Below are 144,179 nucleotides of genomic sequence, written 5' to 3' on the forward strand. Positions count from 1 at the left end.
CACTGGTAATTTTCTGACTGTTCTCCTTGAAGTTTGGACCTATCTTTTAAGCCTATTTATCTCCATCCCTCTCATTTTCCCAGGCACAGGAATGTGGTAGGGTGTGTTAGACAGTGGTTTACAGTCAAACATAATTGGTCGGCTCTCTCAGAGAATATGTTTTTCTGAGATTCTGTCTGTGGAAAGAACATTGAATCCACATGTGTTGTTTTCTCTTGTTGCCATTGACATCCAGAAGTCAACATCTGGTCTGTTTTTAGCCTTTTAAAAACTTTTCTTTCTTTTTGTTTTAATGTGGCTTTCCTATTTTTCTAAACTTACCCCAGATGCCAAGATGGTTTAAATTCTAACTTTTCTCCAGGGCTTTATTTTGTATGGATAATGGATCAGTGAATGATTATTATCACTTTCCTCTGTAAAATGAAGGATGATAATCCTTATTTATGTTCTCTTAGGCTTTTCTAAAGATGAATTGGCTGTTTAAAACAAACTGTTTTAAAGATGAATTTTATGCTTTTCTAATTAAAGGAGTATTTTAAAAATAATTGAAAAAACTGACTTAATACATCAGAACAAAACTATCTTCTTCGTCTTGGCTCAGGATGAATTGGCTTGATTTTGCAAAGGCCAAAGGACTCATTTTGTTAGTGCTGAATTTATTCACCTTCTTAATCTTAGTTTAGAATATGTAATATTGTGGGGGGGGTAGAGATTGGAGAACTAAGGGCAATTCCTTTAATAGGAAGGAATAAAGACTCATACTAAAACTTGCCTTAGATTTAATAGTGATCACTCTCCAGAATAACATGGCCCTATGTTTAGAGGGAAAAAAATGATTAGAGGCTCTGACCAGCCCAAATTTCAATTCTAAAAGAACAAAAATTCTCCATTTAACCTTAACCCATGTGAATTTCTTGAATCTCAGCCGAGTTTATTTTACAACTGGAAAGTACCACGACCACCCTGAAAAAACAGATGATAATTTTGCCTTAAAAAAATCATTAAATAAATATTGATTCCTCAGGAGAAAAGCTCAAGCCGCAGACATCCACACCCAATAATTAGCTAATCTACACTAAATGCCAAAGATGAATAAAAAAAAAATTTAAAAAGACACTAAAGCCTTTCTTCATAGTTTAACAGGTGTATGAAATACTATAACCAAATTTCTGTTGCCTAGAGTAGATTGCCAAATACTTCTTTGGTTTTAAATATTTAATGGATTTTTAAAATTAAAATGTTTTAATATAAACTGCTGTTTAAATAATTCTCCTAATGCTCTTATTCCCCTTCCCCTATGACTAATGCTTGAGAAATCATAGTCATTTTTGCTCAAAAATTATCTGAAGCTATTTAACTTCTTTTCCTCAAATATTAGCATAAATATTGCTGACCAATCACATTTCTTACTTATTGCCTTCCATTAAGATCATTTACCATGAGAAGGTGTAAAAGGGAATATAAGGTGGTCCATAGAGTGTTCATACTTCAAGTTGATGTTATCCTTTCAAATGTTTTAATGTAAATGTGTCTATTAATTATTCTCCGCATACATTTTCTAATTTGTCATCATATTCCAGGATTTTCTTCTAGAAAGCTGATTTGTATATGCGGTATTATGAAATTGATTATTAATACACTAATGCATGATCTTGGGCACATCATAAGAGTATGTATTGACTGCTCCAATTTGTAAATTTCACATTTGGGGAAAACAGATTCATGGTGAAATATGCTTTGATGATAAGTATGAGAGTTTTTCTCAGAAAATCAAAAGTAGAACACTGTCCAAAGATTGTTTAAAAACACATAATTTTCCAGAAGTCCTCTTGCTTCCTAATAATGAAGGACCCTGAAGTAACTTCGAGGTTGGTTGTCTAAATAAGAACTGAGTGGCAAGGATTGTCACTACAGGTTCTCACATTATTTTACCTACAGAAGTTTCCTTTTAAAGCAAACTCTACTAAGGATTTCAGAATTTGGGCAGAGATGAAATTAAAGTCCAGTCTTCCAATTCATGTTCTTTCTATAAAAATACAGTCACACGATTCTTATACCTGTGTTCTCATGTGAGTCACAGGATTCCTATTGTAAACGATGAAAGATGAATAGAGATAAGATTTGAGAAAGATAAAAGGACCCCCTTCAATATTATGTCCTAACCAGGCTTCTGTTATACATTATTAATTACTCTGAAAGTAAATTCAGGATATTTAATACTTTTTCAAGAAATTTTAACTTTGCCTCATTTTCAGAGCTTCTTGAGATTTTTTTTCTTAAAGCTTCGTTGGGCATTAGAAATCAAAGATTGTCAGTTGATGCCAATGATGATCATTGAAAACTACAACACTGAAAATGGTGATACTGATGATGCAGAAATAAATACAGTCCTGCTCTACCAAGTGCTCTTGTATCCTCTTCACTTTACCAGCACAAATTCTCACCAACAAATCTGAATTAGCTACTCCCATTGCCTTTCCAGCATATGATTTCCTGCCTCCTACCTGGTGACAGAAATATTTTACCCCTTGAGAAATTTTTAAAATCATTTCTTTATCTGAATCAGAGCATGAGTGATGAAATTTTTTAAAAAAACAATTAACTTTAGATTTATTTCTTGTCTGTCTGCACACACCTGCTTTCAACTTCATGATTGTTTCTTCCATTTGGGATCTGGTTTACCAGGCCACAAGACTAAGCCACCCACTCTCTTCTGATACTATCAGGTTTGAGTTAGAGACTGTCACCACAAAGAGACCTTAAGGTTATTTTGCTCAACTCTCTCATTCAGAAGATGATGAAACAGAACCAGAGATGCGAAGGGACCTATTCAAGGTCATGCAGCTAGGTAGTGGTAGACTTGGTTTAGATTTTGGAGGTTGGGGGAGGATTCCTTGTTATACATTCACTGGGTTATGCACCTCCTTTTCTTTATAATTGTAATTGTTTATTGTGTAGATGTTGTTGAAAATGGCCATTTTTTCCCTCTTAACTGAATAATATGAACATGATTTGCTCTGGATATCTGTGAAGCTGATGTCTTTGGTGGTACTGGTTGCCTGTCATGTGTACGCCTTTCCTTCTTGGGTAAGGAATGAGGTAAGGAATTACCCATTACTCTTGATGTCCACAAAAATAAGAAATGGCAGGTGCTTGCTTTTACAGCTTTTGTAGCAGCTAGGATAAAGGCATAGAACCTTGACATTGTCAGACACTCTCAGCCAATAAATGCACTCTAAGGCAAGTGATGTGAAGATACAGGGACAAAGATTTTGTCCTGGTGCAGGTAGCAGAGACAACAGTTCCAGGGTGAGCACTGGCAATGATGCCAGTAGCAGACAATGTCCAAGACGGGCAGGGGCAACATCTGACATCCTGCAGGTATGGCCATCATGTCCATCCTGATGTTTAGCTGTGTTCCTGGTGCTCAGGCTTTCTTGGTTCCTGCTTGTTTTCTGTGCGTAACATTCCAGCTTTTCTGGAAATTTTGTGAGTATCCAATAACCTTTTTGAGAAATTCTTTTTGGATTTAGCTCATCCAGAGTTAATTTTGTTTACTTCCAAGAGGAAGTCTGATAGTTTCATGGCTTGAATAGAGAAGTTTTGCTTTCTGGATCGATCTTGGAATACCGAACGAATATGCTTGCTTTGGTATAGATTTGACTAGCAGAGAGATGTATCAAGGGCCAACTTAATTTCTCAACTGTCAATAAGTGATGGCTGTCCATTCTAGCCTCTCCAGAATATTTCCTATACAATTAGCAAAATATTTCAAGTAAAGTATGTTTCTCTCTCTTTTTTTTCACAGGTGGGCTCAGTTATTCCGTCTTTATGTAAGTTTTCCAAAGGCTTTGCTATAAAAACTGTATGCATCATGCACAGATCTAAAGAAATTTACTAACTTTGTGTTGTATTCATAAAAGTCTTCCTCCTACTATTGTTCTTTCTAAGTGGTAAGAACACTGGACCAGAAATCTGGAGAACGTAGATCACGGTTCTTGTCCTTTTCCCAACTGATTTCTCACCTTTGTAAATGACTTCGTCTTTCCAGGCATAAATTTTCTCTGTGTAAAATGTGGGAGAGGAAAACCTGAGGAAGGTGGGCTGTATCACTTCTTGTATTACTTCTTGCTTCACAGACTCTGATTTTACATGAAAATGTGGGAACAGGGGAAAATTTGTCCTGTTCCTTTCTCCCCAACTCCTCCAAATAAGCATCATTATCCATCCTTCAATAAAATACAAGGAGCAATAAAAGCAGAAAAAGGCAAAAAAACCACCTTGTTTTCTTTTGATAGAAGCTCATGAAATATAGCAAGTCAGTTTCAATTTTCTGGAGCTTTGTACAATAATTAGTCTTAATTATTGACTAGAGTAACCAAACACGCACAATTCCAAGCTTTTAAAGAATTCCATTCATTAAAATAAAGGAGCCAGGCATAGGTAGAGTGATATTTTTTATGAAGCACTTGACTTGAAGTTTTCCAACATCTGTAGAGAGTTAAAAAACAATCACTACGATCATTACAGTTACACTGAAGCCAGCAATATATGAGTAATCCTTAGGCACTTTATGGGTCCTACAAAATCATCAAATAGATCTTCAAAAGTGTTTGCAGTAAGAACCACACCTCTTTTTTTCTGGGCATGGAAAAACCATGTAAAATAGACTCTCAATGAAGCCAGCATTGTAAGTAACAGACACAAAGTTTATTTTTAGAGACTGAATTGCTATTAGTATGTAGTTGGACACTTTTTAGTCTGACTTAAACATGCAAGAAACATCTTCCTGATCATTTATAAAGTCTTGTCTCCACCCTACACAGAATATAAAATGTAAAGGTTCCAATAATAGGGACACAGTTACATGCATTGACGGGTGCTTTCTCTTTCAACACAATTAATTTGCCCTAAGCAGTATCTAGTTCATGAGGCCTTAAATTGTCAGGAATGAATAGGTGTTTTCTCTGCCCTAACTTCAACATGAGGCAATGGCAGACACTGCTCTTTTCAGCTTATTTAAGTTGACTTTGGACCCTTTTCCTATATTCAGTGTCCCCTTAGTGAGACTGGTCATGAACTTCGAGCAGTCTGTCTCCTCCCTAAAAGACTGGCTTTGCTGCCACATGAGTCCTCCCCTTATTGAAAGCTGACACTGTACTAATAAAGAACTGCTGGCAAACAACTGTAATTAGGAAATTTAAACTTGGGAGGATTAGGAAAAGGCAGATTAGTTCTGCATTACTCTTGAGCATTTTTAGAAGGTGCAAAGTACTGTTTGCTTCTAATTAAAACCAGAGGAAATACTGAATGAAGGCCAGCTTTACATGTAATGAAGAAGCTGTGTATCTGGACAGGCTTTCTCCCTGCTATTACTTCATCGAAAACCCAACTTCTCAAATTTCTTTAGTAGGGGGAAGCCACTTTCATTCAATTTTTCAAACTAGGAAGGAAGATGGCCATGTCCCTAAGGAGAGGTTGTACAATGATTCAAATTCATATTAAAGTACACATGGCTGACATTAGATTATTTTCTGAAGGCTGGTTAAGATAAGAAGGAAAGGGGTAAGAAGAAAAGAACATTAAGACAGTAAGAGTCTTTAAAAAAAAAAGATCTTGGAAATTGGGCAGGAAGCATAATTCATCCACAAAGAAACATGGGGCAAGTAGGTATTTAGGAGGAAGTTGTGAGCTAGCTTGATGCTTACTCACTAGGCTTACTGAGAGGTTGCTAGTTAAGTTCTGTCTTAATGGGGGCTCCTTGGTCAGGTGTGGCTTGATGTCCAAAGAATACATCAAGCAAATGTTGGCAATAGAAATCTTAGTAGGACTTTTTATTTCTTGCCTATCTTCACCTCTGGTATGTGAAATCTTTGGGGTAAGGAGTATTACTGTTTTATTCACCATTAGATCTCCAACACCTGATAAGGACTCAGTAAATATTTGATATAGGTAGAAAGAAGGAAAGGAAGGAGGGAAGGAAGGGAGGAAGGAAGGAAGAAAGAATGGAAGGAGCAGAGGCCCACTGAGACCACCTCATGGCAGGAAATCTGGGGCATGTGGTTTTCAGTTGTCCAATGAGTGTGTAGCTATCTTTAAGAAGTCTTGTGTATGATGGGTGCAAAGAGATTCCCAACAACCCCAAGCAAATGTGGTTATAAGACAGCTGACACAACAGCCTCTTGGCTGAGTTTGTCCCACTGTGTTCATTCTCCCCAAAGTTCCCTCTGGCTTCTGACTTACTTCCCACTACTTAGTTCCTCCCTCTTGGAGCACCTAGATGTGTCTGCACCACGCATCATGCGGCCCTTTGACTTGTATTTGACTGCTGGTCCTCAACTGAGGTCCTACTTTTTCTCGGAATTGACCACACAGTCTGTGACTGGCTTTTTAGACACAAAGTCTGTAGAACCTGTGACTATCCAGGTGTTTTAGATTGAGTAGCAACTTTTATTCTCAGTGTGACCCCGGTCTGGCCACTGTCCAACCTTGTCAAGTCCCATGTTCGCAATGTGGTCTAAATCTTAGGGGTGAGATTGAGTCTTCAGAGGAGGGAACTAAAGGGTTTACCTCTGAGGAGCTAGCAAGAGCAGAGACTGAGGAAAGGGAAAGAAAGGAGTTCCATGGGATCGGGGAGCACAGAAAGGGGGTGGGAATCAAAGAGTTCTATGTACTTTAAAATCTGGCCCTGGATTTGTCCTGTCTCAAATGCTGACTGTCCCAGCCCATAAAACGTTTAGAGAGATGCACAACTGTGCAAACAAAGCAAATTGCAAACCAGTTTCAGTAATTTCTCAATGAAGGGATTACCTTGTAATTCTCTGTGAACCTCCTATTTTGCAAGCCCAAAGGGAAAATGGTTTGTTCTAGACACGTCTATTATTGCTTGTCTCCCCTCAGCTGGTTGGAAGGGAAGCTGCCCTTGCCTTCAAGTCTCTGCTGAGCACAGACAACCATGCTCACTGGCCTCATCCATAAAATATGGTCAAAATAGCGTCTGCCTCCCAAGTTGTTATTGGGATTAAATGAATCATGTCTAGAGGGTTTAGGAGGTTGTCTGGCACATAGTAAGTATCCATTAAATGTTAGCAGTGGTATTGACTGTGATGATACGAGATGACAGTGATGATTATGATGATGTTAACATATCATTGGCTGTGACTGACTGGACAAGGCATGTTATTACCCCAAGGCTACCAATCCAGAAGTTGCACACTGCTTTATGATTTCTGTGGTTGGTTTCAAAAGATGAGCTAGACCAATCAGAGCCCTTTCTCAGAGACCAATGGAGACTGACAAAGGCAATGGGCTGGGGTGGACACAGTCTGGCAATGTGAAGATTAAGGTTGGGAGGGGAAACTAATTGAAATAAGGGTGGGTGGGTGGGTGAAGAAGAGGCATCGTAAGAAATGCACTCAGAAGCAAGGACACTTTGGGACCTCCCTGGTGGCGCAGTGGTTAAGAATCTGCCTGCCAATTCAGGGGACACGGGTTCAATCCCTGGTCCAGGAAGATCCCACGTGCCGTGGAGCAACGAAGCCCATGCGCCACAACTACTGAGCCTGTGCTCTAGAGCCCGCGAGCCACAACTACTGAACCCACATGTCACAATTACTGAAGCCTGAGCTCCCTAAAGCCTGCATGCTGCAACTACTGAGCCCGCACGCTGTAACTACTGAAGCCCGTGTGCCTAGAGCCCGTGCTCCATAACAAGAGAAGCCATCACAATGAGAAACCCGTGCACTGCAGTGAAGAGTAGTCCCCGCTTGCCACAACTAGAGAAAGCCCACACGCAGCAACGAAGACCCAATGCAGCCAAAAATAGAATTTAAAAAAATTTTTAAAAAAAGAAGCAGGGACACTTTGCAGGAGACTGAGAGAAAGAGAGCTCCGAGTGCTCAGTTCTCAGTCTGCTACTCTCACTACTGTTTTCTTAAATATCTCCTAGATTCCAACCTTCACTCCTGGCTTTTAGTTTTAAACCCATTTGCGTTTGAGTGTCTGTGTTTACGAGTCCAAAGAATCCTGACTGGATTTTAAAAATACTTTTTATAGTATAATTAATCATACTACAAAAAAATGAGTCAGATGTTATCTGGCTACAAGACTTCCTTTCAACTGCAGTTTACAAATTTTAGAGCATACCAATGATTACAAACGCTGATGAACAGATTCAGCTGTTTATGGGAATTAGAATTTCTATGGCTAGGCTCTTCTATGTAATTTCATCCTCATGTCCACTATAAATTTAGAGATTGCTAGATGTCTGTGAACTCACCAACGACTGACATGGCAAAGGAAAGTGTCAGGGGTGCAAAATCTAATGCCTACAGGGGCATTAATGCATAGAATGGATGTAATACAGTAGAGAATGGTAGGAACATTGCCAACCAAAGAGGCATTCCCTCCTGTGCCTTCCAGGCCCCTCCCCAAGAAGGGACTTTCTTCTCATATCAGTCTTCTGTTAATTGATGGAAATATGTTCCCAATATAAAAGCTAAAAATCCAAAATTTTTAAATTTCAGTCTTCCGTCTGTTAAATACTGGGAACTAATTTAACATTTTTTTAAAAAAAGATATGGCCCAAAGAAATGTGTCTGCAGACCAAACTTTATCTGAGGCTACCAGTTTGCACCCTCTGATATAATATATAGGATGTGAAATATACTCTGGTAAAGAAATGGATGCTTCACAATTTATCACATTTCCTAAATCCCTAGCCAACTATGTGGTTATACTTTAGAAAGACAAGAGAGGGGAGACTTTGCGACTTTCTGCCAGAAGTAAATGGAAAACGTATATCAACACTTGTCAAAACATTTCAAAAAAGAGTTAACATAATTATCATCAAATTATGGATCCTGGTGATTAATAATGCATACATAATAATGCAATAATGCCTTTCATATTGCAATGAAATCATGTTAAGTCCCCTAGCACCCCTGCACACCTGCATGTCCTTTTGCAATTGTTTTCTCCATTATGTACATTTCAGCAACATTGCAGTACATGGGTAATTTTCAAACCTTTTCCTCTATTTCTAACAGATCACTATTAAATGCTTAGCTTTAGGAGTTGCATTTAAATGTACTCTTTGACTATGATTAGAAAGTAGTTTAAGTGATATACACACATTTTTAAATTTCCCTAGAATAATGCACTCTGGTTTTTAAGTTTTCCAGATTAACCCAATTAATTGGAATAGAATATACATTTTTGTTGAAATGCAAAGCGTATAAAAGATGATACAAGGCATGGCTTTCAGATTATAATTCAGTGATAAGTCTCTTCCTTGTCTGCTTCAATTGTCCTCTTACTTATTTTCAAAAGACTACGTGAAAGACTACTGACTTCTGTGAAATGTAAATCTTTTATATTCTGTCTTTTGCTCTAAATTCCTCAAATTTAAAGCAAAGTCTTTATAATGGACAGATTAACTTCCTTCCATATCCTCTCTCTTAAAACTTGTGTGTCTAAGGCTACAGACAAAAGATGTAAGAGATTCAGTTATTGCTATGTAAGAACTCCAGATCTAGTATGAAAAAATACTACTTCCAGTGTTAGCCCTGATAATGTAAAGAGCTTAGAAGTCATTGCTCCTGTCCTTAGAATAAGAGAAAGCTGAACAAATAAGAACAATCAGCAACTATTTTTAGACACACTAGAGAACTGAGGTTGTAGGGGAAACACCCCTGAAATCTGGAGACAAGTGGTGGTAGGTAAATAATAGCTGCCCAAAGAAGTTCACATCCTAAGCCCTGGAATCTGTGAATATGTTACTTTACACAGCAAAGGGAAATCAAGGTTGCAGATGGAATTATGGTTGCTAACCAACTAATAGGTAAATCGATTATAGATTGGGCCCAAAGTAATCACAAGGGGCCCTAAAAGTAGAAGAGGGAGGCAATGTGAAAAGTACTCTGCCCTGTGTTAATGGTTTGCAAGATGGAGGAATGGATTTACCATCAAGGAATGCAGGTGGGCTGTAGAAGGTGGAAAAAATTAGGGAAAAGAGTCTCCCATGGAACATCCAGAAGAAATGTAGCCCTGTCAACTCAGTGATTTTAGCCCAGTGAGACCCATACAAATTTCTGACTTCCAGAGCTATAAACTTGTATTGTTTTAAGACATCAGGCTTGTGGTAACCTGATACAGTAGCAGTAGGAAAATAATACTGATAGATAGGTGAATCCAGAGAGGCATGGCCAGGCAGCTTACCTGAAGCAGAAGCCACTAGGGCCATCAGCTGGCAGGAGCATCAAATGCTCATTTTCACAAACTGCTGGTGGCTGAATGTGAACTAGTGAGAAAGTCCTGGGGGCCACAGGCCTCTCCAGAGGCCTCAACATTTTTACGGCGTTTATCACTGGGTTCTCCTGACGAAGATCTAAGTTCTCCTGTGGCTCGGTGGAGGGGTGGGGGGGAAGACCAATCAACATAAAGTACACCCAGAATGAAGTATACATTTGATTGGTTTTTACTTATACCTTAATGTGAACAATTGGGGAAATACTGATTTAAGCCAGCAGTTCATAAAGGATGGTCCTGCAGCCAGCAGCACCCACATCACCTGGGAACCTGTTAGAAATGCAAGTCTTTGGAACCCACTCCACCACTACTGAAACAGAAACTCTGGGGGTGGGCCCAGATATCAGCGTTTTAACAAATCTTCCAGGAGGTTCTGTTGGAGCTAACATTTGAGGAATAGGAGGTTTCAGAAAAAAGAGGGCCCAAGACAGATCCCTTGCATTAATAGGAGCTCTTCTGTTATAGGAGGGCATCTAGACATTTCCTTGTGCTTCCTTGGGGCGGGTGTGTGTGTGTGTGTGTGTATGTGTGTGTGTGTGTGTGTGTGTGAAGAAGAAGGCTGCTGAAAACAGCAGACTTAGAAAGGCCAGCAGACTTAGAAAGGCCTTTCCATGGTCAGGAATAGATGCTCTGGGAGCAGAAACTGCAAGCAACCCCTCCAAGCCTGGGTTTGCAAGGGGCTGGCAGTATCTGAAAGAGCCAAGGAGCATCCAAGCCAGCAACATAGTGGACTGACCAGCCAGTTCTGCACAGACCCAGCACCCAGGGAGGGAGGAGCGAGCTTCCCGTGAGGTAGAAGGGGAAGCAAGCAAACAGTGCTTAGATGTCGAGGTATGAACTCTCTGAACATTTGTATGAAATGAGACTGCTTGCGTGTTTAATTTGGAACATAAAGTTATCCCCAAACCCTTTCCCTATCCAAACACTAACCAGTTAACTTAGATCTCATGAAGCAATCACAGACAAATTAAAAAAAAAAAGACAAAACCAACTAATTTTGCAAATCGGTATAGAGTGGACATATTTCAACACAATTACATAAAGCTACTTAATCTATTTGATTATTTGGAAAATATCTGAGCATTAAAAGTCTTTATTCCAGATATCTTTTGTCAAATAAATAGTCTCTAAGATGTGAACGTGACGGAAGCACTCTTGAAATAGAGATGTTGCAATGATAAACTAAAACCACTTGAGGGCAGTAAAAGCACATTTCTTGCCTGTTTGTTGCAGATGATTTAATTACAACTTTAAAATTGAACACTTTACCAAAATGCCCTTTTTTGTATTTCTCCCTTGGTCTAGAGTTATCTCCCACCTCCGTAGTTCAGATTCCTAGAGCATTTCTCTCACGTAGGTGAAACAACAACAAAAAGTATTTTAAATGCACACTTTTTTTTTTTTTTGATTATCAGTTCTATTTTTGCTGTGGCTTGTAAATGATGTAATTCTGAGACATTGCTCAATTAAGTCACTAGTTCAATTTCTTCACCTCGAATAATCCGTTATGTTCATGTAAGTATATCCCAAAGTCCACCTATATATGTGGGCACCCATATGTGTGTGTGTGTGTGTGCGTGTTTACCCAGAAAAGTTTGAGTAAATAAATTAAAAAACACTTGAAACCATTACAGTGAACCAGCAGAATTCTTTGGGGGCACATTCATAAAGTACCTTTATTCTTTCCCAGCACTGTCCTGTAAACCCACGATGTCATATGTCGGCCTCTTTTTCATGACCACCTTGCATAAATCTTGGGCAAGTCTCAGATGTTAAAAAAAAAAAAAAAGTTGTCAAGTTACTTTTGTTTCCTTCTCAAAATATCTTATTTCAGTAATGAAAATGTCCATCTTATAAAATACTTAAAATTCTAAACTTCATGTAAAGCTAAGCTTCCCCCTTCGTCATTTTGTCTGCTTCTGCAGTGGGGAGAAGTGGTGAGGTGGTGACAAACCATTCAGGCTGATTTCTCTGCCTAGTTTCTACTCACCTTCCTGCTTACTAGGCTGCCTCTTCCTCCTGGAGGATCGGAAGAGGAAGAGGAAAGAGAGGTAAGGAGACGTCTTTCATTGAAATCTCTGTAATCCCCACTGATTTTCTCTGGCTGTGGCAGAAGTTTAGGCCTAATTTCTCTTGAGTCAACGTTCGGGAACTTTTGTGAGCTGTGTGATTTCACTGCTGTGTCCAGGGCCAGTTTCACTGGCGTGAGCCCTGTGTGGACGCTCAGGACCACGAGCTTAGAGGGGCCTCAGGCTTTTGGTCTAATGCTCTGTCATCGCCATCTTGAAATTTTTAATACATTTTGAAGAAGAGAACCCCGCGTTTTCCTTTATCACTGGGTCCCACAAGTTACAAAGCAGGTCCTGACTGAGCCCCTCCAACTTCAGCTCTGTTGCAGGGCAGTGCCTCTCCTTCAGCTGTCAGTTTATAATCTCCCCCTCGGCTTCTTTCTGGTCAGATTACATCTCTGGCAGAAACCCCCTTGGGCAGTATTCTGTGAATTGAGACCACAAGCCAATACCCCTACTTAGGTTCTTTTGCTCCAAAAAAGCAAGACCTCTGGGGAGTACAGCTATTGGAAAGCTCTATGGTAGGAGTGCCACAAGTCCTCTGGTGAGCCAACCTCTCCCCAGAGATTGTTTTTCTCAGGCAGGAGTCAGATGATTCTATTCTGTTCCTAAGCCATGACAGTCCCATTGAAGCTCTCTCCATGTGCTCCTTGAAGCCCCTCCTCCTCTAGATACTGTCAACAAATCAATCCCTCCTCTAGCTCCCTGACTTCTTCACCTCAATTCTTTTATACCCTCAAGATGGGTGAGGAATTGAAGGTCAAAACTTCAGTTTTTGGCCCCTGCTATGCAGGGTCTGTGTAAGGGGTTCAGCCTCACTCTGAAAACTGCAAGTTCTTGCCCCACGCTATTTTGTTCTCAGCCTTTAGGAAACTCAGCAGAAACAGAGAAAGAGTCCCAGTACAGCCCTCAGCCACATCATTTAAAACAACAAAATTTTACTTAAACGTAGGGATTTTGAAATTAAAGTATTTGAGAAACATTTTAAGTAGCCCCAATTCTATAAAGATGTTAATAACTTCATCAATAGGAGAGAGGAATTCCATTCAACAAATATTTTGAGCATCTCCTTTGTGTAGCAACCAGTCTGAAGTTCTACTGATATGCAAATTAATAAGACAGCCCCACAGTCTTGGGGAGCTCGCAGTCAGACAATTTTTTGAGGTAAGATGGGTGATTAAAATAAAGTTCTGTCATGGGTTTTGTGTTAGTTTCCTGAGCTTGCGGGTGAGAGCGGGGGTTGTGGAGCTTCTTTCCTGAAGCTTCCTGATTGACAGATTGCTTTTAAGAACCTCTTTAATAGAACTACCCCTCATATCTGAGTCTCTGGTTCCACCATATACACAGGATGGAATCCCAACCTATGTACTTTTAGACAAGGGGTTCCATTTTACCCGTAAACTATGTTATGCCCATTCAGAACTAAAATCCATAGCAAAGCTTTGCACAGGGCATCTTGAATTTTTTTCTGTCTCATTGTTATGAGGAATCAATATTAGAGCGAATAGACAAAAACCTTTTTTAGCTCCTCCTTCAGTGTGTGAGAAACAGTCCGCGAAGAGAAATGCATGGGCATTAGACTCTGATTTGTCCATCAATGGATACAGAGGGAAGCCAACAGCAGCATTCTTTGTGACACTGGACGTTTTAACTTGGAATTTTGTCCCCCCCCTTTTATTTTCCCCCATCGGAGAGTTCCTAGTATGATTAATAAAATCTTATTAAATCTTTTAGGTTATGGATCCCTTTGGCAATGAAAGGGACATTTAGATCTCCACCAAGGAAAAAAATTCCCAGGTTAATTGAGTAAAAAAATACCCCACTTGGTTGGAAAGGAAACAGGGGATGGGGTGGATTTCAGCTTGGAATTTCCTGGACATAGCAATTATAAAGTGATTCACAACTTGGAAAAGTTTGTCCAGATATTGTCTTTGTGGTACTAAAGAAAGAAAGACAATGCATACTGATTATAGAGTTTGATGGCTGGATCATTTTCTAGATAGGCTGACTTACTGGTGATATTTTTCTTGGGGGCAGGGAGTCACATTTTGTGTAAACATCCTTTGCCATAATGGAGCCAAATCATGCCTTCTTATCAGCTCTTGCATGTTTCTTCCCTAGAGCACGGAAGTCATCATGTATTACTCTCAGCACAAAGGAGCAGTATTTCTGGAGCAATATCAGTTGCTTCCATAGCCCATGCACTAGGCGTTGGTACATCATATCATATACCACTCATTAATGATAATTTCTCCCATTCTCAGAATATGGTTCTCACACTTTTAGGAAAGAGGCCAGGAATGCTCATTTCTCACTCCACTCTCACCTGCACTTGCAAATCTTCCCAAAGGATGTATTTTTCAGTCCTTCCTTTCTACCTAGAGAGATACTAGATTTAAAGTTGTATAATCCTCGGCTGCTATTGGTAAAACCTCTGATGGAAGCCCCAGATTATCAGTCATGTCTCTGCCCACCCCAACTTTGAGAGGCCCAGCCAACTTATACCCCAGGGGAGGGTGTCAGTGCTCTGAGGGTAAAAACTGTCTTACAGAGCATTTGCCTTCTCTGGCTGAACCCTGACCAGTAACAAATGATTAAGCATACTCTTGTGGCTAGCTAACTTTATAGTATTATCCCATTCACTTCAGGACAAGTAAGGACATAATTGGGAAGTGAGGGCTGCTGTTACCAGTCTACTCTTGAAAGGACCCTCCAAATATATGCCTTAAATTTAACCATGTAGCCTACTTCAGTGCTAAAATGTCTAGTTTATGAATGAGGGATTGAGCTTTTAGCCATAGACTAGCAAATGCCAGCATTTTCTTTCTCCACATATTTAATTTTTAAAAATATAATACCACTCATAAGACTTATGAGCCAGCACCCATGCATGATGTGTAATGCTTACTGAAATTCGTAGAACTCAAATGGAGATGTTCTGATTAAGAGAGAGGTTCTTGGGAGTGACAGCAGCATCATGGTGATGTGAGACACTCTCTGTCTCTCCTCTTCAACCTACCACCAGTAAAACATCTGTAACTCAACAAAAAGTTCCTCTGCCCAACACACCAGGACGTTGGAGAGTTCCATACATCTGTATATCGAAAGGTGGGTGAACTGAACACACAGAAGAGGCAGAACCAGGGGAACAGCAGAGGTGGTGCCCGAAATCCTGGTCTCCCTGCTACAGCAGCTAAGCCTGAAGCCCAAGAGAACCCAGTAGCAACAAGAGAAGGAGTGCACGTGACTCCAGCCTCCTGGTTGCAGGAGGACACACTACCACAGGGAATTAGCAGCAGCAGCAGTGGGACCTGTGACCCCATCCCTCCAGCTATGATGGCACCTGCAACTCTGGCTCCCCCACCTACAGTGGTGGCATCCATGACCCAACAACCCCAAATGTGGCAAAGGCACCCATGACCCCAGCTCCCTGCATACCTTCCCCCTTCCCCTATCATGGTGGTGCTCTCAGCCCAGGCAATCCTGAACACAGTGGAGGTGCCTGCCATCCTGGTGTCCGCAGCAGCAACACCAGTGACAGCAGTGACACTGACAGCATCGAGGCATCAGCAACCCTGGAGGCACAAGCAGTGACAATGAGGGCACCAGGTGACACCTCTGACAGAATTGCTGGAGAAGGGGGGAAGGTTCCCATTCTCAAATAACAACCAGAGGCAGCACAGGTAAGAGAACCAAAAACTTGTGCTATAGTGCCACCTAGTGAAAAAGAAAAGAAAGGCCCCTAATTACCAATCTATTGGATTGTTTGAATCAAATAAAAAAAGCTTTACCTAGAGAAGAAAGGTAGTCACTACTTAAAATGCACCAGCGTCAGAACAACTTACCAGACACCATGAAGAACCACAGTAGCACTGTGCCACTGAAAGAAAATGAAAATTCTTCAGAAACCAAACTTAAAGGCATGGAATATTACGATCTGAGAAAAATTCAACATAGTTGTCATGAAGCTCAATAAGCAACAAGAAAACTCAGGAAGGTAATCCAATGAGTTCATGAATAAAATTAACAAACAGAAGGAATGCTTTACCAAAGAGACTGAAACTCTAATAAAGTACCAAAGAGAGAGACCTTCAAGATGGTGGAGGAGTAAGACGTGGAGATCACCTTCCTCCCCACAAATACATCAGAAATACATCTACATGTGGAACAACTCCTACAGAACACCTACTGAACGCTGGCAGAAGACCTCAGACTTCCAAAAGGCAAGAAACTCCCCACGTACCTGGGTAAGGCAAAAGAAAAAAGAAAAAGCAGACAAAAGAATAGGGGCGGGACCTGCACCAGTGGGAGGGAGCTGTGAAGGAGGAAAGATTTCCACACACTAGGAAGCCCCTATCGCGGGCAGAGACTGCGGGTGGCGGAGTGGGGAGCTTCGGAGCCACGGAGGAGAGCGCAGCCACAGGGGTGCAGAGGGCAAAGCGGAGAGGTTCCCGCAGAGAGGATCGGTGCCGACCAGCACTCACCAGCCCGAGAGGCTTGTCTGCTCACCCACCAGGGCGGGCGGGGGCTGGGAGCTGAGGCTCGCGCTTCGGTCTGATCCCAAGGAGAGGACTGGGGTTGGCTGCGTGAACACAGCCTGAAGGGGCTAGTGAGCCACGGCTAGCCAGGAGGGAGTCCGGGAAAAAGTCGAACAGCCTAAGAGGCAAGAGACCATTGTTTCGGGGTGCACGAGGAGAGGGGATTCAGAGCACCTCCTAAACGAGCTCCAGAGACGGGCGTGAGCCGCGGCTATCAGTGCAGACACCAGAGATGGGCATGAGACGCTAAGGCTGCTGCTGCCGCCACCAAGAAGCCTGTGTGCAGGCACAGGTCACTATCCACACCTCCCCTCCCGGGAGCCTGTGCAGCCCGCCACTGCCAGAGTCCTGTGATCCAGGGACAACTTCCCAGGAAGAACACACGGCGCGCCTCAGGCTGGTGCAACGTCATGCCCGCCTCTGCCGCCGCAGGCTCGCCCCGCATTCAGTACCCCTCCCTCCCCCAAGCCTGAGTGAGCCAGAGCCCCTGAAGCAGCCATTGCTTTAACCCCGTCCTGTCTGAGCGAAGAACAGACGCCAGAGGGCAGCTTACATGCAGAGATGGGGTCAAATCCAAAGCTGAACCCCGGGAGCTGTGCGAACAAAGAAGAGAAAGGGAAATCTCTCCCAGCAGCCTCAGGAGCAGCGGATTAAATCTCCACAATCAACTTGATGTACCCTGCATCTGTGGAACACCTGAATAGACAACAAATCATCCCAAAATTGAGGCAGTGAATTTTGTGTGACTTTGTATAGCTTTGCTTTTACCATTTGTCCTAGGAGGGTCTGTCAGGTTTTTTTTCTGTTTTTTTTTTTTTAATATAGATTTTAGTGCTTGTTATGATTGGTGGATTTGTTTTTTGGCTTTGTTGCTCTCTTTTTTCTTTCTTCCTTTTTTTTTAATTACTTTTTAATCTTTTTAATTTTTAATACTATTCTTTTATTTTAATAACTTTATTTTTCTTTCCCTCCCTCCCTCCCTCCCCTCTTCCTTCCTTCCTCTCTCTCTCTCTTTCTTTCTTTCTTTCTTTCTCCCTTTTCTTCTGAGCCGTGTGGCTAACAGAGTCTTGGTGCTCCAGCCGAATGTCAGGCCTGTGCCTCTGAGTTGGGAGAGCCAAGTTCAGGACATCAGTCCACTAGAGACCTCCCAGCTCCACGTAATATCAAACAGCGAAAGCTCTCCCAGAGATCTCCATCTCAATGCTAAGACCCAGCTCCACTCAATGACCAGCAGGCTACAGTGCTGGACACCTTATGCCAAACAACTAGCAAGACAGGAACACAGCACCACCCATTAGCAGAGAGGCTGCCTAAAATCATAATAAGGTCACAGACACCCCAAAAAACACCACTGGATGCGGTCCTGCCAAACAGAAAGACAAGGTCCAGGCCCACCTACCAAAACACAGGCACCAATCCCCTCCACCAGGAAGCCTACAGAACCCACTGAACCAATCTTACCCACTGGAGGCAGACACCAAAAACAACGGGAACTACGAACCTGCAGCCTGTGAACAGGAGACCCCAAACACAGTATGTTAAGCAAAATGATAAGACAGAGAAACACACAGCAGATGAAGGAGCAAGGTAAAAACCCACCAGATTAAACAAATGAAGAGAAAATAGGCAGTCTACCTGAAAAAGAATTCAGAGTAATGATAGTAAAGATGATCCAAAATCTTGGAAATAGAATGGAGAAAATACAAGAAACGTTTAACAAGGACCTAGAAGAATTAAAAAGCAAACAATCAAAGATGAACAACTCAATAAATGAAATTAAAAGTTCTCTAGAAGGAATCAATAGCAGAATAACTGAGGCAAAAGAACAGAAAACTGACCTGGAAAATAAAATAGTGGAAATAACTACCACAGAGCAGAATAAAGCAAAAAGAATGACAAGAACTGAGGACAGTCTCAGAGACCTCTGGGACAACATTAAATGTACCAATATTCCAATTATACGGGTCCCAGAAGAAGAAGAGAAAAAGAAAGGGACTGAGAAAATATTTGAAGAGATTATAGTTAAAAACTTCCCTAATATGGGAAAGGAAATAGTCAATCAAGCCCAGGAAGCAGACAGTCTCATACAGGATAAATCCAAGGAGAAACACTCCAAGACACATATTAATCAAACTACCAAAAATTAAATACAAAGAAAAAATATTAAAAGCAGCAAGGGAAAAACAACAGATAACATAAAAGGGAAGCCCCATAAGGTTAATAGCTGATCTTTCAGCAGAAACTCTGCAAGCCAGAAGGGAGTGGCAGGACATATTTAAAGTGATGAAGGAGAAAAACCTACAACCAAGATTACTCTACCCAGCAAGGATCTCATTCAGATTCGATGGGGAAATTAAAACCTTTACAGACAAGCAAAAGCTAAGAGAATTCAGCACCACCAAACCAGCTTTACAACAAATGCTAAAGGAACTTCTCCAGGCAGGAAACACAAGAAAAGGAAAAGACCTACAATAACAAACCCAAAACAATTGAGAAAGTGGTAATAGGAACATACATATCGATAACTACCTTAAATGTAAATGGATGAAAAGCTCCAACCAAAAGACACAGAGTGGCTGAATGGATACAAAAACAAGACCCATATATATGCTGTCTACAAGAGACCCACTTCAGATCTAGGGACACATACAGACTGAAAGTGAGGGGATGGAAAAAGATATTCCATGCAAATGGAAATCACAAGAAAGCTGGAGTAGCAATTCTCGTATCAGACAAAATAGACTTTAAAATAAAGACTATTACAAGAGACAAAGAAGGACACGACATACTGACCAAGGGATCAATCCAAGAAGAAGATATAACAATTGTAAATATTTATGCACCCAACATAGGATCACCTCAATATATAAGGCAAATACTAACAGCAATAAAAAGGGAACTCGACAGTAACACAATCATAGTAGTGGACTTTAACACCCCACTTTCACCAATGGACAGATCATCCAAATTGAAAATAAATATGGAAACACAAGCTTTAAATGATACATTAAACTAGATGGACTTAATTGATATTTATAGGACATTCCATCCAAAAACAACAGAATACACTTTCTTCTCAAGTGCTCATGGAACATTCTCCAGGATAAATCATATCCTGGGTCACAAATCAAGCCTTGGTAAATTTAAGAATATTGAAATCATAGCAAGTACCTTTTCTGACCACAACACTATGAGACTACATATCAATTACAGGAAAAAATCTGCATAAATACAAACACATGGAGGCTAAAGAATACAGTCCTAAATAATGAAGAGATCAGTGAGGAAATCAAAGAGGAAATCGAAAAATACCTAGAAACAAATGACAATGAAAACACGACTACCCAAAACCTATGGGATGCAGCAAAAGAAGTTCTAAGAGGGAAGTTTATAGCAATACAATCCCACCTCAAGAAACAAGAAACATCTCAAATAAACAACCTAACCTTACACCTAAAACAATTAGAGAAAGAAGAACAAAATAAACCCAAAGTTAGCAGAAGGAAAGAAATCATAAATATCAGATCAGAAATAAATGAAAAAGAAATGAAGGAAATGATAGCAAAGATCAATAAAACTAAAAGCTGGTTCTTTGAAAGATAAACAAAATTGATAAATCATTAGCCAGAGTCATCAAGAAAAAAAGGGAAAAGACTCAAATCAATAAAATTACAAATGAAAAAGGAGAAGTAACAAGTGACACTGCAGAAATACAAAGAATCATGAGAGATTAATAGAAGCAACTATATGCCAATAAAATGGACAACCTGGAAGAAATGGACAAATTCTTAGAAAAGCACAACCTTCCAAGACTGAACCAGGAAGAAATACAAAATATAAACAGACCAATCATAAGCACTGAAATTGAGACTGTGATTAAAAATCTTCCAACAAACAAAAGCCCAGGACCAGATGGCTTCACAAGCGAATTCTATCAAACATTTAGAGAAGAGCTAACACCTATCCTTCTCAAACTCTTCCAAAATATTGCAGAGGGAGGAACACTCCCAAACTCATTCTACGAGGCCACCATCACCCTGATACCAAAACCAGACAAAGATGTCACAAAGAAAGAAAACTACAGGCCAATATCACTGATGAACATAGATGCAAAAATCCTCAACAAAATACTAGCAAACAGAATCCAACAGCACATTAAAAGGATCATACACCATGATCAAGTGGGGTTTATCCCAGGAATGCAAGGATTCTTCAATATAGGCAAATCAATCAATGTGACACACCATATTAACAAATTGAAGGAGAAAAACCATATGATCATCTCAATAGATGCAGAAAAAGCTTTTCACAAAATTCAACACCCATCTATGATAAAAACCCTCCAGAAAGCAGGCATAGAGGGAACTTACCTCAACATAATAAAGGCCATATATGACAATCCCACAGCCAACATTGTTCTCAATGGTGAAAAACTGAAACCATTTCCTCTAAGATCAGGAACAAGACAAGGTGTTCCACTCTTGCCACTATTATCCAACATAGTTTTGGAAATTTTAGCCCCATCAATCAGAGAAGAAAATGAAATAAAAGGAATCTAAGCCGGAAAAGAAGATGTAAACCTGTCACTGTTTGCAGATGACAAGATACTATACATAGAGAACCCTAAAGATGCTACCAGAGAACTCCTAGAGCTAATCAATGCATTTGGTAAAGTAGCAGGATACAAAATTAAGACACAGAAATCTCCTGCATTCCTATACACTGATGATGAAAAATCTGAAAGAGAAATTAAGGAAACACTCCCATTTATCACTGCAACAAAAAGAATAAAATACCTAGGAATAAATTTACCTAGGGAGACAAAAGACCTGTATGCAGAAAACTATGAGACACTATTGAAAGAAATTAATGATGATACAAACAGATGGAGAGATATACCATGTTCTTGGATTGGAAGAATCAACATTGTGAAAATGACTATACTACCCAAAGCAATCTACGGATTCAGTGCAATCCCTATCAAACTACTACTGGCATTTCTCACAGAACTAGAACAAAAAATTTCACAATTTGTATGGAAACACAAAAGACCCCGAATAGCCAAAGCAATCTTGAGAAAGAAAAATGGAGCTGGAGGAATCAGGCTCCCTGATTTCAGACTATACTACAAAGCTACAGTAATCAAGACAGTATGGTACTGGCACAAAAACAGAAATATAGATCAATGGAACAGGATAGAAAGCCCAGAGATAAACCCACACACATATGGTCACCTTATTTTTGATAAAGGAGGCAAGAATATACAATGGAGAAAAGAAAGCCTCTTCAATAAGTGGTGCTGCGAAAACTGGACAGCTACATGTAAAAGAATGAAATTAGAGCCCTCCCTAACACCATACACATAAATAAACCCAAAATGGATTAAAAACCTAAATGTAAGGCCAGGCACTATAAAACTCTTAGAGGAAAACACAGGCAGAACACTCTATGACATAAATCACAGCAGGATCCTTTTTAAGGCACCTCCTAGAGAAATGGAAATAAAAACAAAAATAAACAATTGGGACCTAATGAAACTTAAAAGCTTTTGCACAGCAAAGGAAACCATAAACAAGATGAAAAGACAACCCTCAGAATGGGAGAAAATATTTGCAAATGAAGCAACTGACAAAGGATTAATCTCCAAAATTTACAAGCAGCTCATGCAGCTCAATATCAAAAATACAAACAACCCAATCCAAAAATAGGCAGAAGACCTAAACAGACATTTCTCCAAAGAAGATATACAGATTGCTAACAAACACATGAAGAGATGCTCAACGTCACTAATCATTAGAGAAATGCAAATCAAAACTACAATGAGGTATCACCTCACACCAGTCAGAATGGCCATCATCAAAAAATCTGCAAACAACAAATGCTGGAGACGGTGTGGAGAAAAGGAAACCAACCCTCTTGCACTGATGGTGGGAATGTAAACTGATACAGCCACTATGGAGAACAGTATGGAGGCTCCTTAAAGAATTAATAATAGAACAACTATACGACCCAGCAATTCCACTACTGGGCATATACCCTGAGAAAACCATAATTCAAAAAAAGTCGTGTACCACAATGTTCATTGCAGCTCTATTTACAATAGCCAGGACATGGAAGCAACCTGAGTGTCCATCGACAGAGGAATGGATAAAGAAGATGTGGCACATACATACAATGGAATATTACTCAGCCGTAAAAGGAAACGAAATTCAGTTATTCGTAGTGAGGTGGATGGACCTAGAGTCTTTCATACAGAGTGAAGTAAGTCAGAAAGAGAAAAAGAAATACCATATTTCCATACACATATATGGAATCTAAAAAGAAAAAAAAGTTGTGAAGAACCTAGGGGCAGGACAGGAATAAAGATGCACACGTAGAGAATGGATTTGAGGACGTGGGGAGGAGGAAGGGCAAGCTGGGACCAAGTGAGAGAGTGGCATGGACATATATACACTACCAAATATAAAATAGGTAGCTAGTGGGAAGCAGCCACATAGCACAGGGAGATCAGCTCAATGCTTTGTGATCACCCAGAGGGGTGGGATAGGGAGGGTGGGAGGGAGACGCAAGAGGGAGGAGATATGGGGATATATGTATATGTATAGCTGATTTACTTTGTTATAAAGCAGAAACTAACACACCAGTGTAAAACTATTATACTCCAATAAAGATGTTTAAAAAAAAAAGTGAAAGTAGGCAAACCCCTCTGTAAATTAAAAATGCTATCTGCAAAAAAAAGGGGAAAAATAAAAGCAAATATAAATTCTGGAGTGGAAGAACTAAAAAAAGTGAGATGAAGAATGCATTAGAAAACACTGAAAATAGAGCAGACCATATGGAAGAGAGAATTATCAAGCTCAAAGATAAAAATCTAGAAATAATTCAGGTAGAAGAGGAGAGAGAACTAAGAACTAAAAATAAATTAAGAAATTCTACAAGAACAATCTGACTTCACTGGAAAAGGCAACATAGGGATAATAGTTATCCCAGGAGGAGAAGAGATGAAGGAGGGGACAGAAAGTTTATTTAAAGAAATAATAGCTGAGATCTTCCAAAACTTGGAGAAGAAACTGGATATACAAGTCATGATGCTGAGAGCACACCTAAGTACCTCAATGCAAAAACACATTCTCCAAGATACATTATATTAAACTATCAAAATTCAATGACAAAATATTTTTAAGGCAACCAGGGGAAAAAAGACAGTAACCCACAAAGGAACCCCCATTAGTCTATCAACAAAAATTTTAGCAGAAACTCTACAGGCCAGGAGAGAGTGGAATGACATATTCAAAATATCAAAAGGTAAAAAATATCAGCCAAGAGTACTCTATCCAGCAAAGTTATGCTTCAGATATGAAGGAGAAATAAAGGCTTTCCCAGACAAAAGCTGAGGGAGTTCATCACCACTAGACCTGTCTAACAAGAAATGTAGAAAGGAACTCTTCTTCCAGAAAAAAAAAAGGGCAAAGTACAGAAAACTTTGAGTAAGGTGATAAATAGACAGAATCAAAAAATTGCTACTCTGTATCAGAATAGGTTGTTAAACATTTAATTATAGCATAAAGGTTAAAGAGAAAAAAGCAGTAAAAATTAACATTAGCTACTTCTATTTGGCAGCAAACTCACAATGTAAAAAGAGGTTATTTGAGACAATAAAAACATAAAAGGGGAATAGGAAAAGGATGGAAGCCATGTAGGCAAATGAAGATAAGACACTATCAGGAGAAAAAGGACTATTTTACCTATGAGACATTTTTTTTTATGTGAGCAATTATTTGATTTATAAAAAGATGCAACAAATTTTAAAATGACACAAAATATAATTTTCAAAACAACATTAAAAAGTGAGTGCATTTAACCATACTCAGCTCATTACAGAGCATATGGGTGAGTGGAATAATAATGCATGCTATAGCATGTTTAATGAACTGGCAAAAGATAAAGTTGGTCGAAGGAAGGCAGAGGAAATTTGTCTTTTAAGAATTAGAACCGAGGGGCCCCATAATCATCTGGCAACCGCTCAGTGTTGTACCTATGGTTAGAAATGTACATGATGGGAACTCCAGGGATCTTCCGGATTCTTTGTTTAAGGTCCCAGTCAACTGTGGCCACAATGTAACACTTGTGCTGAGTTACTCTTTGTACTAAGCAGTCAACTGCATAGGTTCCTTTGTGTGTGCATGGTAATCGTTCAAATCTTGGATCCTTGGCAATCCTTAGAGCCACTCGATACTTCTGCCCCGATTTCTCAGTTTCAGCCATTACGCAGTCAGTTATAGAAGGGATACACTTGGCATACAGACAGTCCATCATTGACTGCACTAAAGTCCAGTTTGGCTTTAATGGAAAGGTTGATAAAGTTGGTATCGACCGGGATGTGGTAAGGTGGGCCCAGCTGTGTGTTATATTGGAAGAATAAGCAGGAAGGGTGTTGGGGGACTACTCTTTCCTTGAGTGCACTGGGATCTTTCTTTTCTTTCTTTTTCGGTTTTAATCTATCCTTTTCTTTAAGCCTCTGATCTCTGAGACTAAGCATTCGCTTCATGGTCACATACTTCCGTGTTTTCTTTTGCTTCCCCATGTTCACGCCGCACTGTTGTTTCTCTACCTATGACACATTTTATACAAACCTCACGGTAACCACGAAACATAAATCTAGGGCAGAGACACAAAATATAAAAAAAGAGGAAACTGAGAAAAACATCATAGAAACTGCCAGACTAAAATGGCAGACATAAACACAAGGAAAAAGAAACAATGGAGATATAAAAGAACCAGAAAACAAAAGACAAAATAGCAGTACTAAATCCTCATTTATCAGTAATCCCCCTAAATGTAAATGGGTTGAATTCACCAGTCAAAAGAAATAGAGTGGATGGGTGGATTAAAAACAAGACCCAACTATATGCTATATCCAGGCGACTCATCCAGCTCTAAAGACAAACTGAAGCTCCAAGCGAAGGGAGGGAAGATGATACTCCAAACAAATGACAGCCAAAAGAAAGTGGGTATAGCCACACACATCCAACAAAATAAACTTCAATCAAAAAAGGTAACAAGAGACAAAGATGGACATTATAGAGTGATAAAGAGGGCAATTCATCAAGAAGACATAACCGTTATTAATATATATGCAGCTAATATAACAGCACCAAAATATTTAAAGCAATTATTAACAGACCCAAAGGGAGAAACTGACAGCAACACAACTACAGTTAGAACTTTTAACACCCCACTTATATCAATGGAGATTCCTCAAAAAATTAAGACTAGAACTAGTAAATGATCCAGCTATTTCATTTCTGGATATTTATCCAAACAATACAAAAACACTAATTGGAAAGATATATGCACCCCTATGTTCACTGCAACATTATTTACAATACTCAAGATATGGAAACAATCTAAGTGCCCATAAATGGATGAATGGATAAAGATGTGGCATATATATATATACAATGGAATACTACTACTCAGCCATAAAAAGATGAAATCTTGCTATTTGCAACAACATGGATGGACCCTGAGGGCATTAATATGCTAAGTAAAATAAGTCAAGTACCGTATGATTTCACTCATACGTGGAATGTAAAGAAAGAAAACAAAATAAATGAACAAACCAAACAGAAAATACATAGATACAGAGAACAGATTAGTGGTTACCAGAGGGGCAGGGGGTGGGGGAGGGTGAAATGGGTAAAGGGAGTCAACCATATGGTAATGAGTGGAAACCAAACTTATAGTGATGGACATGCTGCAGTGTATATAGAAGTCAAAATATAATGTTGTATACAAGAAACATATAATGTTATAAACCAATGTTACCTTAATAAAACGAAACAGTGGTTCTCAACCCTTGCAAAATATTAAATTCACCTGGGGAGATTTTAAAAGGAAAAACAGATTACCTGAATCAGAATTTCTGAATTTTAAAAAATCTCCCCAGGTGGTTCTCATAATCAGACATTCTTTAGAGGACCTATAGGGAGAGTGTCCTCGCTGTAGAGTTGTCTGGTGTGGGTCATGTGCTTTCTAGATGACTTTTTCCAATGACTTCACAGATCCAACTTGCTCCTGGGTTCTTCTTACCTAGATGATAGCCTCTGGATTGGGGACTGGTAAAATGGCTCAAACCTAATGTCCCTTGACTGATGGCAAACTTGCATGTCCTTGCCAGGCTAATAAAGGCTACACTGCTGTTGCTTCTTTCAATATCTTTGCCAATATGGACTAATTTAGCAAGCTTTTCATCTATTCAATCTTTTGGGTAAGAAACAGCTTAGGTCATTACACTCACATATGCATTTGAACTTCCAGGGACACATGTCTGGTCTCCTAAGAACTCTCTTACTGCACTCTGTCCTGTAGACTGACATTCTCTTCTTTTGCTGATCACATAATAAAAAATTTTGTCATGCCATTATTGTCCTTATTTGGTCTTTACTCCAAGAACTTCCTTTGAGAAAGCAATTGACTGGGTCAGATATTAAATCCCAGTTCTATCTGCTGTGGCCAAGGATATGGGGTTATGGGGGCCTTGTCCATTTAGAAGTTTCTCAGGGAGCAAACTCTCTAATCACAGGGCTTGAGCAGATTTATTAAGGGTGAGTGGGGTACAGAGGAAAGAAAGAATTTCATGTCCACTATTTCTCCAAAGTATAATTCTCTAAGGTATAAATATCAAGGATAGGAGAGAAGAACTCAGAAATTGGGATACCTAGAAGAGAGTAGATCTTTAATAATTATACTTTGGTTTTTGTAAATTCTTTACTGGCCTCACTCACTCATCTGACAAGACGAGTAAAATTAGTGGAAGCACCTTGATTAGAGTTTTTAAAGAGATAGGAAAGAAAATGGATAAATGGAAGTTTCTTACAGTAGTTAACGTTTGCATAGCCAGTTACAAAACTTAGCCTGCTACTAAGTGAAAGATTTTATTTCAGATTTTAAAGATCAATATGAAACAGACAAGTAAACCATGATATTTTGTGGCAGTTTTCATGTTGTCCTATAATTACAACTCAAGTCTCAAAGCTAAAGTAAATAGATACATATCATCTCCACAATTTAAAGATCAACACTAGATTTACTCCTGCCTAACTCAGTGAAAGCTGGCAAAACCAGTCTTCTCCCAGCCTTTATAGATAAAGCACTAGACTGGTTTCTCACCGAGTCTGAATGCTCTTCCTCTGGGGTCCATGAAGTAACTCTACACCTTTTCAATAAGTTTCTCAATTTTGCCTAAGGTACTTTATGTGAATCTCTGTTACTTGCAACCAAATGACCCCAGACTAAAATATGAAGTACTGTGGTCTTAAGTAGCTCGTCAGACAACCACACCATTTTCCTTTTCTAGTCAGTACCTAATGGAAGTAACTAAGGAACACCTGGGGTAACGAGACCAACCTCTGCAAGTTATGGAAGGACTTCTTAAGGTCAAAATGTGGGGAAAACAGAAGGTTCAGGTGATAATTCAGTCATCCTGACAGCAAATAAAATAAAAACTGTAGGGCTTCCCTGGTGGCGCAGTGGTTGAGAATCTGCCTGCCAATGCAGGGGGCACGGGTTCGAGCCCTGGTCTGGGAGGATCCCACATGCCGCGGAGCAGCTGGGCCCGTGAGCCACAACTACTGAGCCTGCGCGTCTGGAGCCTGTGCTCCGCAACAAGAGAGGCCGCGATAGTGAGAGGCCCGCACACCGCGATGAAGAGTGGACCCCGCTTGCCGCAACTAGAGAAAGCCCTCGCAGAGAAACGAAGACCCAACACAGCCATAAATAAATAAATTTCAAAAAAAAAAAAAAAACTGTCAACTCAGCTACAGAGGGGAGCAGGCACACTTGAAAGACGTGGGTAATATGAGAGGTATGTCTCACATTTGTCCCCGGCAAAGCCCTTTAACAATTCCCAGGAGATAATAATAGAATCCGGGTAATAAAATAAAGTCTAACCTTTCTTTTTCTTTTCCTTTGTGCCTCCTTTGGTTTCACTTGCTCATAGGGTGCTGCGCAGAGCCCTCGCCCCCCCGGGACTTCATGCCAGAGTTCCTAGTGCGAAAGGGCTGCGCCTGACACTTCAGCTCATTAGGCCGTCAACCTGCTGGCAGAAGCGCTGCACACGACATTCAATGTAAGAAGGTGGCAGCGCGCCGTGTGCAGAGACGCTGCGCCCCGCACTGCAATCTGGAGCGTGAGCTGCGCAGGCGCGCACCCGCCTGGCGCGAGCCCCACCCCTTCCCCCTGCTGACGAGGTCCCCGTGAAGCAGCCCTGCGCACAGCCGGTCCGGGAGGGCGTGGACTCTGGAGCTCCAGCTCTCGTCTCTCCATTCTTTGATCAAAGAATAAAGCTTTCCTTTGCTTCTGAGCCGAACTTATCTTCGTTCTATTGACGCAGGAGGACCCTTGTTGGGGACGACTCGGAAGGGTTGGTAACAATTCCTATCATGTATTATTGCTTTTATATACCTTATAGCCCGTATGCCATTTTACACGTATTATCTTCCTTATGAGACTATGAAGCTCTGAGGACATAAGTTCCTAATTCATCTTCATATTTTCCCATCAACCAGCATGGTTGCCAGGGATGCTGTTAAACATCCTACAATGCCTAGAACGGCTCCATTCTCCACCCTCCGCAATAAGGAATTACCTGCTCCAACATGTCAATAGTACCAAGGTTGAAAAATACTAAACTAGAGTTTCCTCTGATCAAAGACTTTCTCTTGATGACTGGAGCAGAAAGAACACCTTTGGGCTTCAGTTACTAATACCAACATCTGGTGCCAGAGGTACTTTTTGCCCCACTATAGCAATTCTCCCCTTATTTCTTTTGATAATAGAACATCTTGAGTTTTAGCTGGACCCTTGACTACCAACTAGAGACTACAGCTCTCATCCTCTCTTGTAGGCAAGCTTGAGGATGGGACTAAATTCTTGCCAATGAAAAGGAATGGAAATGATGCATGCTTTGTGTCCTTAAAAAGGAAGATTTTTGCACTCTTCATTCTTTCCTTCCTGTAAATTATAACATGGATGTGGAGGGTATGAATGACATTTGTCTATGTGGATACAGATAAAATTACAGGAGAGGAATTCCCTGATGGTCCAGTGGTTAGGACTTGGCGCTATCACTGACACGGCCCATGGCCCGGGTTCAATCCCTGGTCGGGGAACTAAGATCCCACAAGCCCTGCTGGTGCGGCCAAAAAAAAACCAAAAAAAAAACCCCAGAAAATCTTACATGGAATGCAGAGTGATGCAGAGTGATGGGATAAAAGAAACCTGGTCTCACGGAGCAAAGTCACCTACCTAGTTTGTCCTGCCTGTTTCCTGCTGGCCAGTCACATAAGAAGAAAGCAAATTACTTTTTGCTTCAGACAGCATTGTTTGAACCCTTTGTAATAGCAACTTAGTTTTTGTCCTACCTAGTACAAACCAGATACAGTTTTTAGTGTCTGGATGATGGCTGGGAGTGAGTAACACTATAGGAGATAGACAGCCACATGCACAGGTTTAGAATGCTGTACACAGGACCGGTTAAAACTGATAAATACATGATGTTGGCAGACAGAAGGAAATAGACTACATCTCAAAAGAGACCATATTATTTGCATGCAGTGGTCTTTGTAGCAGTCAGCTAACTCATGGATCATACAAACTGAAACGTGGTAGGAGTTGAGGTTACTGTGATTTTTAAGTTGAAGGCTTTAATATGTGCATTGATTTTTTTCCCCCCTGCATTGATATTTCTTTTAATTTCTCTGTTTATAAGCTTTAGAGGTGTTATTAGGTTATACAGCCATCTAGTAGAAAAAAAATTCCCAGTTTCCTGGAACAATGTTCTATAAGAAGGAGATGGACATTTAACTCTTATTGTAAACATTAGCGATCTTAGGAATAATGCAAATGTCTTATTTAGTAATTTGAGGAAAAGGTGGGGAGTAGATAGAACTAAAGATGAAAACTAACACTTTTTAGCTACCAATTGCCTGATACTCTGCTTTTCCTCTTGTTGTGGGATATGATTTAGGGAAAATGATCATTGCTTTTTTCCTCCTATATGTTCTGGTTGCTACCCTGATTTCTACCTGTCTAATAAGCAGCTTTCACCCTCTCAGGGGAGGATGTGTGTAGCTGAGAAGGGGAAAGAGATATGTTAAAACTCCTCTGAGCCAGGCATTTTGAAATCCAAGCCTTTTATGAGCCAAGCTTTTTGAGATCACAAAGGATTTCTGAGCTACAAAAGGCTAAGCCTCTGGAGAATGTTAAACATGGAGACTTGAGGATAAAGTTGGGGGCGGGGGAGGGGAGCTTGCTAAAATAAGAATATTTTCCCACACGAAAGGAGATGAAGTTTAATAAGTGAGTGGGAAGAGTGTTATCTGAGGGGAAGGAGCTAGAGTTTGCAAACCAGGGTGACTGAGACAGCATGTTGAGCCCTACTCTCGGCCTAACCAAGCTCTGGATGGCGTAAATGCAGACCACAGAGAGATTTGGTAGGAATCTTGGATCAGAGGAGGCGAGTTTTCCATGAAGCCTGAGGGAGTGCAAGCCTCGAAGATAAGTCCTGTTAGTGTACCTGTTCCCAACCAAAGTCATCATTGTCTTGCAATAGACGGGTAGAAGGGTCTGGGTCTGGGTGTGTGTCTGGGCCCGTGCCTGGGTCTGGGTCTGGGCCTGGGCCCGGGTCTGGGTCTGGGTCTGGGCCTGGGTCTGGGCCTGGGTCTGCATCTGGGCCTAGGTCTGGGTCTGGGCCTGCATCAGGGTCTGGGCCAGGGTCTGGGCCTGGGTCTCGGTCTGGGTCTGGGCCTGGGTCTGGGCCTGGGTCTGGGTCCGGGTCTGGGCCTAGGTCCGGGTCTGGGTCTGGGCTTGGGTCTGGGCCTGGTTCTGGTACTGGGTCTCGGTCTGGGTCTGGGCCTGGGTCTGGGCCTGGGTCTGGGTCTGGGTCTGGGTCCGGGTCTGGGCCTAGGTCCGGGTCTGGGTCTGGGCTTGGGTCTGGGCCTGGGTCCGGTACTGGGTCTGGGTCTGGGCCTGGGTCTGGGTCTTGGCCTGGGTCAGGGTCTGGGCCTGGGTCTGGGTCTGGGACAGGGTCTGGGCCTGGGCCTGGGCCTGGGCCTGGCTCCAGGTCTGGGCCTGGGTCTGGGTCTGGGCCTGGGTCTGGGTCTGAGTTTGGGTCTGGGTCTAGGTCCCTAAGCCTGGGTCTGGGACTGGGTCTTAGGCTGGACTTGGGGCTGAAAGAGGCTAGAACTGGGACTGGGACCAGAGATGGGGCTGGAACAAAGCCTAACTCTGGGTCTGGGTTTGGGATTGTGCCTCGTTCTGCACTAGATCTGGGCATAGATTTAAGTTGGAGATGGGTCTGGGCCTTGGGCTGGGCTGGCGCTGAAGATAAGTTTCTGCCTATAAGAGGAAGTCAGGGCTGCTGCAGAGCTGCAGAGGCTTTGCTCTTAATTAAGTTAGAAGATATCAGGAGTCCTATCTAGACTTGCTCTGATAAGGTCACTAAACTGGCAGTGACCAAGAATTTCCTACCAGCAAAGCCATTAACCCCTTTCTCACTCAGACGTTCCTTTAAATCCAGAAATCCAGAAATTCTGATATCTGAATTCAAATAAGAGTTCATCAAGAGAAGAACAAAAGTGAAAATATAGCTTTAGTTATGGCAGAGTCTTAACAATTAGTTTGCAGTTAGAAGACATTTACATTTTTTAGCTCTTTTAAATCTTCAACAATTTTCATTTATTCATATTTTATGTTTTAAAGTAATTATATTTTAATCAAACATGTTACCTTTGGTTGTTATTTATATTGGTTTTGGAATTATTATTATTATTATAAGTATTACTGAAACTTTCATTTCTTTTTTTTTTTTTTTATTTCAACCTCTTTATTATCTTGAAAGTTCATAATAATGCAGTTGACAAGAAAATTAGTTATTTCTGAGATATACATTTTAAAGTAATAACTAGGATTATTACTTATAACATTATACCAGAACATGCAAGATTTTTAGAAATTTCATGTAATGTCCGAAACATTTATATTAACATATTTCCATACATATTTCCATACACATACAAATATAAGATTTTTAGAAATTTCATGTAATGTCTGAAACATTTATATTAACATATTTCCATACAAATAACCCAATGAAAGTTTAGTATTAGTTGTTTTGTTTGTTTTTTTATACTGCAGGTTCTTATTAGGCATCAGTTTTATACACATCAGTGTATACATGTCAATCCCAATCGCCCAATTCAGCACACCACCATCCCCACCCCACCCCACTGCAGTTTTCCCCCCTTGGTGTCCATATGTCCATTCTCTACATCTGTGTCTCAACTTCTGCCCTGCAAACTGGCTCATCTGTACCATTTTTCTAGGTTCCACATACATGCATTAATATACGATATTTGCTTTTCTCTTTCTGACTTACTTCACTCTGTATGACAGTCTCTAGATCCATCCACTTCTCAACAAATGACTCAATTTCGTTCCTTTTTATGGCTGAGTAATATTCCATTGTATATATGTACCACATCTTCTTTATCCATTCGTCTGTTGATGGGCATTTAGGTTACTTCCATGACCTGGCTATTGTAAATAGTGCTGCAATGAACATTTGGGTGCATGTGTCTTTTTGAATTACGGTTTTCTCTGGGTATATGCCCAGTAGTGGGATTGCTGGGTCATATGGTAATTCTATTTTTAGTTTTTTAAGGAACCTCCATATTGTTCTCCATAGTGACTGTATCAATTTACATTCCCACCAACAGTGCAAGAGGGTTCCCTTTTCTCCACACCCTCTCCAGCATTTGTTGTTTGTAGATTTTCTGATGATGCCCATTCTAACAGGAGTGAGGTGATACCTCATTGTAGTTTTGATTTGCATTTCTCTAATAATTAGTGATGTTGAGCATCTTTTCATGTGCTTCGTGGCCGTCTGTATGTCTTCTTTGGAGAAATGTCTATTTAGGTCTTCTGCCCATTTTTGGATTGGGTATTTGTTTCTTTGATATTGAGCTGAATGAGCTGTTTATATATTTTGGAGATTAATCCTTTGTCTGTTGATTCATTTGCAAATATTTTCTCCCATTCTGAGGGTTGTCTTTTCGTCTTGTTTATGGTTTCCTTTGCTGTGCAAAAGCTTTGAAGTTTCATTAGGTCCCACTTGTTTATTTTTGTTTTTATTTCCATTACTCTAGGAGGTGGATCAAAAAAGATCTTGCTGTGATTTATGTCTAAGAGTGTTCTTCCTATGTTTTCCTCTAAGAGTTTTATAGTGTCCAGTCTTATATTTAGGTTTCTAATCCATTTTGAGTTTATTTTTGTGTATGGTGTTAGGGAGTATTCTAATTTCATTCTTTTACATGTAGCTGTCCAGTTTTCCCAGCACCATTTATTGAAGAGACTGTCTTTTCTCCATTGTATATCTTTGCCTCCTTTGTCATAGATTAGTTGACCATAGGTGCGTGGGTTAATCTCTGGGCTTTCTATCTTGTTCCATTGATCTATGTTTCTGTTTTTGTGCCAGTACCATATTGTCTTGATTACTGTAGCTTTGTAGTATAGTCTGAAGTCAGGGAGTCTGATTCCTCCAGCTCCATTTTTTTCCCTCAAGACTGCTTTGGCTATTCGGGGTCTTTTGTGTCTCCATACAAATTTTAAGATGATTTGTTCTAGCTCCATAAAAAATGCCATTGGTAATTTGATAGGGATTGCATTGAATCTGTAGATTGCTTTGGGTAGTATACTCATTTTCACAATGTTGATTCTTCCAATCCAAGAACATGGTATATCTCTCCATCTCTTGGTATCATCTTTAATTTCTTTCATCAGTGTCTTATAGTTTTCTGCATACAGGTCTGTTGTCTCCCTAGGTAGGTTTATTCCTAGGTATTTTATTCTTTTTGTTGCAGTGGTAAATGGGAGTGTTTCCTTAATTTCTCTTTCAGATTTTTCATCATTAGTGTATAGGAGTGCAAGAGATTTCTGTGCATTAATTTTGTATCCTGCAACTTTACCATATTCATTGATTAGCTCTAGCAGTTTTCTGGTGGCAGTTTTAGGATTCTCTATGTATAGTATCATGTCATCCGCAAACAGTGACAGTTTTACTTCTTCTTTTCCAATTTGTATTCCTTTTATTTCTTTTTCTTCTCTGACTGCCGTGGCTAGGGCTTCCAGAACTATGTTGAATAATAGTGGTGAGAGTGGACATCCTTGTCTCGTTCCTGATCTTAGAGGAAATGCTTTCAGCTTTTCACCATTGAGAATGATGTTTGCTGTGGGTTTGTCATATATGGCCTTTATTATGTTGAGGTAGGTTCCCTCTATGCCCACTTTCTGGAGAGTTTTTATGAGAAATGGGTGTTGAATTTTGTCAAAAGCTTTTCCTGCATCTATTGAGATGATCATATGGTTTTTATTCTTCAATTTGTTAATATGGTGTATCACATTGATTGATTTGCGTATATTGAAGAATCCTTGCATCCCTGGGATAAATCTCACTTGATCGTGGTGTATGATCCTTTTAATGTGTTGCTGGATTCTGTTTGCTAGTATTTTGTTGAGGATTTTTGCATCTATATTCATCAGTGATATTGGTCTGTAATTTTCTTTTTTTGTAGTGTCTTTGTCTGGTTTTGGTATCAGGGTGATGGTGGCCTCATAGAATGAGTTTGGGAGTGTGCCTTCCTCTGCAATTTTTTGGAAGAGTTTGAGAAGGATGGGTGTTAGCTCTTCTCTAAATGTTTGATAGAATTCACCTGTGAAGCCATCTGGTCCTGGACTTTTGTTTGTTGGAAGATTTTTAATCACAGTTTCAATTTCATTACTTGTGATTGGTCTGTTCATATTTTCTGTTTCTTCCTGGTTCAGTCTTGGAAGGTTATACCTTTCTAAGAATTTGTCCATTTCTTCCAGGTTGTCCATTTTATTGGCATAAAGTTGCTTGTAGTAGTCTCTTAGGATGCTTTGTATTTCTGCGGTGTCTGTTGTAACTTCTCCTTTTTCATTTCTGATTTTATTGATTTGAGTCCTCTCCCTCTTTTTCTTGATGAGTCTGGCTAATGGCTTATCAATTTTGTTTATCTTCTCAAAGAACCAACTTTTAGTTTTATTGATCTTTGCTATTGTTTTCTTTGTTTCTATTTCATTTATTTCTGCTCTGATCTTTATGATTTCTTTCCTTCTGCTAACTTTGGGTTTTGTTTGTTCTTCTTTCTCTAGTTTCTTTAGGTGTAAGGTTAGATTGTTTACTTGAGATTTTTCTTGTTTCTTGAGGTAGGCTTGTATAGCTATAAACTTCCCTCTTAGAACTGCTTTTGCTGCATCCCATAGGTTTTGGGTCGTCGTGTTTTCATTGTCATTTGTCTCTAGGTATTTTTTTATTTCCTCTTTGATTTCTTCAGTGATCTCTTGGTTATTTAGTAACGTATTGTTTAGCCTCCATGTGTTTGTCTTTTTTACGTTTTTTTCCCTGTAATTCATTTCTAATCTCATAGCGTTGTGGTCAGAAAAGATGCTTGATATGATTTCAATTTTCTTAAATTTACTGAGGCTTGATTTGTGACCCAAGATGTGATCTATCCTGGAGAATGTTCCATGCGCACTTGAGAAGAACGTGTAATCTGCTGTTTTTGGATGGAATGTCCTATATATATCAATTAAATCTATCTGGTCTATTGTGTTATTTAAAGCTTCTGTTTCCTTATTTATTTTCATTTTGGATGATCTGTCCATTGGTGTAAGTGAGGTGTTAAAGTCCCCCACTATTACTGTGTTACTGTCGATTTCCTCTTTTATAGCTGTTAGCAGTTGCCTTATGTATTGAGGTGCTCCTATGTTGGGTGCATATATATTTATAATTGTTATATCTTCTTGGATTGATCCCTGGATCATTATGTAGTGTCCTTCCTTGTCTCTTGTAACATTCTTTATTTTAAAGTCTATTTTATCTGATATGAGTATAGCTACTCCAGCTTTCTTTTGATTTCCATTTGCATGGAATATCTTTTTCCATCCCCTCACTTTCAGTCTGTAAGTGTCCCTAGGTCTGAAGTGGGTCTCTTGTAGACAGCATATATATGGGTCTTGTTTTTGTATCCATTCAGCCAGTCTATGTCTTTTGGTTGGGGCATTTAATCCATTCACGTTTAAGGTAATTATCGATATGTATGTTCCTCTGACCATTTTCTTAATTGTTTTGGGTTTGTTTTTGTAGGTCCTTTTCTTCTCTTGTGTTTCCCACTTAGAGAAGTTCCTTTAGCATTTGTTGTAGAGCTGGTTTGGTGGTGCAGAATTCTCTTAGCTTTTGCTTGTCTGTAAAGCTTTTGATTTCTCCATCAAATCTAAATGAGATCCTTGCCGTGTAGAGTAATCTTGGTTGTAGGTTCTTCCCTTTCATCACTTTAAGTATATCATGCCACTCCCTTCTGGCTTGCAGAGTTTCTGCTGAGAAATCAGCTGTTAACCTTATGGGAGTTCCCTTGTATGTTATTTGTCGTTTTTCCCTTGCTGCTTTCAATAATTTTTCTTTGTCTTTAATTTTTGCCACTTTGATTACTATGTGTCTCGGCGTGTTTCTCCTTGGGTTTATCCTGTATGGGACTCTCTGCGCTTCCTGGACTTGGGTGGCTATTTCCTTTCCCATGTTAGGGAAGTTTTCGACTATAATCTCTTCAAATATTTTCTCTGGTCCTTTCTCTCTCTCTTCTCCTTCTGGGACCCCTATAATGCAAATGTTGTTGCATTTAATGTTGTCCCAGAGGTCTCTTAGGCTGTCTTCATTTCTTTTCATTCTTTTTTCTTTATTCTGTTCCACAGCAGTGAATTCCACCATTCTGTCTTCCAGGTCACTTATCCGTTCTTCTGCCTCAGTTATTCTGCTATTTATTCCTTCTAGTGTAGTTTTCATTTCAGTTATTGTATTGGTCATCTCTGTTTGTTTGTTCTTTAATTCTTCTAGGTCTTTGTTAATCATTTCTTGCATCTTCTCAATCTTTGCCTCCATTCTTATTCAGAGGTCCTGGATCATCTTCACTATCATTATTCTGAATTCTTTTTCTGGAAGGTTGCCTATCTCCACTTCATTTAGTTGTTTTTCTGGGGTTTTTTCTTGTTCCTTCATCTGGTACATAGCCCTCTGCCTTTTCATCTTCTCTATCTTTCTGTAACTGTGGGTTTTGGTCCACAGGCTGCAGGATTGTAGTTTTTCTTGCTTCTGCTGTCTGCCCTCTGGTGGTTGAGGCTATCTAAGAGGCTTGATGGAAGGCTCTGTTGGTGGGCAGAGCTGACTGTTGCTGTGGCGGTCAGAGCTCAGTAAAACCTTAATCCACTTGACTGTTGATGGGTGGGGCTGGGTTCCCTCCCTGTTGCTGTGGCGGTCAGAGTTCAGTAAAACCGTAATCCGCTTGACTGTTGATGGGTGGGGCTGGGTTCCCTCCCTGTTGGTTGTTTTGCCTGAGGCAACCCAACACTGGAGCCTACCTGGGCTCTTTGGTGGGGTTAATGGCAAACTCTGGGAGGACTCACGCCAAGGAGAACTTCCCAGAACCTCTGCTGCCAGTGTCCTTATCCCCATGGTGAAACAGAGCCACCACCCGCCTCTGCAGGAGACCCCCCAACACCAGCAGGTAGGTCTGGTTCAGTCTCCCCCAGGGTCACTGCTCCTTCCCCTGGGTCCCAATGCACACATTACTTTGTGTGTGCCCTCCAAGAGTGGGGTCTCTGTTTCCCCCAGTCCTGTCAAAGTCCTGCAATCAATTCCCACTAGGCTTCAAAGTCTGATTCTCTAGGAATTCCTCCTCCCGTAGCCGGACCCCCAGGTTGGGAAGCCTGACGTGGGGCTCAGAACCTTCACTCCAGTGGGTGGACTTCTGTGGTATAAGTGTTCGCCAGTCTGTGAGTCACCCACCCAGCAGTTATGGGATTAGATTTTACTCTGATTGCGCCCCTCCTACCGTCTCACTGTGGCTTCTCCTCTGTCCTTGGACGTGGGGTATCCTCCTTGGTGAAGTCCAGGGTCTTCCTGTCAATGATTGTCCAGCAGCCAGTTGTGATTCTGGTGCTCTCGCAAGAGGGAGTGAGAGCACGTCCTTCTACTCCGCCATCTTGGTTAATCTGAAACTTTCATTTCTAAACTTTTGTGGATCTATGATTTTATAAAAATGGGTTATGGATTATAGTTATCCATGTTGGAGATGGTACAGCATGCCTTGAGAATAACTCTTTCACTTCCAGCTCTGCCTTTGTCTTGACTTTGAACATGTCGGTTACTCTTAGAACCTCACTTTTGACATAACAACCTTGCCTCGTAGGATCGTGAGCGGCCCATCGGCTAGTAAAAACAACATACAGAATAGACAAGCCATACTCCGTAATATCCATTCCCTTCATAGGCGTCACCCTCCACCTGGCCTCACTATCAGAATCCTTCTCCTGGGGAACACAAGCTACTTTGGGCAACTCAGTCTTTTGAGTCCCGCAAAAGTGGTTGTGAATAACCTAGATTGTAAAATTCCCACACTAAGTTGCTAAAGTGTAAGTTACTATCCCACTTTGGACTCAGTTTACTTCTGCTGTTTTGATCTTAGTAAGAGAAAACAACCATTATGAGTTTCCATGATGTCTGGCACTTAGAACTCATTTACTCACTTAATTTTCACAATGACCTGCAAAGGTGTGTTATTGTCCCTATTTAATTTGAGGAATATGAGCCTGAGAAAGACTTAATCACTTGCCCCTAGCTATGTAGGTATACCTGACTGAGTCAGAATTTGAAATAAATACCTTCTGACCCTGCATAGGAAGCCCCAGACCTATCCCTGCTCTCTGATTACTGGGGCACTTACAGAGGTGACAGTGCTCCCTGACTCATAGTCAAGTGCTTGCCTTTGGTTTCTGACCTTTCCTAGGTTCCTCTGACCCTCAGCTTTCCTTCAATATTGTGACTTAGCTTCTTCTGTTTTGAATCTGAGCCCCATGTCTATGATTCACTGTTAGGTATTCTCTTGGTGGGGTACCTAAAGGTAGAGTTTTTAATGTATGTAAAAAATTGATTTGGTTTGGACTTATGTAATGATGTAGAAATTAAGACATATGATATAAAAACTAAGAAAAAGAAATACAGCAACTCTTGATTTTCACAAGAGGGTGTGTGTGTGTGTGTGTGTGTGTGTGTGTGTGTGTGTTATTTAAGATAAATTACAAATTCTGGGGCAAGTTTTTATCCCCATCTAGTATAATACACTGCTGCCTACACCGGTCTGTTTTTAAAGAATGCAAATTAATTTTAATATTGGAATAAGGCATTTTAAAGGAAGGAAAATCTGTTGTTAAAACATCATATAATTCAGATTTCATTTGTATTCCACTTTGAATAGAATTGCCTGTGGCGTTACTTCATCTAGGAGCACAGATGGCAGAAATATGTTTATATATTCACATTTTTTATATTCCTTACCAATTTCATTCATAATCTTTGGCACTGTCAACTGACACAGTTTTATTCATTGAGATTCTAAGATATGTGTAGAACTACCTGTTTAATTGCTCTGAATACAAGTCCAGGAAATTCAGGGTCATGAGGAAATCATTAGTCATGACCTTGAAGAGTTAATGTAGCAAAGAAAATCAGGAAGAAAGATTTTGTCGACAACCGATTATTACTCAACATCAGTTTTTGGCAAAAGACAAAAATATTAAAAGGTAAAACAGAAAGCCTTATCAGCGCTATTCCTTATTAATGTGCTTAGCATGGCTGACACAGGGGTGATGGTTGTGTTGGCCACCAGTCTCTGTAAGGAATCATCAGTACCTTGGTCTCTGGAATTACCCTAGGAAAGAAATGAGAACTCTGTTTTCTTTTACTGTTTTTCATGAATTGCAACATCAGGATAGTGGACCTTTAAATTAACTTGACTAACCATTGGCTATTAAAAACAGATTGCTAAAGGTTGATGAAAAGGAAAAATGGGTGGAGAGATTTAACAAATATCCTCAAGTCTTAAGATAGCAGTGAAAAGGAATTCTGTAGTCAGAGCCAGATTTATATATAATAAATTGTCTAAATGCTAACCTGCTATAAATTCTATGGTCTTAGGAAAATATAATAAGAAATTAACTCATGCCTAAAATCTCACACCATCTTTGTTTTCCTTTCAGGTTAGAGTTTTGAACTCTAATTAATGTGAATAACTCTCCCTGAGAGGTAATGTCACCCAGTAATTGGTACAAAGTTGCTTAAAAGAGAACCAAAGGAGGGTGGTGTGAGTGATCCCATGAGGCAGAGTCACTGCTCAAGCTCATACGTGCTGATTTTCTTGGGGGTTGCCAGTTCATTACACCAGCATGAATGAACATCTGAAGCAGGTTTTCCTAGGAGAGAGAAAACGAAGTATAGTTGGACAACACCAAAAGAAAATAATGACATGGGGCAGGTAGACCACAGCTGCCCAAAATTATATGGAGAGCACAGTATTTAAGGTTAGGGATTTTGGAATTATGCATGCCTGGGCTCAAATCCTTCATCCACCAGCCATTTGTGGAGACAAAATACATAACTATGCTATGAAATAGACTCCTCAGCTGTATCTGCTAGGGTTGTGGATAAGATTAAAGAAGAAAATGAGTATCATGATTTAGCTCCATAAACAGAAAATATTTGGCCCTTGGTAGCTAATATTAATTCTTTTATTATCATCATCACCTCCAGTGCATGGCAGGAGTATGGATTCTGGAGTCAGACTATTAAGGTTCAAATCCTTTCTTCATCAGTTACTAACTAAGTAACCCTTGGCAGGATATTTACCCTTGATGTGCCTTAGTGTCCTCATCTGTATAATGAAGATAATAATACCTATCTTATGAGTTTCTTAAGAGGAATCAATGATTTAATACATGTGGACAATTGAACCACTAGATCCTGTAAATAGTAAGCACTCTGTTAGTTTATAGTCCATCTGTATAATTTTAAATGGTGTAGAGGAACTCTGAATAGGAGATGAGTGGCAATTTGAACATAAAATAGGGTACTTTTAACTTTTTAGGAGAGTGATTTTTTTTTTTTTTTGTATGACTGTCCAAACTAACCTCAGGTGCCTGAAGGTTAGGATTAATTTTTTTTTCTAGGACTCTGTTATGCTTGGAGCAGTACCTCCAGTCATAGAATCTCCAAGCAGGAGGAAACCCAGTGGTTTTTCTGGCCGATGTAAGACATGCACACTCTCTATAGTACCTCCAACAACACAGGGCATAGCCAATGAAGGTGAACATATTACTTTTCAAGGCAGCCAATTTTCAGACAGTCATAGGAAGGAAAGTTGGTTCTTGTCTGGAACTGAATCTCGGTTCCCTTCTAACCACTGGACAAGTCCAGCCCTAGAAAGCACCACAGACTAAATATAGTTTCTCTTCCTTATGAAAATTATTCAAATATTTGTGAATAGCATCCATGTCTATTCCTCTCCCCCATGTTAGGCTGAGTTTCCCTTTTCTTGAAGCTAAGTTCCTTCCACTGTTGCTTGTATAAGAACAGCATGGAATCCTTTGGAGTCATATTGGGTGGACATCAAATTTCCATGTGCTTAACCTGGGCAGTTTATTAGATCCCTCTTTAATGCCTCATAGAGATGGAAGTGGTAATACCTAACTTAAAAATTGCATTAGGGATTAAATGTGTGAGTGTATGCATAACACTAGACACAACATAGGTGCTCAATGATAACAATAACTACATTAACAATTATTGTTTTACATAGAATGTGTCTCCTGCTATTCTTGGCCTTCTTTGATGAAAGTGTTCAATGTGTCAACATGTGAAGAAAGAAAAATAATTACTTTCGTTTTTCATACTGTTCCTAGGTGTGATTTAATCTTAGATTTTAAGACTAAAATGTCATAGAGACATTTGAAATCACTTCTAATTAATAAATTTTGTGAAAGTTGCAGAGTGCTTATTATGTGTCATTCACTGTGTTAGGTGCATTAGGTGCATCAGGCACTGTCTCCATTACCATAATTCAGTGGGGCAAAAGGCCTTTATTTATTTATTTGTTTGTTTGTTTATTTATTTATTTATTTTTTGGCTGCGTTGAGTCTTTGTTGCTGCACGCAGGCTTTCTCTAGCTGTGGTGAGCAGGGGCTACTCTTCATTGCAGTGCGCAGGCTTCTCATTGCAGTGGCTTCTCTTGTTGCAGAGCACAGGCTCTAGGCATGGGGGCTTTGATGCTCCATAGCATGTGGGATCTTCCCAGGTCAGGGATCAAACCTCTGTCCCCTGCATTGTCAGTGCGTCATCAGGGAAGTGCCCAAAAGACCATTATTTTCCTCATTTTGTAGAAAAGCAAACTGAGATTTAGTGATACTAAGAAACTTGTGCAAATTCACATAGCTGTTAAGTAGCAAAACTAAGATTATTATCCAAGTCTCTCTGATATAGCATATAGCACAAGGGGTCCACAGTCAGGTGTGGGGTTGCTGGAACAATTCATAGTCCTATGAATTTTTAAAAAAAATTAATCAACTGAAGCTGTCTTCTAGGATAAAGTCCTACTCTGATGGGAAACTTCTGGACATCGAATCCAAATTGAGGACAGTGTCAATGGGAATAAAGGAAAGAGAAGATTCCTTATAAAAGGAATGGGTGGGTCAGAGGGCAAAGCCAGGAGATCTCAGGAAGTATATAACAATTTTAAAATTTACTTTACAAAAAAACAGGGAAGAATAGGCTCTAGAGCTGGGGTGCTGGAAGAGCTGGAGGGTCCAAAATGGCTCCATTCACATAGTTGCTTGCCATTTGCAAGGGCCTTAGGTGAGACTCTCAGCAGAGGTCTTGACCTTCTCTAGATGGGTCTATCATCAAGGCTTCTTGAACTTCCTCAAGCCTTATGGCTGAGTTACAAGAAGAAAGCAGAAAGCAGAAGCTGTCAGTTCTCTTAAGTCCGGGGCTCAGAATTTTCAGGAAATCACCTTTGCTGGTCAAAGCATCACACGACCAACCCAGATTCAGGGTGTGGGGAAATAAATTCCACCTCTCAAGAGGAGAGTACCACATTTGTCAAGTAAGAAAAGAACTGATGGAGACCATCTTTGGAGACTATTTACCATATATGCTTATACTAAAATGCAAAGAATGAACCTAAAAGTGTATCCAGTTGTTGATATAACTATGCTGAGAGAAACTATTCCAAAACTGACGTTAAAATGTAGTAATAGATTATACATCTTTAGTAGGTGTATTTTAAGGACAAAAATAACAAAGTAAAATATATATCTTAAAATGATTTTAGAAATCATACTATTTGTGGTAGTGTTGATATTGACAATCTGGGACTTGTGTATAAGCTAGAAAAAAAGAAAATTATATGATATTTAAGTTTATCATTATGTTATTAAGAATCAGGATTCGTGGCATGGGAGAAAGAAGACAGTATAAACTCATGATGTATTTTATCTTAAACATTTTTTCTTATATTTTACCTTAAAAATATTGTCCACTGAAAATTTCTGGAAAAATAAGCAACCTAGAAGAAATACACAATTAGCACTCAATTGAAGTATTATGTCTCACTAAAAAGAATGAGAGTTCCTTGGGAAAATGGCTGATTCTAGTGGTACGAAATGTGCAAGATGGGCATACCAAATAGCAAGGAAACTATCAAGGACATAAAAAAAATCATACCAGGACTTCCCTGGTGGTCCAGTGGTTAGGACTTCACCTTCAAATTCAGGGAGTGCAGGTTCGATCCCTGGTTGAAGAGCTAAGATCCCACATGCCTCGTGGCCAAAAAATCAAAACATAAAACAGAAGCAATGTGGTAACAAATTCAATAAAGACTTCAAAAAAATGGTCCACATCAAAAACAAAAAACCTTAAAAAAAAAAAAAATCATACCAAAAGTACTCAGGAGCCCACTTGAGGAATTTCTCAGTGGCCAAATAAGGGATAATTTGGCCATAAACAAGGATATAACTATAATAAATTTAAACATATCACATAGTTTAAATCTATGAGTTCCTAATAATAGTTAAAAAAAAAGCTTATAGCTCAATATTGGAGGATGCTAGAAAACCAACTTATTATCTTTAAAACTGGTAAATAAAGGAAAAGAACAAGCATTTCTCCTTTCTCTTCTATATGTATTTGGCTACTCCTGGGTAACCATATAGTAGATGTGTAATGCGCCTCTTTATAGAAGTATTGTAGTTAATAAGTAAAGAAAGAATATTAGACTTAGATATCACCATATTTCAATTCTCCAAAGAATTAGTGAATGTATTCATTCATAGTCAATGGCCTCTATCATCACAGTATAGAGAGAACCAGACCTCTTGATGAAAGAACAAAACAGCATTTATGAAGTAGTCTTGCAAAAGCATCCAAGTAAAAAGTGAGCAGCAAACTGATTAAGCCTCCAGATTGAAAATCCAATTTATAAGAAACTCAGTAATCAGAGAAACACGTTAAATGGCAGTCACAAGGATGTAGTTGGCAAGATGCAGACCACAGGAAAATCTACAGAATGAGCAACCTAATTTATTCAACAAATAAATTATAATAAAATAAAAGATACAGAGAAGATGCCTACCCATTTTAGAGACATTAATCAATTACAATGTGTAATTTTAGTTTTAAAAGTAAAAAAGAATTTGTTTTACACACATACACTATATTATATATATATACACATACGTGTGTGTGTATATATATGTGTGTGTATACACACATATACACATTATACACTTATTGTGTATATGTATACATTATACACTTTATGATATATATCACATTTTCTGACAGAATTGGAAATTTTAAAACTGGATATTTGATATTCAATGATAGTAAAAAAAATACTGTTAAATAATTGTAGATGCAATAATTGCATCAAAATCTCAAATCTCAACACATATTTCTTTCTCTTTCCCCAATATTTGTGCATTGTCTGGGCAGTTCTGCCTCACAAGTCTATGGGCTTGTGTTCAAATGTGTTCCATGAGTCTCTCAGTCTCCCTAGATCTCATGTTCTTTTAAAGACAGATGACAGGAGCACAGAGGTCAGACTTAATCACACAGCACTATGCAGTCTTTGCTGGTGTCATGAGCACTAACGTTTCAAGCTATTTTCATGGCCAAGTTCAACATCTACAGGTGAGGACACAAACTCTGTCCACAGAGATGGAACTGTAAAGCCACATGGTAAAGGTCATAAATGGGTAATTCTATAATAAAGTAGAAGTAAAAACATGAGATCAGTAACCCATTCTATGATATACTTATAACTATTTTAAAAATAAGTTTTTATCTTTTAGAGATAAATATTAACATTTATGGATTAAATGATATGATGCCTGGCATTTACTTCAATATGATAAAGGTGAGGGTTCTTATAAAACAAGGTCTTCCATAACTTGATAAATATTGTAGCTACGTGACAGGAACATTGGGAGTTCATTTTACTATTGTTTTTGTTCCAACATAAAGAGTTAAAAATTTCAGAATAATTAAAAAGCAAATACTCGATGTCTTTCATCATTATTTGTAGACCATAGAATCATGAACAAATATTTGCTAAGCATTCTTAGGTATATAAATAGTTTTAAGTACCATCTTAGGGAAGTAGGATTTCTTAAAAATGAAGTAATTCTGAATTGTGAAAGGCCAGATAACAAACCAAGTATGTTTGTTCTTTCTGAAAAACTTTTGAGTAATACATGCTAAAAGTATAAATGACTGATGTTTCCCAAGAAAACCATTTCAATTCTATAAACAAGATATATCTACAATCATCTATTTAGTGATCATTCAGTGATTCAGCAAAATGAATGATCATTTGTCTTTTCAACATATCACAGTTACTGGATGCAATAAAAAATAAAGTTCTAATCCCCTTTTCTTACCCATACTCTACATAACCAAATTACTGCCAAATTTACAAACTTTTATTCTGTTTCCAAGATCATCCTAACACTTCCCACTTTTGCTTAATGATATGATGTTATTGAGGTTATTTAGCTCTTCATTTTATTTATCTAGATTTCAAGATATTTATAACTTATACTTGAAGGTTTACATAAGCCCTTTAGGTATCATTTTATCAGCTTCATCTTCATTACTCTACAAAAGCTCACTATACCTTCCAAACATGTGAAAAAACAGAGATGAAAAAAAATTTTTAAGTGCTTTTTTTCCTAATTACTAGGCAAACATTTAGAACTGATATTTCTTCCCAACTCATTGAGTCTGTATCATAAGTCCTTAAACAACAATAAAAGCAATCATAAAATAGTGCAATGTTCTAACAAATTAAAATATTTACTCAGAAGTACTTTGTGCAGTAGAAATTATTTAAGTAATGCTGATTTGAAAATAAATTAGATTTTTGACTCTTACTTGATTCCATATGTGATTTGAGTATGAAAAGTTTATACTATTGATAACTGAACACAGGTTTGGTGATATTTACAAACTGTAACTGACTTAACAGGAGTGTACTGGAACCGAATTTGAAAACAACAGTCAGGGCACTCCACAACTCCTTTTCAAATCACCTAGCAGGGATTGGGAAGAAAGTATTTCAAACAGATGCCTATGATTCATTCTCTCCTGTTCTGGTAAGTGGAGAGTCACCTAGGAAAGAAAAAGGCTAGCGACGTCCTGGTCTAATTTTGTAAACGTGGTGATTGGGCCTCCTGGCAAATAGACTAATGCTATTCATAAGAGAGTGCTTATCTATGGAATATTTTTTAGCAGAATTCCCATGGTTTAGGATTGACATATTGATGAATAAAGCTAGAATCTGGCTTTATGAAGCATGGCTTCCTGTGAAATGTAACATATGCTATAACTATCTAGGACATACAACATCTATGTATGGCAATCTAAAGTGCCTTGCAAACTTTCTTAGATACCTCATCCATTACTTTGGGTCAGAGGGCTTTTCCACTGGGAGAAGGAAGGACCTGGGGAGGTGCTCTCAATGTTCCAGAGCATTCCCTGCTTTGCTTATGCCCTTTGCCTGCCCACAACCTTGAAAATATTAGTAAACCTTGGTACTGGGTATGGTCTTTTATTTATTTATTTTATTTAATTGATTTATTTGTGTCAGACTGATTTAACAATATTTTAAAACATTTAAACGCTGTCTAAATTAAATCATGGGGTTTCCCAATAACTGTTTTGAACTATGTGACTCAGAAATAGAGTAATGGGTACTAAAGCTCTGGGTAGTTAGTTACAAGACCAAAACAAAATTCCTCCTTTTTGTAAGTAATTATAAACAATAATTAGTAAAAAGATTAGAAACTATTTCTAAGCAATATAAATTTTACTGATAATTGCACCTAGACTGATAAATCAAAAAATTATGTGTGTTGCATACTGAATATTTTATCTGTGATCTCTATAAAGGAAACCATAGTTACAAAATGAGGTTGCTTGCTATAATTGATACTGGGGTAGATATTTCTGTACTGTTGCATTAACATTTTGAGGCTGCACACTGGAGGTTCTCTGAGAATGAACAGACATTCAAAGCAATTCCTTTACCTCAGAAGGGGCACGAAATTTTTCACAAATTAAAAAAAAAGTATTTTGAGAGATTTGCAGGTAATGTTGATCTCAATCCTCTTTTTATGTATCTTGAGAAACATTGCTATAAACAGATAAAGTGTGACACTCTATCTCATTGATTTAATTATTTGATGCCATAATTAATATGATACCAATATTTCTAAAATATGTCTCTTTATTGACAGGGTATCTATAAAATCTTGAAATAAGATTTGAAGGTAAAATCAAATTTCCCTGTAGAGGTGTCACAGGAATCAATTTAAGCTCAGAGATAAGACATAAATCAATGAACTTTTCTGGAGGGAAAGAGTGAAAAAGAGCAGGGAGCTGAGAAGACCAATATTTAAGAAAGAGGAGGCTGGGATAAGAGTGACAGAGCTGGTAGAGCAGTGAAAGAAAGAGAGCAGGACAAAGTATGTCAAATTAATGATTTAACTGTTTAGTAAATTTTATTTTCTGTCTTTGTTTAAGCCTCCCTAAAATAACCCTTTTGGGAAAAGTCCTAGTTGGAGAACTCTTGAATGGTTCCATGTACACTGCGTTGCAAGCTGAACAGCTTTGCATACGTGTATGGTTTCTCTACTTCCAGAAAGACACTACTGACCGTCTCATCTAAAAATGCACACTTAGACAAGAATTGATCCCTCATGGGGTTTGCCTGCAAATGTCTACCTTCCAGGCATATGCCTTTATGCCTCAGCTCCCCCTTCTGTTGCCCTCCCCACACCCACCCCCCTCCACATGGCAGCCCTCAGCAGGATTGGTGTCCCCTCCAAATCATTCCCCACCCCAACCTACTGTGACAGAATGATTCCATGCACTTTTAGCAATTTGGGCACATCTCTATTTTTGCCCTGTACTTACTCCTGTCTGTTTACGTGTCTGTTTTCCTTATAAGACCAGGAGCTAATTGAAGGCAAGAAATACTTGTTATTCATAGCTTAACCAATGACAAAATTTCTGGCAAACACTGGAAATATTTGTTGAATAAGTATTTTTTTATACAAGTGGCAAGCTGCCACATGATTCTACCTGTTTACATAATACATAATATGATTTTTATTTTTATTTTAAATGTGTTTAGAATCCAAGGCACATCTCAGTTTAAGTCTCATCAGTCTCCTGGTAGAGACAAAGTTTAATGAGAAAATGTCTCACAGGAACTAAGTGATTGCGTGATTGATGTCATGAGTTTACTTTCCTGTTACATGTATTAAATATGTATATATTTATCTCTCTATATAGAAAATTTGTATATGTATGCCAAGACTTTCTCCAGGTCCACCGATTTGGGAGTGCAAATAGAATCATAAAATAATAATGCTTTTTCTTGATTGCGCTCCACCTACTCAGTATGTCTAAAATCCTGCCCGGGTATGTATTTTTGTAAGGCCCCTGGAATATGTCTCATTTATACTCATAAATATGCTCATGTTTCCTTCTCCTCTTCTGTTGCAGATTCTTTTTCATGGCATCCTGCTTGGATTGCTGAACCCAAGAGATCTGACTAACCACTGTGCTCTTGATGAGTACTTCCACTTAGATCTGGCATCTGGGAACAACCACTGTCACCAATGGATATTATATCACTCAAGTTTCAAAATAGCATGATATTCCAAGGTTAAATGTGTGAAGATCTTTCTTTTTAAACAGCTTGTGGCGTGGGTGCAGGTCCTTGTCAGGCAATGCAGGGTTGTTAAAATCCAGAAAGAAACCTGTTGTGTCTATCTGGCATGAGAAAGCAAAGGACAAGTTCAGGATGAACTCAGCATCTGGAAAGTAAGTGGGGAAAGATCCTACAGAAGAGTTTATATACATCTTGTGTATAAACTCTGCTCAAGTCTCTAGCTGACCTCTGAATTATGGATGTGCTGGGTAGATTCTAAACAGCTTAGTTTCTAAGCTGGCTAAAATATCTGAACTGAGATTGCAGAATTTGGAGTTTGAGTTCAGCCATGAAACAAAATATCAGTACTTTTCAATGGAACATAACAGAATCCAGAGTCTCCACAAGGTATTATCCATAGTGCTCAGAGTATAGTTAAATTTATTAGATGGGAAGAAACAGGGAATTGTCACCCATACTTAAAGAACTTAAAGAGAAAAAGCAATCAATGGAGACCAACTTCAACATGACCCAGATTTGGAACTAGCAGGCACAGATCTTAAGCATCCATTAAAACTATGCTAAAAAGTATAGAGGAAAATATAAGGGATAAGGCAATGGCGGCTGGCACCTGTATTTGTGTATAGACACTCTATCCTTCATATAAAATAGCATTCATTATAAAAGTAGTGATGACAGAAAATAGCTTGACATGCACCCTCAAAAGGAACATTGAATTCAGATTTGTTCTATAAGATATTCATTCATAATGAAGAATTGTTTAAAATGTACCTTGTTGGGTGCTATGAAGACAACAAAAATTAAATTAAAAAATTAGATATGGTTTTTCCATTAGCAGACCTAAGAGTTAACTTGAATCTGAAAAACTATAATATAAGGCCAAAAATAATGTGTTTTATAAAAACAGTACTTAGAAGTAGTCTGAAGCCCTAGAGGTAGGCAGATTTATTTCCAGATTTTGGGAGGAGAAGATCTAAAAGTAAGGCTTTAAGATGACATGACAGATAAGATGGACCTTAATAAAGGTTTAGATTTTTTTTATATGCGGGCATGAAAAAACAAGGGTGAGCATCCAGGTGTACCCAGTAAAGAAAGTTCTAAATATAATGAAATGAAGTAGCTATCTTTGGCTGGAGGGTATAAATTGTGACAAAAGCAACGAGAGAGAATGCACAAAGAATAGGTGGGTCCAGATTGAAAAATGCTGGACCAAGTAGTTTAGACATGATTCTGAAGATACTAAGGAGCCAATAAAAGACAAGATACAAAAATCCAACATTATTTCCTTTGAAAACCACAAATGCAGAAAGGATTTCCATTATTTATTGTTTGTGATTGTAATCACCTAGTACAAAATGCAAACGGAATAGCTCATAATTTCAGTGCAGATCTCTTTAGTCTGTTAAGGATTAAGTTACCACATGACAGATTTGAGCAAAAAAAGAAAAAGATAAATGTGCTATAAAATTACTTAACATTTTGGTTAAAAAATATATGTAAGAGCTTATAGTTTCACAAAATATTTCACTGTACTATTAAAAAGAGTCTACCCCTGCCACTCCTTGGCATAGGTGTGAGGCAAATTGAATTTCATCTTTACAAGTGAAAACCAATGCATAAAATACAAATTGCAATTAAATTATATGTTGCTAAGCTTATCTGCTAATATTTGCAGGTAAGCAAATATTTCTTTCCTAAGACCCTTTCTGCAGGCTTTTCTGATGAAAAAATTCAGAAGATTAACTGTTATCAGGCAGTTATAAAATTACGTTGACATTTCAAAAATATTGATAATAAAGACAAAGCATGAAAAAATATTTTAAAGCCTAATCTTAGGTAGGAAAACAAATCCTTTATGGGTAATGTGTTTTTACAATATTTCAATGGGAATATTTTGGGTTTTTGGAATGTCAGAATATAATATTACCAGAGTATCTCAAAACAGGAAGGACAATGGAATTTTATGTCTTTGCTCTCATAAGGCTTATTTTATCCTTCACATTACAGCTAATGGCCTCAAGGAAAAGAGCATACACATGTGGCCATGCAAACATTTTATTATATCAATAAGTGAGTTATTATGTGATACTTTTTGACTTCAAATAGCTAATGCAGCACTCATTTTTTTCCCCTAAATTTGTTTTGTGGCATGGAATGGTGTCTAAGTAACCCTCCTGAGATAATCTATATGGATATATACATAAATGTTCCATATATTCTGCAAGTTCATATAATGCATTTTGTTTAGGACATTCCTTCCAATGGTCTTAGGTAATGTTCTATGAAAATAAGTCTCATTGAAGATGTGAGTCACTCTCTCAAGATAAAGTTGTCCTTGTAAATGATCCCATTGCTTACAAAAAAAAAAAAAAAATGTGTGTGGGGAGGTGGAAAAACTGTGATTTTTTTTTCCCTCTGAAAGGGAAAATAACCCAACAAATTTTGGTCTTACCATTTCATTTCCTCTTACTTGCTGGTTTTATGATATTAATATATTTTAAAGTTTACTACTTAATCAAGATCAGGAAGGCTAATGAACTTAATATATTTCCATGCACTGACAATCAAATTGTGATCAGAAAATGCCAGATGGCACACTCATTACAAAAACAGTGCACTCACTTTTGTTTTGTTTTGTTTTGTCTTGCTTTGGGTTTCCTGGTAGGTGCTTTGTTCTATGACTTTGGAATTTTTGCAGTAATCCTTGGTATCTCTCTCTAGCATTCTCATAAAATCATTTATACCCAAGTCCCCTGAGATCCAAGCTCAAATATATCTCTCTCTTTATTAAACCATCTCATATCGCTCTCTTTATTAAACCATCTCTTTCTATTTTATAGGATTCTTTTCATTAAAAACCATACAATAAAAAAGGGCTTAAAATTACAACTTGACCCCAATTCATGATCAATATAAAGAAATATAGGCATCCTTGAACTCTTTATATTGCTTCCTGCTCGTTGTTACTGTTTACTCTAAATATGCTCAAGAGCACTTCTAGCAACAATATTTAATAGCATATGACCAACCTTCTATTATGTGGTTCTCCCACAAAGTTATAGGATTGTATGAATAACATACAGAATGGTGCCAACAAAATTGTTTTTATTACAATCTGACCAGTGATTAAACACAGACAACTTGCTGCTTTATCTATCTTCTGTTCCTTTTACACTGATTGAGAAGGTCTTATAACACCTAGAGTTTTGGACTTATGTGCTCCAACATTAGACAGTGCTAGTCCAACTCCTTTTGGTGCTTAGGTCAAGAAACCAATAAGTACTTCCTGTCCTCTCCTTTTCACACACCCTGGGTCCAACATGCCTTTAAAACAGGATCAAATCTGTGACCCTCTCTGATTTACGTCTGTGAGTTAAATCAAACTCTAACTGGCCTACAGCTGCTGTGTAAAACAATCTGTTACACAAGCACCTCAGTTTTCCCTGAATGAAAACGTTAGTCCATGAGCTCATCTTCTGAAGGATGTAAGGGACTTGAAGAGGTGTCTCAGTTTATTCATCAACATCTCCCTGAAGTGATCTCCCATAAAGAAATAGAAGACAGGGTTGATGACACTGTTCAGAAAGGCCAACGGCCGAGTCACGATGTACAAAGAGTTGATGGTGGCCTTAGTGCATGGGGTCTGCTTCCAGATCCCCCAGCGTGAAGCAATCCTCACGTTTCGCATGATGTGATAGGGAGTAAAAAGCACGGAGAAGATCACAACTGCCATGATGACTAAGGTGAGAGGCTTCTCAAGGGGCAACGCAGTAGAGAGCTGCCTGCTCCTATGCTTTAGGAAGAGACCAATCTTGAAATAAAAGAAGCACATCACAAAAAGAGGAATGAGGAACCCCAAGAAGGTTAGATACATGCTGTAAATGAGGACGTTACTGGGGTCTCCAGAACTTGCATAATCAGTACAGTTGGTGCCTTTGGAAGCTATAACAGGATTTATAAGAGGAAGTATGGGCAGGAGCTCTAAGGTTACTAAACCCCAAATGGCCAAAGAGATTAAAACAGCAAACTTTTTCTTTTGCAGGAAGTGTTCCCGGAAAGGATACTTCATGAGCAGGTATCGATCGATGCTGATAAAAGTGAGGAAAAGAATGCTGGTGTAGAGGTTAGCATGAAGTACATATCGGTTGCTTATGCAGAGCACATCCCCATATGTCCATTTTCCTTGGGCATAATTTCTCATCAGCATGGGGAGGGTACACAAAAAAGCCAAGTCAGAGATAGAGAGATTAAAGAGATAGATGTTACTGCTGTTCCAGTTCTTCAGGCAGAAGAGGTAGCCGAAAACAACAGCAGTATTCCCAAGGATTCCCACAATAAACTCAAACCCGTAAAAAATGGAAAGGTAGTACTTTTCCAGAGCAGCCTCCACTGCCTGCCAGTTTTCACAAGTTGCATTCCATGCCTAAAGAAGAGAGAGAGAAAATATAAGGATGAATCACTAGACCACGACTGCAGACAAAACTGTGCAGAACATCATCACCACCACCATCATCATCATCATCATCATCATCATCAAATAACACTTAAAAGTTGAACTGCAGAGAGTTGGTTACATTAGTAAGGAGTGCATATGTATACAAACAATCATGTACATATATATCACTAATATATTATTTCAACAAATATTTATTGAGTTCCTTTGAACTATGTGCTAGACGCGGGATGACAGCCATGAGTAAAACAAAGCTCCTCATCTCAAATAATTTATACTCTCTTGGGAAAAATCAGGAAATAAATAAGTGCATATCATGTCATGATAAAGAGTATCAGACATAAAGAAAAGCACACACAAAGGCCCAGAGGTGGAAACATGCATAGAGGACTTGACAAATGCAAGGAGGCCAAGAGAAAGTGCAGTGAAGTAAGTGAAGAGTCGAATTCAATGTGTGTCTTCAGGATTGACTGTGGTCCCTAGCATATCACAGTTGTTCAACAAATCCTCTGAGTTAAATTTAATTGAACCATAACCTAGAAGAGGAAACAAGGATTCTTATAACTCCAGTCTTGCAATTTTAATAGCTTTGATTATGTTTCCATATTGACAAAGGATTATGCTTGTTGTTTTAAGTTTATAAAACACAACGCCAGTTTTTAAGAATTTTTGCAACATATTTATTGACATGTTATATGCCCAGCACATCACAAATATTATCTCTAATTTTCAGAAGAATCCATTTAACTCAATCCCACTTCCATCCTACTAGACATGAGAACAACCTGGGTTGAAGAATTAAATTACTAATCACAGGTCACCATATGCCAGAGCCAGAATTTGACCTGCAGCCTATTGCACCACACACAGTGATCTTTCACTACATACTTCAGCATGCTTGTTATGGGATGGATTGTGCTCCCCACAAATTCATATGGTGAGGTCCCAAAGCCCAGTACCTCAGAATTTAACCATATTTGGAGCTGGACCTTAAAAGAAGTAATTAAGGTTACATGAGATCATATATGTTTGTGTCCATATATGATGAGAAAGAGACGGCAGGGATGCACGCACATAGAGGAAAGGCCATGTGAGGACATAGTCAGAAGACAGCCATCCGCAAGCCAGGGAGAGAGGCCTCAAGAGAAACCAAACCTGCTGACACCTTGATCTCGGATTTCTAGCCTCTAGAACTGTGAGAAAATAAGTTTCTGTTGTTTAAGCCACCCAATCCAAAACATTTTGTTATGGCAGACTTAGCAACAAATATAGTGCTCAAAATAGTAGTCTTAACATTTAATAGAATCTGTACAACTCCAGTGTTAAAACATGATTTTAAAAATTTAAAATATGAAGCTGAAAATATTAGTAATAATAATACCAGTGGCCACGATTTACTGAAAGCTTATAGTGTACTAGGCACTGTGCTCACCACTTTCCAAGGATTATCTCATTTAATACAGTGACATAAGGGACTGGGGATTGTTACTACTTTCACTTTACACACAAAGTCACTGAGTCTTGAAAGGTCATACATTTAGTAATAGACCTCAATCATAGCCCCTTCTGAATAGGGACCATGAAAATAAGCAATCTGATTCATTCAAACTTCAAAAGTCTTGCTCACCTGCCACTTTCTCTCTTTAAAGAGGCAAGATTATTTGTGGTTGGATAGACTAAAGAATTGAATTTCTTAAAAAGGTACTGGATTGCCATTTTGAAATATTAAATCCTACTTATTTCTAGCAAGGTTGAAAATAAAATTTTCTAAAAATTTCCTATCAAATAGGCCTCAGAGTGTTACTTGCAATCAAATGATTCTCTTAGTATAGTATTTTGGTAAATAGAGCAAAATAAGAACAAATGCATCTGAACCGCCTCTTCTGGGAAGCATGTAAACACTGAGCAGAATTTTCTGAAATTAAGGCATCTGGAGAACTTTTATTGATTTTTGTCAAATTCAAGTGTTTTGTTTCAGTTGAAGATGACTGCTACTTTTTTTTTTTTTGGCTGTGCCACGAGGAGGCTTCCGGAATCTTAGTTCCTCAACTAGGGATTGATCCAAGCTCCCCTGTAGTGAAAGCACCGAGTCCTAGAGTCCTAACCACTGGACTGCTAGGGAGTTCCCAAGATCGCTGCTACTTTGAGAGTGTTTTATTTACAAAAATAATTCATGGAATTGTAGATATGATAAATGCAATATTTTGATAAGTTATTTTTAATCACTTACTTTAAAACATCCTAAATTCCTCTGAGCCTCTCCTCAAGGCTTTCCATGGCAACCTGCCACAAAGTCCAACACTAGAAGAAGCTAGATTGGAACTTCCTCAGGCAGCAGACACATTGAACGATGCTGAAGAACTAAGCAAATTGGTTTCACTCTGTGTTTGAGGTTATGTGATTCTACTCTCTCACATTGCCCGCGTCTTATTACATGTCTCATTGTCATAACTTTCCAATTGTTTTAAACCTCTGTCCTACTCATCATGGATGAGTTTTTCCTACAAATCCCTGAGACAGAGCCCGTTCACTGGGTGTCCACTCTCTGGTTCCTTCCTCCGTTACTGTCCTCTCCTCCTTCCTTCCTGTGACAACAGAGAATATCTATTCCTCTGGGCTTACTCCAGATCCAACTCATTCCCAAATTCTCAAGATTCCTACACGTTATCCATCTTGTCTCTTTTCTGTCGCTTCAGCTTCTCCACCTGAACTGCATCCTTTTGATCATCATTTAGATACTCTCATCTTGTCAGTCTTAAAAACAAGACATAGGAGACCTTCAAGATGGCAGAAGAGTAAGACGTGGAGATCACCTTCCTCCCCACAAATACATCAGAAATACACCTACATGTGGAACAACTCCTACAGAACACTGAACGCTGGCAGAAGACCTCAGACTTCCCAAAAGGCAAGAAACTCCCCACGTACCTGGGTAGGGCAAAAGGAAAAAGAAAAAACAGAGACAAAAGAATAGGGACGGGACCTGCACCAGTGGGAGGGAGCTGTGAAGGAGGAAAGGTCTCCACACACTAGGAAGCCCCTTTGCATGCAGAGACGGGGGTGGTGGAGGGGGGAGCTTTGGAGCCACGGAGGAGAGCGCAGCAACAGGGGTGCGGAGGGCAAAGCGGAGAGATTCCCGCACAGATCGGTGCCGACCAGCACTCACCAACCCGAGAGGCTTGTCTGCTCAGCCGCCGGGGCGGGCGGGGGCTGGGAGCCGAGGCTCGGGCTTCGGAGGTCGGATCCCAGGGAGAGAACTGGGGTTGGCAGCGTGAACACAGCCTGAAGGGGGCTAGTGCGCCACAGCTAGCCGGGAGGGAGTCCGGGAAAAAGTCTGGACCTGCCGAAGAGGCAAGAGACCATTGTTTCAGGGTGAGCGAGGAGAGGGGATTCAGAGCACCGCCTAAACAAGCTCAAGAGAAAGGCACAAGCAGCAGCTATCAGCACGGACCCCAGAGACGGGCATGAGATGCTAAGGCTGCTGCTGCAGCCACCAAGAAGCCTGTGTGCGAGCACAGGTCACTCTCCACACCGCCCCTCCTGGGAGCCAGTGCAGCCCGCCACTGCCAGGGTCCCGTGATCCAGAGACAACTTCCCCAGGAGAACGCACAGCGCACCTCAGGCTGGTGCAACGCCACACCGGCCTCTGCCACCGCAGGCTCACCCTGCATCCGTACCCCTCCCTCCCCCCGGCCTGAGTGAGCCAGAGCCCCCGAAGCATCTGCTCCTTTAACCCCGTCCTGTGTGAGCGAAGGAGAGACGCCCTCAGGAGACCTACACGCAGAGGCGGGTCCAAATCCAAAGCTGATCCCCAGGAGCTGTGCGAACAAAGAAGAGAAAGGGAAATCTCTCCCAGCTGCCTCAGGAGCAGCGGATTAAATCTCCACAATCAACTTGCTGTACCTGCATCTGTGGAATACCTGAATAGACAATGAATCATCCCAAAACTGAGGCAGTGGAATTTGGGAGCAAAGATATATTTTTTTTTTTCCTTTTTCTCTTTTTGTGAGTGTGTATTGTATGGTTCTTTGTGTGATTTTGTCTGCATAGCTTTGCTTTTACCATTTATCCTAGGGTTCTGTCTGTCTGTTTTGGGGGGTTTTTTTTGGGTTTTTTTTAGTATAGATTTTAGCACTTGTTATCATTGCTGCATTTGTTTTTTGGTTTGGTGCTCTCTTATTTCTATCTTTCTTTTTTTTTTCTTTTTTGAATTACTTTTTAATTTTTTAATTTTTAATAATTATTTTTTATTTTAATAACTTTATTTTATTCTTTCTTTCTTTCTTTCTTTCTTTCTTTCTTTCTTTCTTTCTTTCTTTCATTCTCCCTGTACTTCTGAGCTGAGTGGCTGACAGGGTTTTGGTGCTCTGGCCAGGTGTCAGGAATGTGGCTCTGAGGTGGGAGAGCTGAGACATTGGTCCACCAGAGACGTCCCGGCTCCACGTAATATCAAATGGTGAAAGCTCTCCCAGATATCTCCATCTCAATGCTGAGACCCAGCTCAACTGAACGACCAGCAAGCTACAGGGCTGGACACCCTATGCCAAACAACTAGCAAGACAGGAACACAACACCACCCATTAGCAGAGAGGCTGTCTAAAATCATAATAAAGTCACAGACACCCCAAAACACACCACTGGATGCAGTCCTGCCCACCAGAAAGACAAGGTCCAGCCCCACCTACCAAAGCACAGGCACCAGTCCCCTCCACCAGGAAGCCTACACAACCCACTGAACCAACCTTAGCCACTGGGGGCAGACACCAAAAACAACGGGAACTACGAACTTGCACCCTGCAAAAAGGAGAACCCAAACACAGTAAGTTAAGCAAAAGGAGAAGACAGAGAAACACACAGCAGATGAAGGAGCAAGGTAAAAACCGACCAGACCAAACAAAGGAAGAGGAAATCGACAGTCTACTTGAAACAGAATTCGGAGTAATGATAGTAAAGATTATCTAAAATCTTGGAAATAGAATGGAGAAAATAGAAGAAACGCTTAACAAGGACTTAGAAGAACTAAAGAGCAAACGAACAATGATGGACAACACAATAAATGAAATTAAAAATTCTCTAGAAGGAACCAATAGCAAAAAACTGAGGCAGAAGAACGGATAAGTGACCTGGAAGATAAAATAGTGGGAATAACTACCACAGAGCAAAATAAAGCAAAAAGAATGACAAGAATTGAGGACAGTCTCAGAGACCTCTGGGACAACATTAACATGCACCAACATTCGAATTATAGGGGTCCAAGAAGAAGAGGAGAAAAAGAAAGGGACTGAGAAAATATTTGAAGAGATTATAGTTGAAAACATCCCCAGTATGGGAAAGGAAATAGTCAATCAAGTCCAGGAAGTGCAGAGTCTCATACAGGATAAATCCAAGGAGAAGCACGCCAAGACACATGTTAATCAAACTATCAAAAGTTAAATACAAAGAAAAAATATTAAAAACAGCAAGGGAAAAACAACAGATAACATACAAGGGAATCCCCATAAGGTTAGCAGCTGATCTTTCAGCAGAAACTCTGCAAGCCAGAAGGGAGTGGCAGAACATATTTAAAGTGATGAGAGAGAAAAACCTACAACCAAAATTACTCTAGCCAGCAAGGATCTCATACAGATTTGATGGAGAAATTAAAAGCTTTACAGACAAACAAAAGCTAAGAGAATTCAGCTCCACCAAACCAGCTTTACAACAAATGCTAAAGGAACTTCTCTAGGCAGGAAACACAAGAGAAGGAAAAGACCTACAATAACAAACCCAAAACAATTAAGAAAATGGTCATAGGAACATACATATCAATATTTACCTAAACATAAGTGGATTAAGTGCTACAACCAAAAGACATAGACTGGCTGAATGGATACAAAACCTAGACCCATATATATTCTGTCTACAAGAGACCCACTTCAGACCTAGGGACACATATAGACTGAAAGTGAAGGGATTTTAAAAGATATTCCATGCAAATGGACATCAAAATAAAGCTGGAGTAGCAATTCTCATATCAGGCAAAATAGACTTTAAAATAAAGACTATTACAAGGGACAGAGAAGGACACTACATAATGATCAAGGGATCAATCCAAGAAGAAGATATAACAATTGTAAATATTTATGCACTCAACAGGAGCACCTCAATACATAAGGCAAATGCTAACAGCCATAAAAATGGAAATCAACACTAAAAAAATCATACTAGGCGACTTTAACACCCCACTTTCACCAAAGGACAGATCATCCAAAGTGAAAATAAATACGGAAACACAAGCCTTAAATGATACATTAAACAAGGTGGAGTTAATTGATATTTATAGGACATTCCATCCAAAACAACAGAATACACTTTCTTCTCAAGTGCTCATGGAACATTCTCCAGGATAGATCATATCTTGGGTCACAAATCAAGCCTTGGTAAATTTAAGAAAATTGAAATCATATCAGGTATCTTTTCTGACCACAACGCTATGAGACTAGATATCAATTACAGTAAAAATCTGTAAAAAATACAAACACATGGAGGCTAAACAATACAATACTTAATAACCAAGAGATCACTGGAGAAATCAAAGAGGAAATAAAAAAATACCTAGAAGCAAATGACAGTGAAAACATGACAACCTAAAACCTATGGGATGCAGCAAAAGAAGTTCTAAGAGGGAAGTTTATAGCAATACAATCCCACCTCAAGAAACAAGAAACATCTCAAATAAACAACCTAACCTTGCACCTAAAGCAATTAGAGAAAGAAGAACAAAAAAACCCCAAAGTTAGCAGAAGGAAAGAAATCATAAAGATCACAGCAGAAATAAATGAAAAAGAAATGAAGGAAACAATAGCAACGATTAATAAAACTAAAAGCTGGTTCTTTGAGAAGATAAACAAAATTGATAAACCATTAGCCAGACTCATCAAGAAAAAAAGGGAGAAGACTCAAATCAATAAAATTAGAAATGAAAAGGAGAAGTAACAACTGACACTGCAGAAATACAGAGGATCATGAGAGATTACTACAAGCAACTATATGCCAATACAATCGACAACCTGGAAGAAATGGACAAATTCTTAAAAAATCACAACCTTCCAAGACTGAAGCAGAAAGAAATAGAAAATATAAACAGACCAATCACAAGCACTGAAATTGAGACTGTGACTAAAAATCTTCCAACAAACAAAAGCCCAGGACCACATGGCTTCACAGGCGAATTCTCTCAAACATTTAGTGAAGAGCTAACACCTATCCTTCTTAAACTCTTCCAAAATATAGTAGAGGAAGGAACACTCCCAAACTCATTCTACGAGACCACCATCACCCTGATAGCAAAACCAGACAAAGATGTCACAAAGAAAGAAAACTACAGGCCAATATCACTGATGAAAATAGATGCAAAAATCCTCAACAAAATACTAGCAAACAGAATCCAACAACACATTAAAAGGATCATACACCATGATCAAGTGGGGTTTATCCCAGGAATGCAAGGATTCTTCAATATATGCAAATCAATCAATGTGATACACCATATTAATAAAATGAAGGAGAAAAACCATATAATCATCTCAATAGATGCAGAAAAAGCTTTAGACAAAATTCAACACCCATTTATGATAAAAACCCTCCAGAAAGTAGGCATAGAGGGAACGTACCTCAACATAATAAAGGGCATATATGACAAACCCACAGGAAACATCATTCTCAGTGGGAAAAACTGATACCATTTCCACTAAGATTAGGAACAAGACAAGGTTGCCCACTCTCACCACTATTATTCAACTCAGTTTTGGAACTTTTAGCCACATCAATCAGAGAAGAAAATGAAATAAAAGGAATCCAAGTTGGAAAAGAAGAAGTAAAGCTGTCATTGTTTGCAGATGACATGATACTATACATAGAGAATCCTAAAGATGCTACCAGAAAACTCCTAGAGCTAATCAATGAATTTGGTACAGTAGCAGGATACAAAATTAATGCATAGAATCTCTTGCATTCCTATACACTAATGATGAAAAATCTGAAAGAGAAATTAAGGAAACACTCCCATTTATCATTGCAACAAAAAGAATAAAATACCTAGGAATGTTTACCTAAGGAGACAAAAGATCTCTATGCAGAAAACCATAAGACACTGATGAAAGAAATTAAAGAGGATACAAACAGATAAAGAGATATACCATGTTTCTGGATTGGAAGAATCAACATTGTGAAAATGCCTATACTACCCAAAGCAATCTATGCATTCAATGAAATCCCTATCAAACTACCAATGGCATTTTTCACAGAACTAGAGCAAAAAATTTCACAATTTGTATGGATACAAAAAAGACCCCGAATAGCCAGAGCAATCTTGAAAAAAAAAAAATGGAGCTGGAGGAATCAGGCTCCCTGACTTCAGACTATACTACAAAGCTACAGTAATCAAGACAATATGGTACTGGCACAAAAACAGAAATATAGATCAATGGAACAGGATAGAAAGCCCAGAGATAAACCCACGCACATATGGTCACCTTATTTTTGATAGGAGGCAAGAATATACAATGGAGAAAAGACAGCCTCTTCAATAAGTGGTGCTGGGAAAACTGGACAGCTATATGTAAAAGAATGAAATTAGAACACTCCCTAACACCATACATAAAAATAAACTCAAAATAGATTAAAGACCTTAATGTAAGGCCAGACACTATAAAACTCTTAGAGGAAAACATAGGCAGAACACTCTTTGACATAAATCACAACAAGATCCTTTTTGACCCACCTTGTAGAGAAATGAAAATAAAACAAAAATAAACAAATGGGACCTAATGAAACTTAAAAGTTTCTGCACAGCAAAGGAAACCATAAACAAGACGAAAACACAGCCCTCTGAATGGGAGAAAATATTTGCAAATGAAGCAATTGACAAAGGATTAATCTCCAAAATTTACAAGCAGCTCATGCAGCTCAATATCAAAGAAACAAAAAACCCAATCAAAAAATGGGCAGAAGACCTAAATAGACATTTCTCCAAAGAAGATATACAGATTGCCAACAAACACATGAAAGGATGCTCAACATCACTAATCATTACAGAAATGCAAACCAAAACTAAAATGAGGTATCACCTCACACCAGTCAGAATGGGCATCATCAAAAAATCTATAACCAATAAATGCTGGAGAGGGTATGGAGAAAAGGGAACCCTCTTGCATTGTTGGTGGGAATGTAAATTGATACAGCCACTATGGACAACAGTATGGAGGTTCCTTAAAAAAGTAAAAATAGAACCGCCATACAACCCAGCACTCCCACTACTGGGTATATACCCTGAGAAAACCATAGTTCAAAAAGAGTCATGTACCACAATGTTCATTGCAGCTCTATTTACGATAGCCAGGACATGGAAGCAACCTGAGTGTCCATTGACAGATGAATGGATAAAGAAGATGTGGCACAAATATACAACGGAATATTACTCTGCCATAGAATGAAACGAAATTGAGTTATTTGTAGTGAGGTGGATAGACCTAGAGTCTGTCATACAGAGTGAAGTAAGTCAGAAAGAGAAAAACAAATACTGTATGCTAACACATATATATGGAATCTAAAAAAAAAAAAAAACAAGTTTCTCAACAACCTAGGGGCAGGACAGGAATAAAGACGCAGACGTAGAGAATGGACTTGAGGATACGGGGAGGAGGAAGGGTAAGCTGGGACGAAGTGAGAGAGTTGTACGGAATTCTATATACTACCAAATGTAAAATAGATAGCTAGTGGGAAGCAGCTGCATAGCACAGGGAGATCAGCTCAGTGCTTTGTGACCACCTAGAGGGGTGGGATAGAGAGGGTGGGAGGGAGACGCAAGAGGGAGGACATATGGGGATATACGTATATGTATAGCTGATTCATGTTGTTATAAAGCAGAAACTAACACACCATTGTAAAGCAATTATACTCCAATAAAGATGTTAATAAATAAATAAATAAATAAAAATACCATAAAAAGGGAAGCCAATTGTTTAGACTTGCTGAGACAGGCAACAGGGAATCACTAGGTGGTGATGAAAGCAGTATTTTAAGATTAGTCTGGCAGCTGGTAGCAGAATGGATTAGTGAGGAGAGACCTCAGTCAGAGGCCATGTGGTGGCCACAAGGAATTTCCAGGAATGAGCCTGCATATTGGCAGGAATACTGTCCTCAGCCAGCAAGGCCCTCCTGGTCAGCAGGAGGACTCACAGGCATAAAGTAAGACGCAATTTTTAGCAACCACTCCCAAACACCCAAATATAAAGTTTTCTGCTCCAAACGAGCCATACTGAGAATTAGGGAAATTTCTTCATCAACTAAATGTAGCCACTTTGAAACCTATGAACTTATTCCCTACATGGTATCACTACTCAAAATGTATATTTGATTAAGAGAATGAAAAGACAAGCCACAGATCGGGAGAAGATATTTGCAAAGCATGTAACCGATAAAGGATGGGTGTCTAAGATATACAAAGACCTCTTAACACACAGCAATAAGAAAAAACACGCCAATTTTTTAAATGGGCCAAAGATCTGATCAGACACCTCACCAAAAAAGAGATACAGATGGAAAATAAGCATATGAAAAGATGCTTCACATCGTATGTTCTTAGGGAGTTGCTAATTAAAACAACAGTGAGAAACTACTGCACACATATTAGAGTAGCTAAAATCCAAAACACTACCCACCAAGTATCTGTGAGGATATGGGGCAGCGACAGGAGCTCTTATTCTTTGCTGGTGGGGATGCAAAATGGTGCAGTCACTTTCAGGCATAGTTTGGCAGTTTCATACAAAACTAAACATACTCTTACCGTAACATCCAGCAATCACGTTCCTTGGTGTTTACCTAAAGGAGTTGAAAACTTAGGCCCACAAAAAATACACACACAGATGTTTATGGCAGCTTTATTCCCAAATGCCAAAACTTGGAGGCAATCAAGATGTCCCTTGGCAGGTGAATGGATAAATAAACGGTGGTTCATCCAGACAATGGAATATCATTCAGTGCTGAAATCAAATGAGCTAGCAAGCCATGAAAAGATATGGAGGAACCTTAAATGCATATTAACAAGCGAAAGAAGCCAATCTGAAAAGGCTACATTCTGTGATTCCAACTCTATGACATTCTGGAAAATGCAAAACTATAAGGATAATAAAAAGATCAGGGGTTACCAGGGGTTTGGGGGGAGGGAGGGAAGGATGATCAGGTGGCGCACAAAGGATTTTTAGGACAGTGAAACTGTTCTGTATGATGCTGGAATGGTGGATACTTGTCATTATGCATCATCCAAACCCAGAGAATGTACAACACAAAGAGTGATCTCTAATGTATATCTCTAATGTGGACTTTAGTTAATAAGAATGCATCTGTATCATACTAAGTGAAGTAAGTCAGACAGAGAAAGACAAATATCATATATCCCTTATATGTGGAATCTAAAATATGACACAAATGAACTTATTTACAAAACAGAAACAGACTCACAGACTTCAAAAATACATTAATGATTACCAAAGGGGAAAGGTGAGCGGGGGAGGGATAAATTAGGAGTTTGGGATGAACATATACACACTACTATGTATAAAATAGATAACCAACAAGGACCTACTGTATAGCACAGGGAATTCTACTCAATATTCTGTGATAACCTATATGGGAAAAGAATCTGAAAAAGAATGGATATATGTATATCTGAACCACTTTGCTATACACCTGAAACTAACACAACATTGTAAATCAGCTATACTCCAATATAAAATAAAAGTTAAGTTTAAAAAAGAAATAAAAAGATAAACAAGGCATAGATAAGACATCAACAACTCTCCCTGGTTTCACATGTTTCTCTCCTTGTCATACCTTGAGCAACAAAAATAGCTGTCTTCACTAATTGTTTTGACATCCTGACACCCTATTCCCTTTTCAACATACTCTAATTTGGCTCCTGATCCATCATTCCACCAAAATAGCCTCCACGTTCCTCCATCTAATGCTCATTTTTCAGTCATCTTCTTACTTGACTTCTCAGCTGTTTTTCATACCATAACTTCTGGAAGCACTCTCTTCCTTTGCCTTCTCTGACTTGACAGTCTCCTAGTTTTCCTTCTTTCTCCCTGGTTGTTCTTTGCAGGCTCTTTTGTGACCTAAGCCTTTTCGTGTTAAGCATTAAATGTTAAGTTCCTCAAGGATCAGTATTGAACACCTTCTTTATCTAGGCTCTGCCCGGATGATCTCATCCACTTTCTATCTTTAATGACCATCCACATATCAACCTCTCAATGTTTATCCCAGCACAGACCTGTCTTATAAGCTCTAGTGGTTTATACTTATTACCACGGATTGATCTCTCAGAGGTACCTCTACCTCCAGAAATCCTATATAAGCTCTCCAACTTCCTTCTCAGTCTTGCTGTACCTCCACCTAACTCAGTGAATGGCCACACCATTTACCCAGGTGGTCACCTCAGACATCCGAGCAACATCCTTGAAGTCATCTGTTGCTCACCTCCAATAACAACTAAACTATCCATGTCTCGTTGACTATAATGTCTGGATATTTCTCAAATTCACCACTATTGCTCCATCTCCTTCATCACCATTCTAATCCGGGCTACTATCATCTTGGACTATACCATATCCTTCCATGGTCTCCTCACATCTTCTCTTGCCCCCTTTTAATCTACCTTCAACATGATAGCTAAACAATCTTAGAAAAACTACAATCAAAATTCCAATCATATTACTCTCCTCAACCAAAACGTTTCAATGACTTTTCACTGTCTAAGGAATAAAGTCCAAAATTTTTAAAGAGACTTCAAGGCCTGCATGGTCTGGCTCCTGGACTCCACTTCAGTCTCACCTGGTATTATTCTCCTCCTTTCTCATCTTTCTTCCTGCCCTTTGAATGCACAGAGAACTTTCCTAATGTTCAATTCATTGAATTTTTCTCTGACACTTTCCCCCTACGATCCTTGCTCCATCACATACTCTGTCTTACATCTACACTCTTTTCAGACCTCAATTTATGTGTGGGTTTCCCAAGATAGGATCTCTGACTCCCTAGTCTAATTAGCAACCCCTCCCCGCCGCATTGTATACTTACCTTGCTCTTAGCATTTCTCACAACTTTATCTTACTCACAGTTTACCTTCTACACCTGGTACAGTGACTACCAGGTAAGTAGATGGTCTGTAAATGCTTGCTCAGTGGAAAGAGGAATATAAACACTTGACTGTTTACAAAACATCTTTATAAATATTTCCTCCAAGGTCAGATAAGTAGTAAGTCCACCAAATTAAGCTCTGTGCTCTATTTCCCTATAAAAGATGCTGCTGCATATAGTATGACAAATATTCAAAACTGGCAACTGGAGGAGTGATAGCTGTGATTTAGACATATTGCTGTAGAAGGTAAAATTTGATATATATATCTTCTAAGATCAATTTTTTAGATGAAAATTAACCAAAAAAATTAGAAATTTACATCTGAAATTAATAAACCTTAGAAAGCTTAGGACATGTACCAAAGTATTAATACTTTTATCCCTAGTGATGAGATTCCAGATAATTTTTATTGTGTCCTTTCTCCTTTTGGTTTATCTGGACTTCCTATTTTTTTCCTGCATATCAGCATGTATAATATTAAAAATTAAAAATTCTTAGGAATACAGCCGAAGGTCAATGGTCTTTTAAAAAATAATAATAGGCTTTAGTTTCTAGCTCATTGGTAATTTTTCAATATTATTTTTTACTCTATTCCCAGCAACTTCCCATTCCACAATTTCTGGAAGTTCTCCCTTCCTTGCCTTCTATGACATGGCAATCGCCTTGTCCTCCTTCCTCTCTTTGTAGACTCTTTTACAGTCTAATCCTTCTTTGCCCAAGTTGTAAATATTGGAGTTTCTCAAGGCTCAGTTCTAGGCAACTCTATTTTGGGAATACTCAAAACGCTGATGCACACACTCAAATGAATATTAAGACAATAGGAAGTCTCATTATGACAAGAAACTTACTTGTTTTATTTTTGTATTTCCTCCTTTTCTAGTCATAATTCTTATCTTTCTGCCTAGTCAGTTCTTAAATGTACTGACTTATGTCAGTAGCTTATGTGTAGCATAAAGGTTTGTCTGCCATGGAAGAAAAATACATCCATGAAGACTTGTATAACTAGAAGCCAGATTACCAATAGCTACCACTCGGGCAGGTAGGGGCCATGTTGATGCCACAGAGAATTCTTCTGCTTTTGAGTCATCCACTGGGATTGGGAGATTAAGGGAGGTAGCAGGGATAAAAAATACCACAACTAGAATAAGGGAAGTGAATGACTAACCATTGTCCTGCTTAGAGTGGTTGCTTCATTCTTTTTTTAAAGAATAACTTTTAAAAACACCTGTTATTATGTAACACTCACTCAGAAAAGGCAGATAGGCAAAAAAAAAAAAAAAAAATCAAAAATTTCTATAACCAACCACTCCTAATATTTGGATACCCTCCTACACTTTAATATATACTTGAATTTATCTTTACAAAAATGATATTATACTCTTTATGATGTTTTATAATCTGCTTTTTTGATACATTTATTTCATTCTTAAAATAATTTTTCTAAGTCCAATATTAGTAATTTGTGGTTTTATAAAGGTAAGGTTGTCTAATATTTGCAAACCAATTTAACCTCATCAGGACCCACAGTTTTTAGATTTCAAATTGGATGATATTTGTAGCTGCATGTGTTTTTAGTGTGGCCATCACAATTCTACAAATTGATGAAGTAAGCTAGTCCTTTAAGCAAAATTCCTGTTGAAGAGGAACTTCTCTCATGAAAAATTAATATTTCTCTTCTGCTTTGTAGTGGTTATATTTTTAATTTTTAGGAAATAGAAATCATAATAAATAGGTTATAGCTGATTTGGATTAATTATTTTTAACAGTTTTTTTTTTCCTTTAGATATTGGCAATTAAAGTGAAATCTTTAATTATATTTATAAAAATATATCCAAACCTGTTAGAGGTATTAAACTATAAATAACATTCAATTTACTTACATAAGCAGATCAGTAGTTCTCATTTTTAATTTGGGAATAATGTTTCTTTCACTTTAATTGTATTCAGCCTTTTAAAAATGAACATTTTAAAAACTTAAATTTAAAAATATGTTTGATAGTCTGTTAGCTTTTAAACTGCTTTTTCTTATAATCATCACAATTAAACAAAGAACATTTATGAAATTTTAATTCTTAACTACAAGACAAATTTATATAGCAACATGAGTATTTATAAACAAATTAATTTTTCATTGATAAACTGAATGAAAATATTTACACTGAAAATATACAATCATTTAATATTGATGACTTCATTTTTAATATATTTTTATATATTCCAAAAATTATACCAGAAATCAAGATATTAAAAAGTGATAGTATGGTATCAACTTGTGTGTTTATGAAGTTCTTTAAAAATACTTCACCAATTATTAAAAGTTCTGAAAGGTGTAATAGCAATAGTTTCTGCAATTTTCTTTTTTTCCTTGGTGAACTATATATATTCTTGAATAATGTAATTTTTACAAACATAAATGCTAAATTTCATTTTTAGAATGCCTTAAAATTTCCTCCAACACATTATTTTCTGAACATGCAAATATTATAGACTAGAGTCTTTCATCTGATTTAGAAACTTTAAATTACATTCATAAGTAGTTATATGCATTTAAGTAAATCCAATTACTCTTTTTGTTGAAATATCAGTAACCAAGACATTATTAAATAAAATAAATTTAATAAAATAAATTTAATAAAATTTATAAAATAAATTTAGTACTTAATACAATAAATTTAGTATTTGGCAATAAAATAAAATAAAATAAATTTAGTATTAAATTTAATAAAATAAATTTAGTATTTGGCAATTAAAACAAGACAAAATTTGGTAAAAAATAAATGAGGAAACAACTATGACTTCCTTTCTTTTGCTGTTCTACATGTACTTACAAATGACAGTTCAGACAGTTCATTTAAACATTATTTAAAACCTTAATTGTTCACAGGACACTTTTAAAAGAAACCCTTAACAAATGGGAGGTCTAGCATTACTTTATATACCTGGACAACATGAATTGCATTAGAGCTTACCATTGTGTCAGAAGGCCCTGATCCCTTGACAGAAATTCTTTACCAGCCGCTTAACACAGCTTCTGACCCAGTGCTGTGCTGCTGGCCATAGTTAGTGCAGTCTGATTTGCATATCATGCAGCCAAGATTAATAATTCAAAAGTCCAGGAGAAATTTCTTCAGTCAAGCCTCCAAGTCAGACGTTCATGTAAGCGAACTTCCTGAGAAGTTGAGACACAAAACAAATGACTCATTTCATGGAAAACACATTTCACATATAGGTTTTAAAAAGACTTCTGTTGAAATTATTCTATTCACTAGCAAAACAACAGAGAAGCACTCATTATTTTCATGTTTATTTGCATATTTAAATAATAAGAAACAGGTAAAGCACTGTTTATGTCGGGTTTACAATTGCTTCTGTTTTTTCTTCATTTTTCAAATTCGCAAATTTTGGCGAATTCTGTATTAGGCAAATAATAACTAAACAGCTGTTTTCAACAAATTTGAGGGAACTATAAAACTGAAATTTTGGAGGGAAAGCTGGATATATGCTGTCAGTGTACTATCAAAAGGGATACTAGAGCTTCAGGTATTTCCCATTTTATTTTCAGTGATTAAAAACAAGAGACACATAAAAAATACATCAGGTAGCTAGGGATTAGGGAGAGAGGTGGCAGTTAAGTAAGATAACCTCAATAGAAGGCAATTTATGCGTCCCAATCAATGCTCTGCATAACACCTGGAAACACATAACCACCATTTCAAACAGGAAACACACCTGGCTTTTTCTTTGGGTTACATTACATTTATACTCAAGTAAACACTCAGTCTGCTTGATTTGAAGCATAGGGATGATGCTGAAAAAGTTCCTAATTGTGCAGGCAGTAGTAATTTAATTTGAATGCCATAAAAGTTGAATGTTCAATTGGCAGTGACAGACAGAAGCCCCAGAATAAACTACTGCAGCCAGTCCTCCTAGCCAAGTATTTCCCCTTCTCTGATATACAAGAACTCAAAACTCAGAAACCTAAAAAATATATTTTATAAGTATACACACATATGTATTTATTTACCTATACTATACACTTAAAAGTATATACATACATGAAATACAAATGTACTCATATATGAAATGTATGCATATTTATATGAAATAATGTCTCTATAATTTGTTGAATTCTTGTGATGTGCCAGGTATTGCACTAAGCACCTTTATGTATTGAATACTTGTAAAGATCCTCTGAGGTTGTTTATTATTTCTAAAATTTTCTCACTTTACAGATTAAAAAACACTGAGGCTCAGAGAGGTTAAGTAACTTTCTCAAGATCACAGAATCAGTAAAGAGAGGGACCTGAGTTTAAACCTATGTATTTTGATTCAAACCTGCTCTAATTCTTTTTTTTTTTTAGAGCTCCTGACTTATTTATTTATTTACTTTATTTATTTATTTTATTTTTTGCTGTGTTGAGTCTTTGTTTCTATGAGAGGGCTTTCTCTAGTTGTGGCAAGCGGGGGCCACTCTTCATTGCGGTGCGTGGGCCTTTCACTGTCGCGGCCTCTCTTGTTGCAGGGCACAGGCTCCAGATGCGCAGGTGCAGTAGTTGTGGCTCATGGGCCTAGTTGCTCCGCGGCATGTGGGATCTTCCCAGACCAGGGCTCGAACCCGTGTCCCCTGCATTGGCAGGCAGATTCTCAACCACTGCGCCACCAGGGAAGCCCCCTGCTCTAATTCTTGATTGCCTCCAATATAGAATGACAATACTTTTGATGTACACCACAGATTGAATCAAAGATCAAAAATTAGTGACAACTGGGACTTCCCTGGTGGCGCAGTGGTTAAGAATCCACCTGCCAACGCAGGGGACACAGGTTCGGGCCCTGGTCCGGGAAGATCCCACATGCCCTTGGAGCAATTAAGCCCATGTGCCACAACTACTGAGCCCGTGTGCCACAAGTACTGAAGCCTGAGCACGTAGAGCCCATGCTCTGCAACAAGAGAAGCCACCACAATGAGAAGCTTGCGCACCACAACAAAGGGCTCGCCACAACTAGAAAAAGCCCGCACACAGCAACGAAGACACGATGGAGCCAAAAATAAATAAATAAATAAATTTATTAAAAAAAAAATTAATGACAACTATTTTTCAGAAATGCAACTCTTTTCTACTTTTAGAAGGAAGACTAAAAACATTATTTTTTGTCTACAATTTTAAGAGTGCAAAACACAAAGCATTTGAATGACCAGTGCCAGGCTTACTAATTTTAAACAAAATTAACATGGACCCCCCCATCCAAATGACCAAGATAAATGGATATATTTTACAGGTTTCTGCCACCATTCTGATGGGAGGCAAGCGTGATTCCCTCTTTGTGGGACAGTGGGAGTTCCCCAGAACTTCCTCTTTCTTCTCCCCACATCCTGACCACTATCTCACTCTGGACTGCTAAGATAAAATCTGGTCTCTGTTTCTCCTTTTTCACAGCAGATCTGGTAGCCTTGCTTCCCTCCCAAGTCTTACTTCGCCAAAAGGTCCCATTGCCTCAGGGTGCTCTCATTGGAAAAACTAGAGTGATTCTGAGACAGACTCAATAAGAGGTCTCCAGTACTTCTGTTCCATTACGAGGCTTCATTGGAGTCTACAATAGGACAGATGTGTTGGGCCGAGGCCAGGTATGGGGTTATGGGCCCTGCTTGGGCCCATGTCATGGGTGGACTACCTTTTAGTCGCACAGGGTCTCATGCTCCACAGGACCACACACTTGACTTAATGCTCTACTGTCACATTCTAATTGGGATTCTTAATAACTTTTTAAAGTGGGGTCCTCTAATTTTATTTTGCACTGGACTCTGAAAATTATGTAGCAGTCTTGCCTGTGAGAGTACAAACCTCCTAGGAAATATTTCTATTCAGCACACAAATTTTCAATGGGGACAGTGTTTTGGGTTTTTCCTTTTTTTTTGCTTTTGGTCTTGTTTTGTTTTGTTTTAGAAACAGTGACATGTTGAAATTTACTGGTTGAGGAGAAATGAAACTTTGAAAGCAGTAAGTTTGCAGTATAATTTACTAATAGGTAATACAGTGTACTGGTTAAGAGCACAGCCCCTGGAGGCAAACTTCCTCCTTTCAGACCTTGGCTTCACCACTTACTAGCTCTCAGTTTTCTTATCTGTAAATCAGGGACTATAAGAGTGCCAGTCTCATGGAGTTGTTATGTAGATAATAGAAGCACATAGTTTATACATATGTAGTATGGGATATATACTAAGTGCTAAATAAATGCTGGCTATTACAGAAGTTTGTAATAAATGAGAAGACTTCCTCAGAATGATCATGTCAATCCAATGCCATCAATGTTAGAATATTTGTTGCCCGGGAATATCCATTTCAAATGACCTTATAAAAGGAAGCTTGGTGAAAAAAGGTTAGTGAATTCTCACGTGGTTTTGCCTTTTACTCACTGTGCGCTCTTTGAAAAGATAACAAAACTTAGTTTCCTTGTTTGGAAAAGGGGGATAATAATTCCTACCCCATAAACCTCATAATGTTCATAGTATCAAATGAGATAATATGTAATGAGCTATGAATACAAGAGCAGTTCATATAAACCAGGGGTACCAATCAGGAAATTCAATAGGAAAAAGAAAATAGTGGGAAAGACAATCAAAATATTAATTAAATCCAATGTTAATAACTTTCACTAATGTTTTTTGAGCACTCACTCTGTAACAACACTGTGCTTATTAATTCCTTTAACATACACAAGAACTTAATGAAGGGGAGATTGGATCAAGGTGGCAGAGTAGAAGGACGTGCGCTCACTCCCTCTTGAGAGAGGATCAGAATCACAACTAACTGCTGAACGATCATTGACAGGAAGACACTGGAATTCACCAAAAAAGATACCCCACATCCAAAGACAAAGGAGAAGCCGCAATCAGACGGTAGGAGGTACGCAATTACAATAAAATCAAATCCCATAACTGCTGGGTGGGTGACTCATAAACTGGAGAACAATTAAACCACAGAAGTCCACCCACTGGAGTGAAGCTTCTGAGCTCCACATCAGGCTTCCCAAGCTGGGGGTCCAGCAACAGGAGGAGGAATTCCTAGAGAATCAGACTTTGAAGTCTATCAGGATTTGATTGCAGGACCTTGACAGGACTGGGGGAAATAGAGACTCCACTCTTGGAGGGCACACACAAAGTAGTGTGCACATCAGGACCCAGGGGAAGGAACAGTGACCCCATAGGAGACGGAACCAGACCTACCTACTAGTGTTGGAGGGTCTCCTGCAGAGGCAGGGGGTGGCTGTGGCTCACCATGGGGACAAGGACAGTGGCAGCAGAAGTTCTGGGAAGTACTCCTTGGCATGAGCCCTCCCAGAGTGTGCCATTAGCCCCACCAAAGAGCCGGGTAGGATCCAGTGCTGGGTTGTCTCAGGCCAAACAACCAACACGGAGGGAACCCAGGCCCACGCATCAGCAGACAAGCAGATTAAACTTTTACTGAGCTCTGCCCACCAGAGCAAAACTCAGCTCTAGCCACCACCAGTCCCTCGCATCAGGAAGCTTGCACAAGCCTCTTAGATAGACTCATCCCCCAGAAGGCAGAGAACAGAAGCAAGAAGAACTACAATCCTGCAGCCTGTGGAAGGAAAAAAACATTCACAGAAAGATAGACACAATGAAAAGGCAGAGAACATTGTACCAGATGAAGAAACAAGATAAAACCCCAGAAAAACAACTAAATGAAGTGGAGATAGGCAACCTTCCAGAAAAAGAATTCAGAATAATGATAGTGAAGATAATCCAGGACCTCAGAAAAAGAATGGAGGCAAAGATCCAGAAGATGCAAGAAATGTTTAACAAAGACCTAGAAGAATTAAAGAACAAACACCCAGAAGAATTAAACAACAAACAAACAGAGGTGAACAATACAATAACTGAAATGAAAAATACACTAGAAGGAATCAGTAGCAGAATAACTGAAGCAGAAGAATGGAGAAGTGACCTGGAAGACAGAATGGTGGAATTCACTGCCATGGAACAGAATAAAGAAAAAGAATGAAAAGAAATGAAGATAGCATAAGAGACCTCTGGGACAACATTAAAAGCAACAACGTTCACATTATAGGGGTCGCAGAAGGAGAAGAGAGAGAGAAAGGACCCGAGAAAATATCTGAAGAGATTATAGTCGAAACTTCCCTAACATGGGAAAGGAAATAGCCACCCAAGTCCAGGAAGAGCAGAGAGTTCCATGCAGGATAAACCCAAGGAGAAACATGCCAAGACACACAGTAATCAAACTGACAAAAATTAAAGGCAAAGAAAAATTATTGAAAGCAACAAGGGAAAAACGACAAATAACATACAAGGGAACTCCCATAAAGTTAACAGCTGATTTCTCATAAGAAACTCTACAAGCCAGAAGGGAGTGGCACGATATATTTAAAGCGATGAAAGGGAAGAACCTACAATCAAGATTACTCTAGCCAGCAAGGATCTCATTCAGATTCAATGAAGAAATCAAAAACTTCACAGACAAGCAAAAGCTAAGAGAATTCAGCACCCCCAAACCAGCTTTACAACAAATGCTAAAGGAAATTCTCTAAGTGGGAAACACAAGACAAGAAAAGGACCTAGAAAAACAAACCCATGACAATTAAGAAAATGGTAATAGAAACATACATATCGATAATTACCGTAAACGTGAATGGATTAAATGTTCCAACCGAAAGGCACAGGCTTGCTGAATGGATACAAAACCAAGACTCATATATAAGCTGTCTACAAGAGACCCACTTCAGACCTAGGGACACATACAGACTGAAAGTGAGGGGATGGAAAAAGATATTCCATGCAAATGGAAATCAAAAGAAAGCTGGAGTAACAATACTCATATCACATAACATAGATTTTAAAATAAAGAATGTGACAAGAGACAAGGAAGGACACTACATAATGATCAGCGGATCAGTCCAAGAAGAAGATATAACACTTATAAATATATATGCACCCAACATAGGAGCACCTAAATACATAAGGCAAATGTTAACAGCTATATAAGAGGAAATCAACAATAACACAATAATACTGGGGGCTTTAACATCTCACTTAAAACCAATGGACAGATCATCCAGACAGAGAATTAATAAGGAAACACAAGCTTTAAATGACACAATAGACCAGAAAGATTTAATTGATATTTATAGGACATTCCAACAAAAACAGCAGATTACACTTTCTTCTCAAGTGTGCACAGAACATTCTCCAGGATAGATCACATCTTGGGTCACAAATCAAGCCTCAGTAAATTTAAGAAAACTGAAATCATATCAAGCATCTTTTCTGATGACAACACTATGAGATTAGCAATCAATTACAGGGGAAAAAATGTAAAAAATACAAACACATGGAGGCTAAACAATACGTTACTAAATAACCAAGAGATCACTGAAGAAATCAAAGGGAAATCAAAAAATACCTAGAGACAAATGACAATGAAAACACGATGATGCAAAACCTATGGGATGCAGCAAAACCATTTCTAAGAGGGATGTGTATAGCTATACAAGCCTACCTCAAGAAACAAGAAAAATCTCAAATAAACATCCTAACCTTACAACTAAAGGAACTAGAGAAAGAAGAACAAACAAAACCCAAAGTTAGCAGAAGGAAAGAAATCATACAGATCAGAGCAGAAATAAATGAAATAGAAACGAAGAAAACAACAGCAAAGATCAATAAAACTACGAGCTGGTTCTTTGAGAAGATAAACAAAATTGATAAACCATTAGCCAGACTCATCAAGAAAAAGAGGGAGAGGACTCAAATCAATAAAATTAGAAATGAAAAAGGAGAAGTTACAATGGACACCACAGAAATACAAAGCAACGTAAGAGACTACTACAAGCAACTCTATGCCAATAAAATGGACACCCTGGAAGAAATGGACAAATTCTTAGAAAGGTATAACCTTCCAAGACTGAACCAGGAAGAAATAGAAACTATGAACAGACCAATCACAAGCACTGAAATTGAAACTGTGATTTAAAATCTTCCAACAAACAAAAGTGCAGGATCAGATGGCTTCACAGGTGAATTCTATCAAACATTTAGAGAAGAGCTAACACCCATCCTTCTCAAACTCTTCCAAAAAATTGCAGAGGAAGGAACACTCCCAAACTCATTCTATGAGGCTACCAGCACCCTGATAGCAAACCAGACAAAGATACTACAAAAAAAGAAAATTACAGACCAATATCACTGATGAATATAGATGCAAAAATCCTCAACAAAATACTAGCAAACAGAATCCAACAGCACATTAAAAGGATCATACACCATGATCAAGTGGGATTTATCCCAGGGATGCAAGGATTCTTCAGTATATGCAAATCAGTCAATGTGATACACCATACTAACGAATTGAAGTATAAAAACCATATGATCATCTCAATAGATACAGAAAAAGCTTTTGAGAAAATTCAACTCCCATTTATGAGAAAAACTCTCCAGAAAGTGGGCATAGAGGGAACCTACCTCAACATAATAAAGGCCATATATGACAATCCCATAACCAACATTGTTCTCAATGGTGAAAAACTGAAACCATTTCCTCTAAGATCAGGAAGAAGACAAGGATGCCCACTCTCACCACTATTATTCAACACAGTTTTGGAAGTCCTAGCCATGGCAATCAGAGAAGAAAAAGAAATAAAGGGAATACAAATTGGAAAAGAAGAAGTAAAACTGTCACTGTTTACAGATGACATGACACTATACATAGAGAATCCTAAAGATGCCACCAGAAAACTACTAGAGCTAATCAATGAATTTGGTAAAGTTGCAGGATACAAAATTAATGCACAGAAATCTCTTGCATTCCTAAACACTAACAATGAAAGATCAGAAAGAGAATTTAAGGAAACAATCCCATGCACCATTGCAACAAAAAGCATAAAATACATAGGAATAAACCTACCTAAGGAGGTAAAAGACCTTTATGCACAAAACTATAAGACACTGATGAAAGAAATCAGAGATGACACAAACAGATGGAGAGATATACCATGTTCTTCGATTGGAAGAATCAATATTTTGAAAATGACTATACTACCCAAGGCAATCTACAGATTCAGTGCAATCCCTATCAAATCACCAGTGGCATTTTTTACAGAACTAGAACAAAAAATCTTAAAATTTGTTTGGAGACACAAAAGACCCCAAATAGCCAAAGTAGTCTTGAGTGAAAAAAATGGAGATGGAGGAATCAGACTCCCTGACTTCAGACTATACTACAAAGCTATAGTAATCAAGACAATATGGTACTGGCACAGAAACAGAAATATAGATCAATGGAACAGGATAGAAAGCCCAGAGATAAACCCATGCACATATGGTCAGATTACTTTTGATAAAGGAGGCAAGAATAAACAATGGAGAAAAGACAGCCTCTTCAATAAGTGGTGCTGGGAAAACTGGACAGGTACATGTAAAAGAATGAAATTAGAACACTCCCTAACACCATACACAAAAATAAACTCAAAATGGATTAGAGACCTAAATGTAAGACCAGGCACTATAAAACTCTTAGAGGAAAACATAGGAAGAACACTCTTTGACATAAATCACAGCCAGATATTTTTTGATCCACTTCCTAGAGTAATGGAAATAAAAACAAACAAACAAACAAAAAAAACAAATGGGACCTAATGAAACTTAAAAGCTTTTGCAAAGCAAAGGAAACTACAAACAAGATGAAAAGACAACCCTCAGAATGGCAGAAAATATTTGCAAACCAATCAACAAAGGATTTATCTCCAAAATATATAAACAGCTCATGCAGCTCAATATTAAAAAAAAAAAACAGCCCAATCAGAAAATGGGCAGAAGACGTAAATATACATTTCTCCAAAGAAGACATACAGATGCCCAAGAAGCACATGTAAAGCTGCTCAACATCACTAATTATTAGAGAAATTCAAATCAAAACTACAATGAGGTATCACCTCACACCAGTTAGAATGGGCATCATCAGAAAATCTACAAACAAGAAATGCTGGAGACGGTGTGGAGAAAAGGGAACCCTCTTGCACTGTTGGTGGGAATGTAAATTGATACAGCCACTATGGAGAACAGTATGGAGGCTCCTTAAAAATCCAAAAATAGAATTACCATATGACCCAGCAACCCCACTACTGGGTATATACCCAGAGAAAACCATAATTCAAAAAGACACATGTACCCCAATGTTCATTGCAGCACTATTTACAATAGCCAGGTCGTGGAAGCAACCTAAATGCCCATCGACAGACGAATGGATAAAGAAGATGTGGTACATATATACAATGGAATATTACTCAGCCATAAAAAGGAATGAAATTGGGTCATTTGTAGAGACGTGGATGGATCTAGAGACTGTCATACAGGGTCAAGTAAGTCAGAAAGAGAAAAACAAATATCGTATATTAACACATATATGTGGAACCCAGAAAAATGGTACAGATGAACTGGTTTGCAAGGCAGAAATCGAGACACAGATGTAGAGAACTAACGTATGGACATCAAGGGGGGAAAGTGACAGGGGTGGTGGTGGTGTGATGAATTGGGAGATTGGGATTGACATATATACACTAATATGTATAAAATATAACTAATAAAAACCTGCTGTATAAAAAATAAATAAAATTAATTTCAAAATTCAAAAAAAAGAATTTAATTATATATCTAATTATATATCTAATATATTTAATTATATTTAATTATATAAAAATACATATATATATTAGGGATTATATCCCTAATTTTCTGATGAAGAGACTGAGGCCAAATAAAGATTAAATAATTATCCAGAATCACACAGCTAGTAAATGACTGGACTATAATTTGAAGGCTTGTCTGTTTGACTCCTGAACCCAAGCCTTTGACTCTTATTCTGTCCCTCTCATGGTAAAGGAGAAAATACCAGGTCAAAATATAAAGTGACTGACATTGGGTAATTTTTACTTTATATATTGTAATTTCATGTGTTTTAAACTAATAAAAATAAGTTTAACACTAAGTTTAATTACTAATTTTCAGATTTATTGGTTATCAAATTTAAGTTTTTAAATCTGACAACTAAAGAGAATAGGACATTTTACACAAGAAATCAGACAACTAGACACATTTAAAATAAATAAGGTGTTGGGCTTCCCTGGTGGCACAGTGGTTAAGAATCTGCCTGCGAATGCAGGGGACATGGGTTCGAACCCTGGTCTGGAAAGATCCCATATGCCGTGGAGTAAGTAAGCCCATGCACCACAATTGCTGAGGCTGCACTCTGGAGCCCACGTGCCACAACTACTGGAGCCCGTGCTCCTCAACAAGAGAAGCCAGCGCAATGAGAAGCCCGCGCACCACAACGAAGAGTAGCCCCGGCTCGCCGCCCATGCGCAGCAAAGAAGACCCAGTGCAGCCAAAAATAAATAAAAATAAAATAAATAAATTTATTAATATAAATAAAAAATAATAAGTAAGGTGTTTATGGGACGGTTCTACTAACAGTAGCCCTAATCATGTTTATAAAACATTTCTTTTAACAGCGTGAACCAATCTGAGTGGAAAACAAGCTTGTCTAAGCGTCACACTGATCATCAAGAAATCACAAGCAGGGAAAGAGGAGGACAATTAATTCAATTCAAGGAATTTCTATCAAACCTTTATAGGTAATAATAATAACATTATGACCCCAAAGAGGTTGAAATGAATCAAGAAGATTATTGAGGAAGATATTGTTTTGGTGTTGCTGTGCTAGGTGGATTTACCAAAGGCTATTTCTCTATTCATACAATGGGTTTTTTGTTGTTGTTGTTGTTCTGTTTTGTTTTAATTTTTATCGGAGTATAGTCGATTTACAATATTGTGTCAGTTTCAGGTGTACAACAATCAAAGAATGGGTTTGGATAGGAAAAGAGAAATTAAGAGAACAGCAAAACAGAAAACATAATAGAGGGTATATGTAGATTGTCTCTAAACTCTTCCAGATTCTGAAATTCAAACAAACCTTCTATTGACCAAATTTACTTTACCATGGAAAGTAGTCCATCAGGATGAGCATTCCAGCTGAGGCAAAGCAATTTGTTTCTACTTAATATAAAAATCCTTGTCATGTAAGAGTCACATGAATAATGTGATTTTGTACAACATTGCTGCTTCTTTGTTTCTTATCCCACTGAATAAAATGTGTGTGTTTATTATTTCTGAGCATAACTCGAAAGAATTGTTTTCTGGGCTTCCCTGGTGGCGCAGTGGTTGAGAATCTGTCTGCCAATTCAGGGGACACGGGTTCAAGCCCTGGTCTGGGAAGATCCCACATGCCACGGAGCGACTAGGCCCGTGAGCCACAATTGCTGAGCCTGTGCGTCTGGAGCCTGTGCTCCGCAACAAGAGAGGCCGCGATATTGAGAGGCCCACGCACCGCGATGAAGAGTGGCCCCCGCTTGCCGCAACTAGAGAAAGCCCTCGCACAGAAACGAAGACCCAACACAGCCATAAATAAATAAATTTAAAAAAGAAAAGACTTTATAAAAAAGAATTGTTTTCTGCTGAATTAAATATGTTACTTGTTAAAATATCTGGCTATAGCTGAAAAGACTCTAAGTGTTTTGAACTAGTAATAGTCTAGAAACACAAGAAACTCACTTTTTATTTTTCAGTTTATACTCAAATTCCAACAGTTAAATTTTTTTTTTTGATATATGGTAAGCATTAATCACCAGTGTCTCCCTACAGAAATAATGTTGTCTTGTTTTCCTGATATGAAATTGAAACATTTATGTAAAATTCTGGAGACAATTTTCATTCTTAACTATCACTGACCAAGGCACAGTCTTTTTGATTAAAAAAGGAGAGCTAGCCTGAAATATTGAAATAATTTATTCATCTAATTGGCTATACAGCTACTCAGTCTTTTCCAGTCACATTTATTGTATTTTGTACAAATTTGCTTGATTCTTGGAATATTTTGCATTATTTATGAAAACAAAACAAAACAAAACAAAAAACAGCTAGTTCATTGTTTTGATGTACCTATAAGCACTTTGGATTGGATGCTAATTAACCACTCCCCATCTTGCACCTCTTGCTTGTTCTAATATATTATTTACCCTGGAATATAGAACAAGAAATCAGTATGATTGAGTCTCACTGAGCATTTTGTAATTGAATTGAGAGATTTTTAAAATTCCCTGGAGTTGAGAAGAATGTTCATTAAGAGAGCTAAGTGCTCTGTGACTGTGTTATGAATTAAATTTTAAAAATTACCTGTCTCCACTAATAAAACATTTAGTGATATGATTCTCTTGTATTAGTTTCTTTGTCTCTATGACATACTGATGCAATTATTAATTTTAAAGTGTGTTTTATGCTGGCTTATTACACTGCAAAACTAATAAAATTTGACTTCACTATTAGGTCAATATTTGTAACATAGTAAATGAAAAACTTTCAAATTATAGCAATTTTGACAATTACAATTAAACAATGTAAAAGGTTAAGAAACCTTTTACATTACAAATATTGCCTTTTAAAATATCCTTCTACCCTGTATGTATCATTTATGCGTCTATAGGTAGCATTTTTTTTTTTTTTTCATGTTAACCTAAATTTTTTTTTTTTTGGCCACTCTGTGTAGCTTGCAGGATCTTAGTTCCCCGACCAGTGATCAAACCTGGCCCTGGAAGTGAAAGTGCCGAGTCCTAACCACTGGACTGCCAGGGAAATTCCCAACCTAACTTTAAAACCCAACATCACTTGTATTATTTAAAAGAATTTTTGCTGGTCAAAACTCCTAGCGGGGGCTGTCAGATCTGGAGAAATGCTTAGAAATCATTGCATAGAGCTCCCTCACCCTAAGCACAAGGACAAAAGGCTAAGAGTGGTTAAGAGGGACGCACATGGATTGGAAGGCTGACTTCAGGAACAATGAGGGATGTTCTGTGCACAGTGGAGACGCCAGGCTCCACGCTGGGGAAGACAGAGTACTAGGGAGTCCTCCCTGAGAGCCATGTATGCACTTTGTTTCCTGCTGGAAGAGGATAAAACCACTATTTGATCCATCCCTGGACTGGCGCCTAACATTATTTATTTTAATTAACAAAAAAGAAGGAAAGAAAAATAACAACAATCTTGAGAAACAGGGTCCAGCCATTTGACCCTCCATGATGTCTCCATGGTCAGGGGAGGGATGTGACAAACGTGAGCTGGCCAGAAACTTCTCACTGCCAAAGGACTGCAAAACACAAAAGTTTATGCCAAAAGACCATTCACTCTAAACGGAATTCTGTGTGTCTGCACACTGTGACCATAATGAAATGCACCAGCTGCATCAATTTGTTTTGCCACTGATAGGACCTTAATCCCCAAAGTCCAAGTAAATGTTTTGAATAAAAATGGCCCATTTCCTGTGTGCTGCCATTCTTTCTCCTTCACTCAACATCTTTGAAAGGCCTCCGTGTATATCTATCAGGAACTGGAAATGGTGAAATGGTAATTTGTAGCAGAGATTAGAATACAGGGAAAATGAAATAAATATTTCCAATGACACTAGCTTCTTGAAGTTGAAATACCAAGCATCGTGACAGGAGGAAAATTAGCAGAGATTAGAAAAGCTCTTCAGAAAACAGTACCTGATATTTCTCTTCTCTCCTAATTTTTATTCTGTCCTCATAACTTAAACACTAATACTTCATTACTTCAATAATTAATTCAACAAACATGTATTGATCAACTACTATGTTCAGGGCCATATAGGAAATAAGGGATAAATAAGTATAAGGAAATTGTGACTTTTTAACACACAAATCTAGTTAAAATTTTCAACAAAGTCTTATCCCATATGAAGCTTTCCTTTTTTGTCTTCAGCTAGTCTACAATGATACTTGTTATTGTTTGAATTCTTAAACAATAGAATTTCTATAATACTCTGCTAAATATCTAGATTTTCCATAATCTCCTCTTTTGTTGGTGTGCAAAGTTAAATATTTAATATGTGACCTAGAAAAATTTACAGCATTATCTGAGCCTTGATTTTCTCAAAAAAATGAAGCAAATTGGTGGACTGAGTTATGAATGGCAAATAATAAGGGTTACCTGCCCCCATGCTTGAGTCCACGGCGGACATCAGTCACTCTGTTGTTTCTGCTGTGCCCAAACTTAACCTCAGAATATTTCTTAATGGAGTGCTCCAGGACATCCCTACCAATTAAAGATATCACTCTTGCTGTGTCTTGTCTTGAATATAGTAGCTCTTATTTAAATATAATTATCTGATTCTACCATATGATAATGTCCTCTTATAATGTGGTACCAAGAATTTAAAAAAATTTTTTTCGGCCATTTCATATTTCCGTATTGTCCTGGGCTCCTAGAAAATTCCTGGTTGTGAGTTTGACTACAGTTAATATACTAGCTAGACTTGTTTACTCAAGTTTTAATGGTTTTATTATATCTGGAAATTATTATAAACTGCTTCAAATACTGTCTGCAAAATGTGAGCTTCTAAATAGTAAGTGAATTAATGTTTCAGTGATTTGTATGGTCTTTATAATCTTATTCAAGACTCATAGGGTACCAATTTCAACTTAAATTAATTCAGAGTATTAGCATGCTGACTGATTTAGAATCCAACATGTAGTGCTTGAAATTTTCACAATTTGTTTTTGTAATATGTAGATTTGTGACTAATGCAAGAGCCTTGCCCATCTTTGGTTATTAGTCAAGTCTCCTTTTAAATAGCAGGAAGAATTGTGTATACAGGACAAAGGGCAAGAATAAGTTTCCACATATTATTCCCTAGAGAAATGAAAACCCAGCCTCTTAGAAAATCTGTGGGGAGGTGGGGAATGCAAAAAAAAAAATTCTATCCCATAGTACCATGCTTTGTGAACTCAAGAAGAGAATGAAGAAGAAAATAAATCATAGAAATGGGGAGAAAATCCTCTTAGAATTCAAGACATCAAAGAGTGGTACTGACTTGGGGAATGTTTGGAAACATAGATACATGCATGTCTAGGTCAAAGAACAAGAATTAATGAGAAGACCAAGTACTTCACTAATAGCAAGCAATAAATTCACTGCTGATGGTAAAAATTAACAAAATTCAAGAAATCTGCCTTACCTTTCTCTTAACTAGGTCTGTTGCATATTTATTTTAATTAAGACAATCTTCTGCCTCTATTAACCTTATAACTGTTTAATTTACACAGATGGGAAGATTTTGCCAGAATTGATGTTTTTGTTAATTTTAGTTTGCATACTCTATCTTTACAAAATTGGAAATATTTGCAGGTCATAATTTTTAAAGTTTATTTATAGGTATTCTGCTAGACAAAGTTCTAAATTTACAGATAAAATTTTATTATTTTTAATTTTAGGTAAATTAAAAAATAATAAAATTATATTTTCTAGGCAGAAAGTCAGTAATGTAACATCTACTATTAAACTGAGCAATAAAGGGAAAAGAACAAAGATTTAATTGTGTGGCATGAAAGAGGCAGCAGGAAAATATTATATGTGAAGAGAAAACGTGAATGTGAATCAATAAAAGAGATTCCAGCTCAGTCAGGACACTGAAGCAAGTAATAAGAATACTGCCCACTGGGCCTCCTCTGACCCCGTCCCAGCAGGGAGTAGGGGTAGGGGAGGAAGTGCCTTGATACTGTCCCGTGGGGATGAAAGTTCTGGATCCCTACAGGAGAGTTTGAGGTGCCTTTACAGCCTGGAAAGGGTGAGGGTCTGGGATCCTCACTCAGCCTTTGCTGGTGTGGTGGGAGTGGTCTAGTTTTTTCTGCTCTGGTGTTTGATTCAATTAGAGTGGTTTTAAAAGGTTTGTATCTTGCTAGACTGTCCCTTTCCTATCCCTTGGGCTAGAGAGAACAGGCTTTTATTGTGGCTCTTTTTTTTTTTTTTCTGTCTATGCCTGTTGCCATTTCTAGGTTATGCTTCTTTAGCTCCAAGTCTGGTCTACCTGAAGCAAATAACAACAAATTAACAAAACACCCAAAAAACAACCAAGGGACATCATCACTGTGTCATTCCTTGGGTACAAAAGTCTTGGCTGATCTGTCTTCTTCTCTCCCGCTTTCAGAATCTTCTCATGTTTTTAGTTGCACTTAACAGAAAGAATAGGAAAAACTATATCTGTTTCATCTTCCCAGAAGCAGCGGTCTCCCAACACAGGAATTTAAATCAAACATTATAAGTTAATAATTGTTTCTTTAAAATAAGAGAAATAAATCACACTGTTAATGCATATGTTCTTATATTTCCATATCCTAGCTATGTGTAGTGGCTCCTTCAAAATTTGAAATAAAACAGTATTGCCTTGTTTTTGCTCAAAGATTAGCAGGAAGGTAAGTGATATTAGAAATGAGTGAAATTACTGGGAGGAGCTTCAATGCTTAGATTAATTTTCAGCTTGACATTATCTTTGTCCCCACGTTATGTTTTAAATCTGTCTAGAAAGTACTTTTAAAAGTTTCAAAGATGTACCAAGTATAACCAGAGAATTATTCTGGAGATGAGAAAGTTCCAGTATATTAAACTGAGGTGTTTTGGTTTTTTTTTTTTTTTTATGTTTAATTACAAAGTATATCCTTGACAAAAGTCATCTGAAGGAAAAATAGAATTCGAAGGTGAGTTTTTGAAGATAATGCTAGGAAAAAATGAGAATAGTAGCTGTAGTTTAAATAGCAAAACCTCTTGTGTCAGTAAAACAATAATTTCTTTCATAGAATGAAATGACATTAAATTTCTTTCATTGTCCATGTATCACAGGATTTTCAGAACCGAATATGTATGCATGCTGTAAGTGTATGCCAGTTAAATTTTTAAAAATAATTTATGGGGACTTCCCTGGAGGTCCAGTGGTTAAGGCTCCACGCTTCCAATGCAGGGGACTCAGGTTCCATCCCTGGTCAGGGAGCTAAGATCCCACATGCCACAGAGTGCAGCCAAAATAAATAAATAAATAAATAAATAAATAAATAAATAAAATGGTTAAGGTGATAAATTTTAAAAATAAATAAATAAAAAATAAAAATAATTTATGCATTGTTGTCTGAAGATTAACTTTGCCCAGCAAGTTGTATCCAACTTCTAAAGAACACTGATAAACTGCTCATTGTTGATACAATTATAATCTGATTTATTATATTGTGACACAGGTCACAGAAAGCCACTGGCTATTTAGAATAGTCATGTCTAGAGTAATGTGAAACAAAGAAGTAATTTCCTCTGATATTCAGAAAACATTTTCACATAAGCAGATACCTTATATTCTACCTACTTACATGTATAAGCAAATGCATACATATATAGCCAATGTTATGCTGGATCTCACTCATACCAGCTCATAAGAATCTATTGTTAAATTTTCAGGAATTTTTCAAGCTAGCTGAGGTCAAGGAAATTGTTTGAACCTTGCCATAGTGAGAATATTTACACCCTGGAAATCGGCAAATCCTTTAAATCAGCACCATCTTTCCCCCCAACTCTTACTTTTCACAGAGAGATGGTTGTTAAATATTTACAAACACACCAGTCCATAAACCCTTGTATTTGTCATCATTACTGTCACTTACATATGTATATTGAATAAGTGTATATATATTAAATATATATATTTAATAAATGTATATGGCAAATGTGTATAGCAAATATGTATATGGCAAGTATATATACATTTGCTCCAGAAATAATTTTTAATTATATATCAGTATATATATTTTATACACACACACATACACACACACATCTACAGTCCAAGATTGCTTTTCCCACCAGTGTGTGTCTTAACGCTGCCCTGTGGCAGAACCCATGCTAGGTGCATTAGGGAACACAAGAGTGACTAAAAGAAGTCCCCTGCCTGTTTTTCATTAGAGTACCTAATTTGAAACAAAAATGAAAACAACATTGTGACATTTTCTCCCTCACCTTTGCCTCATTTTCTCCTTGGAGTCGTGAAATAAATATTTCATGGAAACGGCTGATAATTAAACAAATATTTACAGAAATGACTGCTTGAAAATCCCTTAGTTCTTTTGGTGAGCACGTGCAGGTTTTCTCCCCGCAGGAAGTTACAAACAAATAGTACTGATATAAAGCACTACATTGTATATTGCAAAAATGCGTAGGAATCCTCCCTTTCTTGCAGGTATCCACCCTCCAGCAAAGGATAAAGAATCTCTCCTGTTTGAATGCAGCAGGTGGGCAGGTGGGCCTGTGTGATAAGGCTGTGGAGATCAAGAAGAATCACCATAAGGATTCAGGGATCTGAACTCTGCTTCCTTCTCTTCCCTCTAGTATCCCAGCTCAGCACTCCCAATCTTTCTTCATGGCTTCACTTTTTTTTTTTTTTAACATCTTTATTGGAGTATAATTGCTTTACATTGTTGTGTTAGTTTCTGCTGTATAACAAAGTGAATCAGCTATACGTATACATATATCCCCATATCCCCTCCCTCTTGCATCTCCCTCCCACCCTCCCTATCCCACCCCTCTAGGTGGTCACAAAGCACCGAGCTGATCTCCCTGTGCTATGCAGCTGCTTCCCACTAACTATTTATTTAACATTTGGTAGAGTATATATGTCAATGCTACTCTCTCACTTCGTCCAGCTTACCCTTCCCCCTCCCTGTGTCCTCAATTCCATTCTCTACGTCTGCGTCTTTATTCCTGTTCAGCCCCTAGGTTCTTCAGAACCTTTTTTTTTTTTCTTTTTTTTAGATTCCATATATATGTGTTGGCATACGGTATTTGTTTTTCTCTTTCTGACTTGCTTCACTCTGTACGATAGACTCTAGGCCCATCCACCTCACTACAAATAACTCAATTTCATTTCTTTTTATGGCTGAGTAATATTCCACTGTATATATGTGCCCCATCTTCTTTATCCATTCATCTGTCGATGGACACTTAGGTTGCTTCCATGTTCTGGCTCTTGTAAATAGGGCTGCCAGGAACATTGTGGTACATGACACCTTTGAATTGTGGTTTTCTCAGGGTATATGCCCAGTAGTAGGATTGCTGGGTCATACGGTAGTTCTACTTTTCTCATGGCTTCACTTTTGAGAGAGAAGGAAATCATGGTGTTTACCCCATTCAGCTCACTAAATAAGAAGACAGCCTTCCTCTCACTCCCGACTACAATCAATTCATTTTTAAATTTCTTAATATGAAAAGATTTAAACTGGTTGTATAGGCCTGAAGGGAGAGAAAGCTATAGGAAATAAATGTTGGGTGCTGATTTATTTTATTCCTCATTTTCTTCAGGCACTTATCAGTTAAATATAGAATAAGAAAATATCTGTACAATAAGAAAACATGGTTCATGATTAGGATCATTAAGTTTGAACTAATAATGATTCTGTTTCAGATGTATCATTATTGTCTTTAAGGAGCTAAATGATAAATGACTTGAAATTGTGGAGCTTGTTTGAATCATGAAATCTAAGCCTGTTATTCATGTCATCAAATAAATAATTGCTGCATAATCCTCAGAGGGAAAATTATGTACATCTAGATTTGCACCTGTCTTAGTTTAGTTTAAAGTTACACATTGCTGTTAGATGCAATCATAATAGCAAATAAAATATTCTCTTGATAGTGCTTATTGTATTGACTATCATTTATATGGTTGTGTTCTTAAATTTCTGCCAGTTTAATATATCTCATTTCAGACTGTGCAAGTATCATAAAGAGAAAGAAATGAAATATAAAATGAGTTGTCTTAACTTTGGCAATAAATGCTTTATAACTTCCATGTAGCATTGACCAAAATAAACTAGAAAAAGGATGTTACACTGCTGTTCTTACAAAAGTGACCATCTAAGAAAGAAAGAAATGTCCCATAAAAATAATTTTTGTCCCTGTATATCTAGGAACTTAACCTGGTACAATCTCAGGGAGTCAGAATGATGGGGACCTTATCAGCACCAAGAGATATGAGTGTTCTGTGTTGAGGAATTGGTACTCTTTGTCTTGAAAGGAGAAATTAAGTCCATGCTTAATTCCAAAAATGTTCCTAGACTAGAGCAATTCCACCTTCCTACATCCTCTGTTGCAGACATTCTTTGATAAGTAAAGGGGATAAATGCTTGGAATTTTCTAATCCCAACGAATGACTCTTCCTACCCCCAAGATGGCTCAGGCTGGTCCTGTGGTGACAGATGGTAAGAACATGTATCACATTCCCACTCTGCCTCTCAATGGCCTTTTCCCTTACAAAAATGACATTAGGTCACATTTAGTTGTATAACTGAAGAACTTGCATACCAATAATAAGTCAACAAGATGTTTCAAAATAGCTAACTAATATTTCTCTAAAACAATATCTACACATCCATGCACAGAGGTTGTTGCATAGTTCCCATGTACCAGAGGTCAAGTCTTGAGAAAGGAGCCCCATGGGCATAGAGCTTTCCAAATTCTGGATTAGAGGTAATTATACTAAACAGAATGGACTTAATTACAATGTTTCTTTTTGGACCTGTATTTTCCTCTGAGATTTAAAAATCCCTGAGATATGATATTTACAGGCTAAAACTTGCAGCTCTTGAAAATGCATGATAAAGACACATCGAGGACTATAATTTTGAATGGGCAACATTTTATTGTTACTGGCAGAACATCTATTTTCCTAATACTAGCATTCACATAGTAATATTATTCGTCAATAGTTGAAATTTTGCATGACTGTTTCAAATATCTTTTAGTTACTTGCCTTTTTATGTTCTCTATATTTTTTTCTTCCACAAAGTTTACTTTCTTGTGTTTCATAGTTGCTATGTCCTCATGACCTATGAGAGCTGGTTCCCTGACCTCTTATATCTTTAAATTCCCATAAGTCACACTCAATGATATTCTCTTTCCATGGCCATGAACTCTGGGGCTCCCATTACCCTCTTGAATCTGAATTCCATGTAATGGAATGGAATAGCACGCAATGGAATGGCTTGTTTGAATCAGTGAACCAATGATGTATATTGTAGGATACTTGTATTTTGATTGGCAAGTATGATTTAAAAAACAAATTAACTTTTCTATAATAAATTACAGCATATTATCCATAACCTTCCATAAATAGAAAGGTGCCACTTTCCATATATATATTTGGTAATAAATAAATTAATGATGTTTAAATTATCCCTGTTATGGCTAAGTACTCTGCCATTTGTCCTGAGGTAGAGATAGATAATAAAATAAAGCCCCTGCCTTAAAAACTTACTTAATAATGTATTTGAAACTATCAGTTACCACCCAGGAACCACAGAGGTATGGGATCAAACCCATGCCCTCTGCAGTGGAAGTGCGGAGTCCTAACCCAGGACTCTTAATAGGAAGCTTCACGTCTTCCACCTTTCCTCAAAGACTAATTGACATGTGGAATACTAAATATGGAATGTTGAAAAATGTAAAATTATTATGTGACTCTTGGTTTCTTAGTATACTACATTTTATATCCCTTGATATATTATATATATATATATCTTTATTAAATTTTATATGACATTATGTTAGAAGGGCTTGCAGCAGAGAAGCAAAAATGGCTGCTTAGTGAAGCATTTTCTTGGTTTCTGGGAGGAGGATTAGATTAAAGGACATATAATTTCATAATCCATGAAATAATCATGGCCCTTCATGTCAGGCCAATTCTGAAATGAGGAGCATATATATTTGAGTTCATAGTGCATGACTGTGATATGAACTTTTCTGCAATATCATCATGCTCAGCTTGCTAATATAGGATGTCTGTGATTTTTTACTGACCATGTCCGTAGTTTAATGACTGTTTTAGAGTCCTTTGGGGATTACAGAAAACACTAACTAGGTATATGGTTTCACCCACAGTATCCTAGTCAGGGCATATTTGGTTGCAAAGGAGGCTTATTTTAAGTATGTACTCACAAATAAGAATATAAACATAAGTACAGTTAGGCCTCATTAAGAACCTGGAAATTTAGAAGTCAGCAATTAATAAATGGAAGCTAATCTGTCTATCAGCTCTTCTCTCTATTTACTTATATCTATCTGTCCATATGTCTATCATCTGTCTATCTATCATCACTATCATCTATTATCTCTCATTATTTACCCCATCATCTTCTCTTTCTGTATGGCTCCAAACGGTCATCTTAGCCACTAAGGTTGCATATTCCTTCAGCACAACTTCCTTAACCTAATGACCTCATTCCCAATTTTTGAAAGAGAGGTCTAACTTTCTAAGTTCACCTTCTTCGGCTGGGTCTATGGGTCATGAGTAAGGAATAAGCAAGGCATGGGGTCAAGTGGTACATGTTGAATGTAGTTTTCTTTAGAAAGGGATATGGATGGAGTAAGCAGTGAAAAGCACCTCTTATAAACAGGCATCTTAATCACAACATGCCTAAAACTAGAATCATCTTTCTCTTCTCCACATCCTTCCTAATCCATATCTACACCATACTCATCTTCTTTGTATCCCTATCTTCATGAATGGTTCATCTAGTTATCCAATCTAGTTATCCAATCAAAAAGGATGGAAGACACGATTGATTTTTCTTCCTTATCTCCACATATCCAATCAGCTCTTGAAGGCTGATGATTCACTGATTTTATGACATTAATGCCATTCACTTACTGGAACTTTATATATGCTATTTCATTTCAATTTCAAAAAAAAAGTACAAATTTAAAACAGTACCCATATTTTATAGGTGAGGAAACAAATACTTAGAGCAATTAACTAACTTACTCAAAGTGACCTGCATAGCAACAGGCAGAACAGAGTTTTTAATCCTAGCACTCTGACTCTAGAAATATCGCTGCAGTAAGTAGTCCCTTGCCTAGCCTGACAGGAGACTGGAGTACTTGTAAACAGGAGAGTCAGGAAAACTTGAAATTGTTGCAGTTATTTTACTTCTAATGTTAACCTTATATTGGGCACGTTACTGATTAATTCCTACCTTAATCAACTGCAAGGAAACTAGTTGGACGGTGATTATGAAATTATGACTGCTCGGTTCTTATGTCTGTATCATTTCCTGCCTCCATTTCTTTTTCCGGCCAGAATTCCTTACCATCCTGGTACCCGGAATGCCTGGCTCAGTTCAATGCTTGGATCTCCACTTTGTGAAGTGTTGAAAGGACAATTTTAAATACAATCTCACCTTACTTAAGCAAACTCATCAGTACTTCTTCTTAAAAATAAAATACGAAGAGAAAGGCACAGTTTATTACTCTTTCCCATCATTTAAAGAAATTTCAGATTGGGGCAGGGAATTGAATCTATTATATTATTATTTCTATAATATTATTTTTATTATTTCAGTTTGTTTTTTTTCTTTATCCAACTTGGTCCCTATTTCAGATTTGATTAAACATTGCCATCTTTGCCTCAATATTTAGAATAGAACAGTCTTAATTCTTTACAAATAATTGTTTATGATCATTGTGTGCCCCAAGTCTTCATGCATATGTTTGTGTAAGAGAGTGTGTGGGTGGCAAAGAGTGTAAATTGTGTAACTAGAGTAGGGTTCCTGCTAACTTCACTTGAATAATAAGCATCTAATTGTTGCATATTTGTTCTTATGACATTGATAGCCAAAGCTATGATTTACTTGGTGTTAATTCTTAGATTCATATAGAAATCTATAAACCATTTTATAATGTCCCACTTCGTGACTGATTTTACAGCAATATATTTACAGAGACAGTTGGGATTGTATATACAAAATGTTTTCCCTTCAGCATTACAGGACCTTGATTTATGATCTGTTATTTATTTTCTAGAGAAAATGTACTTTGCCTTATTGGCCACTATTTTGTACCGTGCTTTTAAACTTCCTTCCCTTTAGCCAATTGAAATCTCAGCTTTCCCTTATCATTTTTTAATAACTTTGTTGGGGCACATAACACATTTTGCTGTATAAAGTTACTTTATTATTTCCATTGTTGAAGTTCTAGAGACCTCTCAGAGAGAGAACATAATTGTATGCTCTCTCTATCGTCAATAAGTATCACCTGAAATAAAAGGAAGCTCTATTAAATCATGATTGAATGATTGAATCATGTTTGAATCATGTTTGAATGTTTGAATCTGATTGAATCATGTTTCTTTTTCTGTTTCATATTTATTAAAGTATTTTCCTTTTTCTCTAAGTTTTAGAATTAAACTCTTGGATATATTCATTAGGAGTTCCAAGGGACATATGCTGATAAGATGAGAAAATATGGTTGATTGAGAATTAACTATTACATTTAGCAGCGTGGAGTCATTGGTGATGTTTCCAAGAGTATTTTGGTGGATTTATGAGGTAAAACACAGAGTGCAGTGATATAAGAGAGGATAAATGGAGAGGAATTGGAGCCTAGCATTAACACTTTGGAGAATTTCTCTATGTTTTAATCCCTCATCTAACCACTGACTTTCAAAACACCTTGTATCTCAAACTCCAAGCTTACCTCGTTTTCTATGGCCAGGAGAAGCTTGCTTCTTGTGAGATCTGCTACTGAAACCCAGCAGGACACCGTGGGGCTCCTAGGCCTGGAAGCCTTTCTGTATCTCCCATTTCTTATTTAGGCTTCAGCCTCTATGACCTTCCCTGAGCTCCAAAGGGCAGGTTCAAACAGTTGTTAATCAGGGAAGGGAGGGGAGGCAGAGACAAGGCAGGAGCCGTCAAGAAACAATAGGGCAGCCTTGGGGCAGGGTTCTGGTTCCACCTCAAGGTGTACACATAACAGTATCTCTGAGCACTTCTACAGAAGTCAAAAGCCCCACCAAAAGGAAGATGTTAACTACTTGATAAAGCATTCTTCATCCCAGAGACAGTCACAGTTTGATAACTTCGAGAACCACCTGAGGCCAGATTAAAGAGTACAGGCCTTGCACACACCCTGATCCTTACTAGCAACCCTGCCCTTGAACCATTGCTATAAAACTCACCAAATCCCCCTGGGTTGGGACACATAGTTTTGAGGCCATTAGCTCACTGTGTCCCCCTTTGCCTGGCAAAGCAATAAAGCTATTCTTTACTACTTTACCCAAAACCCTGTCTCTGAGATTCAATTTGGCACCAGTGTACAGAGGTCAAGTTTTTGGCATCACTACTTCAGCTTTTTCTTTTTTCTTTTCTTTTTGGCTGCACTGTGCAACCTGCAGGATCCTAGTTCCCTGACCAGGGATCCAACCCGTGCCCTCAGCAGTGAAAGAGCAGAGTCCTAACCTCTGGACTGCCAGGGAATTCCCTACTTCAGCTTTTTCAACTCTTTTTGTCTTCCAAAAATTTATAGAGCTCTGTTTTCTCCATTTCTGTGATCTTTTTCTTACGAATTTACATGATGCAATTCCCTCATCTCATTTTAGTGGTGTTTCATGAGCAGGCAGAGGAATTGTATTTGTTCAATACTCTGTTTAAGGAGAAACAACACAGATTCTTAGGGAAAGTTTGTCACCTCATCCAAATCCTGTATTGAATGAAAATCAGTTTACTAAATTTACTTTTAGGATAAATTTAGCATTTATTTTCACCCTAATTTTTATTTTCCTAGGCCTAAATAAATAAAAAGTTTTAAATTGAAATTATATTCTCATTCACTGCATTTAGAATTTCTCTTTAATACCATATTTGGTGTATAATCTGAAGAAGGAATCATTCAGTTTCAGAAAGGTAACATTAAAGATCATAAAGCCTACCTCAAAGCCAAACTTTCAGAAAAATAAAGAATAATACAAATTTATTTATTATGAATTGATTAATCTTATAAAATATTTGAATAAAGTTCATTTAAAAACTCTTAAAAATACACACCAGAAACCAAAGGATACACACATCTTATTTAATAAGCTTAAATTTCTGTGATTGTAGAACAATTCAGTATAGTAATTTAATTTAAGAGAACTGATAAGGAATAGATTGAATGATACAATGGAGTTTATGATATACAGGAGCAGAATTCCCCATGCTAAGATATGTCTCTCTGGCATATTAATTGTTTTAAGTTGTTTTTTCTTCTTTCTTTTCTGAGAAACAGCAGACATGGGAAGGGCTCTGAAAAACCAAGTAGGAGTTGCTATTTTGTAAGAAAAATTTACATTTGTAAAGGAAATCTCCATTTGTAAGGGTGTCTCCCTCTCTATATCTGGAAGAGAAAGATGACAAAATCTAGAAATTCTTAACAACGAGAAGGCAAGGACGTCAATCTGCATCACAATCCCCCTTGTTTACTGTGCTTTTCTTGGTAACCTCCCATAACTGACTCTCTCCACCCTCAACATCCTCTTTTGTCTGTAGCTGAGGATAGTATTTAAAGTGAGGACTTTGGACAGTTTGGCTAATGACTCAGTGTTTCTGGGTATCTCCCATGAATACGTGTTATTAAACTTTTGTTTGATTTTCACCTGTTAATCTGTCTCATGTCCATTTAATGTGTAGACCAGCCAGAAGAACCAATAAGTGTAGAGGAAAATTTCTTTTCTCCCGATATGATGAGGCCATTCAAGATCGCTGTTCGCTTGCTCTCAGTACATCGCCTTGCTCGATCAGTCCCTGCTTCACCTACACCCTACACAACCTGAGTGACCTTCCCTCTTCATCACGGAGCCTAATCAGTAAATGCCTACATACTTGCTCCCGGCCCCAACTAGTAATTGTTCTAATCTTTAGCTCAGAACATCTCCACCATGATAGCTTATCAAAGGGGCAGTGATGGTTGTGCTTGTCCTCTGCTGGTTTCCCTGGTAGCCGATGAGCCAACCTGACGTCAATTCCCCCTATAACTAGTAACCTCCCCTCCCTGTGCCCCCATAGTGAAGACTGCTGCCACGTCCCGCCCACCTGCCCACCTGCAGGTGTCACTCCATTGACCTTGCTTCAGACATGTAAGATCCCACTATCTACTAAACCATTGATGCCGCTGCCACTGACGCCAGGCTCTTTCTTCCAACTCAAGGCTGGGTAAGTACAGGGCTTTCAGGCCTGTGGGGTGCAGCCCAACCCCCCCCAACATAAAAATGGTGAAAATGGTAAAATTATAACTTTACAATTTGATACTATAGTTTTGTTTTACACACCACAGAAATCAAGTATACAATGAGATAACTAAAAGACAGAAAAATAGAAATATAATAGTTTGTTTAGCATTCCACTTCCAGAATACTGAAGGTCATGTAAACAATAGATCGAAATATTACTCTGATCAGTTAATAAATTGAATGGACCGACACAGGAAAACAGCACAATCATTTTCTTTTCATTCATTAAAATCATTAGTAAACATTATTCATATTCTAGCAAGAAACGTTTCCTTTTGTATACTCTTAATAGGCAGAATTCTAAATGCTACAGGGTTTCTATGAAATTTGGAAACAAATGCAAAGATACATAAAAAATTATTGATATTGCATTGCAGCGTTCAGTGACATCACATGGTATGTTCAATGTGTTGTTATTATTAGCAATACAGAGTTCAAGATGCTGTGCAAGATTATAGTGAACACAAAGCATTTCCCTAAACCATACAGGTGCATCTGTGATGTGCTACCTCATATGATGTGTCTCACATTTTCACTGAATAAAACTTCATTTTTAGCATATTCCAGAGACAAAATAAGTAGTCTCATTCTGTTTAAAACAATTAAACATTATCTATGTTTCCAGACTTTGTTGCCAATCTGTGTATTCTCATTCCACAGTACAATGAAATCAGAACAATCACACATTATGAAATAATGGGAAAAAGCATTGGCTCTGGAGTTTGTAAATCTGGGACTGAGTCTTTACTGCACTGAAGTGGGTTTTTCACCTCTAACAGCCTAAGATTCTTACTCTGTAAAATAAGGTTGCTAGAGTGTCAAATCATATGTCACAGTACAGTTGAAATACTTTTAGACAATAAGATACTATAACATTGTTCTTATAACTGAAATTTTTTAGCATCTTATCAAATAATGCTTTGGTTGATAAAAAGTAAATGATAAAAAGTAAAGCATGTTAGAAGATTTCTTACAACCACAAATACAAGTCTACTATGGAAAAAAAAAATCATAACAAAGTTTACGTCTGTGGCTATGGGCTAGGAGTCACTGAAGAAGGAGCATAAGGAAACTTTTTGAGGGGTGCTAGCGTGCTCTCTATCCTGTTAGGATAGGATTTGTCTAGGTATACACATTTGTCAGGACTCAGTGGATGATATGTTTAAGATTTGTGCATTTCTTTATATATATATAGTCTCAAAGAAAGCAAAAACAAAAATAACTACTGTACTCTGGTTAGTGAAATGTATGCTAAAATGTTTAGGGGTGGAATGTACTGATGTCTGCAACTTTGACATGCATTAAAAAAAAATTGGATTGATGGAGTTGATAGAGAATGGATAGATGAATAGGGAGCTAATGAAGCAGATGTAATGAGATATTTATTGTCAAGTCTAGGGGGTGGGTATGTAAGTATTCACTATAAAATTTTTTCACCTTTTCTGCACATGTGAAAATTTTTACATTAAATGTTGAAAAAGAAAGGACAAAAAGCTAAAAATAAAAACATACCATTTCACAGAAGGTATGCCTTGTCTCCAGCTCTTCCTTAAGGGGTAATGTGTTGACCTAAATGTCTATATTTGTAAAGCATGTACAATGTAACTACTACCACTCAGTCTCCCACTAAAGAAACCCAGAAAGAGGAAATATATTAAAAGAGCAAACCTAGACAAAATTGAAAGCAAAGGAAATCAAGTTATTTGAATTTTCAAATAGACAAGGTATAGCCTAATTAATGAAAGACAAGATATGACTTGTCATTAATAGAGAAGGGTTGCTTATACAGTCTCAGCTGAAATAATATATTATATTTCAATAATACAAATTTTTAAAATTTCCAACTGGAAATGGAAAACTTTTATACTTAAAAATATAAAATGGCAAAAATGATAATATCAAATATCTCTGATAATATCAAATAGAGACTATGACAGGAACAATAAAAGAGGAATTAATGGGGAAAAAAGGAAATAACTTCAAAACTAAACTACAGGGCTTCCCTGGTGGCGCAGTGGTTGAGAATCTGCCTGCCAATGCAGGGCACACGGGTTCGAGCCCTGGTCTGGGAAGATCCCACATGCTGCGGAGCAACTAGGCCCGTGAGCCACAACTACTGAGCCTGCGCGTCTGGAGCCTGTGCTCCGCAACAAGAGAGGCCGCGACAGTGAGAGGCCCTCGCACCGTGATGAAGAGTGGCCCCCGCTTGCCGCAACTAGAGAAAGCCCTCGCACAGAAACGAAGACCCAACACAGCCATAAATAAATAAGTAAATAAATAAATAAACCCAAAGTTAAAAAAAAAACACTAAACTACATGGAATTTTTCAAAAATTTCTAGTGATGAATAATTTTTATGCTACTGATATTTCTTCAAATATAAAAAGCATGGTTTATTGTCCAGTTTCTTATATCAAGAACTTAAAAATACGGTTTTTCTTCCCAGTTTTGACAAAAGCAAAACTGAAAGGAAAATATTAGCACTAGTGTATTATGAAGATAGATAGAGCTGAAATTAAATCTTAGGGAATAGTTTGAAATTTTAAAAAATAAAATACTGAAAAATGTCTTAGAAAATAGAATTTAGTTTCTAACCTGTTAAAAATTTCACTTGGAAAGTGACTTAGGAAAAAATATATTAAGTCAACATATTATTTGAAAAAAAGAAAAAAGTAGTAAGTAAAATTAGGTTCTACCTCTGAACATGCAAAGAAGGCTTTGGATAATGTGCTATCTACCTCAACAAAATCGTAACCTTTGGAGAGCAATGTGTGAAAAAGCCCACTCACACACTTAAGAAATTCTGCTCACCTCCAGGCCCTGCTGAGCAAGTAAGTCCTTATTCTGAAGTTTTGTGAAGGGGTAGCTCTTCGTGGTTTGACCTTTGGTTTAAATGGCCTGGTTTCAAAAGTAAGCACAACAATCAGAAAATGAGGCAGCCTCAAGAGCAGAAGCCAACACATATATCAAGATTTTCTATGAAGTTAAGGCCGTTGCTGTGTCATTCATTCAATTTTAAATCAGTCCAGAACAAGAAGAGGACCCCTCTCTGGGAGAGAGAGAGAGAGAGAGAGAGAGACTGTGTCCCCAGTTGCTGTTACCTTCATATTTCCCTGATTTCTTGCTCTGTACATTTCTTGCCCTTGACTTTCTATGAGACATTCTTTGTACTTTCTCTCCCCCATTTCTTCTCCACGTACTGCTCTATTATTTAGCAGGCTTGAGTGTGTTTCCTTTACTTTAAACCAAAGGAGCCCCAACTAAACAGAATGGATAAGAATTAGGGAATTCCTGGTAGTCCAGTGGTTAGGACTCCACGCTTCCACTGCAGGGGCATAGGTTCGATCCCTGGTGGGGGAACTAAGATCCCGCAAGCCACGTGGCACTGAAACCGTGCACCTCAGATTGGGACTTGAACCCACGTGCCAGGACTCAAACCGGGCCAAAACCCAGATTGGGACTTGAACCCATGATGCTGGGACTCGAACCCAGCCAAAACCCACAGTCTTCCAAGTGCGATCACACACCTGCTTTCAGGACTTAATGAAGCTCTGGTTTTTGATGTCTCATTGCAGAAAGAATTCAGTGAGACACAAAGTGATAGGTAAGAAGTGGGTTTATTTAGAGAGAAACACACTCCACAGACAGAGTGTGGGCCATCTCAGAGGTAAGAAAGGCACCAGGGTATGGGGTTGTCAGTTTTTATAGGAGTGTATAATTTCACAGGCTAATGAGTGGGAGGAGTATTCCAGCTATTTTAGGAAGGGGCGGGGATTTCCAGGAATTGGGTCACCGCCTACTTTATGATGCTTATGGTCCATCCTGGAACTGTCATGGTGCCTGTGGGTGTGTCATTTAGTTTGCTGATGTGTTACAGTGAGCGTATACTGAGGCTCAAGGTCTAGTGGAAGTCGACTTGTTTGCCATCTTGGACCCATTTGGTTCTAATCAGTTTATGTCATGTCCTTGGGCTATGCCATTCTTTCAAAGGTTGTGCCCTGCCCCCTTCCCTCCTGTTTCAGCGTGGCCAAAAAGAAAGAATGAAAGAAAGAAAGAGTACAATTCAATGGTTTAAAAAAAAAGAATGAACAAAAATTAATTAATTATTATATACTTGAAGTGCCTGACACATAAGAGCAGATTAAATATTTGCTGAGTAAATAAATAAATTATAAGATAGAACATCTGTAATTGATTAAAATTTCAATGAGGAAATAATCCACCATTTCAGACATGTTTTTAAAATGATAAAGATATGGAGAATGATTAACTTTGATTTCTATTTTATTCAGTAATAAATTACAGCTAGGCCCAAAAAAATAAACATTTTTTAAAAAGTTTGTTAATTCTGCTTTTTTGAAACAACTCTAAAAGCTTTAGACTCTACATCTGAATACAAGTTGCAATTATATGACATAGTTATGGCAGTTTCAATTTATAAAAAATAAAATATTTGGTGAAATAAATTATCTGAGGGCAGATATATATTCTATTAAATGAAATAAGGATAAAATTATGACTTTTTCCATTCTTCTTAACAGTAGGGGGAGAACCTTTGTATACGCAACTCTGTTACCTATGTAAAAATTCTGCACATTGGATTTTAAAATACAAAGTTAACCTCCTAAATATCATATTTTCAGAGCTCATTTTTATTACAAATTTAGTATATTGTTATGCAAAAAACAATGGATATTCTCTTCATAAAAATCGACATATTATTTGTGAAGACTGTAATATAGACTTGTTTGAATATAATCACTTCATATTTTCTCATTCCATGAACTGGTTCAGGAAGTATTTATTTAGTTTTTAAGTACAAAACCCTGTGATGGCACCAGAGAGGAATACAGAAATGAAAACCGGGTGAACTACTACTAAGGAAAAGGAGGATGAAATTGTCACTGCAAATAAGTAAGTAAAGTTCTTATTGGAGAATTAAAGGAAGAGGATACAATTTTGAATTGAGCCTTGGAAAATGAAATGGATTACATTCAGCCAAGTGGTGTTAATTGACCAAAGACTTTGGGCATAACTTATTTATCAGGTTTTATCATTTGTTTCTGGAAATGGAATTATATATTGATCAGTGGTAGACTTTGGAGGCAAACAAAAAATGGATCTTAAACACTCAATGATTGATAAAACTGAAGATAAAACAAGCAAACTAAACACGGCTCTGACTTCAGGCTATTACTGTTAGATTTTAGTAAACTTGGAAACAACAGGAAATTCCAAACTGCACATTTTTGCCAAATCTTATTGTGTTTAACTTATATCCTTAAGTTGCTCTGAGTCTTATATAATAGTTTGTGTACATTAACAGCCAATTGACTTGGAGCAAACACGGTGAGACAACAGCATATCAGGAAAAAGGAATGATAAGGACAGGTGCAGAGCACAGAGTCTTTGGAGGATCAGATCTGTTGTGCTTCATGCAGTAAGTACTGAATACACTCCACTCCAATCTTGGGAGGCCTAATGGTCTAAGCTGAGTCATCTTGGAGCTTGATATGAAATTCACATTTTTCTGTATGAAGGGTCTGAACTGTCACCATTCTTGGCCTTATACTCAGCTCTCACCCTTTGTTTCCCAAGTATGGTCCTCTTACTGATGGCAAGACACCACATGATTGTAGGGGTTACCATGACATCTGCTCACATACTGAGAAAGATTCAGTCCCTTTTCAACCTTTGGGAATACATCAAGAAGAAAGCCTGATTTTAATATTTTAAAGAATATTAAGTTTTTAAACAATTCTTTAACATTTACTATTGCCCTTTTTAAAGGGGGGGCTATGAGGTGTCAGGCTCAGAGCATTGACAGGCAAGAGTATTCAGATAGTATTTATTAGTATTCTATGTTCATTACATTCATGAAAGGTGATATTGGTTTACTATTTATGATGTAATATGAAGTTTACTTTTTAAAAATATTTATTTATTTATTTATCTATTTTTGGCTGCGTTGGGTCTTCGTTGCTGTGCGCGGGCTTTCTCTAGTTGCGGTGAGCAGGGGCTCCTCTTTGTTGCGGTGCACGGGCTTCTCATTGCGGTGGCCTCTCTTGTTGTGGAGCACGGGCTCTAGGTACATGGGCTTCAGTAGTTGCAGCACGCAGGCACAGTGGTTGTGGCTCGCAGGCTTAGTTGCTCTGCGGCATGTGGGTTCTTCCCAAACCAGGGCTCAAACCCGTGTCCCCTGCATTGGCAGGCGGATTCTTAACCACTGCACCCCCCGGGAAGTCCCGAAGTTTACTTTTATTAAATCAATTTATTTATTTATTTAATTTTTGGCTTTCTTGGGTCTTCGTTGCTGCACGCGGGCTTTCTCTAGTTGCGGAGAGTGGGGGCTATTCTTCATTGCGGTGCACGGACTTCTCATTGCGGTGGCTTCTCTTGTGGAGCACAGGCTGTAGGCACACAGGCCTAAGTAGTTGTGGCACGTGGGCTCAATAGGTGTGGCTTGCGGGCTCTAGAGCGCAGGCTCAGTAATTATGGCGCACCGGCTTAGTTGCTCCGCGGCGTGTGGGATCTTCTCAGACCAGGGATCGAACCCGTGTCCCCTGCATTGGCAGGTGGATTCTTAACCACTGCGCCACCAGGGAAGTCTCTGAAGTTTACTTTTTAAAAATAAATGTATTTAATTTACAAATAGTTAATTATTAAGAAACATTAAGACAATTAATAGTATAGTTTTCACCTAGATAAGGCAAAATTGTGAGGATTTTACACAAATTAGTGACGTGTTGAGCCATTGCTCTGAGCTGAGGGAGAAGCTGTGAGAGGGTGTGCTGTCAGCTAGAAGTCCCAGAACAGAAATTAGAGGCCCCTTCTCTCCATGTACCTTTGTGGGGGAGGAAGAATTCTCCTCTACCCTTCCAGGTTCTTCTGGCTGGTCTAAAAATTAAATTGACATGAGACTGATTAACAGGAGAAAATCAAACAAAGTTTAATAACATGTATATATGGGAGAGACCCAGAAGAACTGAGTAAGTCCCCAAAATGGCTAAAACCCTCACCTTAAATATCATCTTCAGCTAAAGACAAAAGAAGGTGTTGGTCATCGTGATTTGGGACTTCAGAGGGGAGAATGGCAATTCACATGGAGATGGAAAAGCAAATGTTTGGTAAATAAATGTTTGCTGGGCCCTGCAGAGACAGTGGGACACTGAGGGAACTCTAATCACGAGGCCCCGCTGAGTTTCCCTCACCACATCTAACCCATATTCTTTGCAGAGGTCTCTGGTGATAGCTCTGTTCCAGGAACAGGCCCTCTATCTAAATTGTTTTAAGGCAGTTAGGGGGAAAGTCACAGTTTCTTCCTGACTCTTTTGGGCCTTGATTGTTTTCAACCTAAATAATCGGCATGCCAGACACATTTGGGGGTGGCAAGTTGGCACGTTTTGTTTGCCTACACCTTCAACTCAGTTTATGAAATAGCGATCTCTCTAAGTTGATGTTCGGCAATCGTGTTCATGATAGATGGCTTCAGGAAGGCAAAGCCAGCTGTTGCTTTTAATCCTGTGTACTATGAAAGCAGGGACAGAGATGTTTGCTTTCTCTTCTATTTGTGTTAGCGCCATGATAAAATATGACCTTTTCTGCTGTTTGTCTTTGACCTTGAGGTCACGTGCATCTTTTCTACAAAGTTGCTCAAGCTGGTTATTTTTCCATTATTGGTAAGAGAAAAGAGGCAGATCCAATATAGATGTGCAGTTTTTGTTTTTATCTGAATTTTTGTTTTTATTTTAACTGTATTTGATAAGGAATGAATATATAGGGCTATAAAGATTTTTTTTTAAGACTAAAAAATTTCTCTTTATGAAAAAAATGCATCGCTTTTGAAATTTAAATGATATTTCATTATTAACTAGAAGTATATCCCTTCTAATCTACGTAGAGTAATAAAACATATTATGTGACTAAGAAAGAAAGTAATTGTAGAATATAGTGTGTTTTATAATAAAATGCTTATTCAGTTATGAATTTTAAATCAGTTATAATCATTTAATGAAAAATTTTAACCATTAAATATTTTGGTAACAGACACATGATTGTGTTATACTCGAATTATCAGACCAAATTAAACAAAACTCAAATAATCATATCAGGAAATACCATCAATGTAGTCATTGAATAGTTTGGTAGCTAACTATATTGACTTTTAATAATAAATGCTGTATTTGACAAGTTTTGAATACTGCTTTTTTAAATGATCTTAACAAATTTGTGGCTCTTGAACTATTTGTTAGTGGAGACAGAGTTTGAACCTATCGTTTTTATTTGTAGAATAAATAAACAAACATGTTTATTATTAGTTATAAACAAACATGTACTAGAAGCCCAATAGATATTATTTTTATTTACCACCTATTTCTTTCCGTCTGGAGTTATTTCAGTGGATTAGTCCAAGTATTCTGAACCATCTTTTCCTTTGGAGTATGTTCATTCCGAACCTCATTAGCAACCAACCTGTCTCTTTTATTTATTTATTTATTTATCTATGGCTGTGTTGGGTCTTCGTTTCTGTGCGAGGGCTTTCTCTAGTTGCGGCAAGCGGGGGCCACTCTTCATCGCGGTGCGCGGGCCTCTCACTATCGCGGCCTCTCTTGTTGCGGAGCACAGGCTCCAGACGCGCAGGCTCAGTAGTTGTGGCTCACGGGCCTAGTTGCTCTGCGACATGTGGGATCCCCCCAGACCAGGGCTCGAACCCGTGTCCCCTGCATTGGCAGGCAGATTCTCAACCACTGCGCCACCAGGGAAGCCCCCAACCTGTCTCTTGATCAATTGCTCTTATTATTGTTTAGTCCATTCATTTATAACCTCATTTTTGCAACAGCTCAATTATTTTAAAGGCTTCCTGGAATGACTTGTGTGCTTGGGGAGTGTATTTCCTTGAAACTTTTAACATTCTTTGCTTAAGTATCATTGATGTCACAAATATGTTTTGGTTTCTTGCCCTATGTTTTCCCTCAGAATTCATGACATCCCTTCCCCCTACCACACCAAGGGGCACCCCAGATTACCATCATTATGCTAGAAATTTCAGCCAGCACTTCCTGGAGGCTGTCAGTTTTCTTCACAAACATTATTGCGGCTTCGCTTTAGACATCACATGCCTTATAGTCTTCTAAACTGGTTTGCTTCTTTTGAAATGCGTAGAGGAACTGAACACCCAAAAATAATAAAGAAAAATCAATTTGTCTTTCTTTAGCGGTGCGCTGCCTTCCTCTGGTAGTTCCATTTAAAGTAAGTGAATATCAGATTTTAAAATTAAATATTAAATGCTCAGGGGCTTCCCTGGTGGCGCAGTGGTTAAGAATCCGCCTGCCAGTGCAGGGGACACGGGTTCGAGCCCTGGTCCCGGAGGATCCCACATGCCGCGGAGCGGCTGGGCCCGTGAGCCACAATTACTGGGCCTGCGCGTCTGGAGCCTGTGCTCCGCAACAAGAGAGGCCACGACAGTGAGAGGCCCGCGCACTGCGATGGAGAGTGGCCCCCGCTTGCCGCACCTGGAGAAAGCCCTCGCACAGAAACGAAGACCCAACACAGCCATAAATAAATAAATAAAAATTAAAAAAACAAAAACAAAAAAAACATATTTATTTAAAAAATAATAATAATAATTTTAAGAATTAAAGGAAATATCTTCAATTTATTCAAAGATGTAGGTTTTGAGGCATGTATTTCTTTTTTTTTTTAATAAATGTATTTATTTTATTTATTTATTCTTGGCTGCATTGGGTCTTCGTGGCTGCGCGTGGGCTTTTTCTAGTTGCAGCGAGTGGGGGTTACTCTTCGTTGTGGTGTGCTGGCTTCTCACTGCGGTGGCGTCTCTTGATGCGGAGCACGGGCTCTAGGCGCACGGGCTTCAGTAGTTGTGGCATGTGGCCTCAGTAGCTATGGCTGGCGGGTTCTAGAGCGCAGGCTCAGTAGTTGTGGCTCACGGGCTTAGTTGCTCCGCGGCATGTGGGATCTTCCTGTGCCAGGGCTCGACCCTGTGTCCCCTGCATTGGCAGGCAGATTCTCAACCACTGCGCCACCAGGGAAGCCCCGAGGCATATATTTCTAATTTTAAATATTTTTTTGTATGCTAAACTAAAGCAGGATGAGACATTTTTCTAAACCACTTTAAGGGATATTAAAACTTGATCTTATTGGATATATATATAATAAGGCTTTTATAGCTTTGCCATTTTAGCTTGTGCTGGGTAACAGCTTTCTGGAGACCACAAGGGGGCAGACTAAGAACAAATGAAAGAAAATAATCAATCTGTAGCCTCTTTTTCAGGTTAAAAGTTACTTTCAGACTGAACGGATCTGGTTTTAATTTCTTTTTACTGAATTTTATATTGTTTTCTTCTGACCGTGAAAACAATTTCACAATCTCTTTGCAAATATTGAAAAACTGATTGAGCACTAAAAATCTAAATTTATTTGATTGACCATACCCAGTTTATCTCTTATTTTCTTCTAAGAGGTAGATAGAAGAACTGTGTTGAAGTCACAAATTATGCTGGAGGAATAAATTTTCATCCCATTATTTTCCACTAATTAATTTTCTTTTTGATATTTTATTTTAAAATATGGAAAAATATTATTCACAACTAATGTCTTATTTGTTTTCATAACAATTATATAGATTAATATTTTTAAAAGAAATGGCTTGGGTACTCTTGTATTCATCTTACTCTTATTTCGACTTCATAGGTTGACTGAAACTTTTATTTATTTATTTATTTTGGCCATGCTGCACAGCTTAGTGGTATCTTAGTTCCCCCTCCAGGGACTGAACCCTGGGCAACGGCAATGAAAGCACCAGGTCCTAATCGCTGGACCATGAGGGAAGTCCCTTGATTGAAACTTTTAAACACTCCTCTATATTTACTTGAAGGTAATTTGATTAGTTGGGAAAAATATTTTCTAACAGAATCAATTTTTTTTTTCAGGGAAGTATATTTGTGTGCTCATCTATCTAAAAATGATAACTATTGTGTAACAATTATAAGACTAACATATTGAAAACCATTCTTTGGCACAAGAAGGAAAAGTTCATGTTTGCATTAATCCTTAATAATTAACTGAATGTTCATGAAGAATGAATGCATGGTTAGAATGAAGAAAAGATCTTCACTGCAGTCAACGTTTTGATCCATTATAAATAAGTGAGATTTAGCTAATATGTTCAGCTATATTACTTCTAAATTCAACTAGATTTAAACATGGAAGTTATCCAACAGCTTACATACTTAAATATATCCAAGTGAAGTATTTCATTTAAATTACTATAGATAAAATATGAAGTTTCCTATTCACTTAGCCCCAGTCTCTAATTCCAAATTACTGCGTGAGATCTAGCCCAGGTATAATGCATCCTACACTCCAAATAGTCACAATTTACTCTCACTGCCTATTCTTTTGTTTGAGATTTTTAAAATACACACATTTAAATTTGGTATTTAATTCAAAGAATAAAGATTTTAAAAGTTGAAAAATAGTGGTTAGATCTCTAAACAGACACCATTCATCTCAACCTAAGGATAAAGAGAATGAAAGAGCAACTGAAATTAGAACTGTTCATAGCTGAAAAGCCAACCCACATATCAACCCCCTGCTGAACTGATCCCCACTCCCCATAAGTTAGGGAGAAGCATTTGAAAAAGAGGAAATATATATTCTAAACTTCAGGTCTTTTACCGGCATAGAATTTTAAAGCCCACGACAAAAGTTGATAAAGATCATTGCATAGAGTCGGCCACTTTTTAGGGAAGAAGAGATTTAATTTCCAGGCAGCATAATTTGGGAGACTGTTAGGATCAGAAGGATAGAGCTTTTAGCTTTAGTGACACTAAGTTTTTGGATGACATGATCTCAACTCGTATGCCTGGCTTATCCGGACAGTAGTGAGAACATGTCTCTCCAAGACTGCAGGCTTGCTGCGTTATACCACAGGCATAATACTGGGGTTCCCTCCAGAGTGAGTCATCTCCTGAGAATTTAGGGGAGTTGAGGCCTTTTGATAATCTGAGACCTCAGCTTGGAAAAGAAGAGTGACATTATATCTCTAGGAGACAAAATGGAGTGTATGCTTCTCTGACAGTCATTTAGGGTTTTTCTTGCAAGAGAGATCTCTCACTTAGATACACCCTCTGAATGGTGTCAACAGACGTTCTCTGAGGGAAAACAGCTCCACAATGAAACATTCATTCTTCTTATGCAGGCACCTCGTCTTCTTCAGAGCCTTAAATGTACTTAAAAAAAAAACCACAAAAAAACCCCACTACTGTTCTCTAGAAACTGACAAATGAGATGCTTCCCTAACCCACCCTCAGCCTCCTGTCAGAATTCTACAATCTTTCATAAGAGATTTAAGTTTTAAGGGCTCTTAGGCTTTCCAAAAAGGGTTATGATTTTATTTTATAATGATACCCTAGCCTAGAGCCTAGGGAAAAGGGAGAGCTGATTATTTTAGAAATACAATTAGAAATAATTCCAACCCTAATCAAGAGAAAGAAGTGAATACCAGTCCTGGGAGGACATTCCTATCTAGAGTAAGGCCTACCAACATTAGACTCCACTTTAAAAAATGATATCAAAAAAGAAATTGAAAGAGGCATGCCAAAATATGTAAAGTTTTAAAGACTAGAAGGGTAGTTATAAATTATGTGGCACAATCAATAATATTGGGTGATTTGGAAACAAAGATTTGCCATGTTTGAGCTAAAATGTTCTAAATCCACCAGCCACAGCAGCTTGGCTTTTCCCCCACTGCTTCCTTTTGATAGGCTGCCGGGCAGATTCTCAAGTCCGAGTTAAAATGCTCAGAGCACAGAGGAAATCTAAGTCCTTTTTTTCTGGCTCCTGGCTCCTGGCTCCTGTGTCTCATGCCCCCTCTGGAGGCTGATGAGTATCTAAATACCTGGGTATTTGTGCAGCTCAAACACTCTCCTGCTCCTTCCCCCAACACATCCACTTGTGACAAGAGCCAACCTGAGCCCGGTCCACTGGGAAGAATACATGTTATTATTTGTAGTGATTATTTTGCAGAGTGTTAAATGTTGTTTGCACTATTGAGGTACATCAGAAATATGTTCTGAATGAAGGTGTTGATTGGTTTATATGGTAAACAACTATGCATAATTAATTCTTGGTGATTTACACGATACACTATCCCCAGTGGAGCTGTGGAGCTTTGGGGCAGACCCAGGAACCTTGAGACTTACCTAAGGTGACCTAGGTAGTTAACAGTTTTATACTTATCCCTCCTCTCCCAACCACCCTCCCTAAGGAAGGGAAGAGTAGCCTCCAATATCATTAAGTAAATGATAGGACAGGCTTTGAAGCTGGGCTGTTTGGGGTTGATTTCCAGTCTTGCCACTTACTAGCCATGTGATCTTGGGATTTCTGTCTCCTAAAGTAAGATCTGACATATTTTAAATGATACCCATTATCACTGAGAAATGAAATCATTTACTTTTAGGTCTTCCTTTCTGCCTAAATAACACACACACATATACATTTTTTTTTTCTTGACTCTGATCAGCGTAGGCCTAGCCTTCACTTTTTATCACCTACTCAGTCTTATCTAAAAAACATTTATTTTTGGCATAATCACGCATCAGCCCGTAAAGCTGAGAGAATCTTGGTATGTAAGGCATCTGGTCTGAAAACAAATCCACACAGCTCTTGGTTGGTTGATATGACATTAACATCAAGTCTGCTGTCCATCTTGACAGCTGGTCATAATTTTGTGAGGCTGAAATGAAAGGAATAGAAGCAGGATATTAGTGAGAATGAACAAATGAAGAGAAGGGTGTTTCACAAAAATCCTATTGTACTTATTTTTTTTTAAAATAAACATACTTTTATTTTATTTTTGGCTGTGTTGGGTCTTCACTGCTGTGCATGGGTTTTCTCTAGTTGCGGCAAGCAGCATTGTGGTGTGCTGGCTTCTCACTGCGGGGGCTTCTCTTGTTGCAGAGCACGGGCTCTAGGTGCGCGGGCTTCCGTAGTTGTGGCACCCGGGCTTAGTTGCTCCACAGCATGTGGGATCTTCCCAGACCAGGAATCGAACCCGTGTCCCCTGCATTGGCAGGCAGATTCTTAACCACTGGGCCACAAAGGAAGTCCCTGCACTTACTTTATATTCTGGTAGTTCTCCATCTGTTCCACACTGAAATACTAGGGAGACAAATTTAATGCTGGACTTTTCTGTAAGAAATTCAGTAGAATTGGAGTTTCTCAGCAGACTTCCTAATTGCTCTGTCTCTTTCATCTTTTGTCCTGCATTGGTAATATGCTGTTCTAAACCAGCCTCGTTCTCCAAAAGACTATCCCAACACCCTTACAGGAAGAGATACTGATTTGGCTCTGTGTTAGGTGATGGATTTTTAAACATGAAAACACAAGTCACTGAATTGACCAATGTCCTGTTAGGTATGTGAGCCAAGGAATTATAAACAGAATTGTGGTAATATAGAAGGACCACTTAAATCTGCATGGACAATAGCAAAATGTCTGAAAATAAGTGGGATAGAACTACATTCCCTTAAAACACAAAGCTGGAATGCCCTCATTTACTGCTTACATCTGCATTACTATCCTAAAAACGTATCTAGCTAAGACTTGACTTTGCCTCTTTTTCTCTTGTCTAGGAGGAAGCTTCGATGCTCTCTGTAAGCACTTCTAATCCTTTTATCTGCATCTAACTCTTTTGCCAATGCTCTGAATCTTCTTCCCTCTTATTTCCTCTGGGATGTTCCTCCATTGGTCAACACTTACAGTCCATCTATTTCTCTAACATAATGCTATTAATTAACTTTATTTTTTTTCAGTTTATGAAGTTTGTCAGGTCTCTCTCACATTAAAAAAAATTTAAAATTAAATGATCTCACTTTACTCTCCCTTCAATCTATCATCCTCTTGCTTATTCCTTTCACAACTAAATCCTTTCAAGGCCAATGTTTAAAAAGTAATTAATTGCAGGACTCAAAGAAAAAATAATCAAGGACCTCATAAATTGTAGAGCAAAAAGCAAATATGAGAAAAAACATTGTTCTGCTTCTTGAAACTCTTCGGTAGCTCTGCATTGCACATAGAATGAAAGCAAAACTTGCTGCGGTTGCCCACAGACCACTGTTAATCTAACATCTTCGAACTAAATTACAGCTTCCCCATCAATCCCAGATGTCTCATATGATTTCTTGAACTTGATATTTTGTAGCAGGGACTTTTGTTCTTGTTACTGGCTCTGCTGGAAAACTTTTTCCTCAACACTCAGGGTGGCTATTTCCTTTTCATTATTTTAGTCTCTAAGCCGATGTTTCCTCTTCAGTGAGGCTCTCTCTGACCATACAGCCCTGCCCCTGCCATCTGCCCAAATCACTCTCTTTTCCTCCTGTTTGTCTCCCTCAAAACACTTCTCATGATCTTAAATTATTCATTTATTCGTTAGTTTGATACTAATTTGTTATTTTACTCCACCACTAGAATGTAAGCTCTGTGGGGGCAGACTCCTTATTTGCCTGGTAGAATTTAACAGAGTTCAATTGTCTAATAAAAGAGAGATAATAGATCATCTCTAGAAAGAGTTTTTTTTTTTATTGAAGGAATAAAATAATCAAAGAAGTGATAGGAAAACATCCCCAAGGAGCCAGACAGAGGCACACCTTTCTTGCAGGCCAGCATCAGAGCTGCTTTGGCAGGCAGTCAGTCAGTTGCCATGATATCCTAGGGTCCTCCTCTCCTTCCACTTCTGAATATCATATCTCTCATGGTTAACCCTGGGCACATGCCAACCAGCCTGCTTATAGAGCATTTCCTTGAGACCTTCCTTACATGTCCTTGGTCTGTACTCTGGATCCCCAAATGATGGCATAACACTCTATAACTAACTCAGCGTCAGATGATCTCTGATTTGTTGATGAAGTTAAATACCAGACAACATCTAAGATAAGAATTTCAAACAACTGCCACTCTCTTGACATTCATGCTACCTAAACAAAGCATTTTTTAGTAAAACCTGCTCCAATGCCTCCTTGCTTGTTTTTCTTGATTTTTAAAAACATGATTCTGATATATAAACTAGAAAGCAAACAAACAAGGAAACATTTCTAAACATTATATAGACAAAAGATGCAGCACTTATTTTTAAAAAGTGAATCAATCAATCAATCAAACAAACAAAAGAGCCGAATCCTGGAACTTACTTCTCCAGATCAAATGGTTGCATACACACATCTGAATTCATAAAATTCTAAACTTACCACATGTGCTATAGTTTTCACCTGTGTTCAACCATATTATTCTCCATGGCTCCTCAAAATTATCTGGGAGAGGTATATAAACATAATATGCTAAAAGGTTAGAAGATACAGTGATTTTCTCCTCATGATGTAGTTTCCATGCTCCTCTGTCACTACCTTTGCCCTTTTGTTCACCTGGTCCTAGGAGTGCTAGTTGCTTCACGTAGTTACAAATCTCTGGGATTCGTTGTTTTTGTTTTTTGAAACTTCTGATGCCTGTATAATCAACTATCCAAATCAGATTCTTTCTGTTTGGTATACTTAGCATCATTTCAATTTCCTATCTGGACCCTGATAATACAAGCATTTGTATACCCATTTGTCAAAATTATATCAGTCTTTTTTCCACACATTCCGTTTTTTAAATTTTTATTTTGTTTTGGAGTACAGTTGATTAAACAATTGTGTTAGTTTCAGGTGTACAGCAAAGTGATTCAGTTATACATATACATGTATCTATTCTTTTTCAAATTCTTGTCCCATTTAGGTTATTACAGAATATTGAGCAGAGCTCCCTGTGATATACAGTAGGTCCTTGTTGGTTACCTATTTTAAATATAGCAGTGTGTACATGTCAATACCAAACTCCCAATCTACCCCTCCCACCCACCCTTCCCTTTAATCAATTCTTTTAAAGCAGAACAAAAGGAGAAGCCAAAAAACGTGAACGTCATAATGTTGCTTGCAAAATTTACTCACAAAATCTGCTGATGTAACGTGAGGTGCAAATTCTCCAGATAACCATGGGTCCCCAAGTAAGTCAGAAGCAATTGGTCGGAGACAGATTTTGCTGCCCCTTGGTCTATAGCTACGATGAATCTAAATGTCAGATTTTTTTTTTCTCCAGGGCATTTCAGCGAAGAGCAAGGTTTTAGTTAAGGGAATATAAAAACATAACTGTAGGGTTTATTACTGTAAATTTTCCATTCTGTGGAAATATAAAAACATTATTGCAGGGTTTCTGCTCAAGAAAATAACCATCAATTTATTTGTCAATTTTAACTAGTATCCTAATTTTCTTTTCTTTTCAGTTTTGAATAATTATAATCTATGAAAACAGATGTCTGTTAGACTTGCTGGATTCTGTTGTCATGCCAGCCAAGTAAGAGCTCAATGTTAGTTTCCTTTTAAGCTAAAGGCCTTATATGTGATAATACTCTCAGTTTCCATGGTGATTAGTTATGGTTATAACTCTAGTTATAAATCTGTGGTTCTAATGAAATTATGTGTAATAGAGGATAGAGAAAGCGTGTTAGGGTCTTTTCAGTACTTAGAGAGAAAAGGTGATATAATGATGTACATGGAAACCAATGCAGAGTGCCAACGTGTTTTAATAAAATTAAAATATGACAGCTCAAGGACACAAAGGCTACCACTGGATTTCTAGTCAGTCATGAATTATCGGAGTGAATAAGAATAAGGCTTCCAGAGATGTAAGATAAGGTTTAAGTCCTGTCTTTAAGGTTAATTGACTTTGTGTAAGTTAAATAGTATTTCTCTACCTTGTTTCTTCATCTGTGTACTGGGATCACTATAAAAGTTTTTACATCATAGGATTTTTTTGAGGAGGAAGTGATAAAATATATTTAAAATTCATAGTAGTTTATGTCATTTAGTACTCCCTCAAAAGAAAAAAGCAATTAGTCACCTAATTACACATGAGACTAAAACAAAACCTATTCTCAAGGACAGTGCTGACTTTTCATCAAAAACAATGGAGCCTAGGGAATTCCCTGGAAGTCCAGTGGTTAGGCACGAGTTAGGCACGTGGTTAGGCATGAGTTCGATCCCTGGTCGGGGAACTAAGATCTTGCAAGCTGCGTGGCATGGCCAAAAAAACAAAAACAATGGAGTCCAGAGGGCAGTAGAATGACATACAAAGTGCTGGGCGTGGGGGGTGGGGAAATATACTGTCAGGCAAGGATTCTATATCCAGAAAAACTATCCTTCAATGTTAAGTCAAAGTATCAATAAAGTCATCACTAGATAAATGGAAACTGACAGACTTTGTTGCTTGCAAAACCTTGCCCTTCAAATAATACTAAAGGAAATCCCTCAGGCTGAATGGAAATGATACAACATGATCACATAAATCCACAAGAAGGAATGAAGAGTGCTGGAAATTGTAAACATATTGGTAAGTATAAAAGACTCTGCGTGGATATCTATGTCTTTAACAATGTTTGTTTTAAAGTCCATTTTGTCTGATATTATTAGATCCACTCAGTATGTTTATGGTTATAGTTTCATGGTTTATCTTTTTCCATCCTTTTACTTTCAACTTATTTGTGTGTGCGTACTTATATATTTTCTCTTCTAGCTTCTGTTTATTACATATACAGATATAAAATATATAACACTGACAGCTAGAAAGAAGAGAAAAAAATTGAGCTACATTGCAGCAAAGGCAGTAAAGTTGCCATATTTTACTGTAATTTAGTCAGTATTAAACAGAGTAGGTTGTGATACAATAAGGGTACATATTCATAGAGCAACCACCACGAAAAGAACACAAGCATATTTAAGTCATCAGTAAAGGATTTAACCGGTACATAAAGATTCATAAAAATAAGGCATTCAAAAGTAATTGAAGAAAAAATTACTCAAGCCGTATAGAAAACAAATAGCAAAATGGCAATGATATCAAATAGCAAAATTCCAATGATATCAGTAACTCCACTGAATGTGAATAGACCGAGTCTCCAATAAAAAACAGATGTTGTCAGACCAGATGAAAAAGCAGGAACTAATGATATGGTATCTCCAGGGAGAAATATCTTAGATTCACAGACACAATAGCACTTCAGTCCGGCAGCCAACTGAGGCTACTGCTTCCTTTCATTCCCAAACCATATGAAAGGTGCTGTACACCTAATTTTCTATCCTTTATCTATTTCTATAGAGATACATAGATACATAAATACATAGATAGATACATAGCAGAAAAACTGCTATTTTTCTTACAGAACTATGATGGATACAGAAATGCCTATTTGGGAGATTAAATCACAGTGACAATGAAATATTTTGGTGAAAATAAGGAGTTTAAGTAAGGATTGCAATGGAAAATTTAAAGAAAGAAAAAACCATCAGAAATTCAGAAATTCTGTCTGCCCTGACAGAACAGCATCTCTTACAGGTGTAGGCCCAATGTATTTAAAATTAAACCCAAACTTTGCCAGTTAAATTCACTGTCCTTCCAGGCCTCTTATGTGCAACGAAGAACTTGAGAAAGAAGAGTGAGATCAGAGAATTGTGTTGATAACATTGGTGTGGATTCTCTGTTTCCTTAAATAATGCTTAAACGTCAAAGGTCCACAAAACCTGCCTTGCCTGCAGCAATCATCCTTCTCCTTCATCCTCTGGCTGAAGAATGTATCTTCCAATTCTTGAAGATCATGTAATAACCTCACTTGAGTCAGTTTTCTTCCAAGATTCACTCCCATCACCTTGTTTTGCTTCCAGATTCACAACCAGAATAAAATCCTGGTGACCTAGAATGATGATTACAGTGTCTGAGCCTGGAAGATATGTAAATTGACTGAAAAAAATAAGGCCCCTCAGGCCTTATTACCAAGCAGATCCAATGATGCTCAAAGTCTGAGGCATAGGGTTATGAATAAAATATGTGGAAGATGGAGAGTCCTCAAAAAATTAAGAATAAAACTACCACAGGATCCAGCTATTCTATTTCTGAGTATTTATCTGAAAAATACAAAAACATTAATTCAAAAAGATATATGCACCCTTATCTTCATTGAGGAATTATTTAGAATAGCCAAGATATGGAAACAATCTAAGTGTACATCAGTGGATGAATGGATAAAGAAGATGAGGTAAATATACACATATACCACTCAGCCATAAAAAAAAAGCCATAAAAAAAGAATGAGATCCTGCCATTTGTGACAACATGGATGGATCTGGAAGGTATTATGTTAAGTGAGATGACTCAGATAGAGAAAGACAAATACCATATGATTCCAATCCTATGTTGAATCCAAAAAACAAAATAAACAAACAAGCGGTGAGATACTCTGTGTTGAGAGATTGGTTCAAGATGGCGTAGTAGAAGGACGTGATCGCACTCCCTCTTGCAAGAGCACCAGAATCACAACTAACTGCTGAACAATCATTGAAAGGAAGACACTAGAACTAACCAAAAAAGATACCCCACATCCAAAGACAAAGGAGAAGCCACAATGAGACAGTAGGAGGGGCGCAATCACAGTAAAATCAAATCCCATAACTGCTGAGTGGGTGACTCACAGACTGGAGAACACTTATACCACAGAAGTCCACCCACTGGAGTAAAGGTTCTGAGCCCCACGTCAGGCTTCCCAACCTGGGGGTCCAGCAACGGGAGGAGGAATTCCCAGAGAATCAGACTTTGAAGGCTAGCAGGATTTGGTTGCAAGACTTTGACAGGACTGGGGGAAAGAGAGACTCCACTCTTGGAGGGCACACACAAAGTAGTGTGCACATCAGGACCCAGGGGGAAGGAGCAGTGACCCCATAGGAGACGGAAACAGACCTACCTGCTAGTGTTGGAGCGTCTCCTGCAGAGATGGGGGGCAGATGTGGCTCACTGTGGGGACAAGGACACTGGCAACAGAAGTTCTGGGAAGTACTCCTTGGTGTGAGCTCCCCCGGAGTCCTCCATTAACCCCACCAAAGAGCCCATAGGCTCCAGTGCTGGGTCACCTCAGCATTTCCTCTAAGATCAGGAACAAGACAAGGATGTCCACTCTCACCACTATTATCCAACATAGTTTTGGAAGTCCTAACCATGGCAATCAGAGAAGAAAAAGAAATAAAAGGAATACAAATTGGAAAAGAAGAAGTAAAACTGTCACTGTTTGCAGATGACATGATACTATACATAGAGAATCCTAAAAATGCCAACAGAAAACTACTAGAGCTAATCAATGAATTTGGTAAATTTGCAGGATACAAAATTAATGCACAGAAATCTCTTGCATTCCTGTACACTAATGATGAAAAATCTGAAAGAGAAATTAAGGAAACACTCCCATTTACCATTGCAACAAAAAGAATAAAATACCTAGGAATAAACCTACCTAAGGAGACAAAAGACCTCTATACAGAAATCTATAAGACACTGATGAAAGAAATTAAAGATGATACAAACAGATGGAGAGATATACCATGTTCTTGGATTGGAAGAATCAACATTGTGAAAATGACTACACTACCCAAAGCAATCTACGGATTCAATGCAATCCCTATCAAACTACCACTGGCATTTTTCACAGAACTAGAACAAAAAATTTCACAATTTGTATGGAAACACAAAAGACCCCGAATAGCCAAAGCAATCTTGAGAAAGAAAAATGGAGCTGGAGGAATCAGGCTCCCTGACTTCAGACTATGCTACAAAGCTACAGTAATCAAGACAGTATGGTACTGGCACAGAAACAGAGATACAGATCAATGGAACAGGATAGAAAGCCCAGAGATAAACCCACGCACGTATGGTCACTTTATTTTTGATAAAGGAGGCGAGAATATACAATGGATAAAAGACAGCCTCTTCAATAAGTGGTGCTGGGAAAACTGGACAGCTACATGTAAAAGAATGAAATTAGAACACTCCCTAACACCATATACAAAAATAAACTCAAAATGGATTAAAGACCTAAATGTAAGGCCAGACACTATAAAACTCTTAGAGGAAAACATAGGCAGAACACTCTATGACATAAATCACAGCAAGATCCTTTTTAACCCACCTCCTAGAGAAATGGAAGTAACAAATGGGACCTAATGAAACTTAAAAGCTTTTGCACAGCAAAGGAAACCATAAACAAGACGAAAAGACAACCCTCAGAATGGGAGAAAATATTTGCAAATGAAGCAACTGACAAAGGATTAATATCCAAAATTTACAAGCAGCTCTTGCAGCTCAATATCAAAAAATCAAACAACCCAATCCAAAAATGGGGAGAAGACATAAATAGACATTTCTCCAAAGAAAATATACAGATTGCCAACAAACACATGAAAGGATGCTCAACATCACGAATCATTAGAGAAATGCAAATCAAAACTACAATGAGGTATCACCTCACATGAGTCAGAATGGCCATCATCAAAAAATCTACAAACAATAAATGCTGGAGAGGGTGTGGAGAAAAGGGAACCCTCTTGCACTGTTGGTGGGAATGTAAACGGATATAGCCACTATGGAGAACAGTATGGAGGTTCCTTAAAAAACTAAAAAAAGAACTACCATACGACCCAGCAATCCCACTACTGGGCATATACTCTGAGAAAACCATAATTCAAAAAGAGTCATGTACCACAATGTTCATTGCAGCTCTATTTACAATAGCTAGGACATGGAAGCAACCTAAGTGTCCATCGACAGAGGACTGGATAAAGAAGATGTAGCACATATACACAATGGAATATTACTCAGCCATAAAAAGAAACGAAACTGAGTTATTTGTAGTGAGGTGGATGGACCTAGAGTCTGTCATACAGAGTGAAGTAAGTCAGAAAGAGAAAAATAAATACCGTATGCTAACACATATATATGGAATCTAAAAAAAGAAAAATGGCTCTGAAGAACCTAGGGGCAGGACAGGAGCAGACGTAGAGAATGGACTTGGGGACATAGGGAGGGGGAAGGGTAAGCTGGGAAGAAGTGAGAGAGTGGCATGGACTTATATATATTACCAAATGTAAAATAGATAGCTAGTGGGAAGCAGCCGCATAGCACAGGGATATCAGCTTGGTGCTTCGTGACCACCTAGAGGGGTGGGATAGGGAGGATGGGAGGGAGACGCAAGAGGGAGGGGATATGGGGATATATGTATACATATAGCTGATTCCCTTTGTTATACAGCAGCAACTAACACACCATTGTAAAGCAATTATACTCCAATAAAGATGTTACAAAAAAAAAAAAAAAGATAAGGTGTCCACTCTTGAGGTCAAGGAAAACTTCCCTGTCTGCACATGCACAGGAAGGCTCCTTTGGGGGTCAAAAAGGGAGGGGGCACCACCCCATAATATGTGTGGACATGCACCCACAGGCCTCTGCAGTGGGATCCATCTTAGCAAAGAGTTGCGTACACGTGTTGGGGAGGGTCCTAGGACCAGTCAGTTGTGAAAAAAGAAAGAATATAATTGGCCAAAGGTAAACAGAGATGGGGAAGGACTGTCCTATATAAGTAATTTAAATCACCTCTTTACTGTGCTCCTCATTTAGGATGCCTGCACTCCTCTCCGGGTGTGTATTTCTGCCTCGCTTCTGACTTACTGCACTCCTCCTCATTAGACAGGACGCCCATACCCTTTCTCTCTGGGTGCGTACTTCTGCCTTACTCTGTCTTAAATAAACAAACTGTTTCTCTGTGTGGTCTCCCACATGTTATGCTGTGTCTCTAATAATAAACTTTGCACCTGTTTTTACAGTTTTTGACTCCTTGAAACATTCTTGCTTTTAAACGGGGAAAAGAGCCAGGGCCGCTTTGCCTCTAGCCTCTAGCCCCTAGTGGACCAGCGGTTAGGATTCCTGGTTTTCATCCAGGCTCCCCAGGTTCAATTCCTGGGCAGGGAAATAAGATCTCTCTTCAGGACCACTCACTGCTGTCTCTCTGAGATCAGCTGCATATCACGGTCACTTGCAAAAGGCAAATGAACAAGGTGTTAAGCTGATGAATGTCAACACAGGAAGGAAACAAAAGTGCCATCTAATTTACATGTTTCTAATCTTAATAGGAAAACCAGACCTTCCTATTTGGATCACCAGCATTGGAAGCTACCCAGGTAGTTCCCATGACTTTGTCGCCAGCTGATACTACTTATTTAAAGACCTCTTTTCCCAGTGCCCTAGATGTTTGCAGACGTGCTCCGCAGCTTGTGTCCAGTTTACAACCTCACAGATGGAGACGTGCACTGGCCAAAGCATGGAATTCTGCCACCAGCTGACTTTGTTCCTTTGATGGCACAAGCTCATCCAGAAGATCACCGCATCAAAGTACGGTGGCCAAGGGAAGCCAGCTATCTACTGCCCCCACCGACCCACACTGCTCTGGAAAACCTAAGGACTTTAGAGACCCAGAGGAGGGGTCGCTAATGAGTGACCTTTGAAGGCTTTCTGCTACAGGTGAGCTCAGAGAAGTTGCAGTGGTGTATCCAGAAGATGGGTACATTCCCCCATTGACTTCCATCAGTGCTTTATTGAGGTTTTCTCAAAAATTATTGGCATGGATGCAAGGATGGATCAAAATCATCCTCTGGCCCTAACTACTTTTGTCTTGCCTTTTTTACTGATTATCCAAACTCGAATTAGGGAAAAGGTGGGAGGATGAACAGTACAGACTACTGCTTAAATCTTAACAGTGACTACTTAGCTTGGGGACAACCTAGAGAAGGATAAAGAAGAAAGGAATAAATTAAAAACTGCTATGTCAGCTGCTCAGAACTCTTTACTAAAAGAAATAATCCCTACTCCGGACAACCTATGAAGGGAATGAAAGCAAAGAGATAATATGTAATTATTGCAAGAAAACGGGATGTTGGAAGAAGGACTGTAAAAAGTTACTTTGGAGGATGCAAGAATTTCATGAACAAGGGAAGCAAGAAAGGCCAGAGGCTAGGAAATAATTGACAAATGGCTTAAAATTGACAAATTCAGGGATCTCAGAGACAGAAACTGGTGAAATGGTCATGCTGGTGCTACTTACTCTGCAATTTCCTTGAGAATTTCTCATTTCCATTTGGTGATAGATCAATATAAGATATTGGTATATTGGATCCACCATGTTCCTTTTCCTCCGAGGTTCCCATACAAATCGGTCCTCTGATTGAAGTGCAAATTTTCTTACTTCCTGTATCCCCTGGGAAGAGATCTGCGGGGCAACTTAAAAGCCAGCATATTCTGTACTCTGACAGAATGTCTGTGGATTTCTATGGGGAAAAAGCCACCTGATTTGTTTACTGTGTGTCGTCTGAAAGAAAAGGGATACTGCAGAGAGTAGCAGTGTGACACCATGTGGGAAAAGCACCCTGAAACAGGTTGATGCATCACTTTTGGCCCTAGAACCACTAAGAGAATCAGAAAAATAAGGGGTAGTTTAAAAAGAATGCTCAATCTGTAATACTCCCATGCCTCCAATAAAGAAGGAACGTTAATTTTATATGGATGGTCAATGACTATATGGCTTTGTACAAAATTTCGGACAAATAACAAATTTGTTATTTGTTTCGGACAAATAACAAATAAATTTGTTTTTCCATTATCAGTGTGGTTCCTAACCCTGCAACTGTTCTGACTTCAATACCATTGTTTGCAAGGTTTTTCTCTGTATTGAATAGTTGATCTATGTTCTGCATTTCTCACTTTCTGTCCCTCTCGCGGATAAATCTAAATTATTATTGCTTTTGCTTATAAAGGAATCCAGTATCCAGTATTTACGGCAAAGGATTCCTAAAGGCTTTTGGGACTCTATTTTTTTAAAATTATTTGCAAAACAAAAAGTGAGCAAGAGATTTGTCCCACCCCCAGAGGGATCTGTAATTACTCAATATGTAGATGATTTGCTGGTAGTGTCAACAGCTAGAGAGCAATGCAAGATTGATAATTTGGCTTTCCTTCACAGGGGCATAAGGCCTCCCAGACAAACTGCAATCTTGCTGAATGTTTGACGCATCTGTTGTCAGCTATAAGTCACAGAGTATTACAATCTAGGAGTCAGTAATAACAGCTTACCACCACCAAAAAAAAAAAAAAGCAACTCGTGGGACTAGTACAGAATTGTACACAGCAGACTCCAACATTTGCAGAGTAGACAAAACATCTGACGAAAAACGTGCGTGATAATCCTCCATGATAATTCGTCCTCTGGTTTGGTATGAAGAGGCTTTGAACAACTGAAATTGGCTTTGATGCTATGCTATGGTGATTTCTTATTAAACTTGGAAGTTTGGAGGGGTTTTTTTGGTGGGGGGGGATTTTGTTTTGTTTTTTTCGGTCTGTAATTAAGCCGTCACAAGCAGCTAAGTTAATAGCACTTAGGAGAGCTGTAATTCTTGGTCCTGCATTTACAATGAATATGTATACTATTAATAAATATATGTTTGGTGTTTGCCATGAAACAGGGCAAGTTTTTTTTGTAAAGGGCCTCCGGGTGTCCCAGCCCCATAGGAGCAGTAGAAGGCCGGGAGGAAGGCGGTGGAGCGTAGCCTGGTGCGTCCCGCGGCGGGGCGCCAGCCCAGAGCCGCCCGGGTCCCTCACCGGCAACGTGGTCGCCGCCGCCCGCGCGTCACGGACGCCCCCGCCGCCATCTTGCTCCGAGGTTCGCGGTAAGTTTTTTTTTTTTTTTTTAATAAAGTCCAGAATTCTTTTTTTTTTTTTAATTAATTAATTAATTAATTTGTGGCTGTGTTGGGTTTTCGTTTCTGTGCGAGGGCTTTCTCCAGTTGCGGCAAGCGGGGGCCACTCCTCATCGCGGTGCGCGGGCCTCTCACTATCGCGGCCTCTCTTGTTGCGGAGCGCAGGCTCCAGACGCGCAGGCTCAGTAGTTGTGGCTCACGGGCCTAGTTGCTCCGCGGCATGTGGGATCTTCCCAGACCAGGGCTCGAACCCGTGTCCCCTGCATTGGCAGGCGGATTCTCAACCACTGCGCCACCAGGGAAGCCCCCGCGGTAAGTGTTTTGAAGAGAGAATTTTTTGTATCAATGGGAACTTAGATATCCCATAGGAAACTGATAGCTGCTTTATCAGAGGCTTTACAGCTGCCTATTCAGCTGTCAGTGATTTACTGTAGGACTCACAGGGCAGAAGGGCAAAATTTCTAAAGGCAATAAATGTGCTGACAAGAGTTTCAAAAGCGACTATTAACCTATGGCCATCTCCGAATTTAGAAGTCCCACTTTTAATGCTATAAGAAACTTTTGTTCATTTTCAAAAATATGCTTCACTAAATAAAATGGACAAATGGACTATAAAAGAGACCCAAAGAAATGTGACTGGACTCTGGGAATTACCTAACAAAGTAATTCCTATATCATAGTCCCTATTAGTTTGGCTAATACTGCTGTGTCAACAAAGTCATCTGAATAAAAGAGGGATTTTATTTTAGTTTAAAATTTTGGGGGGTTTGTTTTTGTTTTAACATTTAAGAACGTTACGAATTCACAGTTTCCTCACTTTTTATTAATTTTAGTGAGCTGTAATTTGAGGAAACTAGGAAAGTCTTATAAAATTCTTCATATCTAAGAAGTTCTTACACATATATGTAAGACTTGCTTTGTTTTTGTTGTGGTTAAGTTGAATACCTGAAGGTAGATTTAGTATATTGAGTAACAGTGTACACTCAGTACTAACAGGCAGAAAAAGCTGGCAAATAGAATTATTGGGATGCCAAGAAATGTTCTAAAAGAAGGATTTTAAAGGAGCTAGACTTAATACTACTCCGAATAAAAAGATGAAATTATTTAAAATATTAAAGAGTTGTGCTACTCCTCAGTAGAATTCTTTGAGGACGCTTCCAAAATAAACGCAGGGAGTTTTCCTTAATCAACTTTCCAGGAACCTGGTGTCAGTTGAATTTCATAGATTTAAGGCATGCAAAAGGAAAAAGATTCTGTCTAGTTATGGTGGATATGATGTTTGAATGGCCCAGGCAGCAGTAAAGCCTTTCTTCTTTTTAAAAAAAAATTTTATTTATTTATTTATGGCTGTGTTGGGTCTTCGTTTCTGTGCGAGGGCTTTCTCTAGTTGCGGCAAGTGGGGACCACTCTTCATCGCGGTGCGCGGGCCTCTCACTATCGCGGCCTCTCTTGTTGTGGAGCACAAGCTCCAGACGCGTAGGCTCAGTAGTTGTGGCTCACGGGCTTAGTTGCTCCACGGCATGTGGGATCTTCCCAGGCCAGGGCTCGAACCCGTGTTCCCTGCATTGGCAGGCAGATTCTCAACCACTGCGCCACCAGGGAAGCCTTGCTTAATACACATAATTCCTACTTTGGGCACATCAGAGCATATTAGATATAGAAGTCATTTATTTCTACTGTTGTCTGGGAATTATACAAACGTTTGCAGATTCCTATAAGCCTCACTCCTCTGCACAAGTAGAATGAATGAATAAAACTCTAAAAAAAAAACTCATTGGGAAAGATTTTGCAACCTCCTATGTTGAAAAGGCCTAGAGCTTTACTTCTAGCTTTGTTAAAAATTAGAGGGACCCCTACAGGCAAGAACAGAATCTCTCCCTCTGAACTTATAATTGTCATGCCTATGAATTTGGGTCTGAAACTATATCCTGTGCCTGATTTAACTGAATCCTGTCATAATCATTGTCCAAAACTTAAAAGAGCTTCTCTCTTTCCTAGAAACCCTGAGACATAAAGTCATAAGGACCTGCAAGGACCCACGGGAAAAAGTCTGCCACCTGTATTGACCAGGATAGCTCACCTGCATGAAGGTATTCCAGAGGAAACATGGGCTGTCACTGCCCTGAGAAGGACCCACTCAGGTTGATGCTGATCACCGTGGCTATCAAAGTAAGAGAAAAACTCAGTTGTATCTGTGCTTCCCATGGGAAGCATTCCCATAAATAACTTCAAACTTAAATTTTTTAGACTGATATTGGTACTGAACTCAATTGAAGGGAGGTGTTCTAGCAAACTTATTACTCTTCTCATAGACTACCTTGCTGACTTATTCACAATAGGGTTATTTCAGATACTTTAAAATCACATTTCCTAGAAAACAAACATGCTATTTGTTACATTACTTTTTCTTTGGTATTCCCAGTAATGATGCCTATAATCTCAATCAGTTCTAAATTGTATTCCCAGTGTAAACAAGGTCTGGACTTATAAATTCAACAACCTGATTATTGATAGAGTAAAAGTAGAATAATCTTTCTTAGTAATTTTTTTATAATAACAAAGTAAAAATAACTAATATGCACCCAGATACTCAAGCCCTAAATTTGACACGAAAATGTTTTGTTAACTGGTTTGATTGGAAAGATGATGTAAAAAAAAACATCACTGAATTAATAGACACATCTGGCATTTACAGATAGGAACTTGAAGTCAACCTCATTCTATTAACTTGGGGATGCAAGTTGCCTCTAGCTCCAGTATATCTGGATAAACTAAAGTAAATGCCTGTCATTAATGCATATGTAGTTGACTATTATAAGAGTATAATTATGGATTTAGACCCAGTGCAGGAAAAAAAAAGTGACCTAGAGGGTGAGTTTTTCATATACATTAAACATTGGAAGTTCAATCTGTGCCTTTCAGTGGGTACCTCATAGTGAGATTTTCATATTTGATGATGGCCATGGGTGTCTTTGTGTTTCACATCCAGGTAAAATTATTTGGGAATATACCAATTGGTAAATAGTTAAATCAGATTCCTGATTAGCAATGAACACAATTTTTTCTTGGTCATACATAAATTTTACAAGCTGTGATGTCTTTAATGCTTGTACTTTCAAATTATCAACTGTCAAGTATTTGGCAATTCCTTATGAAGTCTTACCCAATCCAAGCCTACAGAGTAGCTTAACTCTGGAGACCAATAAGCTGAATTTGTAATTAAGTGGTTTCCTTGCAAAGCCCAGTAAATTTCTCCTGAGTTTCAGTCAATCACATACATAGCGTCACACTGATATAACAATTTAGGCTTTTTAGTCATTGTACTATGTTCCCAAATAATTAAGCTTCTAGGGCTGATAAATTTGGGGAAATGACTAGACATGATATTGGAGGGGAAATAATGGAGGGTAAGGTTTATTTTAGTAAGGTTGTTTATGCAAACTCATCTCCGTGTAGACTCATCTCCAATGCTAAGAATGCTCTCCTCTTCCTGGTGCAGGGAGGGCACCTTTCTCATGGGACATGTTTGCCCTGATTGTGGCAGATGGGGGAGGGCAGAGAGCCCTTCCTGCATCTGCTGTTTCTCAATTACCTCCAGCTCAAAATAATCCTTATGCCAAAGTGTCTTATTTTGGGGTGGCACATCCTAATTCCCTTCATTTGGAGCCCCAAGATTCTGCTTCCTGTTCAGTTGTCTTCTGCTTTGAACTTTCTGTATGATGTCATCTAGCTCTTTGTTCTTACTGATGCTAAATTCCTCTTCCAAAAATCCAGATATTTCATGGCAGAAGTAAATTTATTGTCACAAGGCTCAAATATTAAAAAATGTAACTCTGCTTGCTATAATAAAACTTCACTTAGCTCTTATTCTTGCATAATTGCCCATACGGGGAAATTTTACTTTTGTTAATTCAAGGTAAACTCAGTTATTTACAGTTTAAAATTCATTTTCTTTTGGGTAGATGCTCAGTCAAATTAGGATTCTCCGTCTCTGATTTTTCCTTTCCTCATCACCATGTGGTATTCCTTGTTCTGTGTTAGATGACAGAGGCAGAAATAACTGGTCGCTGGCTGCCTTTTGCCAATACTTATCTGTTTCTAATCTATTGATTCTCGATGCCAAAAAGTGTCCCTGGTAAATAATTACTCAATGCATTTCCTTTTTCCTAGTCCTTTTTCACAACACCTTGTTTCTTCAAATTCTAGAACTTTTATGATAGTGAAATTGTAAAGACTTGAGTAAGATTATCCTTTCAACATGTTGCTTGCTTCCAGTTCACTTAAGTCTATTTTGGAACTTCTAAACATTGTCGGTCTTGAATAAACTATGCCTCTAAGATCATGAATCAATATAAGACATTTCTCTGAAACCTCAATCAGACATCACACCATGGGTCCTCACCCAATATAGGAGCAACCCCATAGATTTTTGAAGCCTGTTTTTTCCACTTTATCACTATTTTTGGCATAATATCTTTCAGCAAATTATAAAATTGCACTGTAAAAAGGAGAAATAGTTGGACTTCCCTGGTGGTGCAGTGGTTAAGAATCCGCCTGATAATGCAGGGGACACGGGTTCGAGCCCTGGTCCAGGAACGTCCCACATGCCGCAGAGCAGCTGAGCCCGTGCATCACAACTACTGAGCCCGCGTGCCACAACTACTGAAGCCCGTGCACCTAGAGCCGGTGCTCCGCAACAATGGAAGCCACCACAGTGAGAAGCACGCTCACCGCAATGAAGAGTAGCCCCTGCTCGCCGCAACTAGAGAAAACCTGCGCGCAGCAATGAAGACCCAATGCAGCCAATAAATAAATAAATAAAATAAATTTATCAAAAAAAAAAAAGGAGAAATAGTTGATAGTTTTGATTATTCAGTCCATCAACAAATGCTAGGTAATGTTAAGGGGACAAAAGTAAAATATTCCCTTTGTTATAATGAACGATAAATTCCTTGATGACTGAAACCAAATTTTATTTGTCTCTGTCTTTCTAGAAGTTCCTGGCTTCTAGAAATACACACATACTCTCAAAGTTGAATTAAGCCAACTTAACAGGCAGGGCTCTCAAAGTGAACTTTTAGCTCTCTAGTTTGTAGGATTTATTGTCAGGATACCAAAATATATATCAAAAACCAACTTAGTAATGCCTGGATTCAGAACAATGAATGTTCAGAGAGGTGAGATTTTCCAAGCTAACCATGCCCTCGACTCAGCCTGGCTTGACCATCTCCTTCATAGTAAATCAATGCCTCTTTGGCATGTAGCCTCCTTCATTCCTGCCTCAGGGAAAGGAGACTATGAAACTCTTTTTATAAGATATCATAGCTTCTGTGTGTTCAATCAGTGAGGATATATACACATGTAACGCAAGATAATTTACATTACCATTACTCTCAGGAGCTCACTGAAGTAAAAATATTGAAAAATCTGTTACTGTAAATTTTAGGTTTTTTATTTTATAAAACATTTTGTAATTGAAGTAAATATTAAATGAACCACTGAGAGGGAGTGTAGTCCCCCAAATTATGCTTTCTTCCCATAAAAAGATGGTTTTAGTTTTCCTTTTGAATCCAGAGCATACTAATACTACTTTCAAAGATTTTGGCGTACATAAGGGATGAAGACTCATTGGCAATATCTCATTCTTCTTACTGGCTCTTTTTCTATACAACCGAAAATCAAGCTATTTTGGAAACACGTCCCGGAAAATTGAAAACTGTCCTAAAAAAAATGTTTTCCCAGCAAGATCATAAGGTGAATATTTATCATCATTGGAACAGGGGTGGATTTAACATTTGTTAAGGATCTCATTTGAGCCAAGCATTTTTAGCAAGTAATTTTACTGAAACAAATTCAGTGGAAAAACCCAGAAATAAGGATTAAATGGTCCACTGTGAAGGTATCAAGCAGATTTATGAAACTAAACAAGACAAACTCACAGTAAAACATTTCAGTTGAACGGATAGAACTTTTTTTGGTTCCTGCTCCACCTGCAGGTGATACTGTGCTACTCACCACATCGTCTCTGGGAAAGGAAAACTCAGAGGGACACAAGCATTTAAAAAAGTAATTTTTTTTCACTTGCAATGTTTTGCAAAAATGACTTCAGAATAACTAGCTATCCAAAAAAAAGCCAAACACACAAAGTACTTAGAGTAAAAACCAAAAAAACAAACATAAATATTACCATAGTTATAGGTAGTCTGTTCAAGGTGGGGAGATAGCAGTTTGCTTACTTGATTTTCATATCTGCGAGAGTCAAAGGTCATCGTATATCTCCAGTCATCAGTATTTCAAAAGTAGGGGAGATAGCAACTTAGAGAAAGGGCTCAAGGCTTTACTTACTCAGAAACCAGTGCTCTAAAAGAATGCTTTTGCTTTAAGTTTATCTGAGGATACAAATTGCTTTTTTTCTCACTGTTTAAGTGAGGTGCTTAGTAAAAAAGGCAACAGAGCAAGGAGTCCATTTTGCTGTCTCAGTCCCTGTTTCTGGTTAAATATCATTCCCACATAAGTAGGGATTTGACCACATATGTTTGTATAGCTATTTCTAATTCAGTATCAATAATTTGATGTTTATTTGGCTGGTTTTATTTTATTTTATTGTAATTAATAAACAAAAATGTTCTTGTTAATATGATTAACGTAACTAGAACCATGTGAAACTAGAGCATGATATTTAATTTCTCTCTGGAGGCTTTGTAAAAGTCTGAGGGCCATAAGTTAATCACTTTTATTCAGAAGTACTTTTATTGCCCTTATAACTATAAATTGCAAGGCTTGGGTTCAGAAAACAACCAATGTACCCCTACTAAGTTTTGCCTGCAATACTATAAATGTAGAAATATTTCTCTTTCTCTAAGATCTCCAAGATTCCTGTCCTGCAAGAAAGTAGCATTCTTTCCTATCTGTAAGTCTGGGAATCCATAAATCATAGAGCGGGAACCAAAGAGTATATTGTGGCATCATTTCCACATGAAAAAATATATTCTTTTTTCCCCAATAGACTTATCATGCCTTACTAAATAAGATTTTTATTGAAACTATGCAAATAATTATAATAAAAAGCCACAGGACATATTAAAGGCATTTTGCCTAATATTTAACCATTGTTCTGAGCAGTTCTGTCAACAGGAACCAATAATGTACCTTTGATTTAAACAAAATCGTCTTTCTTAAATTTTTCCAATTATGTTTATTTTGTGTATTGAGGGTTTTATTTTTAGGACTCTTACTGAACTCTAAGAAATCAATTAAATAGATGTCATTTAAAGAATTTTTGCAGTTTGTAATAAGATGGGCTGTTAAAATGGATAGATCAAGAAGAAAAGTGTTCTCATACTTAGTAAGAAATAAAACAAAACATTAAGCACAATTAAATTTTCTCTTTAGAGTCATTCAGTCTGAAGTAATTACTCATGTGATCTGGAGTTTTTGGGGAGTCTACTATCACAAAGTCATCTGCATCTATACCAAGAATGCTAGAAATCCTGTCTGATAGACATCTGCTCCTGAGAGCTGTATGCTGAAGGCTGTTCCTTACAGCAGCAGTAGTTAAGAGTGTGTGGTCAAGTCCTTTACTGAAGTCATCATTCTTTTGATGTTTCTTCCAGTACACTCTGAAGCTTGTAGTAGGGACCTTTAGATAAGTGTGAATGAAAAGGAGAAACCACTTTTTGTTTATAGGATTGAAAGACTCTGGTTAATTTATTATAAGAATGAACAAAATAAGAATGGAGAAATCTGCTACTGAAGTTTCAGACAAATCAATTTTTTAACAATTCAGTAAATGATTACCCTGAGAATAAGAACATATTAATGACAGTGATGTCAGTGACAAGTCTCCAGGGTCTTTTAATTTATCCCCAAAAATGTGTGTTATAATTGTCACCAATTGGCAAGCTATTTTAAGCCTAGAAACTAACTCTTTATAATCAACTTATTGATAGTTGTTGTAGCCGTCTTTGCACACTATGGCTGTCTTTGTACATTAACTTGACTGTTTCTATTCATCCTAAAAAGTACAAATGTACTAAACTATTTATTTTGCATATAATTATTGTAGGAAAAATGTGCTCTTTTTGATTTGTCAGCTCTTCTTATATCTTGGGCTTGGCAAACAAGACAGGTTTCACAGTAGTGTCGAGCCAATTAAAATTATGGTATGATTTTATATACATACACAATTATTTTTAGCATCCCTTCTTTTATAAAGTAAAAGAGAAATTTACTGATGTATGATTATTGATTGATCTATTGGTCTTCTGGGTATAAAAGACACCTTGATAGTTTTATTACTCTGGTTTTGAGGGCTGAATCTGTTGCTCTCAAAAGGAGATAATGTATGTTATGAGAGTTTAAAGATAAATGCTTATAGGAAACAGTTACAATCTTGATTTCGACTGAAAATAAACACAGCAGTGAGTAACAAGATATATGAGGAAATCTAGCTTTTCAGAAGTGAAATCTTGTTAAAAATATATTCAAAAGCATGAAAAAAGTACACACACAAAAATCAGTAGGCTCTTGAGTGAGACTGTTCTGATGATAATAAGAAACTTTTGCCATCTAAGAAGAGAAAAATGTAGTGCTACTTGTCAAGAGTGGCCAGTAGATTCAAAGATCAATTTTCCTTTGAACTAATTTGTTGTTTTTCTCTTTATTATTTCTCTTTATTATAAGCTTCCTTTAACCATTTTAATATCTTCATATTTTTCTTTAGACATATAGCAATGCACATTTAGTTGAAGGCTATTGTTTAGATTATCTCAGGATGCAAATTGCTTTCTCCCCCCTCTCTGTGGCAAGTAAATAGGCTTGTACAAAATGGCAAAGAATAACAAGTCAACATTTCTTCTCACCTGGTACACAGGAAAGAAAGGGCTTGACAGGAGAAGCCTAGTATACTTTCTTGTCCAGGAGAGACATCACACCTGTAAGCTCCTGAGTAAAATGTACCTTCTCTTTCCAAAATGAACACAGCAGGCTTGTATTTCTGTTAACTTGGCAGAAGAAGAAACCATGAACTAAAAAAGATAAGTTCTACGTAGGCCGAATTTCTTAACTATTCATCCTGTTTTAAAATGGTGAGGATAGAGGTTCAACGTGACTGTCTCATTGCATCCTGTTGTTTAATAAGCTAACAGTTAAGGAAAATGCTCTGCCTTTATCCTTAGGGAAAGATCAAGAACACTCATTTGGTACAAGCTTTATGCACCTAAATCACGTAAGGGTGTGTCCTTTGAAATCATAACAGGGGAAATACACTGAAATTGGCAAATATATTTAAGAAGGGTTAAAAGAACCTTGGAAGTGGAAGTTTCAAACTTGCTATTTGCACACTTTGTATTTTGTTAGCTAGCCATAATTTATCTTTAAATCATCCCATAATACTGTTAGGGTTAAAAAAAAAAAAGAGGGGAGGGAAGGGAGTATATAATTAATTTGATACAGTTGGGTATGACCTATACATTTTGATTCCTGTCCATCCCACAACACCACAAGTACATATTTTACTATAAAAATATGCCTGGGTAGTTCATTCAAGGTAGCCCAAGTTGTGTCAGAAATTAAAGTATACACATCACCAGTTTATGGTAATTTTTAGGATCTTAACATTCCTTGGGGGAAGAAAATGAGGGAGTGGGAGCTTAACCATAGATTTTTTTTTTTTTTGCAAGGGTCATTATTCTGTAGAGGAGCCCACTTAATGTGACTTGTTTTAATAAGGAATCTTTAAGTGCAACTAAAATATTTTTAAAAACTGTTAGAACATTTTTAATGCAAAAGAGAATGGTTTTCTTTCTCATCTGTTATTAATTACCAGATTAAGACTTGCACAAATGGAAACAAATAGCTTCGTTTCATGAATCATCTTCTGAATAAACATACAACTCCAAAAACAAAAAAAGAATTCAGATTAAATACCTCATGTATTTGAGGCAGGCCTGGGCCGAAGTGTCTTTCACCAAAAGAAGTACCAGAAAAAATGCTGAGTGACATCAAGAAGATGGAGGAATAGGAGGTTCTAGCCTAATACAGAAACACCAATTTTATAACTGTCCACAGAAGAAAATACCTTCATGAGATTTCTGGAATCCAGGTGAGAGTTAACAGCACCAAAGTGGAGCACAGAAATAAAAAAAGATGAATTGAAAAGGGTATGAGTAGTTTCACTTTACGTGCATCACCCATCAGAGTACAATGCTAAGAGAGATCCCCTTGGCCCACAAGTCTCCCATGGAGGAAGGGAGACTGAAGTGAGCAAGGGATTTTGCTGCAGACCCTCGAACACTGGTGGACCCCATCAGCCAGCCCACCCAGAATCTTTGGCTGGGCTGACTGGTGAAGGGCTTTCCCTGCAAAGACTGGAAGAAGTGTTTCTTCTTCAAATGCATGGACACCAACACAAGGCCACAAGGATCACAAAGAATCAGGGGAAACTTGACACCACCAAAGGAACTAAAGTAGAACCCTTGCAACTGCCCTAAAGAAATGGAGATCTTACTACCTGACAAAGAATTCAAAATAATTGTCTTAAAGAAGTTCAATGAGCTATGAGAGAACATAGACAGACAACCAAATGAAATCAGAAAAACAAAATACATGAGAAGAACTTTAGGTAAAAAAGCAAAAAATCATGTACCGTATAGATGAGAATCATCTATGCTGCTCAAAAAATGGTTTCTTTTTATCTTACATCATTGTACGTTTATAAAGTCATGTTTTCAAAGACTGTATAGCTCTTTTCGAGACACTCCTGAATTAGAGGCCCTATATAGGAAATACATTTCGACTTCTTTGAATAAAGCAATTAAATATTCAATAGTAAAAGAAACACACAAAGTATCTGGACTCCAAGCAATATTAATTTGTAATGTTTTAAATTCTAATTGAAGTGAAAAGAGTTTTGCTTTTGTACAGATGGGAAACTTCCTGAAAATATCTTTCCTCATGTTTTCATTCTTTCATGTTAAGCTAGTTGGGAGCCTGAGAAAAACAATATGAGACTTTGAGGAGCATGAATAAAAACATCAGGTCAGAGGAGGCTTGGATGATGAGAGCAGAGATTCATCATGGGAAATAAACTGTTCTACTCTTGGGGGGAAAAACACATAAAATCATACTAAGTGGAACTGTCATTGTTAAAGCCACAATGTATTTCATTTTAAAATATAAATATGATTCTATGTGTGCATTCACACATAACATTTTCTAGCTTTGTCAACTAAAAAAGCCTAAAAATGATTGACAATAACCAACCCATGAGCAATAAGCATTTTAAGTATCCAGACTGTGATCTTGAAATAACAATTCAAAGTGAAAGAAACCAGAACATCTTGAAAAATGACATGATTCCAGTGCAAGAAATATACTAGTTGAGCCAAGAACACCTTGTCCTACCAGATAGTAAGGAAGCTATCAAATATCACAAGGGTCATGTTAAAAGGATGCAGGAGCCAACTTGAAGGGGCTCCCACTGACCAAATATGGAACAATTTAAGTTTTAGTATGGAGGAGAAATGCAGTGGATTGAATTCCATCAAAAATGTTTAAATATGTAAGTTCATAATTATATTTAAAAAGTAAACCAATAAACTAAGTATCTTCTGAGAATGACAGTGAAGCAGTTTTTCATCTTGAAAACTGTATGTTTTCAAGAATCAAGAATTTATCCTGACTTTCCCATATAAACTGTACTACTGGTCAACCTAGGAGTAGGTAAGAGTAAAAGGCTTTTTATTAAAATTACAGCTAATAAATGAAAAAGAAGTGATACAACTAGAATATCACCTTTTTTCAAACTCAATTGAGGTTAACAGGTCTAGGTACTAAGCATCAATGATTACTACACCAAAAAAGAGCAAAAACTGACAGCATGTGTCTTCTGATGGAAGAACACAGCCTTACCTACAGAATGGCCAAAGAGATGGAACCTGAGTCTGATCAGGACTTCTAAACCAGCTGCCAATTTGCATGAAATACAGAAGACAGAGAACCATGTTGAACTACATCATAAGTGTGCAAGATGAATATATAAAAATCAGTTGTATTTCTGTACACTAGCAATGAATAATTCAAAAATAAAATTAAGAAAACAATTCTATGTACAACATAAAAAAGAATGAAATACTTAGAAATAAATTACCAAAAGAAGTACAAAACATATTCTCTGAAAACTACAAAATATTATTGAAAAAAATTAAAGAACACCCAAATAAATAGAAAGACATCCTCTGTTCATAAATCTTTTCTCTCTCACAGCTTAGTCAAGAAAGTTCAAAATCCTGTTCTTTATCTTTGAGAATGTCTTCTAACATAAGAGATTAAATAGAAAATAACAATGAGTTCATTCCTCATAATGGCTCCTACAAATAAAAATGAAAACTCTAAGATCAATAGATTTATAAGAAAACAGATAAAAATTTAAATGAGGTAAAACATATTGCTTGTTATTTACTTATCCCCGGGAACTGGCCAGATTCCCAAGACTCAGGAAGCTTCGTGATTACTCCCTTCTTTATCTGTTAGTTCCCAAGACTTGCTAGCACCGTTTCTGCTGACCTGCATGTAGTCTAGCAGTTCGGCATGTAGCTCTTTCAGGGTCTTTGTTTAGTCAAAGGCCTACTGTTGCCTCTGAAGCCTGAACAAGACTATTTTACTAGCTTCCCCAACACCTTCCAATACCAGTGGAGCTCCAGGAAATGCCAAAAGATGACTCAACACATGAAGGCCTGGTCAGGGTTCCATAAATTTATTTAGATAAAAGATGAAAGCATCAGGAGATACAGGAGAATTTTGTGGACTTCTCACATCTCAGCTCAGATGTTACCCCTGCAAGAAGGTCTTCCTTTACAGAAAACATAGTTTGCAAGAGTCTAATTGAACATTTTCATAGGAAATAATCATTTGAGTTACTAAATCTATAGATATAAAACTATAGAAAAGTTATATTTATTGAAAGTCTAGGCTAAGCATAACATATGCTAAATGTTGTAGAAAATATAAAAACAGAAGTTTGATAGCCTCAAAAACATGATTACCATGATCAGAAGGCTACAGACACCCAGAAAAAACATTCTATATAAATAAAGATATAGATAGAAGAGTAAATATACACAAACATTTGCAGATAATAAAACCACCTTGAATCAGAAATGGAAACAGATATGGGGAAAAAACAGGGAGAAATAAAAAAAAGAGTTGCTTGAACTCAGGAAAGAAATGGAAGAAAAGACAAAATTATCTCAGAAATGAAAAATATAAGATGCTTAAGGCAGAATCGTGTCAAATAAAAATGTAACAAAGGCATTGAAGAAAGGCAGGAAAATGACCAAGAGAATGAAAATGACATAAAGAAGTAAAAAGGGTGGAAATAGAAAACAGGTAAAGTAGGAATAATATTTATATTATCAGAGTCACTGGAAAAGAAAAAGAAAAAGAAAACAATGGAACAGAAATAATATATAAAAGCCCAAGAAAAAGTTCCAGAAATTTTAAAAAAATCACCTAAATCTACACATTGAAAAGGTTTACTGAGTAGCTGGCAAAAATGATGAAGGCATTTTCTTAGTAAAATAACTAGATTTTAAAGATAAATTTAAAATCTTCAAGACCTCCAAGCAAAAATTCAAATAATTTACAAAGTCAAAATAATTAGATTGACAGATTTTTCAAAACCAAATACAAGACAACTATGAATCAATCTTTATAAAAATATTCAGTAAAAGAAAATGTGAAAAAAAGTATTTTATGTTCAACCAAGCTGTCCTTTAAATATCAAGCTTAGTAAATTCATTTCTAACATAAAAGAACACAGGAGATTCTGCACTTAGCAGCCCTTCTTGAGGAATTAACTAGCGAAAGAATTTCAACCAAGCAATGATGAGGAAACCTTCATCAAAAGGATCAATAATAAGTGTAATAAAATATATAAATGTACATATTAGACTAAAACAATATGGGATAAAAGTGGAAGACTAAAATACAAATGTTACATGCTGTGACATAGTAGAAATTCAACAACTAAAAAAATGGAGTAGAACAAAGAAGGAAATAGTGAGACAGAAAAGGCTCATTGCTATATAGGCAATAGGTGAGCATTAAAGAATGCTGAAAAAATAGTATAAACCAGATAGTAAAAAGTTAGATAAGAAAACATGGAACTAAATATATTTTTAAAAGGAATAAATACAAAGGTAATCACAAGAATAAAAATACAAATCTTCCTAAACACAAATAATAAATGAACAAAGAAGAACATAAAGAATATACATCTCATAGATGAAGACACAGAGCAAATACAACAAAATATTCATAATTACAAAATATCGTGACAATTGAAAACAAATATATCAGTCATATCAATAAATGTGAATGTATTTAACTCATTTATTTAATAAAAAAACAATTTCCAATTTGGCTCACAAAACAAGGCCCAAATATATGCTGTAAACAAGAGCCAACCATAAATCAAAGTAATTCAGAGATGCTAAAAAATAAAGAAATGGATTTCCACTTACAGGAAGATAGAATAGACACACTTTTCCCTATTTCTCCCACTAAGTACAACCAAAAGTCCTGAATATTATACATAAAAGAAACATGAAAATTCTCTGAAAGGTGGAAAGAAGGCAGACCAGCTAGGGCTCTCCGGACCTAAGGAACAAATCATAGTGAGTTTCTTGGGTTTTCTCTTTTGGCTCATGAGTCCTAAACTTTGAGCTGAAAAAAGCAGCTACCTCGAAAAGCCAAGGTACACAGACAAAAACAAACAAACAAAAAAAACCCTGCTCTCTTTAAAAAAGGACTAAGAAAGGGGCAGCTTAGCATGACATAAATATGTAGATAATAACCACACTACTCCAGTCAAACAACACAGAAAAAAACTGTGGCTCACCCCAACCTATGCCAGAAAAGGCAAAGTAGGCAGCCTCGACTTCCGCCATCATGCTTGCCTTCCACATAGCAAAGACTGTAAAAGAAGAGCAATTAGCCTGTCATATATAATAAAACTCACTCTTGTTGTCTCCTTTTTGTCAATATGGTTTGCTGTTGGACCTCCAATATTCTGGACCTCTCACCTATGTGTACCTCTGCCTGCCTCATGAAGTTGGCCTTTGCACTAGACCTGTGAGATGTAACAGCTAGTTTTGGTCTCTGCTCTTCAGACTGACCTCGATGCCCTCCACATTCCAAAATTACACACAAAATTATGTAAAGTCTCTAAATGGCTTTAGCTTTTTATTTCCCACTTGTTTTTAAATTTGTTGAAACAATACCACTTTCACTAGATTACTTGTTGAAAGGACAAAAAAAAAAAAAAACCATGGAAAAGAAATAAAAGCTAATAGTCAACACATGTTAAAAACCACTACCACTAAATATTTGAGAGTTATTTGCTTATGTAAGGGGAAACTTCACCCAAGCCACTGCAAATAATTTTCAAATGATGTTGCATAATATTACCAAATATTGGGCATTAGAATAAAATGCTTATTTTCTGATCATGTGAGATTTCTCAAACAGATCCAGACGTAGTGTAACGTCTCTTCAGGACAGATTGTATTAGAAGATATTTTTAAAGTTCTCAAAAAAAATGAAAGTCATGTTTTACATCTAATAAAATAAAGTATTTCTTGAATTTGAAAGGTAATGTTATATTTGTATTATCTGCTCAACTATGAGATAACTTTGGGACAGTATCTTTATGAAAAGATAAAAACCATTGCTTTATCATTTCTCCAATAGGACACCAAAGGCACAGGCCATAAGAGAAAAAAACAAACAAATTGGACTTCATGAAAATTTAAAAATTTGTGCACCAAAAGACAATATCAACAGAGTAAAAAGGCAACCTATAGAATGGGAGAAAATATTTGCAAATTATATATCTGATAAGGGATTAATGTCCAGAATACATAGAGAATTCCTATAATTCAAAAATTAACAGATGATCCTTATTCAAAAATAGTCAGTGGATTGAACAGACGTTTCTTCAGAGAAGATATACAAATGACCAATAAGCACATGAAAAAATGCTGAACATCAAAACTTTAACAAGATACCATATTGAGATACCATCTCACGCCCATTAGGCTGGCTACTAAAAAACAAACAAACAACTACAACAACAACAGAAAATATGAAGGGTTGAAAAGAAGGCAGAGAAATTGGAACCCCGTGTACTGTTGATGGGAATGTAAAATGCTGTAAGATGCTGCAGCTGCTGTGGAAAACAGTATAGCATCTCCTCAAAAATTAAAAACAGAATTATCGTATGATCCAGCAATTCCACCTCTGGATATAAACTCAAAAGAATTGAAAGTAGGGTCTCAAAGAGATATGTATAACCACAGTCATAGTCATAGCAACATTTTTCACAATAGCTAATAGCTATTCACATGAAAGCATCCAAGAGTCTATGGATATATGAATGGCTAAGCAAAATGTGCATATGCACACCATGGACTGTTATTTGGCCCTCAAAAGGAAGGAAATTCTGACATATGCTACAACATGGATGAAACTTGGGGTTATTATACTAAGTAAAATAAGCCAGTCACACACGCACACACATGCACACACTGTATATAAGATACTTAGAGTACTCAAAATTATAGAAAGTATAAAGTATCTGTGGGACATCCAGAAAGCAGTTAGATGTCAGATTGTCAGAGGAGTGGACTGGGATAGAAATAAACTTTAAACTTAAATAGGTCCACAAATAATCAATTTATCCCCCAATTTATTCTTACACCTATCTTTTTCTATCTTGATTTTAATATCTCACCCATTCCATTTTCCAAAACCAAAACTGTTTCTCTTTCCTTTCCCCAAACCAAATTGATTCCACATTTAGTTTTAAGTCAATAACTTCTCTTCATACTAACTCTCACTCAGCCTGAATTATCTCTCCTGGGTTCCTGAAATGCTTTCTCAGGGGGCTTCGTGTCTTTCATTTCTCCTCCCTCCTCCTAATCTATCCTCCAAACTGCTCCCAGGATTATCTTTAAAAAATATTGTTCTGTTCTGGTTTCTCACCTAGTAGCTGGTATCATCAGTGATTCTTCATCACTATCAGGATAAAAATCTGTATTTCTTAGCATGATCCTGTTTACTTTTCTAGACTTATCTGTTGCTACCTTCCCCCTTAAGGACAGGAACGTTTTAAATTATCTTTGTTTCTCCTAACACAAAGTGTGGTAAAAGCAGGCACTTAATGTTTTTCAAGTAAAAGAATAAAGAAGGATCATTTCCCTTAACAAACAATATTATTTTGTGCTCCTCAGTCTTTTGCACAAGTCTAAAAAACCTTTACATCCCACACCACCCTGCTGCTCTCCACTGTCTCTAACGTTCACTTACTTGTCCTTCCATATTCAGTTCAGGTGTCACTTTCTTCAATGTATCTTCACTCACTCCTCCCTACCAAATAGAGTAAATCAATTTCTCTTCTCTGACATACTTTATCATGGTGATACTATTCTACATAGCAACAAGCAATTATAATTAATTTGTTTATATATATTCTTTCTTAACAGGCTTGAGGATAGTATTTCAATCAACTCATACATTCCCAAAGTTTGGCCTAGAAATTAGCAAGTAGTAACATAGAAAGGGTACAACAAATGATTTTTCAGAGAATAAAGGAATAAAAGTATAAATCAAAATATAAGAAATTTGGTAAGGGAGATTTATAACATATATCATTATAGTAGAGCTACTGTCTATTAGAGTAAATATTTTCAAATATTCTAACTATTAACATAGGTGTATTCTTGACATGGTATGCTGTACTTTCAAGAAATAATAATTCATGATCAATAAACTTCCAAGCCTAGGAGTTTTGAAAAATATTCCAAAAAACTAGAACTAATCACAACAAAGAGAGTGAAAAGGAGACATTTCTCTGACAAAAACAAAAGGACTAATTTTATCCAAATTAGAATTAAAACACACATTTTCAAATTCAAAAATCTTTGTTTTGACTTCTATTGCTTATTTTTCTAAATTTCTTCTCTTCTTATCTCAGAACAGAAGTCTCAGTGTACCGTTTCATGGTCTAAAATAGCCTGACCAATTTCGAGACCAAACACACTTTGCTAAGCTTTAGATCAGGATTCAAATTCTTGCCCAAAAGTAACTCATAACTGTTCATCCATCACAAATCAGTGGGCAAAAAGAAGTATTTGGGATCTGGGTATGCATAAGCTTTGCTCTGAGGAGGCCAGAATTTGATTTTAAACAGGACACATTCCTTCAATGGAATTAGAATGTTCTTACAAGAAAGGAGAGAGGGATATTTGTAGGGTTAAAAACCAAAGGATATAATAGTGGCTGGCATATAGTAGATGGTGGATAAGTGTTTGTTAAATAGGATTGATTATTTGTGATTGAATAAAATAGAGTATTGATTGATTATCTGTGATTGAATAAAACAGAATATGTTTGTTAATTCCATTTACTATCACTTACATAACAGAGAGGATTTGAGAAGCAATCCTTACCTTAAAGTGTCTTTTCCTTATAGAAGGACTCAGCAGTAACTCCTTCTCTGACAGATGACCACTATGAAATTATTCTTATGAGAACAAGTTGTTGCATGTGAAAGCTATAAAGTTAAATGTTACTTGAATTATTAATAACATTACCCCCCCCACACACACACATTATTCCATATATAACTAATAAGTTTACCCCTCAAATGTTAAGGAGAAAATGAGAGTTGAGATAGTGCCTACAAGGGGGTAAAAAAAGTAGATCCAGAGATGAAGAAAATGTTTTTTGAGGAGACTCCGTGGATAAGTTAGGGAAGAGAGGACTTCTCTGCTGTGGAGGCTCCTGTAGCTGGAACAAATATCTGAGACAACTTTCACTGTATCTCATAATTTTGCCTAATTGAGAATATAAGGCATTGATCACCACCCCCAACTCTCAACCATGCCTGCCTTAAGATGAAGCAGCTTTATATGGACCCCATTCATTTCACAATTCTCTGAAGACCATACCTTATGAAGCTCCAGGAAGTCCTTTAGACTTGTCTAGTCACCCTAGGGCATTCATTTCTTAGTTACCTCTCTAAGAACCCAACGTCAAAAAGGGGTAATTCATCCATACCACTCTTCTGCCTTCTGTTTTCTTTGTTCCCATCCTGGGGAGAATGAGAAATCCAAAACATCACTTAGAGCCCCTGCTGTAATTTTTAGTTTAGCTATAAATAGCCTTAGAACAAAATGATCTGCTAGAAAGAAAATCTAAGGAACCTTCAATAGGTATTTGACATCCAAATCAAAGAGTCTGCTTATAGCTTTCCAGAGCTTAGGAGCCAAGCTCCAAGAAGAGTCAAGAATGGCTTTTCCAAAATCCCCATAACGGACAAATAACTTCCCTTCAGCCTGCACCTGATCACCATTCAATGTGGAGGCCTTTCTTTTGTTCCTTAAGCTGTTGAGTGCTCTTATTCTATGATTTATTGAAAGCTTTTGTTTCATAATTTGTTGAGGGATTACTGAGTAAAGACCAGATGCCAAGATACAAGCTTTACATATGTCACTTCTGTTTTGATGGAAAAATTTTAAATGAAGTTCTTCCATACCTAAGCCAAAGTTTTTTTTTTGGAATTTATATTGCTACTATTCAGTGAAACTGGACAAAGCATTTTAGATGTATTTATTCCACCTTTTTCTTTCGACCACTGCCCTAGTTTAACCCGTCTTTGGAACATCCACAAACAGATCATAAAAATTATCATCAGCAGAAAAG

At 37.9% G+C, this 144,179-nt stretch overlaps 1 protein-coding gene, 1 long non-coding RNA gene and 1 pseudogene across 3 annotated transcripts; 1 reads left to right on the forward strand and 2 right to left on the reverse strand.

Annotated features, from left to right (window-relative positions):
- Positions 1 to 18,900: 18,900 nt before the first annotated feature.
- Positions 18,901 to 26,859, reverse strand: LOC309629914 (rRNA-processing protein FCF1 homolog pseudogene; annotated as a pseudogene). Its single transcript has one exon. The product of its transcript is annotated as an rRNA-processing protein FCF1 homolog pseudogene (transcript).
- A 19-nt stretch (positions 26,860 to 26,878) lies between these two features.
- Positions 26,879 to 56,317, forward strand: LOC309629948. The gene is made up of 2 exons (XR_014245317.1): positions 26,879 to 29,339; positions 49,947 to 56,317. It is a non-coding gene; the product is annotated as an uncharacterized lncRNA (long non-coding RNA).
- Positions 53,585 to 98,935, reverse strand: SUCNR1 (succinate receptor 1; the record flags this gene model as incomplete). The annotated part of the gene is given in 3 exon segments (XM_082394449.1): positions 53,585 to 54,538; positions 70,712 to 70,750; positions 70,754 to 98,935. Coding segments are annotated over 3 exon segments (1,068 nt in total). The 5' UTR covers positions 70,829 to 98,935.
- Between the last annotated feature and the right edge of the window lie 45,244 nt (positions 98,936 to 144,179).

This window comes from Balaenoptera borealis, assembly GCF_965194805.1.
Source record: "Balaenoptera borealis genome assembly, chromosome: 5".
NCBI lineage: Eukaryota > Metazoa > Chordata > Mammalia > Artiodactyla > Balaenopteridae > Balaenoptera > Balaenoptera borealis.